Source organism: Eulemur rufifrons, chromosome 9, assembly GCF_041146395.1.
Source record: "Eulemur rufifrons isolate Redbay chromosome 9, OSU_ERuf_1, whole genome shotgun sequence".
Classification (NCBI taxonomy): domain Eukaryota; kingdom Metazoa; phylum Chordata; class Mammalia; order Primates; family Lemuridae; genus Eulemur; species Eulemur rufifrons.
In genome coordinates, this window is record NC_090991.1 from 34,109,857 (window position 1) to 34,227,394 (window position 117,538).

Below are 117,538 nucleotides of genomic sequence, written 5' to 3' on the forward strand. Positions count from 1 at the left end.
CCACAGGTAGTATTTTAAAAATATGTCTACCTCACTATGTAATGCAAACAGTAGGGTAAAGAATAAACAGGGAAAGCCCTCCCACTACTTTTCTTCCACGGTTCCTCTTCCTCAAAATAACCACTGTTAGGTTGCTCAAATTTCCTTCCAGAAAAACAAAAATCATGCATTCAGCAGCACATATATCTTTCAGCCTATATGTACATGGCTTCTGCTATTGTTATTTGCACAGAAGGAGATCACACTGCACCTTTCTGTTTTCATTTGTTGGAATATCTTGGACATCTTGCCTGATAGCACACACTAATCCACCTCCTTCTTTTTAATGGCTACATTGTTTTCCCTAGTGTGGCTCTAGGATGTTTTGCTGTTACCAGTCAGCTTTTGCTGTTGCAAACAAAAAACTGCAATGCAATGCTGCCCAGTGCTTGTTGTGGCCCAGCTATCTTTGCACATGGTTTTCCCACAGGCAACAAACAGGGATGTGCCTAAGGTCCTAGGAAAGAAGCTCTGGGGTGGAGGGATGGCAATGCTTGAGCCCCTAGAGCTGCCCAGTGGCTTCATATTATGATTGTGTGGCTTTGACTTCTTTGGGGAAGTTGTTGCTCCTCTCTCTCCTGTTCCTGACAAGCTGGCATGGCTGCTACCAGGCTAGCCATCCGGAGCATGGGCTGCCCTGGGACGGAGCTCTTGCATCTCCCAGCTGGCTGAGGGCTTGCTGGGTCAGCAGACAGGCTCCCTGGGGCTCTGGGCTCAAGCTGGGCTGGTGCTGTTTGGTTGCTGTTCATGGTTGCACCGTGCTGCTCTGAGATTCACAAACAAACAGGAAGCCAGTCCACTTCCTCCTTGCCGGGGCTTGTGCCCTGTCCTTATCAGCCAGTTAGCCCAGAGGGGAAGGAGCAGCTGGGATTCAGAAGGCAACTTCCTGGCAGAGGTGATGGGGAATTCTGGTCCCACTACCAGGATAGACACCCCATCTCTGTGCACCTATCTGCCCAGCGGGGACAGCCTTACTGACAAAGGTGGGTTCAAATTCTCCCCTTTGGGAAGACTTTTCGGGTAAACCACACCCCCTTGTCCCTTTGGTTCTGAGATTGCATTCTCTTTTGAACTTGTAGTAAGCAGCTCTCTAGGTGTTTGTGATGTTTTCTCCCTGAAGGCAGCACTGACATATTTTCTTCTGCCTTTTCCCAGCGCCCACCCAGCATGGCTTGTCTGTGTTCACGGGGGATGCTTGATAAATGCAGACGGAATGGCCGGTCCCGAAAGGGGTGCCACACGGGGTTGCAGCCTTTGCCCACTGTGGGGCCAGAAAGCATTGCTACTTGGGACCGTGGGGCAGCTGAACAGAAGGGAGTGGTGAGGACAGTTACCAGAGTGTGAAGCAGAGGTGTGGCTGGGTGGAGGCGGGAGATGAGAGCTGCAGATATTCTGTCTAGTCAACAAGTCCTGAGTGCCACTAGACCACAGGAAAATCGGTTCCCTACATGAGAGTTACTATATGCATGATACAACGGGTGCCCATTTTAAAGGAATTAGAATTTTCAGCTGGGCATGGTGGCTCACGCCTGTAATCCTAGCATTCTAGGAGGCCGAGGCAGGAGGATTGCTTGAGCTCAGGAGTTTGAGACCAGCCTGAGCAAGAGCGAGACCTCGTCTCTACAAAAAATACAAAAATTAGCCAGGAGTCATGGCACGCGCCTGTAGTCCCAGCAACTGGGGAGTCTGGGGCAGGAGCATTGCTTGAGCCCAGGAGTTTGAGCTTGCAGTGAGCTATGATGATCCCATTGCACTCCAGCCTGGGTGACAGAGCAAGACCCTATCTTGAAAAAAAAAAAATAAAAAAATTAAAGGAATTAGAATTTCAAAAATACAGCCAAACATAAAAACAAACAATGCTGAACATATTTAATCCTTCGCAGTGTGACTGAAAGCGCACATTAGATGGCTCAGTGCCTCGGGCAAGCATTACGACTATAAATTACTTTAGAGAACATTAGACGTGGGCCTGGCAACCTGGAGTGAGTCACTGTCAGTTGCTTAAAAAACAAAATCTCTGATATCTACCTGTTTAGTAGCCACTGTTTTCTTTTTTAAGAAAGCTGGTGCAGAAACCAAACTAAAAAACAAACATGGACTACAAGCCCTAAATGCCCAGTTATCTCCACTTTGCAGTCATTTGGGTTTCAAATAAAAGTTTCTCTATGAAGCATCTGGGGGTTGGAGGGGGCCAGGTGAGGATGCAGTGGGGAGTGACAAGCGAGTCAGGCTGGGGGCCGAGGGAGGAGGACGCGTGGAGGCGGACACCTTCAGGGACGTGAGCTGTCTCAGAAGTCTGGTGCGGACCGTGAAACAGCAGCTCTGGAAGTCCCTGATTCCTCCCAAGGGCATCCACACTCATAATGTGGATCTCAAAAGTGGACAGAGGGATGACCCTGGTGGCCGTTCCAGGGACGTGTGAGGTTCAAGGTGCTCCTTGATCTTCACCCAGTTCCATACAGTCTTCGCAGCATCACTCAGGGGAGTTCAGCTCCCTCTGTGTCCCGTGCCGTTTCCAAAGCTCCTACCCAGGGCCAGTTTAGGGTGTTTCCTCTCAAGGCAGAGACGGATCGAGTCAGGGCAAAGGCTGGGCCCAGCAGTGAGGGACACACAGTGTGGCCTCCGAGGCTGGTGAGACACTCTTAGCCCTCCCAGCACGCCAGCACCCCCACCCCGGTCCCAAGCAGACAATAAGAGATGAGTGGAAACCTCAGGTTAAAAATACCCAGTCTTGTTGTAAGAGAAATAAGAACAGGAAGGAAGTGTGGGGAGGCAAGCAGAATAGAGAAAAAGCCCCGGAGAAGGAGCTCGAGATGTCATGAATGGCCGGAAGCTGAGCAGGTAGAGCAGGTGGAGGCCCTTCAGGTGCCTGCGGGGTTTGTAGGCAGGGGAAGGGGGCACAGTGGGCTTCGCGTTCTTCAGCATGGTTCAGGCAGGTCCTCCAGAGAAATGATTTTGACCCACTAAGGACCAAGATTTAGATACCTGAAAAGAGTCTTGGGCCAGGCCGGGCGTGGTGGCTCACACCTGTAATCCTAGCACTCTGGGAGGCCGAGGTGGGAGGACTGCTCGAGGTGAGGAGTTCCAAACCAGCCTGGGCAAGAGAGAGACCCCGTCTCTACTAAAAATGGAAAATTAGCCAGGTGTGGTGGCGAATGCCTATAGTCCCAGCTGCCTGTAGTCCCTGAGTCAGAAGGATTGCTTGAGCCCAGGAGTTTGAGGTTGCTGTGAGCTAGGCTGACGCCATGGCACTCTGGCCCCGGCAAGAGTGAGACTCTGGCTTGAAAAAAAAAAAAAAAAAAGGGAGTCTTGGGCCAGGATATGAGTGGACAACCAGAGAGCTTTCTCCAAGGACAGTGGGACATGGGTGACCCTCTCCAGTGCCAGTGGTGGATGAGAAAGATGTCCCTGACACCTCATGTCAGTGGAACAGCCCTTCACAGAAAGCCTGGCAGTGCGCCCAGGCCAGGAGGCAGCAGGGGAAGGGAGGGTGTAAGACATGGGCCCAAGTGCTCAGGAGCCAATACCCTGTGGAGGATACAAACAGCTAAGTGATCACATGTCAGCATAATGCAAGAGTTTCCCACAAGTGCTGGGGTGCGAAGAGGTGGAGTAACTTTCTGTGCCTTCGGTGTTTGGATGGGGCCTGGCCAGCTGGTCTTGGAAGTTAAGCAGGCTGGGAAGGGACATGAAAACACAGCCCAAGAAAGAGGAAACATGCCATACAAAGTGGCAACTCCTGGATGGTTGGTTGGGGCTTGAAAGTGGGGAGGGTGGTCGGGGGTGACCAGTGTGGAACTCTGCCAAGAGTTTGCGCTTTATCCTGTCGGCTTGAGGCAAATGGAGAGACTAGGAAGTGGGGAAACTGGAATCAGATTTGTGTATTTAAAAGATTTCTCTGGCAGAAACATGGAGGGTAAATGAGAGGGGAAGAGAAGGGCGGCAGGGAGGTCCACAGGTTAAGCGGTCCCAGCAGTGGTCGGGACAAGAGAAAACGAGGAGAGGGACCTTAGAGGACAAAGGGGAGGACTCTAAGAAAGTAGATTAATTTGGAAGGATGATAAAGAGGAAGGAGTGGAGAACTGGCCATTTCGTGGTGTCGTTGATGGAGATCGGGAATAAAGGGAGAGAAGTGGGTTTACAAAGAAGGTTTTAGAAAGGTGAGCTTGAGGGCTGGGCATGGTAGCTCATGCCTGTAATCCTAGCACTTTGGGAACCCAAGGCAAGAGGATTGCTTTAGGCCAGGAGTTCAAGACCGACCTGAGCAAGAGCGAGACCCCATCTCTACCAAAAATAGAGAAAATTAGCCAGGCGTGGTGGTGTGCACACCTGTAGTCCCAGCTACTCAGGGGCTGAGGCAGTAGGATTGCTTGAGCCCAGGAGTTTGAGGTTGCTGTGAGCTAGGCTGACGCCATGGCACTCTAGCCCGGGTTACAAAGTGAGACACTGTCCCCGCCAAAACAAAGAAAGAAAAAAAGAAAGGTGAGCTTGAGGTGGTTGGGATAGCAGGAGGGTGTTGGAGATGACAGAATGGTGGGTACAGCCATGGGAATGAGGTGGCCGCGGGCCGCAGGAGATGGCTTCAGACAGACTCCAGCAAGCTTTACTATTATGCTAATATATATGGATGGACACTGAGTCCTGGGCCACGTGTGGCACATGGAGTCTCCTGTGGGAGGCGTGGGAGGTGCACCAGAGGGGCTCACAGGGCTCCCTCGCTCTCTAGCTCACGGCCAGAAGATCGCAAAGAATCACAGTTTACACTGCCTGGTTAAATGACATTACAGATGATATTATCTAACCTGGACTAAATTAACCTTTACAAAATAGACAAGGGGCTTAAAAAGATTCCGGCAAAAAACCTGCAGATTTTAATTAAGATCATTGTACTTCAGCAAGCACTGGGACACAAGAAAATGACAAAACTGGCCCTGCTCCTCATGGGAACTTTTTGTCCGCCCCATTATGAGGCTAAAACAGTGACAATTTAATCAGGTCTAGGCCGGGCGCGGTGGCTCACGCCTGTAATCCTAGCACTCTGGGAGGCCGAGGCGGGTGGATTGCTCGAGGTCAGGAGTTCGAGACCAGCCTGAGCAAGAGTGAGACCCCGTCTCTACTAAAAATAGAAAGAAATTATATGGACAACTAAAATATATATATACAAAAAATTAGCCGGGCATGGTGGTGCATGTCTGTAGTCCCAGCTACTCGGGAGGCTGAGGCAGTAGGATCGCTTAAGCCCAGGAGTTTGAGGTTGCTGTGAGCTAAGCTGACGCCACGGCACTCACTCTAGCCCGGGCAACAGAGTGAGACTCTGTTTCAAAAAAAAAAAAAAAAAAAAAAAAAATAATCAGGTCTAACATGAAGACATCCCCCACAAAATTTTTTTTATTTTAATGAATACATAATAGTTATACATATTTATGGGGTACTGTGATATTTTGACACAAGCATACAATGTGTAATAATCAAATCTGGGTAATCGGGATATCCATCATCTCAACCATTTATCATTTCTTTGTGTTGGAAACATTCCAAATTTTCTCTTCTAGCTATTCTGAAATATACAATAAGTTATCGTTAACTATAGTCGTCCTATTGTGCTATCCAACACCAGATATTATTCTACCAAAAATTTTTTAAATTTGTAATTGTCGAGAAGACTATCTGAAATTTGGACTTCCATGTCTATCACTGTTAAAAACGAACCTCATCCCAAATATATGTTGTGTCTTGAGATACTAATGACAGTAAGTCGTGTTTGCAATTTATAAATAATTGAACAGACGTTAAGAGTGTATGCTCCAACTTTATTACTGATGAGATCTAACATCTCAGTTTGGGGGTGTCAGTCTCAGGTAGGATCTGATCTGGGCAAACATTCTTAAGCCATGGGTTTCGGGTCCCAGGGAATGAACCAGTTTCCTGCTTTATCAGTTGTCCACATCTGAAATCCTGTGTGTTGCACTTACCTCTAAGAACAAAGGATGCCTGTATTGCAGAGCTTGGCCGCAACGGCTCACTTGTCTTTCATCGTCTTGGTCCTTCTGGAGATGAGGGAAAGAGTAACCAAGCTCCCTGGAGAAAAGCCTTAAATAAACACAAGGTGTTGCCGAAGTTATTGTTACTATTACTGACAACGGTGACAGGCAGCAACGTTGTGTGCTGCCCTGAGGAGTTCTAGCGAGGATCCAGATGAGGGGTTTCTAATCTAACACCACGTGGGTCCAGGGGGCTTCTGGCCTACGTGTCCTATGGCGCATGGAGGCTGCTGGGGCTTAGAAAAACTGAAGTCCCCAAAGGGTGGGACTGTCATTCTCTAAGGAGGGAAGAGTCCATTTCCTACTAGACAGAGTCAAGGTCTAACTGGACCAGTGACGGATTGAAGCAAGCATTCCGTGTGTCAGCCCAGGAGCCGAGGCCAGGGAGCTGATGCCTTCGCTGAGACTTAGGTGCCTGCATCCCACCTGCAGGAGAAGCTGGGGTGGGAGTGAGGGGTGTTCCTGGCCTTTGAGCTCTTGCCTTCACGCATACTCTCTCTCAAGCCAAGAACACACACCCATACAATTTTACATTAAAATAATTATTTTTACTTTTCTGAAGCACATTTCAGGGCGAAGTTAATAGAGTGGAGATGATTGTTCTCTATAATGTATGTCTGACATTTACTGGGCCTGGGCCCTGTGTGCAAGGTGCTGTACGTGGGCACCATGGAGACACAAAGGTGAACGAGATGTCAGGATGCTGATGTCCGGGGGCGAGTTACGATGTGCACATAACCACGGCACGAGGCAGGTACAGGGGCTTGGAGGGGCTGGATGAAGAGGAACCAGCATTCCAAGGTGGGATAAGGGTCAGGTGTAGTCCTAGACGAGATGACCTCTGGCCTGGGCCTTGAAGGCTAGGAGGGTCTCTCGAGGTGGAGACGGAGGGAGTGACATTCACCAAGAAGGAACAAAGCTCCCCAGTGGAAAAGTGTGGGCTCTGTATGACCCACAGAGAGCCATGCAGAGGGGAAAGGGGAAGAGGGGGTTTGGAATGGTATTAGGACCAGATTTTCAACAGCCACGTGCTGGACTACATGATCCAGAGTTTATCTTCACTGAGCAGTGAGGAGCCTTGCAAAGTTTTCGGGCAGATGAGGCAGTGAACCCAAAGTTAAAAATAAAACAGAAAGTGTGCAGGGTCCTATAGTGAGTTAGTTTGCAGCCCAGCCCAGACTCAAACCCAGATTTAGACTGACACAAGCCAAGCTCCTGGCCCTTGCACTGACCAGACACAGACGGGCCGGTGGGAAAGTGCTCCTGGCCAGGGGTGAGCAGACTGCTTCTCCGGGAAACCCTGCAGGCCAAGTTTCCAAGCAGCTGGGCACCCTACCCTGCCTGGCTTGCGTCTTGTTGGGCCGAGTCTTCCCATGGAGGCTGGGTGGTGGACCAGCCGGTGGCTGGACTGCAATTCTTGGGAACCCAAATGGGTTGGGCTGGGAATGGCAGAGTGTGAGATGGCTGCAATAAAATGAAGGGAGAGGAGCCCGCGCAGTGTCCTGGGGTGTGAGGCACACAGGGCGTGGGGCCTTGCATTCCTGGATGGTTAAGACGCCACAGCTGATTACTATCATTATTATTCCCGCCTTGGCTTCTCTGAGCTTTTATCCTGCAGGACCCTGCCTTGCTGGGCCCGCGTCACCATCCAGCCAGGGGTGGGGAGGGCGGCTCCTGGCTGCAAAGGAACATGACATGAGTGCGGGTTTTCCCCCCAGCGCCGAGCTCCTTCCTAACCCTGGACGCGTGAGCAGAATTTCTCAAGGGAAACTGAAGCACAGAGGTAGGGAACGATGTGGCCGAGGTCCTGTAGCAGAAGCTCCCCCCACCCCAGCCCGCCACCCCCTACTCGCTAGGCCAGGCTTTCTCATCCTCCCTCGGTGGAGGCAGATCTTGTTGGCCGGGAGGGGAGCCAGAGAAGGTGTGGATTCTAGAAGAGAGAACTGGGCTGGGGCCAGGACAGCAGAACTGGTACCCTCTGTGCCAGACGCTGCGGGCATCATGAGGTCAGGCTCCCGGTTTCGCGTCTCTCCGGAAGGTTCTGCCATATGGGTGGACCTTCCCCAAGCCCCCGAGGGAGGGCGACACTGCAGACGTGCAAAAGGCCTCCCCCTCCCGCCCTCCTGTCAGAGGCCAGATGCAGCATCCCAGGATAGGAAGAGCCTGGTTCTCATAAAGATGGAGCAGGCCCGGGGCACAGGGCCAGACGATGTCTCAGAGACAGGGAGGTGTGTGTGTGTGTGTGTGTGTGTGTGTGTGTGATGTGTGCATGTTTGCTAACACCAGGCTTCCAGCAGCAACATGTCCCTGCCTGCTGAGATGAGATGAAAGGGAGAAAGACTAAAAGGGAATGTGAACGACAATCTGAGAGCTGGCTGAGGGGCTGAGTAGAATCCTACAAAATGCATGGATCCTGTCAGACAGTGGGACCCAGAGGAGGAGGAAGGGGATAGCCCATCAGACTGCACCAGTGGCCTTCCTCACCACCTGCTGGCTTAAAAGAGAGGTAGGACAACACAGATGGGTAGGTTGAGGAAGTTGGAGGAGAGAGGATAATAGCGGGGATTCAGCAGCCTCCACAAGCTCTCACATCACCCGTGCCTGCCAGAGCCGGCCAACCAACTGAACATTCGTGTGGCAGGCATTTATTGAACAGCTACTATGTGCAAGGCACTCTGCTTGCAGCTGTGGGTGCAGATGCACAAGACATGTCCCCTGCCCTCAGGAGGCTCTCTCTGCAGAAAGAGAAATTCCTTTTTGGTTTCGCTGCTATCCTCCACACCACACACCACCAGACTCCTGGGCCTCTGGGTCTTGTTGAGTGAGTTCGCAGGAGACTTATTCCTCCCTGGCCATTTTCTGCCTTGACTACACTGGTCCCTCCCTCTGCCATCACATTGTCTGTCAGCTTCCTGAGGTCACATGGGAGCAGCACGCACTAGAATTCTTGCTGGTTTCTTGTCACCCACCAGTTGAAATATTCAGTCCTCAGCCACAAAAGTTGTCTCTTGAACTTGCGCTGTGATTAGGCCACTCCAAGATTCACGGTTCTTCTAGGATCTTGCTCGTCTTCCAGACCACATACACCTTTCAGCCTGTAAAGCCTCCACCCACTTGTCCTTTCCTATGGGTGACCTGCAGAACCTGCAGTGGCTCCCTGTTGCTTATAGATACAGTGTGCACTCTGGGGGGGCTATTTTCCAGGGCTCTCCCACATGTTTCTAGCCCTTATTATTACCCAGCGATGCCCCTACCCTCCCCCCAGCACACAGGCATTTGTAATGTAACTCTCACATCTCAGCAAGGGCGAAGACCTTTTTAAGGCAATCATTTCAATGTTTACAGTTGATTTACTCAACAAACATTTACAGATTAACTGCTCTGTGCGAGGCACTGTGACAGGTACTAAGACAGTTTTGATGGTGACTAGGACAGACGTGCCTCCTGCCCCCAGGGAACCCATGAAATAACAGGGATGACAGACACTACGGATGAAAACAGGTTGTGGCGAATGGTCAGAAGGGACAACAGTCGTGGGGTCACTGAAAGTCCTGCTGAGCTGCACTCCCACTGTGACCTCATAGGTCTCTAACTTCCTGCCTGGGTTCTTCACAGAGCAGAGTGTGCCTTGCTGGGGAGGAAGGGAGAATGTTCCAAGAGGACGTCCACATGGCCAGACCTAAAAGCCACTGGCCCGCCATCTTTTCTCCCCCCATGGGTGAAGTCTCTCTCTTCCCAAATCCAGTGTCCCCTGGAATTGACACAGGCAGCAGGGACAGAATTAAAAGTCTAAGAATTCCATGTAAAAACAAGCCCTTTGGACAATGAAGCTGTGAAGGGCTGCAAAAGGCACTTCACAATTTCACTGTGTTAGGAAATATCAGCTTCCACCACCTCTCCAGAAAGCAGCCATCTTGTTGGGTGTGAGATCCACTCTCCTCTGTTCTGACTAAATTGCCCATGACAGTTGATGCTCCGTGCTTTTGAAACTTGTCCATGAATGAAGGCTCTCACTCCTCATGCAGTTGTTTGATGTTGAGTCAGTGTTTAATGACTGTAATTGGCAGAAAAGTCTTCCAAGTGCTTAGCCAAGATGCAAATTCCACCCTCTTGCTTGTCAACTACCTTTGCACAATGGATAAAACATGGCAAAGTTACAGGGCATTCTCTACTCTGAATGCTCCATAAAAATGCCTATAAAACTGACAGAAGTAAGAAACCTTTGGATCTGATGACCCTCATTCTCTCTGAGTGTCAACATCCCATATGGACATTTTTTAGACGACGTGGCATTCAGGGAGGGAGGAAGACAGAGGGCTTGGACAGGCTTGAACACGAGACCCACCCCCCACCCCGTGCTTCCCCAGGGCCCTCTCCTGAGTGGGGTTTTCTCCCCACTTGGTGCCTCTGTCACCAGGCTACATTGGGCCGGGGGTAACATTCCCGGTCGTGGAACTGGGATGGATCCCGAGAATGCGGGTGCAGAGGGTAGATGTGTCCATGAAGCACAGCGGGAAAGCGCTCCTTTTTAGGTAGCCTGGTAAAAGTGAAAGTGACTCAAGCTCTAAAGTTAGAAAGGCAGTAGAGAAAATTTTCAAAGGCTGCTGCCCTAAGTTTGTGGAGTTTCCTATATCAAAGAGCAAATCCCTACATGGAAAAAGAATCTTTCCTTCCTTCCTCCTCTCTCTCCCTCCCTTCTTTCCTTCTCGCTTTCTTGCTTTCCTCTAGAACCTAAGACAGTGAGTCCCCACAGAAGGATGCCTTTGTTCTTGCTGTAGTCCTCAGCCTGGAACAAACACCCTTCCTCTTTCCTCTTCCAGCCGCAATCCTACCATCCTTCCAGCTAAAGTCGAATGTCCTTTAAAGTCAAATGAATGGTCTTCCCCATCCAGTCAAGCTCTGAACTCCCTTCTCTCTGAATTCCCATTTATTCCATTAAACTACATGGCTTGATGTGCTTACACAACGCCTCATGTTCTCTAGCTGTATGACAGTACATGTATTGCGTCCCCCCAGCCAGGCTACAAACACCTAGGGGCAGAGCCCATGCCTTATGTTTGGGAGTCCCTCAGAACACCGAGCACAGGGCTGGGTACGTGACAGGTCTTTACTGCAACCTTCATTTGCCTTCCGCTTCTCGTTAAACATCAGAGAATTCATACTGGAGAAAACATTCCTAAGTGCATTTATTTGAGTGGAGTAACCATCTTATACACCATTAGAGAATCCCTAGTGGGGAGAAACCCTGTGTCTGGGTCTGTGCATGGGAGAGCCTTCAGGGGGAGTCTGGAGGCTTGGAAGCCAGGCCTTACCCAATATCCTGGAACTACACTACTGAATGCAGCGGCTGTGCAGAAACCTTCCTCGCTCAAGACAATGACCTGGCATCAGCACACACCTTCGAGAGAATCTATGAGCCTGAAGCATGTAAGAAGCCACCTCTAAGATCTTCACCAGCCCCAGAGAACCCACCGGAGAGTGGCGCACAGTGCTAGATGCTGAGGACACCACTGCGTGCAAAGCAGACGTGGTTCCCGTCTCTGTGAAGCTTGTCTCTAGACCCCTCTCCCTGTTGAAGAGACAGACCCTTGGAGAGGAAGCGTTATGGACCGTGGGTACAACTGAAATATTAAAAACTTTGTTAAGTGCCTTTTCCTTTTTTGAACTTGAAGCACGCCCATGTCGGACTGCCTTTGTCCTTGTCTCTCACTAGAGAAGGGAAAGGATGGTTCACCCGATAGGTGTTGTTGATGGAGAAATGGGGCTGGAGGGGCTGCCTCCCTGGCCCAGGGCACACTGGCAGTCAGGATAAGAGCTCTAGTCCTTGGGGACTTTTGTTTGAGGTGTTGGGGACCATGCTAGGTGCTGAGGGAGACCAAAGGTAAAAAGGGAGGTCCCATGCCCTTAAGTAGCTTACAGTCCAGGGAGGGGGCAGGCAGGTCCTTAATACACAAGAGGTGTTTTAACAGGAGTGGATGCAAAATGCAACAGAGGTGTAGGAGAGGAAGGCCTGAGTCCCTTTGGCTGAAATAGGAAAGGCTTCACCGAGGAGTTAAGATGTAAAGGGTGAGGGGTTTGCCAAATAAACAGGCAAGGAGAGGGTGTTCCAGGTGGCAGAAGCAGCACAGACACAGTGTGGAGGTGAGAAAGGGCCTGCTGGGGACGCTGGAGAAGTTCATTATGCACAGCACGGGGGTGGGAGGCCGGCGAGGCAGCGAGGCAGGGGCCAGATAACACGAGGCCCTGAATGCTTTGCAGAGCAGTTCAGGTTTCGCAATGGGGAGATACTATCGTTTCCTACTGCAGCTATAACAAATTACCACCAATTGAGCGGCTTAAAACAACACGAATATATTACCTTATGGTTTGGGGCTAACATCAAGTTGTTGGCAGGGCTGTGTTACTGCTGGTGGCTCTGGAATTGGTTCTTTGCCTATTCCAGCTTCTAGGGGCTGCCTGCATTCCTTGGCTTGTGTCCTTCTCCCGTCTTCACAGCCAGCAATCACATCGCCCCAACCTCTCTTCCCTAGTCACACCTCCTCTGACTCTAATGCTCCTGCCTCCCTCTTCCCAGGACACTTGTGATCACTGTGGGCCCACTAGATAATCCCGATAATCTCTGCATTCAAGATGTTTAACATAATCACATCTGCAAATTCCCTTTTGTCATGTAAAGCAACGTGGTCACAGGTTCTGGAGGTCAGGTGATATGGACATCTTTGGGGGCCACGGTTCTGCTCACCACAGGAGTCATTGAAGAATTCTGGGCAGGAACTGAATTGGGGTGTCAGGTGGTACAGCACTGTGGTTAAAAGAGTAAAAGAGCAGGTTTTAGGAATCTGGCTACCTGGGTTCAATCCTGACTCTGCCACTTAAGAGCTCTGTGGCCTTGTACCATTTGCTACTTAATTTCTCTTTGCCTTGTTTTCCCATCTGTAAGATAGGGATATCTCCCTTAAAGGGTAGTTGAAAGGATTATATGGGATAACAGAGATGAAACACTTAGGACAGGAGAAAGCACTCAATAAATTAGGAACATCTTGGTGCAAACTAAGTGCCAACCATAGTGCCCTGGTCAGGACAAAGATGTTTGTAGTTAACGCCATGTTTAACAGCACCTAGCTTCCCAGGGGCCCGCCAGCTAGGGAAGGAGGTATCCAAGCATCAGGGGATTCTCTGGCACACAGGAAACATGTGGCCCCTCTCAATGACACCACATTGCTCAGTGCAACCCTCACCTGCTTCCTCTCTGTTGGCATAAAGCAATGAGGGATAGAAGCTGCGCCCATCGGTTCCCATTTTATGGAGGGTTCTGTCTGGGTGTGGATAATATTAAAGAGTATATGATATTTTGTTTTAAGTTTTCTTTCCTGAAATCTCTGAAACAACTGTTTAATTTGACATGGGGCCAGTTAAAGACTTGGCAACACTTTACCCGTGTATCCAATGTGATGATGAGTGTGCTTGCTAGAGTCACTAGGCACCTGCTTCTGGGGCTCTTGCTTCCCTAATGCACCTTCAGACATCTTCTCTGTCCCCATTTCCTAGTACTAATGAACCCGAAGCTATCAAAGTATCTCTCTCCCTCCTGTTGACTCTTTCTCTCCGAACTCCCAAGGAGTGGCTACGGATCTCCTAGCAGTTTACCTGCAAGGAAGGTTGCCAGATAAAATAGAGGACACCTTGTTAAATTTGAATTTCAGAAAAACAATGTACTTTTAGTTCAGGTTGAGTATCCCTTATCCAAAACACTTGGGACCAGAAGTGTTTTGGATTTTTGCAGTAGGGATACTCAACCTGTATAAGTCCCAAATCTTACTATACATTGAACACTACTTTGTTAACTGGATTATTTGATTAATGAGAACATGCCATCCCCCAATGTCACCATGTAATGTAATACTTTACTGTATGTTCTCTGATGCAATCTACAAGGTAGATTGTGATTCAAGCCCCGAAAGTTCCAGTACCTTCTCACAGAGGACTTTGTAGTGACACAGGGAAGAGAAGACACGTTGTGGTTCTAGAGGGATGGTGAGGGTCAGAATAATGGGGACTGGTCCCTCTTATTCCATGACACAGATTCTGCCCAACTCTGAGATTCAGACAAGCTTAGTGCCTGCTCTAGATCTCACCTGCCCTTTATTAATGGAGAGCGTCATGCTTTCTCCCTCATGATCCAGGGACCACCAGGATACCCATTCTGTTTAAGTCCATTGAGATTTGCTTTAAAAAGGTATTGTACAATGCATGCTTTTGTTTTGGTTTTGTTTTTTTGTTTGTTTGTTGTTTTTTTTTTTTTTTTTTTTTTTGAGACAGGGTTTCACTCTGTCACCTGGGCTAGATTGTAGTAGCATCATCATAGCTCACTGCAACCTCAAACTGCTGGGTTCAAGCGATCCTCCTGCCTCGGCCTCTCAAGTAGCTGGGGCTACAGGCATATGCCCCCACACCCAACTAATTTTTCTATTTTTTTTCTGTAGCAACAGGATCTTGCTTGTGTTCAGGCTGCTCTTGAACTCCTGGCCTCAAGTGATCCTTGGCCTCCCAAAGTGCTAGGATTACAGGCATGAGACACTGCACTGGCCCGTGCTCTTTGATACTTGACTGGAATAATAATGATGACTCTCACTAACTATGGGATGCAAACAGGAAGTCTGTCCTTGGATGGGGTGCACATCATGTGCAGTAGTTGCTGTTCCAGTTGAATCTGTAATGTTCCGGTTGAATCTGCAAGGCTAGTCACTATTGGCCCCAAGCTTTGCTCAAGGCTTTTGCTCCCAGGCTCCATTCCATATGATTCCTCCAATCTAGAAAAACCCTCTTCTTTTTATTTCCTGGTGCTCTCAGGTGGGACTTCAGTTTTCACATCCAAGTCGCATAGGCATCTTGTAGTGGTGATTTCGCTATTTCTATACCTACTGCATTTAAGCAACATTTCAGAGACTCTAAATAATGCAAAAGATGATGACAGTTTATGAAGCCCTAAGGGAGCCCTGGATTTTGTCCCCGTGTAAATGAACTAACCCACCCTGCCAAGGGCAGCAGGCCTAGGGGACTGGCAACAGAATGCCAGTGTGATCTTCAAGTGTACAGGGATTATCTGTGTCTTCTTGCACCCACATTTACCTTCCTTTCTTTGTTTCTCTCTCTCTCTCTTTTTTTTTTTTAGCTTTTTAGGAAAAGGTGGCCCTGAGGGGCCAAGGGAATTAATGACTTAATGCCTACAATCTCTAGGAAGAACCAGCTCCAGATAAGGTCTCATTATCATTAATTGTTACATTGTTGTTATTATTGTTATTAACCCAACTCCTATGAAAAGCTTTGTTAACAACCTCAGGTGAGGGGTTTAATTAATACCTCCTCTGAATGCCAAGGCCTCAGGCACCTTGTCACCACCCCCACATCTGGGCTCTAACTCCTCTGAGCGCCCTCAGGGTCCCCTCCACCCCCAGGTCCTCCCAGCCCCCACCCCAGTGGCTCCATCATTCTCACTCCTGCCAACCGCTCCCCTCCCCCATAATCTCACCTCCTTTTCACTTTCCCTTCCCTTTTTTGCAGTTACCTAGTTGCCCCAAACAGTTCTCAAGAGGCAAGCCTTTTGGGGGTCAAGAAAGCAGAGAGGGTCCCCTGAGCCCTGCCCTTCCCCCTACCAGCCCCCTCTTCCTGCACTACTTCCCAGCGCTCCCACCCCATCTCCCAGGGAACTTCAGGGACTGTTCCTCAGGTGGTGAGGCCGGTTGGGTGGGTTGGCTGGTTTAGGGTTACGGAGTTTAGCACTAACTCCCAGCCCCATGCAGCTGCCGTCTTTAATTAATTAACTCCAATTTTTAAAAAAAACCATCTCAATTGGACCTCAGTGCATGCCTCTGGGGCATATGTCACATCAATTAGAGACAACAATTAAGCGTGCTGCCTAAAAGAACCTGTGAGTCTCTTTAAAGACTCAAACGCCATTCAGGCCTAACTGCCTTAGATCAGGCTCCTGAGACAGACCCTGAGGCAGAACCCTCAAGGGAGGAACTGGGCAGCAACTGTCCCCTTAGAGATAGGAGGAGAGGAGGATATTCTCCGTGCACCCAGTTGCCCACACCTCCCCACTCCAGGGTTCCCCTCTGCCTGTGTTGAGATATCCAGGAAGCTAAGCTATTGCAGGTGGGGTGGTGGCCTCACTTCACTAGGATGGGACCAATCTCCCTCAAATTCAAAATCCCACCTCTTCATTGTCCTACCTGGGCATCCTCCATGGATAAGGATGTATCTCAGGCCCTCTAACAATAGGATAGGTGTTGAGCTAGCAGAGCTAGTAGAGAGGGTATATGCAGGGTTAACTGATGTTTCCATCACAGTGGTTGAATTAGGGAAATGGTTGAAGATGTTGCTCGAGGGCAGAGATGATTTCTTAATAGTCCTTGCTTCCCACCTTGTGTTACACTTGGTAGATGCTCAGGGAAGGCTTATAGAATGTCCAAGGCAAGGAGAGGAAACAGCGTGCAGCGCAGTTCCAAATATTTTTCCATGTGCAGAGCAAGTAGGCAGAGATGGGACCGACCCAAAACCTTAGTCTTGTTAACTCTGTCCTCTCTACTCAACTGGAATTAAAAAAACATTTATAGACTGGGTAAACATGCTTTTCCTTATCTATTTAGCTCATTTATTTATTGCGTATGTGAGTTGACAGTAAAATCACTTTGTTCTTTTATGCTTCCCAGAGTCCTGGCTGTTCAAGTGAGCCCAAAGTTTCAAAGGGCAGAGACCATATCGGTTCGATTCGCTTTGCATGGTATCCAGTAAAGGGCTACAGCATGGGGTCATACAGAAGTCCTACACTTGGACCCTGGAGACCCAGGTTGTAGTTTTGGCTGTGTGACCCTTAAAATCTGGGCCTCATTTTTATTTGCTGTTAAAAATACAGTGGGAACAATATTTTCTCTTTTTTTTGGTCTGTCACCTGGGCTAGAGTGCTGTGTGTCAGCCTGGCTCACAGCAACCTCAAACTCCTGGGCTCAAGAGATTCTCCTGCTTCAGCCTCCTGAGTAGCACATGCCACCATGCCTGGCTAATTTTTCTGTTTTTAGTAGAGATGGGGTCTCGCTCTTGCTCAGGCTGGTCTCGAACTCCTGAGTTCAAGCGATCCTCCCACCTCAGCTTCCTAGAGTGCTAGAATTACATGCACGGGCCACCACACCCTGCCTGGGAACATTTTCTATCCGTATTACCTCCTAGGGTTGAGAGAAGGATTAAATGAATTAATGCAGAAGAAAGATGTGCAGAACTTGTCACATAAATATGTTTTTTTTAATCATAAAATGCATTTTGCTAATAAGGACTCCAGAGTAATCAAAATTCAAATTCTGAGATGTTTCAAATAGAGAAGGTGATGTGCAGAGAAGAGAGCTGCTGGCTCCGGCCCCAGGCTGAGCTGTCTGCTGTCAGGACAGGGGGTAGTACCAGGGTAGAAAGAAGCTATAGCTAAAACCAAACTGTAGACCTAAGTGACACTGGCTATCCCAGTAGCCTCCTTATCTCTACAGCTGCACTCATACATCTGAACTTTTAGTGCAAACTCTTTTTTTCTTCTCAGCCATCCTGGCATTTATTTTAATTTTTCACTAGAATTTAAGTGAGGCTAGCAGAAGGTGAGGGGGCACAGAGTGAAGGTGCCCAGGGCCCACATCCCTTTAAGAATGGACATATACATACAGTTGTGCACACATGCATGTAAACACAACAAGCCCTAAGACTGAAAAGCCAGAAGGCCAGCTTTCTGACCTGTCTCTGGACACTGTCACTTACAAATATGAGAAAAAGTAGGCCGGGCGCAGTGGCTCATGCCTGTAATCCTAGCACTCTGGGAGGCCGAGGTGGGCGGATCATTTGAGCTTCGGAGTTCGAGACCAGCCTGAGCAAGAGTGAGACCCCCATCTCTCCTAAAAATAGAAAGAAAATTAGCTGGACAACTAAAAAATATATAGAAAAAATTAGCCAGGCATGGTGGCACATGCCTGTAGTCCCAGCTACTTAGGAGGCTGAGGCAGAAGGATCGCTTGAGCCCAGGAGTATGAGGTTGCTATGAGCTAAGCTGATGCCATGGCACTCTAGCCCTGGGCAACAGAGTGAGACTCTGTCTCAAAAAAAAAAAAAAAAAAAAAGAAAGAAAGAAAAAGTGAGTAAAAAAAGGGAACCTAGGACAACTTTATCCATTGTGTAAAAGGTGCAGTTTCCTGTAAGAAGGGCTTAGGGATGAGAATTGGACAATAGTTCTTAGGAAAGGAATGAATTGCAGTGTATTAATCAAGTCTCTGGAGTAGAATCTTAGGTATCAGGTCGGAGGACCCTAAGAGCCATATAATCCCTTCTTTTCACAAAGCCTAAAGGGTTGAAATGATTGAGCAAAGGTCAAGTATGAGAATCTAGGAGGCCATGACCGGGGCTCTGGCTCCAAGTCTGGTGCTGTAGGATGGGGTAATATTAGTTAATGGGTGAGCAAGGAGCCACAGTCACTGCCCCTACATAAGTGATCTGCTGTGTGGTAACATTGGTTGGCAACTTTCCTGTGATGCTGTGATAAGTGTGTGATGGGAAGAGTTGGAGGACAGCAGAGGAACTGGAATCTCCAGAAAGGAACCTTGCTAGCCCTGAGGCCCAAGGCCTTCCAAAGCACTGGTCACCAAAGTTTCAGATATACAGAAGAGAAAAAGAAAGAGAGAGAGAGAGAAAAAAAGAAAAAAAAAACCCATTAAAGAACATGCAGAAGTAGTACTGAATATCAGAATTATTGTCCATCATATGTCAAGGGCACCTGTTTTTATTTCACAGGAATATGTGGCAATTTTTCAGAGAGGGCCTATCAAATTCTCAGAAAGACCTGGCACCCTAGGAGTCAGGGAGCCTGGGTCCTGGTTAGCTTCCATTATTCACTGGGATGGGTGACTTTGGCTGAGCCACTAAACATTCCTTGGCCTGAATTTCCTTCGCTGAGAATAATACCTGTCCTGTCTGCCTCGCGAGGTTGTTAGAAGATCTGATGAGATAATAGACATAACCTCCCTGCAAAAACCATAAAGCACTCTTCACACGGAAGGGCATATTATTACCGTTCTAATTACTATGAGCCCTTCAGAGAGTTGGCCTGTGGGTGGAGAGTCATAGATACTGGGGAGGTCACCTCATTCATTAGCCATCACTCTGCACACCCCTCTTCCAAGCTGGGTGGCTCTGACCAGTAGAGGGTGGGGAACGGATCAAGTGTCCAAGGAGGCAAAGCAAGACATTTATCTCGGCCAGACATTCTGGACTCACCAGCCCTTACAGATGCCAAGTTCTTCCTTCCATTGAATCTAACTCTCTCCTTTTATAAGTTATGCTTATTGCCTCCTCTTCTGCCTGAAGATTTCTCTACCTGATGAAATAGGATATCATGTTTAGTGTTTATCCACTGAAAACACTCATCATTGAAGAACATGACCCAGAGTTTCCAAAATTATGATCCCTGGAATCTGGAGTCCAAGTGTCATAAAAGCCAAGCATCCATTTCTGGAAGGGGCCAAGGACACAGTCAACTCTTGGGCTCCTTTATTTATAAAGTTTCAATCTCTTCCCTAACCTTGTCTCAGACTCAGATCATTTTACTCCCTGCAGGATTTTTTTTTTTTTTTTTGGACTGGGGGTGCTTGTCTTAGTTTGTTTTGTGTTGCTATAGCAGAATCCTACAGACTGGGTAATTTATAAAGAAAAGAAATTTATTTCTCACAGTTCCAGAGGCTGGGAAGCCTAATATGCAGGTGCCAGCATCTGTGGTGGGCCTTCTTTCTGCATAATCCCACAGCAAAAGGCAGAAGAGCAAGAGAACATGTGAGAGTGAGCAACAGAGCAAAGGGAGCCAAACTTGATATTATAACGAGCCCACTCTTGACATAACTAACCCACTGCCCACATAACAACATTGATCCACTCTTGAGGGCAGATCCTCTTATTAGGCCCTACCTCCCAATACTGTTGCACTGGGGATTACGTTTCCAACACAAGAATTTAGGGAAACACATTCAAACCACAGCAGTTGCCTAAGGAGGAGTGAGCCCACCTAGGTGAGAAACAGAGCAGGTCAAAACTCCCATGCTAATCAGTAGTGGGACAGCGCCTGTGAACAGCCACTGCACTCCTGCCTGGGCAACACAATGAGATCCTGTCTCTTAAAAAAAAAAAAAAAAAAAAGATTTGAACAACTTCCAGGAAGTTTAGTTTATGGTGGGAAAGGGTCAGCCTACCCCTCAGAGTTGCTGCCTTGGGTCTTTTCCACCCTAGGCCCTCACCTTGCCGACTTCATTTCCTCTCCCCGTGCCCTAAGCACTTTGAATGATGGACAGTCTCTCTTGGCTCTGAACTTGGATAAATGCTACGTTGTTAGCTAATAGTACCATTAATTATATTAATGATTAATAGCTAATTAGTCATAATGCTGTAATGCTTACAAGTGAGGCTTCCTTTCTTGCAGCAGCTCCAGGTCTAAGCACACACAACACATCCCCTTCCCTATTCCTGGCCACAGGACAAGCGCAGCTCTAAATCTGTTTTTCTGACCACCCTGGCAATACCTAAATTGCTCCAGTTATTAGCCGTCCCATTCATATGGTGAATAGTCACTCCTGCTTATGTGTTGCCTCTTCTACTTCCGTCCTCTGTCACTCACACTCTCCTCCAGTAGTAACAAGGTCAGCAGTCAAGTTTTTTTTAAACTTTATACCATAAACAAAAGGCTCTTTCCCTTTCAAATCTCACTTCGACCCACTTTTTCACTTTCACCCCTTTCCTTCACTTCACCTTTCTCTAATCCTAACCCGCCCCCTAGTTCGTGGAATCCCACAACATCCCCAGTCTGCAGCCCCCTCCCACTCCCCATTTAGGCTTCCTTTCAGCGACCACGCCCCCCGACTCCAGGAGAGCGGCACGCATGCGCAGCTCGCGCATTTACCTGGGCGCTCGGGAGTGGGCGGGGTGGGAGAGGGCGTGGGTGGAGCTGGGAGCCGACGGTTATCTGGGTGGCGGAGCGCTCACAATGTGGCAGCAGGGAGAAAAGGTGCGCCAGGGCCGGCCCGAGGGCCGCGCATGCGCGCCGCTGCTCCCAGCGGCCGGGATGCCGCGAGGGGGGGTGGGGGGGGCGGGCGGAGGGAGGTTTCGGGATCCCTGTTGGGCGGGGGCGCCGGCGAGGGAAGGGGCCGCGGGCGCGCGCGCGCGCCCTCGCCTCCCTCCCTGCCCCCCTCTCGGCACACACATCCACACACGCACACCCCCTCCCCTGCCTCCCTCCCCGCGCGCCGCCCGCCCCGCCGGCCCCGCTCGCCCTCGCGCGCTCGGAAGGGAGTCGCGAGACGTCGGAGCGGCGGCCACGTAGCGCTGCGGCGGCGGCGGCGGCGGCGGCGGCCGAGGCCGGGTCTGAGGAGCGGCCCGGAGGACAGACGTTGGGCAGGGGGGAGGGGCCGGCCCGGCCGGCGGTTGTTACTCGAGCGCCGCGGCTACAGGCCCCCCGCCGCAAGGATGGACCGCCGAGGCGGCGGTCGAGGCGGCGGAGGCGGAGGCGGCCGGCCCGGGTGAGTAGGGGCCCCTTCCCCCACGCACACGCCACCGTCGCGGCGGCGCCCCTGGCAGCAGCCCTTCCTTTGCACCGCCCGCCGGGCCGGCCTGGGCTCTGGGGGCCGGCTTAACCCTTCGCCGAGGCAGCTGCGCGCACTAGGCCGGAGCAGCCCCCATCCGGCGGGGAGGCCCTGGGCGCAGCGCTTATCTGGCACCGAGCTTGGGCCGGGGGCGCCCCGCTCCTGCCCCTTCGCCCCTTCCTTCCCGGACCCGGGCTTGGCTGCAGTTTTGCCGCGAGTCCGCTCGCCCTGAGGCCTGAGGGAAGGTTGGGGTGGCACGATTAGCGGGCCGAGGGGAGGTTAGCACCGGTCCTCCTGCAAGCGTTCTCCTGCCCTGCAGCTGGTGGCTTGCACCCACTGCCTCCCCCGCCCTGCGGTTGCGCCCAAACCTCCAACCCGCGGGAGTATTGTGCCGCCTGGAGATAAAACGCATCTGATGTACACCCGCCACCAGCAGCCCCACACTCACCCCAGTGGGTAATGCAGACCTTTCTCCACCCCCACCACCTCCTCCCCTCCAATCAGGCTCTGCTGAAGATTCTTAGATCGGAGACACCAAAGGTACACCCCCGTTACATCTCCACGTAACATGTTCATTGTCGAGAGATGTCTCCTGTAGAAATGATAAATGCCCCTGCCTCACCTCGAAGTCCGTCTTCAGGATTTAGGATCCCATATGCTGCTCTGCTTTGAAGAGGTCCAGCTTTGATCACATCTAGTGTGTCCCTCCCCCACAACACACACACACACACACACACACTCACACTCACTTCCTGATTGCTGTGCAGCCCCTGTCACCGCGAATCCATTGTCAGAAATAGCTTGTGCCAATCAAAGGAATGTGCTTTTGCCTTTGGAGAAGGGTGCTTTCCACAACCATGTTCTCAGGATATTCCTGCGTGAGTCTGTCTTTGATTGTCCCTGTGTTCAAGCATCATTATCATAGCCTTTCCCTTATGTGCATTTCCCGTGGACCCTCAGTAACAGTGCGGGAATGTCATCAATTTTGTTGTAATGTTTAACATCTATGATCAAGGCATAGTATATAAATAGTATTTTGAGAAGAATGTGTATTTTTTTCCAGAGGATAGCCAGGCCCGTATTGTTCTGGGAATGGCAACTAGCACATGCTTTGTTGACAACATGTGTCTGCTTAGGGAATGAAGAGCTGCTGTTGCTGGGATGTGTGGTGTCTGAGCTGAATGCAGGTGATGTTCCCGAGTAGGGCTGTTTTGTGAGCGGTGCATGGCACTGTGATTGTCAGTGCTGGTAGGCAGTTTGGTTCTTTTTATCGCTCCTGTGCACATGTGTTCAGATCGATACTATCTTTAGTATAATTTTGTTTCGCCACTGAGTTTTAGTGATCCTGAAAACGTCTCCTTCTGTGGTTCCTAACCTTTCTTTCAAGTTATGGAAGCCATTAGGGCCCTCTTAGTGAAGTAGGCGCACAATTTTGCTTGCAACTAGAGTCAACTTGAAGCTGGTCCTAGGACCTCAGGTTAAGATCCGTATTATGCAAAAGTGAAAGGAACTTGAGTTTCTTTTTTTTTTTCCTTAAGGGTTAGAGTTACTTTGGCTCTGAGCAATAAACAGCAAAGTAGCTTCTGTATGTTCCCTTGTGTTTTGTTTTTTTGTTAGGGTGAGTTAGTTATTTGTAAAGTATCATTTCCCTGTCTTCCTTTGAAGAGGAGATGTATCTGTCTTTCAGAAAAAGTTAAAACTAAAGTCAAAATAACTTGTTTAAATTTGACCAATGGATAACGTGTGTTCCTGGCACCATATTCTAAATGTAGGAAATTTCAGCGGCCAAGTCTGAGGTCTATTTTATAATGCCTGTACAGAATCTCTATATATTGGTTGAAGTTGATGTGCTCTGTTAAAAGAAGGCTTTATAATTCCCATAGTGGTGTACCTGCTCTGTGACAAAGATTTTTTAAACTTTGTTAAATACAGTTTAATGTCTTTATTAATGGTGATGGCGCCATCAAAAGTATCCATTTAAAATTTTTGTTCTAACGGAAAGATTTTAATTGTAGTTAGGGAATTCAGTCTCCACATTTAGAATCTAGAACTAAGAATGAACTTTGCATTCTATCAATTAGCAGATGGTAAATATCAGCTATTTTCGTTTAAATTACTCTGTACCCAGCTTTTGCTTTTTGATCATATTTCAATCAAGAGACAGTTATTCCAGCTTGTGATAATGTTGTGGTGGGCAGTGACATTAAGTATGATTCTGACAATATTTTTCACTTACAGAATCCTTTGAGACTTTCATAGATTTTGCATTTTGGGGGTCCTGAGAGGCTAAGGAATTTATGGTATTAACTGGTAACTTGGAAGACAAGGGAGCCTTGGAATCTTACACAGAACCTGTTCCATACACCTGAAAAATAGTATTTATTTTAATAATTACACAGTGTACCTTATGAAGTTTGAAAGCATGCTGAGGTTGCAAATATTGCATTGTTTTATTATCTAATAAACATGCTTGAAGTGGCTTATGCTACAGGTTTTATTTTTTGTTCATGTCATGCCTGAAGTTTTACTATAGGAAATTATTTGCCTATCCTAAACCCAAACCAATTCAAAGTTGCAAATATATTACTTTTCTTTGTTAGCATTATATAATGACAGACCATTAAAATCTCAGGGGATAGTGTGTTTCCTTGGTTTAGTATTGCGGAACCTCTTCTAACCAGTCACTTACCTAGTTAAACACCCACACACCATAGAGCAGCTGATCATATAACACATATGGCTGTGAGAACAGTATTCTCTCCCTGCCAGATTCAGAACTTGGAAGCTGGAAAACAATTGCATAGCAGTGAAACACTTAGGGAGTAGTGGTGCCAGCAGCTCACTCTCATTAATATAAACAGCTTGCTTTAATTTCTTCAACACTCTTCTTCAGACACCCTTCCCTTAGGAGGTTTCAGTTCAGCAGCTCCTACGCAAGGGAAACAGCACCTACTTTCTGCAACAGTGGCCTCAAGATCTGATTCGTGACACCCAGAGCTGTTTCCATTTCTGCTCTAAGTATGGGAAGTAATCTTGTAGTGTGGTAAGAAAATACTTTTCAAGTCTGTAGAAAAAAAAAGTTGATTAGTAATGCTACTGATGTGATTTTATTTTTGAATGTGTGAAGCCTGTTGAAGAAGTAAGTTATGACATAAAATGTTAAAAAAAAAAAGTTACCCTTTTCTCAAGGATTTTAGATAATTTTACCAAATTTGTGAGTATACTCTTTAGGTTTCATTTCCCTTGTTCTAAAAAGTCAGTTGAGAGACAGCCAAATAAATAAATAAAAGTGGATTGTCTTGTATTTTGAACCATAGCCTTAAGAATTAGTTATTCTAGAGGAGATAATTGCAGGTGATGGCGCCTCATTGGGAACTCTTGTGTCTTGTGCTACCATTTTAGGTATATATTTTTCTCAGCTGTTGTCATCATTTCAAATAATTAGCACTTGAATTCACTTTGATAGAGGTGAACTGGTGTTGCAGTTAGTGACTTTTGCTGGAGAAAGATCAGGGAGATGGTTCTTTGGAGCCAGGTTTAAACCCCAGCTTTACCATTTGCTGGCTTTATGGCATTGAGCAAGTTATCTTGACCTCTCTGGCCTCAGTTTCCTCATCAGCATAATGGGATTTGTTATAAAGATTAGAGATAATGTATGCAAGCTCCTAGCACAGTTCCTGGCATATCATCGTATTAGGGATTCAATAAATGGTAGGATACAGGGCATGTCAGAGTGAAACTACTGATCATTTAGGCTTATGATGAGATTTAGAGGTCTGGCACTGAGATCTGCATTTTTTTCATTTGTGCAGATTTGGGATGAAAAAATTGCAAATATTTGACTTGGAGCATACCTAAGTCTTACAGGTGCAGTGTGCTTGTTGGAACTTTAATTTGTTGCTCTATGGCTGGCCGAACTTGGTGACGATAATAAAACCTGGTTCCAAATTCTACAGTGTTACCCACAGACTGTGCTTGTTTTAAGCCTATTCAGAGCTTTTGTGGTGAAAGGGGTGTTTTTGGACATTAATGTATCTCAGTGAGTTCTGTGTTCAGAGTAGAATCACGTGCAAAGCTTTGTATAAATTTTCATGGTTAATGCAAACCATGAAGTGCTTGGTAGAATCAGTAGGGAGACATCAGTTGCTTATTTTAGTTAATCTGTTTGTTTATATGGCAGTTATGTTTGATTTTTAAAAATACTTATGAACATTTTCTCTTATAAAATTCCCATTGCTCTTCTGAAGTTTTGATCACAAACTGCTATTGGGGCTATAAGTTTGAGTGCCTTATGCAATTTTACTTTGGCAGGAGAAGGAAAAAAAAGTAAGGCCTCTTTACCTGTCAAATTTTATGAACTCTCTCTGCTTTAGTCCTGTAGATTGTGTGTGTAGTTCTATTCCTCATTTTTTAGCCATAAAGGCAGTTTTATGGTAAAATATGACATTCCCTTTTCCCTTTTTCAAAACATAGTTCAAGAGATTGATTACTTTGAAGAGTAGATTCCATCAAGGCTATGTATACAGTTTTATTCAGTGCATACAGCCTTTAAAATAGGATTTCTTGGATGACTATAGAATTAAATTATTCTGTCATTTTTGCAGGATAGCATTGTGATGAAGTCTGTGAGGCTACAAGAGTTACCTAGAGACTTATCAGATAAGGTAGACACATCAGTAATGCATTAGGATTTACATCAAGGGAATCTGCTAATCCTTATTTTCTTTTACTATTGAGCTACCTACAGGACTTGCCCATCAGTGGAATCAGTCACTAGTATTGGATTGCCGATAAAGAGGGATTGGCAAAAATAATGGTCTTTGACTTGTCTTAGATTTTGCAATACACTTTAAAAAACTTAATCTTGGCCAGAATGTGTAATAATGATAGCACTAATGCTGTGTGAGCTCAGAATGGCTAAACAAACAAAATTTAGGTGATTGAATTACATATATTTTTTCCACAGAAAGGGGTGCTTTTTTTTTTTAACTATTATTTTTTCTGGTTCACTCAAGTCAAATGGCCTAGCAGATAGCTGGTTTCTGCTGTCACTTCCTTGATAAACCAGTGAGTATGTGGTGAGAAGGGATTGCTGGGAGAGAACAGAAATGGAAAAGAATGGCTCCATAGCCTGATTTCTTGGTCTTTTTTTTTTTTTTTTTTTTTTTTTAACACCACTTGTACTCTAATAATCTTGGTCTTTACTGTGCATGTGGCAACTGAGTGTTATGACTCCTAGCTGGGTTAAATAAAGCTATACAGTACTGGGTGATTCCATTTGTCTTTTAATGCTAGTGCAGAATATAGTCCTTAATAAAATGTGCTTATACTTTTCAGCTTTGGAATTTTTATTCTGTTTTTGGGATTCAGTGGAACATAACGTCTTTTTTTTTCTGAGTCAGAGTCTTGCTCTGTTGCCCAGGCTGGAGTACAATATCATGATTATAACTTACTACTGCCTTGAACTACTGGGCTCAAGCAATCCTCCTGCCTCAGCCTCCCTAGTAGCTAGAACTACTGCACCACCATACCCAGCTAATTTTTTTTTTTTTTTTTTTAATCTTCTGTAGGAACAGGTTCTCACTATGTTGCCAGGCTGGTCTTGAAATTCTGGGCTCAAGAGATCCTCCTGCCTTGGCCTCCTCAATGGAACATAACTTCTTACTTACACTGTATAACTTACAAAATGAGAATATAGCTAGGTCCTTATGAATTGTTTTTACCCTTTGAATGTAACATTTTAATATTTTTAAAGTAATATCAGTGGCCCATGCACATTGAAACACATGGTAAAGTTATTTTCTTGTTTTTTGTTGGTGAAGGGGACAGTGTTTGTGATCCCAATTTTATGAATAAATCTGCATCTTTTCCTCTTAAAACTAATCAGGATGGCCAGAGACTTTTTCTCTATTAATATATATTATTAGAGCTGGAGTTTAAAATTGCCTTGCCATAAAAGTTCCTCATTTTCTTTTTAACAAAGTTTTTAAAATTAACTCAGCAGAAATTTGGAAACAACCTAAATGTCCATCGGTATAGAATTAGTTAAATAAATTCGTGTATATTCATACAATAGAATAAACATTATAGAGCTGCAAAAAGAATGAGGAAACTTTATATATTGCTATGGAAAACTCTCTAAGCTATAGGGTTAATGAAGAAAGGCACAGAGCAGTTTGTAGAATGTACTACTGTTTGTATTGTGGGAGAGTGAACATATTTGAGGATTTTCCTGTATATCATAAAATAACTCTAAGAAACTATTAATTCATTTCATAAGAAACTAATAATATTGGTTCTCTTGGGGAGTGAATTGGATGACTGAGGTACCAGGATTGGAGGCAAGTGCTTTACTGTATACTTTAAAAATTTATGTATATTTTTTCTTTCTCTACCCCAACCTGAAGGTGAGAATATGAATTTTTTTAAAAAGTAAAATTTTAGTTAAGGTAAGCCATTACACATAGAAAAGTAGGGAAATCATAGAAATACAGTTTGATGCATTTTCTCTGGAACAAGGAATGGATTATTAACGTCCCAGAAGCCTCTCAAGTCCTTTCCCAATTCCTGCTTTCCCAAAGGTTTTCACTGTCTTAAGTTCTACCACCAAGAAGTGTTGCCTGTTTTTTGAAACTTTATATAAATAGAATACAGTATATACTCGTTTGTGTATGGCTTCCTTAGCTCAAAATTATGTTTATGAGATTCAGCCATATTGTGTGTAACAATTTGTTTTTTCTCATACAAGCAACACATATTCATTGTATGCATATATTATAATTTATTTGTCCATTCTATCATTGATGGAAATTTGGGTTGCTTCTGGTTTTGGGCTATCATGAATAATGCTGCTCTGCTCTCTGTATATTCTTTTACACTTAAAATTTTGACACAGGTGAATGTATACTTTTTTTTTAAATTTAAAATATATCCCCCAGCTGATCCATAGGAAAATTGTAATGTTCTATTTTAAATTAAATATTGGAATACTTAATGGGGCCAAATAATTTCAAACCATTTTTTAGTACATCCTCAGAGACCTACCTTGGATTTCACAACATTAATAGAATTCCTGAGTCAACCTAAGAGCAAACCCTAAATTCTTTTATCCTTATATAAACAGTTAAATATGGTAGAAAATGTCTTTAAAATGATTATAACACCTGAAAGATTTGTTTTTGTAACTGCTAAATAGTTCTTCACTGTCTCATTTCATAATATTGATATCACAATTCTTCCTGAATTGCTAATTATTAAAAATATTTTATTTAATATAATTTTTATAACTGCCATATATTTGAACTTTTTAGAACCCCAAAGTTCTAAACAAATAGCAACATGAAAAACTGACTTAAAATGAATATAGTTAATCTTGTTTTGAATATTTTGGAATTTGATAGACCTGTCAAACAATTGGTTAATGGAAGGAAATTGAATGTAGCCATGCTCTTTAATAACAGCTATTAAAAACTGCATTTGATCACATTTTTGCTTTAATTTCAGTAATGTCATTCCCCAATTTCAGTAATGTCTTTTTGCCCAAACATGGAAACAATTAAAGTATAAATCTGTAAAGCAGTGGTTTTCAACCACAGATAATTTTTGCCTCCAGGGGACATTTGGCAATGTCTGTAGATGTTTTTTGTTTGTCAGCAATAGGGGTGGGAATATGCTACTGGCATGCAGTAGGTAGAGGCCAGGGCTACTGCTAAACATCCTGCCATGCACAGTACAGCCCCCACCACAAAGAATTACCTGGTCTAAAATGTCCACAATGCCAAGGTTGAGAAACCTTGCATAGAGTAGCTAATGACTAAGCTGATGCCACTAGGCAGGCAATAATTTTAGCATTGACTTTGTTAGATTTCGTACATGGCACTCATTTAATTTATGTAGTTTAGAGAAGAAATAAGCTAGATAATTTTCTAAATAGCAATGGAGTTTTTTTTTTGAGACAGAGTCTCACCCTGTTGCCCAGGCTAGAGTGAGTGCCGTGGCGTCAGCCTAGCTCACAGCAACCTCAAACTCCTGAGCTCAAGCGATCCTCCTGTCTCAGCCTCCCGAGTAGCTGGGACTACAGGCATGCGCCACCATGCCCGGCTAATTTTTTTTTTTCTATATATATTTTTAGCTGTCCATATAATTTCTTTCTATTTTTAGTAGAGGTGGGGTCTCGCTCTTGCTCAGGCTGGTCTCGAACTCCTGAGCTCAAACGATCCGCCCACCTCGGCCTCCCAGAGTGCTAGGATTACAGGCGTGAGCCACCGCGCCCGGCCACAATGGAGTTTTAAATATGAAGATTTTGGAATAAGTTTTAGTGGACAAATCATCTTGTTTTAAAAATAAGTTATTTATAATCTCCTTGTGGGTAAAGCCAAATTTTCTTGGAATATAGCTTTTATCTAAAAGGTTATTCACAGAGAGAAAAAAAATCCTTTTCTATATTACACAGCAGAGACTTAGGGGTGTAATTTTTTCAAAATAAATAAATCTTTACTTGTGTGATCCTAATGTGGATCTTGCTGTGCTCTAATAGAAAACATTTGATTCTCTGACATAAAATATATTTAAATTTTGTGTAATATGATGAGTTAAAAAAAACTATTGCTAAGTGAGAAAATATTAAAATTTTGGAAAATACATGCATAGTAGAAAGAAATGTTCTAATTTCAAATGTCTGATTTCTTCCTGTCAGATTGTAGTAAAGAAACACTGAAGCATCTGTTCTCATTTGTCAGCTATTACAATCAATATCCAAAAGATCGTTTGTTCTGCTTTCCCGTCTCTCCTCAATCCTTCTGTCACCTCACGTGGAAAGTTAGATATTTTTTCTTTCTTTAAAGATGACTTATCTCTCTGAGGCCAGGTGGCATACTGAGGACTAAAAGACATGTCCACAGAAGCCAACTGTTGCAGGATTGGACTGTTCTAAATCTAGAACTGCTGTTTGTTTAATTCCCTCTAGCAGTATCTCTCAAATTTTTTGACCGTGATCCACAGTAAGAAGCAGTGCACGCGTGCCCACGCAGATTCACTCACATTCGTACCTGCACCCACAGCTGAATCAAAAACCTCGTGAGACAGTACCTACCCTTATCATCTCTCAGGCAGTCTGTTAGTTTTTATTCTGTTCCATTTTATTTAGAAAATTTGGATCGAGATAGGCTGTTTGAAAAAAAAAATAATACTGCCCTATATAGGGCCTAACAAAAAGTATTGTTTTGCTAAACAAATGTTTACTGTATTAAAGGGGGTTGAGGGGAGTGGTAAAGATTATGCTTAGGGTATAGATTCGAAGTAGAAAGTCATTATATTTATTACTTTATTTATTCCATATAGAGAGGTAGTTCTTAAAAGACCTGAAAATCTGGAAAGGGTTAAGGTTGGATCCCACTTTGCCTAGCATTAAAAGTGATGGTCTTCTAACAGGTAGTACACCTACTGTCGTTTAACACACGCACTGTCTACCTGTTCATTATATTAGGTGGAACTGAGAGGACTAAAGAATACGCAGAAAGAGATTTTTTAAACTCTTTAGTATAACCTCCTTTGACACAGAACCTGGTTTGAACAATAATATACACGTATAGAGTGGTTACAGAATAAAAATATAGCAAGGACTCAGCAGTGAACCTCTGTGTAAAAATTTATACTCTGGACTTGGACTATATTCATAAACAGCTTTGTCACAAAAGCAACGATCAGAACCTGGTCCTCCAGAAGGACAAAGCTTGTAAGTTTCTTAGTTGGAGTTGTCTTTCATTTCTATACCGGAAGTTACATGTACTGTGTAAGCGTAAATGTATATATGAGAGCTGTCCAGAAAGTATCCAGCCATAGATATACTGGATACAAGGGCTAGATCCTTTCTGGATAGCCCTGGTATTTATTCAGCAAACCTTTACATAGGATTTGCCATTTGCTCTTCTTATATTATCCCCATCTTACCAACAGGAAAATTGAGACAAAGTGATGTTATGTTAATTTTCCAAGTTTAATGTGTTCTTTTGGCATTGAGTTGTTGGGTTTTTTGTTTGTTTTGTATTTTTTTAAAGAGACTGAATCTGACTGTGTTGCCTAGACTGGAGTGCAGTGGCTATTAATAGATGCTATAATGGTACACTACAGCCTTGAACTCCTGGGCTCAAAAGATCCTCCTGCCTCAGCCTCCTGAGTAGCTGGGACTGTAGGAATGCCACCACACGTGGCTGGCCTTGAGAATTTTAAGGAAAAGACCCATAAAAACTACTTTATTTTACTAATTGAAAAATTAATTAAAAGAATTTATTTCTGGCGTTTGGAAACCGGAGACTGAGTAAATAATTTATTTTAATTTTTAAATTAACATACAGTAAAATTGACATTTTGGTATGCTGTAGTTCTATGAATATCAGTGTAAGTGTAGATTTGTGTAACCACCACCACAATCAGGATACAGAGCAGTTGCATCACCCCAAAAAATTCCCTCTTGCTATACCTTTGCATTCATACCCTTCCCCTACTCTGGGCACCCACTGATCTGTTTGTCTTTTGGAGAATGTTATGTAAATGGGATCATACAGAATGTAACCTTTAGAGACTGGCTTCTTTTACTCATAATATTGCTGTTGAGATTTATCCAAGTTTTTGTGTGTATCAACAGTTTGTTCCTTTTTATTGTCAGGTAATATTCCATTGTATGCATGCACAACAGATTGTTTATCCTTCACCATTTGAAGGACATTTGGATTGTTTCCAGTTTTTGGTGATTATGAACAGAGCCATTATAAACATTCATAGCAGGTTTTTGGGTAAATATATGTTTTCATTTCTTGAAGGTAAATACCTAGGGCTGAGATTGCTGGGTCATATAGTATGAATGTTTAACTTACAAGAAACTACCAAACTGTTTCTGCATCCCCACCGGAAACATGAAAAGTTCTACTTGTTCCACATCTTTGTCAGCACCCAATATTGTTAGTATTTTTCGTTTCAGCTATTCTAATACATATGCAGGAGTAATTCATTTTGAGCCTTATGATCAGAATCGGGATACTAGGCCAGCTCTGCCATTAGATCGTTGCTGACCTTGCAGGAGCCATTTAACTTTTCTGAGCCTCTTGTTTCCTCATCTCTCATCTAATGGGGTTATACTGGGTGCTTTATAAGTTCTCTCAGCTCTTAAATGCATTGATATGAAAAGATAAGTTCTTGGCAAGAAGAAAAGAGATTTGTGTTTGCTTGTGCAAAAAAAAACTATTGACTGATCTCAGCTAAAGTACAAACATTATCAGCAGTATATATATTTATACATGGAATCTATATGAAATAACTCGATATTTATAGTTTGTCCTTTGAAGTGAAACATAATAGTGTGATGATGTATGTTATAGCTATAAACTATAATTATATAGCTAATGTTGCAGTTAACTAGGGTCTTTTGGCTGATGGCTGATATTTTTATAATATTTCTTAGCTTTCTAGAGTTATAATTTATAGTAAGTTTAATAGCAAATATTTTACCATTTTCTATGTTATGAATAGAGGACTACTTTTTAAAAAAAAATATTTATATACTTGTCCTTAATGTCTTATTTGGGTGTAAACAAATTCTTTCTATATGGTATTTAAAAAGAATAGCTTTATTATTTTTCTTAAAAAATTGTACATGCCTACTTTAAAACTATTTAAGGATTACAGAAAAATGTAAACAAAAAAATAAAAGTATCCCCTTCACCTTTCTCCTATCTTTCAATATGAGTGAACATATGCATACATGTATGTTCATGGTTTTGCATAATCTCAATTTTACATATGGACACATTTCTATGTCAGTTATTATAAATCTGTATCATAATTCAAATGGCTCTATAATATGCCTGTGTCTGTATGTACCATTATTTATGTCTCATGTTTTTTGTTATATGAAGTAATACTATTCCTCATTAGTATAGTGGTGAGTTAAAAAAAAAAAAAGAATGCTATAATGAACTTGTCACATTATCTTTTAGTGGGGAGTTGTTTTTTTGTTTGTTTGTTTTGTTTTGTTTTTTGAGATAGGGTCTCGCTCTGTCACCTGAGCTAGAGTGCAGTGGCTTCATCATAGCTCACTGCAACCTCAAACTCCTGGGCTCAAGCGATACTCCTGCCTCAGCCTCCTGAGTAGCTGGAACTACATTCCACCACGCCCAGTTAATTTTTCTATTTTTAGTAGAGACAGGGTCTTGCTCTTGCTCAGGCTGCTCTCGAACTCCTGGCCTCAAGCAATCCTCCCACCTTGGCCTCTCAGAGTAGTGCTAGGGTTACAGGCAGTAAGCCACCGTGCCTGGCCGTATCAGGTTTTTTTGTTTTTTTGTTTTTTCAGACAAAGTCTCACTCTGTTGCCCAGGCTAGAGTGCCGTGGCATCAGCCTAGCTCACAGCAACCCCAAACTATCAGGAGTTTTTCGATGGCTGCACACTTCACAGTTAGGAGAATAGTGCTGAACTGCTCTACGGAAGGTGGTTCTGTATTCACATGATGTTATGAGTTATAGTCAACTGTGCCAGGTAATGTCAAAAGTTAGTCAGGGTATCTTGGCATTAGCCAGTTTGGGATTTATGCCATGAAACATATTTACACATGTTTGTACATGGATTCTGGTGAAAAAACCAAGCCCATTTGCTAAGTCGTAAATATTCTTTACCAGGTAAACTTGAGAACGTTTAAAAACATCAAAGCTTGAAAAAGGATTTTTTAAAAATCTCACTTTTGAGAAAAATAAACTGATAAAGCAGCCTGCTTTTTTAATTCAAAGAAAATGTTTTAATTAAAGTGCTTATAACTCAGTTTGTGCTGTTGCAATAAATTTTCTTTATAATTTTTTTTGGAGTAATTTTAGATTTGCAGAGAAGTTGCAAAGAGAATACCTATAAACCCTTCATGGTTCCTATTGTTAAAGTCTTACATAACCATGATGTGTTTCTCAAAACTAAGAAACCAACATTGGTATATTATTATTAACTAAACTTCATATTTAATTCAGATTTCACTAGTTTTTCAACTTATTTTTTTTTCTATTTCGGAAACATTTAAATCAAGCTTTTAAACTTTATACTTAAGCCTAAATACCTGCTCACACATTAATTTTAGTCATAACATAGATTGTACATATGTATATACTATATAATGTATCTAGATCTCTGTATTTATTTAAACAAATGTAAGTTATCTTTGCCATTAATATCTTTGAAAGTTATCTTTTGACATTCACAGACAATTCTGCCCAAGGCCATTCTAAGGTAGGACTGAATTTTCCCCGCCCTTCTTATGTTCCATGCAGAAACATGATTTATAACATCTGTGAGTATAGTGTTGCACAGTCCTACCCTTTTCCGTATAGTTACAAGTCCCTGTCTGCAGGAGCACGTGGAAAATAGCCAACTTCTGTTTACTAGCAAATTAACTGTTAATTGAAAGTGGTAATCAAGAGTCTCCTATGCAGGACGGTTTCCCTGTCAGTGTCTTGCTCTGAGCGAATTTAAGTATCTAGTGGTTCTTGAAGAAGAAAAAGGTGGGGCCTTGAGGCACAATACCATTGTAGATAGGATAGTACTTGGGATCTTTCACCCCACGCTTGCTAATGCAAAGGATCCCTCCTGAGGCAAACCATGGCATCCAAACTCACTGTATTAAATTGAATCATTCCTTAAAACAATTTAATTTATGGCAGAGGAGGAAGGAATTGACAATATCAAGTAGATACGGATTTTGAAAAATCACTTTTCTGGTTGGATGTGGTGTCTCATGCCTGTAATCCTAGCACTTTGGGAGGCCGAGGCAGGAGGATCACTTGAGACCAGGAGTTTGAGACCAGCCTGGGCAACATAGTGAGCCCCCTCATCTCTACATAAAACAAAAAAGGTTAGCTGGGCATGGTGGCACACTCTTGTAGTCCCAGCTACTTGGGAGGCTGAGGCAGATGGGTCCCTAGAGCCCAGGAGTTTGCGATTGCAAGGAGCTATGATGATGCCACTGCATTCTAGCCTGGGTAACAGAGCCAGACTCTGTCTCAAAAAAACAAAAAACATACAAATAACTTAGTTGTTCCATGAAAAAACAATAAATCTGAATGAAGTACATCTTCCTTTTGTGGAGGTAAAGAGGATGGGAGAAGTACAGCATTTGTCACATATGTCAGTTAAACTAACAAAGCAAGTGAAGTTGTCCTGAATTTGTGTATGTGTTTTGTGAATGCCTGTGTGCAGAGCATTGATTAGCTGTCCCAGAGAAGTATAAATTTCTTCCCTTTCTCTCAAGGAGCTTATTGTGGGGGAGATAAAATTTATAAAAAAATAACTGTAAGATGACAATTAGCTGGGCATGGTAGTGCTCACCTGTAAGTCCCAGCTACTCTGGAGGCTAAGGCAGGAGGATTGCTTGAGCCCTGGAGTTTAAGGCTGCAGTGAGCTATGATCTTGCCACAGCACTCCAGTGTGGGTGACAGAGCAAGATCCTGTCTCAGAAAAAGAAAAGAAAAACAAGATGATGTATGTTAGGTGAGTAGCTCTGTGTTGTAGAAGTTTAGAAGAAGAAGAAATCCCTTCTGACTAGGTAGTCAAGAAAAGCTTCAAGGAAAAGGTGCATTTGAGCTGGGTCTTGCAAGATGGATAGGTTTTTATTATAGTGACTAGAGTGGGGAGAGGTGTTCTAGGTAGAAGGAAAAAATGACACAAAATCTTAGAGGTGGAAAAAGCCAAAGTGTGTTTGAGAAATAGCATGAGGATGCTAAGTGCGAGAGGAGGACTTTAAGAGTCAAGATTGGAAAAGCCATTTGGGCTCAGATGGTGGAGTGCTTTTCACTGCTTTGCTAAGGAATCGAACTTTATTCTAGGGCTCTAGAAACCAGTGAAAACTTTGCAGCTAGGGAGTTACATGATCCAAATTCTTTAGGAAAATCTATTTTAGAAGATCTCTGCATAGGGTAGTTTGAAAGAGAGAGGCAGAAAGACTATTACCATAGTCTGGGTCTGAGATGAGTGGGGCCTGAACTGGGGTGCTATGTTAGCAATTGGAACAGGGAGGACAGGGCATTTTCAAGAAATAGAACATGTTGGTTCATTAGATATTGGGGTAGGGGAAAGCAAGCAGCCAAAAATGCACCTGAGGTTTAGAGCCTCAACCAGAGACAATGGCTGCTTCATTTGGGTTTTCTACAGATTTAACCATAAAATAAGAACTTAAAATCAATAGCATCTTAGAATGGAGGAAAATTATGTGGCATTCTTGTTTTAGAAACAAAAAATGTGCAGTTAAAATTGGTACATGATATTTATTGACTCAGGATGGAGGGAACAAACCAGGGAAGGAAGAAAGTGGGTTTCCATGTAACGGTGTGAGCCATGGTTATGGGCTGTGCTTACATCTGATTTTTACGCAGAAAGAAATGCTTCAGACCATGTACTCAGAGTATCAACATCACCGCACTGACTGAATGAGAGAATCCTGGTTACCCCATAGTACAGCACATTTATTTTATTTATTTATTTATTTATTTATTTTGGGGACTGAGTCTCGCTTTGTTGCCCGGGCTAGAGTGAGTGCCGTGGCGTCAGCCTAGCTCACAGCAAACTCAAACTCCTGGGCTCAAGCAATCCTCCTGCCTCAGCCTCCCGAGTAGCTGGGACTACAGGCATGTGCTACCATGCCCGGCTAATGTTTTCTACATATATTTTAGTTGGCCAGATAATTTGTTTCTATTTTTAGTAGAGACGGGGTCTCGCTCTTGCTCAGGCTGGTCTCGAACTCCTGACCTTGAGCGATCCACCCGCCTCGGCCTCCCAGAGTGCTAGGATTACAGGCGTGAGCCACCGCGTCCGGCCGTACAGCACATTTAGAAAACCTCCTGAAACAGTCTTCTGCTCACCCTTAAGTCTCTCTCTATAAATATACATGTATTTTGTTTGGATAACAATCTGTTAGTTGGACCTGTAGATACAAAGGTGGCAGAACGTGGTGTGAAGTATATCAGCTGGGGAACCCAGGCAAAGCAGCTTTAGTACCAGCTCCTGGTAAATTTTTGGCTGTGCACTTGAGCACTATAGATCTGGAATTCTGCCTGTAGTCAGATCTGTATGGTTAAGTTCTACATGAAGACAAAAGAAGTTTTTTTGGTTTTTTTTTTTTCTTTGTAGAGACGGTCTCCCTGTGTTGCTCAGGCTGGTCTTGAACTTCGGGCCTCAAGCAATCCTCCCTCCTCAACCTCCCAAAGTACTGGGATTACAGGTGTGAGCCACCGTGCCCAGCTGACAAAAGAAGCTTTGGTTCTGTTTTATTGTTCTGTCTTTGAAAAATTAAAAGCCAGTTAGTGTCTGGGATATAGTGGCTACTGTCTAGAAAGTTGGATTCTAATCCTGACTGAGTGATAATCTTATTAGGTAAGTTGTTTTACTTCTAACATTGTTTAATTCTTTTATACCTTTAATCACTATGTGTTAGCATATTTGGGATTAAAATTTTATCAAATCAGAAATATGCCATATTGCTTATACTATAGCTTTTAGAGATACGAAATATAAGATGTATAAAGAGAAAATTAAATATAGGAGAATTTTCACACTTGTAATTTAGTTCCTCTGTAATTTGTCATATCAAAAGATTACATTTTATTGTGGTTATATATATTTTTTCTCTATTGTTGTCAGGTTATAGTGTCCTACATGTTTTGTTCCTTTTTATATTATTATTATTTTTTAGAGACAGGGTCTCCCTCTGTTGCCCAGACTGGAGTGCAGTGGCTATTCACAGGCATAATCATCTGATCATTGTGCACTGCAGCCCTAAACTCCTGGCTTTAAGCCTTTAAGCCAAAAATCTGCTATTTTTGGTCTTTTAAAAGAAGAAGTATTGCTTTTGAAAACATGTTTTTATATTGTAGAAATTCTCAAATATAAAAAAGTAAAAGGAAAAGTACAATGAACCTAATATATCTATCTGTGAGGTTCAACAATTATCGATACATGGGGCCAATCTTATTTATCTATATCCATACTCACCAAGCTTCCTTACGTACCCCCTCTCCCCCCATTATTTTGGAGCAATTCCAGACATCATATCGTATTATTTATAAAAATTTTGTGAACATCATTAAGTATTCAGTCAGTGTTTATATTTCCCAGTTGGCTCATAATTGTTTTTTCAGTTTGTCTGAATTAGGGTCCAAAGAAGTAATTGGTAGGTTCTCTTTCTCTGTCTCTCTCTCCCCCCTCTTTTTCCTTCCCTCACCCTCTCTATCATTCTCTCTTTCCTTCTCCCTTTCCCTCCCTTTCTCTCCCCTTCTTTGCAGTTTTTTGTTGAAGAATCCAAATGTATAGTTTCCCATAGTCTGAATTTTGCTGATGGTATTCATGTGGTGTCATTTGACGTGTTGCTCAATCCTTTTTATTTCCTGTAAATTGGCTTTTAGATCTATAGGCTTGATCAGATTAAGATTGAATTTATCTTATAGGCATAGGGCAAGATTATTTTATAGGTGGTAGGTATAATTCTACCAAGAGACATATAGTTCTGTTTTTTTCCTTTTGAGTGTTATCAGCTATTGATGATCTTTGCCTAGATCTATTCATTCATTAGGGGTTGTGAAATAATGTTTGATATAATTTCTATAATTTCTTCTTCAATTATTAGCTGGAATACTTCTATAAAAAGAAATTTTCCCTCAACTATTAATTTCCTTAGGGTACAGATCTGTTAGAAATGGCAGACTAAATGCTTGATTCTTGCCCTTTGTTTACCAATTTTCTCTTTCTTTTCTTTTCCTTTTCTTTCCTTCCTCTTTCTTTTCCTTCTTGAGTAGCACAGAGTCCAAAGGAATGGGGTCAGTGCTCCCCATTTACCAGTTTTCAAATAATGAGTTTGTTCTCTTAGCATCCTCTAAAGGTGACCAAAGGATTTAGGCATATTTGATGTGTTTGGTCCACTACTCTTATTAATCCTTGTTGGTACTCAGTTGTCCTATGTTTGTCCACTAGGAGCTTATCTGGCTTGTCCCTGAGTCTTTATGACACAACCCTGGTGGTCTTTTATAGCTTCCTTGCTTTTCATATGACAAGATGTTGTAGACTCATAAATTTCCTGCCCTGGGAAATTCCTTTTAGTGGGAAATATCTAGAAATCACAGTATGTTCTCAGTACTGAGATAGGTACACGCTGCATCACTGAAGTAGTATTTTAAAAAGGACTACCTGCCCTCAGGGGACTTAATTTTTTAAATTCATTTTATTTATTTACTTTGTATACATTTTGATGTGATAAACTCAGATTTGATTTCCTCTTATTTGAGTAAAGCAAATCTTTGATTTCATTACGTGACAGGCACATATCAAAATAAGAAGAATGTCTAAAAGAAGTTTTTTAAGGCCAAGTGCAGTGGCTCATGCCTGTAATCCCAGCACTTTGGGAGGCTGAGGACAGGGGATCACTTGAGACTAGGAGGAGTTTGAGACCAGTCTGGGCAACATGGTGAGACCCTATCTCTACAAAAAATTTAAAAATTAACTGGGCATGTTGATGTGTACCTGTAGTCTCAGCTACTTGGGAGGCTAAGCCGGAAGGATCAGTTGAGCCCAGGAGTTTGAGGTTTCAGTGAACTATGATGGTGCCACCTCACTGTAGCCCAGGAAACACAGCAAGATACTGTCTCTATTAAAAAATAATAATAAATTAATATATAACCTAAAATCTCATGTGTAATAAAAATGAAGTTAAAGATAAAATCTTAAAATCATTTATGTTTTATAAACCTGTGTCCCTGTAGGAATAGTAGGGTTTTTTAAATAAATAGAATAACCATATAATTTATTGTCTAGACTGGTAGACATATGAGGGGGCACTATTAACAATTATTCTGGGAGAAACAGGTACAAACCAGGACTTTGCCCAGCAAACTAGCACAAGTGGTCACATTAAGTGTTTCCTATGCTTAAGTTATGTTTGTATTTTTTCGACTTAACTTTCATTAACACTTGCATCTAAATGTTCTTAGACATTGGATCTGAATGGGTTTGAAAAATTCATTCATTTTAAGTTTAGGATTAGTTGTTTTGCCTATTATAGAAATAATGCTTGTTCATTGTAAAAAATTAGAAAATCTAGATAACCTCCATACCACCAGCTCTCACACCCCTTCCAAAAAAAAAAAAGTCACCTATCATCTGGTTGGATTTTTACCTTAAGGGAGAAAAGAACACAGCAGTTATATATTTAGCTAGTTCTTACTCTCTCAAAGTCCCTCTGACTCAGCTTTTAGCCAGTGGGCTTTATTTTCCTCCATTTGTAAAAGTGACTAGTACTTATTTGATAGGAACTTGGTGATTTTTTAGGTAAGTATTTTTTTGGGGGCAGGGAAGGATTACTTGAACAATATTTCTGTGATCAAAACTATCTTTGGTTGCTCTAGGTACATTCCTTAAAGATGTTACCTAGAGCAGTGATAGAAAATTTGCATTGATATAAACAAGTATGAAAATACTTTGATTTTGGTAAGGGAAGTATATTTAAAGATATTATAATAAAAGTCCACATTACTAAATCTTTTCTTCAACATCAATTGATGAAGGGGAATTAAACCTAGTCATATATCCTCAGGCCTCTGGGCAGCCTCCTTGGTCACATTGCTGGCTTGGTCATCTTGACCACACGTTGGATTTGGCTTATGAAAGAAGTTATTTTTTTAAAAAGCAAGCAAGCAAAACCAAAACATGTGTTAAGGCTTTTGACTGATGACATCTATTTATAGCACTTATATTGTGTAGAGCTGTGGTTTTCTTTAGATTAAGAAAGATATTGTATAAAAATCATCTCCCCACATAAATGTTTCCTCCACCTACTCATTTGTCTGCAAACTAGGAGTCTGTTCACTTCCTCTTGGGCTCTGTGCCTTTGCTGCTCATAGGCTCATTTTTTAGACAATCCACTGCAGTTTAAATGTAAATGTCTGAAGTGTTTAGTGTTACTAATTAATAAATTTTATATTCTAAAAGCAACTTCGCTGGAGTTTATGGGGAGATAGTGTCTTGAACAGGTTGTTCATTCAGAAATATGGATGTTTGGGACTTTTGTCTTACACGAGTCATTTGCAATGCATTATAGAGAACCGTATCTTGGGGAACGGTAGTTAAGAATTCCATGCGGAAGAAACCTTTGTGTATTTGAACATCCTCTGTCAGGTTTCCCAGCTCAGGTTATTATGACCAGTTGTTGTGCCAGGGAACAAATAGCCAAGAATAATTTTTTTTTTTTTTTTTTTTTTGAGACAGAGTCTCACTCTGTTGCCCAGGCTAGAGTGCCGTGGCGTCAGCCTAGCTCACAGCAACCTCAGACTCCTGGGCTCAAGCAATCCTTCTGCCTCAGGCTCCCGAGTAGCTGGGACTACAGGCATGCACCATCATGCCTGGCTAATTTTTTCTATATATTTTTAGTTTTCCTGCTAATTTCTTTCTATTTTTAGTAGAGACAGGGTCTCGCTCTTGCTCAGGCTGGTCTCGAACTCCTCAGCTCAAAGGATCCACCCACCTCGCCTTCCCAGAGTGCTAGGATTGCAGGCGTGAGCCACCGCACCTGGCCTAGCCAAGAATAATTTTGTGTGATGCTGAGGGGGGTTTTCTCCTTACAAGCAGATCATTAAATTGCCACATGTTCTATAGTTGAGCATTTAGTTAAAATTTTAGTGTTACGTCACCAGTAAGTAACAGATAACAGAGGCTTGTCAATATGATACGTGTGTGTGTGTGTGTGTGTGTGTGTGTGTGTTCATAAGGGCTGTGCTTTGCTTTTCTTAAACTGAAGAGTTGAGATGTGTTGTTGCACGAAGACGTATTGATTTTTCCCCCCTTTGCTTTATCTGTTATCTGGCATTTAATGAAAATAGTCTTGTTCGAAAGTTGCAGATCCCTTGAGGGCAACAATCATTATACTCAAAATGAAACTAGGTTACTGCTTCTGCAACATGCAGTGGTTTGTATCAAAAGCTGTTTTGGTCTTAACTTTGAAATTATCCTCTTTTCTTTGAAGTGGTCATATTTTAATTTGGAGTGGTTTTAAAATTTAGAATTTCCCGAAGTGAACATAAAAATGTTTTCATATTTTCTTATGTGGTGGTTGTACACAAGTTTATGGAAAGCTTATTTCAAGACAACATACTTCTTCAATAAGATCAAAGGAAAAAAATACTTCAGATTTGAGAAATAATTGAATACTGAAAGTGTTTTAGGAGGGTATTCCAAATGGATACTTGGCTATATTATAGATTTCCTTAGCTTTTAAAGTATCTGGGCTTTTGTGGGTTAGTACTTTGACTTTGTGTTTTAATTTTGGAATCATCTTTGTAATATAACCAAGAGAAAATTAGGCACTTTTCCTTTACTATTTTCTATTATTATTAATACTTTTGAAAAATGTATCCATTGGCCAGGCGCAGTGGCTCACACCTGTAATCCTAGCACTTTGGGAGGCTGAGATGGGAGGATTGCTTGAGGCCAGCCTGAGCAAGGGCAAAACCCCTCTCTACAAAAAACAGAAAAATTAGCCCGGCGTGGTGGTACGTGCCTGTAGTCCCAGCTCCTCTGGAGGCTGAGGCAGAAGGATCCCTTGAGCCCAGGAGTTTGAGGTTGCAGCGAGCTGTGATGACTCCATTCCCCTCTAGTCCAGGCAATGGAGTGAGACCCTATCTCAAAAAAGAGTATCATTTTTTCTTTCAGTTAATGTGTTCTGAAATGAGATAGAGTTTAAGATTGTGGCATTATTACCTTTTCTTCTATATGTTAATGTAATTTTTATGAGCTTATTGAATTAACCTCCTGCTATAAGGATCCAAAATGTTTTTTTTGTAACAGAGTTTTATATTATGATAAGAGGTGATCCTTCCTTTCAGCGTTTAAACATGCTGAAGTCTCTCCCAGCTTTAAAAGCCAAACTCAGACCTTTTCTCTATTTTGAGTCTTACTCTAGCTTCCGTTTCTCAGTTTCCATTCCCTCCTGATCACACTACAGCCTGGCTGGTTAGGTATCACCCACAGCTAGTGAGTGATAGATCCAGAAGTCAGCCCAAGTCTGAGTGCTTACCCATTATACTAATTAACTCAGGACTTTTTCCAGGGAGAGGAGGCTGGTGGAAGGACAAAGAAATTGTTCAGTTAAGAAATTGTTCAGTCACTAAATTTCTTGGTCAGTTTTCTCTGTTTTATTTTGTTAATTTTTAAAATTTTTATTTATTTTTTTAAACATGGAACAAAGTTTATTGAGGAAGGGCAAGATAGGTTTACAGAGCAAGAACAAGATACGTTCACCACAGATGATGAATAGTCTCTCTGTCGTAACAGGAGGACTGTTTTATTTTTTTAATTTCTTGACTTCTGTATACTGCAGTTTAGTGTTTTTGTTTCACCTCACTGTTAACTTCTTCCTTAGTTTTTTCTCCTATGCCCTCAGGGTACCCTAAGGCTTGGTGCTCAGCACTTTTCTTGTTTCTGTCCTGTCTTCCCAGCCCCCAAATGTAAATTCTTTCTGTAGGCTGAGTCTCCCAGATACATAGCTACAGCTTTGACTTCTCTCCTGATCAGGAGACTCTTCTACCCAATTATTTGACAGCTCTGCTTAGTTGTCTGATTTGCATCTCAAACATGACTATACAAATTAGGATGCTTTGGGCTTCAAATAAAAGAAAATCCAATTCAAAATAATCTGAAAATAAGGAAAATTTATCCTCACAAGTAACAAGATGCCTCAGTCTAGGATTGGTTTAAATCTGTGGTTTAGTGACATCATTCAGGACCCTCATTCGTTTCACCTTTCTGCTCTGCCAGCTCGAACATGTCTGCCTTGTCCTTTGGCCAACACCCATCATGGATGCAAGATGGGTACCACAGTTGCGTCACATCCAGACAAGATGACATCCAGCAGAAGGTGGCGGTTCTCTCTTCCTTATGTATGCTTTTTAAGAGTTCAGAAACCTTTCTCAAAGGCCTCCCAGCAGACTTCTACTTAAATCTCATTGTTCAAAACTTGGTTATGGGCCCACCTCTATTATCAATCACTGGCCAGGGGAATGTGCACATATAAACAATTTTTGTACAAAATAGAATGATAAATATGGTAGAGATAGGAGCAATAGAGTGGCAATACACAAGGGAGAAGTGATAGGGGCAGGAGAATTTTGGAAAGACCTTCCAGGATAAGTGGTATTTGAACTGAATATTGAAAGATTAGTGAAATCCAACTGTTAGGAAGATAAGGGCTAAAGGGGCAGTATATGTTCCTGACTGACATAGAGAAATTATATGGCATGCCCAGGGAATATTGAGTAGACCGCTAAGGCTGGGGCATAGGGTTTGTGGAGGGATGGAGGAAAGTGATGTTAGAAAGGCAAAATGAGTGGTCCAGTGTTGAAGTTTGGATTAATTTCTTGACCGTGGTTGTCATTGTAATAGAATTTTTGCAGTATTTAGCAAAAACTTATCTAGTTACTGGAGAAAAAATAGAATTAGATACTATCTCTGAATTTGAGGGTTATTGTCTGAAAAATAATTTAAAAAATGTCTTCTCTACTCTCCCACCTATGTTTTCCCAATAAAAATGCTTTTTTTTTTTTTTTTTTTTTTTTAAATAGAGTCTCGCTCTGTTGCCAGGGCTAGAGCAGTGTGATCATAGCTCCCTATAACTTCAAAACTCCTTGGCTCAAGCGATCCTCCTGCCTCAGTCTCCTGAATAGCTAGGACTACAGGCATGCACCACCACACCCTGCTAATTTTTTTTATTGTTTGCGGAGATGGGATCTCACTGTGTTGTGCAGGCTGGTCTCAAACTTCTGGCCGCAAGCAGTCCTCCCACCTTGGCCTCCCAAAGTGCTGAGATTACAGGTGTGAGGCACTGTGCCTGGCTGGAATAGAAATTCTAATTGTCTGAATCATCTTTGATCCTTTTCTTTCTTTAGCCTTCACATCTAATGAGCAAATTCTGTTGATTTCCCCCTTTTTGCTCTCGCAGCTACCTTCAGTGGTGCCCACATTTCTCAGCCCTCTAATCAGAACTCTCTGCATTTTCTGTCCCTCTGCTACTTTTATAACCTTATCACCTACTAATCCCTGGCAAGATTTCTTTAAGTAGGGCCCTGTGTCTTCATCACCTCCTAAATATTCTGTGCTTATTCATGATGAGCGTGGCAGCTTTACTCATGTGGCCCTCTCCCCAACCTGGAATGTCTTTTAATTTCCTCTCTGCCTGTTCAGATTCCTCCCATTCTTCAGGATCCAGTTCAGGTCTTATTGCTCTTTAAAAGGCTTTCCATAGCCTGTCTAGTCTATATTTAAATAATTATGTGGTACCTTTAGGAAAAAAAAACAAAAACATTTGTTTTATTTGGCAGTCATGACTTATTTTTGTGCGTAGGTCTTGCTCCCCAACCAAATTTTTAGCTTGTGAAGGTTAGGGTTAATACAATAATTATTTGAAGAAATAAATAAGTAAATATTTTCTCTGTATATTAGACTCTTTGTACTTTGCATGCAGGTGATAGTCAAAGCTTGTGAATGAATTAATAGAGTGTAGGAATCGGACAGAAAGCACTTACTGTATAAACATATTTAACCTATAAATTTCACCTTTTTAATTAGAAAAATAATTAAAAATTGATTTCTCGGCCGGGCGCGGTGGCTCACGCCTGTAATCCTAGCATTCTGGGAGGCCGAGGCAGGAGGATCACTCAAAGTCAGGAGTTTGAGACCAGCCTGAGCAAGAATCAAGACCCCGTCTCTACCAAAAATAGAAAGAAATTATCTGGACAACTAAAAATATATACAGAAAAGAAAATTAGCTGGGCATGGTGGCGCATGCCTGTAGTCTCAGCTACTTGGGAAGCTGAGGCAGAAGAATTGCTTAAGCTCAGGAGTTTGAGGTTGCTGTGAGCTAGGCTGATGCCACGGCACTCTAGCCTGGGCAACAGAGCAAGACTCTGTCTCAAAAAGTAATAATAATAAATAAATAAAAATTTTAAAAAATTGATTTCTCTTGACAGGGGAGAAAAGGAAATATGGACATTCACATACAAACCCCTTGCTGGAGTTGCAAGCAGTTTTAGTAACAAAGAGCCCCATCACTTCTAAGACGATGATATACTGGATGTTTTGTAAAGGTTCATTAAACAACTCAGCGTAGTTAAGGTAACAGCCCAAACCCCAGTAATGAACCTCTTCTCTGTGTTCAGGCTGTACTTCCCAAAAGTGAGGAAAGGTTCCCTGGATCAGTTTGTCAGCATCCAAAGTAGAACACCTCTGTTGAGTAAAGTTTTGCTTTAAGCCACCTACGGAGTAGTTGGGCACTTGTGCCTTTATTTTAACATAGTGTGGCATTGGTACCAGATTTTATTTCACTCAACCTATGACTGACTTTTTTTTTTTTTTAAATAAAATACCATAAAAAAAGTAAAGGTAGCAATAGATATGACAGGTATCTGAGGCTTCCTGGATTTCTTCTACATTGTTTTGGCATATTGCCTTAAATGCTTTCTTATTAAGACAGAGGATTAAATAGAATCATTTAAGGAATGGTGTTAAATATGGTCACATATTAACCATATATGATCATAGGGTCTCAGTCCACCCTAAGAAAGTATGGTGGGCCCAGTGTTGTTTTTGGAAAAACTTATCTATTCCATGGTTAAGATTGTGGGCCCAATCCCATTAAGCACCATGTTTATTTCAAGACTGAATGACCAGGAGTGGTGGCTCACTCCTGTAATCCCAGCACTCTGGGAAGCCAAGGCTGGAGAATCACTTGAGGCCAGGAGTAGAACAGCTTGGTCAATCTTGTGAGACCCCATCTTTACAAAAAGTTCTTAAAAATTAGCCAGGTGTGGTGGTTTGTGCCTGTAGTCCTAGCTACTTGGGAGGATCACTTGAGTCCCGGAGGTTGAGGTTACAGTGTGAGCTATGATGGTGCCACTGCACTCCATCCGGCCTCAACAACAGAGCGAGACCCTGTCTCAAAAAAAAAAAAAAGATTGATGACTATTTCCTCAACCCAAGTTATCTCCAAACTGAGATTCATAAGCTAATTTTTGTGTTCAAAGGATCAAATGGAAATTATGGTAATACTTTACAGTATAACCAAAATATTATAATTAGCTGTTTTGTGTATTTGATTAGTAAAAAACAAGAAGTTATGAGCTAAATGCAAATTCTTAGGCACCATTTTTTTAAATAACAAGAGAGAACGTGGCAAGGTGGGGTGAGGGGAGGGGAGCATATGATAACCCTTAATGTTGCAAGGTTGGGAATTACCTGTGTGGTAATAGGTGACCAGAGGAATTAGGTAAGAGAATAGACACAAATAATGAGCACAAATCTGTAGAGCATTAAGTGTCAGTTGTGAAAGTGCATCTTTTAAGTTCATGGTTGAAAATACTGAGGGCTAGAAAGGTAAAATAACCTGCCTAACAGTAAGGAAGAGCCCCAAATGGGAGCCCCTCCTAACCTTCTCACTCTCAGCACTGTGGATGATGTTTTCCACTCAGTCTCTTTGCATCACTGCTGTTAGGGCTCAGTTTGTAGTTCATGAGCTATCCAGTGAATCAATGTAATTTTTATATATAATATCGTAACTTATTTCCACATAATCTTACTACTTCGGATTACCTTTGGACTATTAGTGTCTAGATAGCCTGTTTCATTTTCTTTATTTATATTTTATTGAAATATAATTTATATACCATAAAATTTGCTATTTTAAAGAATACAAGTGAGTGGTTTTAGTATATTCACAAGGTTGTGCAACTATCACCAATATCTAATTCCAGAACATTATCATTGCCCCCAAAAGAAACCTGGAACCCACAAGCAGTCACTTCCCACTCTTCCCTACCCCCAGCTCCTGTTAATAATCACTGATTTAATTTCTTTCTGTATGGATTTGCTTATTCTGGCCATTTCTTATAAATGGAGTCATACAATTATGCAGTCTTTTATATCTGGCTTTCTCTCAGCATAATGTTTTCAGGGTTCATCCATGTTGTACCACATGTCAGTACTTCATTCCTTTTTTACGACTGATAATATGCCATTGTATGGGTATACATTTTATCCATTCATCAGTTGATGTATATTTGGATTGTTTTCACTCTTTGGCTATTATAAATAATGCTTCTGTGAACATTTGTTTACAAGTTTTTATACGAACATATAATTTAGTTCTCTTGAATATATGCCTAGAAGTGAAATTGCTGGAAACTCTGTTTAACTTTTTGAGAAACTGCCAAACTGTTCTCCACAGTGTACCATTTTACATTTATGTAGGCTTCTTAATTTCTCCACATCCTCCCCAACACTTATTTTACAATTTTTTATTATGGTCATTCTAGTAGGTGTGAAGTGGTAGCTCATTGTGGTTTTGATTTGCATTTCCCTAATGATTAAGGATGTTGAGCATCTTTTCCAGTACTATTGGACATTTGTGTATCTTCTTTGGATAAATGTCTTCAAACTCTTTCCCCATTTTTATATTGGGTTATTTGTCTTTTTAATGTTGCATTGTAAGAGTTCTTTATATATTCTGGACTCTAGACTCTTATTAGATTTATGATATGCAAATATTTTTTCCCATTCTATGGGTTATCTATCTTTTCTTTCTCTCTTTTTTTTTCTGTCTTTTTTTTTTTTTTTTTTTTTTTTGAGACAAGGTCTCACTGTTGACTGGGCCAGGCATGATCATTGCTCACTGCAACCTCAAACTCCTGGGCTCAAGCAATCCTCCTGCCTCAGCCTCCTGAGTAGCTGGGACTATGGGTGCGTGCTACCATGCCCGGCTAATGTTAAATTTTTTGTAGAGATGTGATCTCAATATGTTGCTCAGGTTGGTCTGGAACTCCTGGCCTTAAGTGATCCCAAAGGCCACCATGTCTGGCCTTCTAGTTGTTTTAAAGGGCACTGAATTTTATTTGAGCCAGGACTTTGTTAGGTTTTAATGGGAATGATTGCAGTAATACACACAAAACTTCGTGCTCTACTTTTAAAAATGTCTTCTTTGTTTAAATTATATTCCCTTATCTGTAGATAATATTTGTGAGTGGAATTGAACAATGGGAAAACGTTCTGAATATTCGTTGTGATCATGTAGGTCCTGCAGTATAGCTTATTTAGTATTTGATTTCCTCTTTGGCCCTAGGGGTGTTACTGGTGAAAGTTAAGATTGCTTAAAAGCTGACTGTGTGATGAGTAATGCACTTTGGTTTTTATTGTCTTATATGGAAATGTGGAAACTGTTGATGCTTGAAGGTAATTAGGTAGTACCTAAGAGAAGTAACTTTCCTTTGTCCTCTTCCACTAGCTGCACTTGCATATTATTGGGGAAACACAATGGCAGTCTCATTTAAATGCATGTGTAAAAAGCTACAGTGAAATTTTATTTTTACAAAAGCTTAGTCTAAAACTGAGGCATTTCTCAATTCCATTTCTTACAGAGAATGGATTATTAGATGGACCGCTTAAAAATAATTGTTTGACATGTTTAATTTTTATTAGATGAAATTGCATTAAAATTTGTTCCGTTTTTCAACTATATAAAATATAGGCACCTGAGAATACTTTATAGTGCTTATTCAAAATATGGCTTAGTGATATGTTATTTGAGGTTTTTATTTGTCGGGAAGATGACTTTTACAAGTTGGTGTTGGTAGCTTTTGTAGTGTATTTCCAGGTTGATATTGTGAGCATCTTTGGAAATGAGGGACATTTATCACTATGCTACTGATCCTGTGATAAAAGAACCTTTTTTACTGTAAGTTTTGTTTCTGTAACTTCTACTTTACATGCCAAGTTCAAAGTTCGTAAATTTATTTAGGTTTTACCTATTTGAAAGCTTAACCATTTTGTTGCAAGAAGGCAAATTAAAATATAATTTAAATTTTGAGTCTTTAGTTTGCCAAAAGTGGTTACTGTGAAAGACAAACTGCAAGTGGATTAAATTGAAAATGTATCCATGTTAATTAATATAACATTCTGGGCATTCTGAAGGAAGATGTGAATTCTACCAGCTAAGGATAAAATTCAGAGCTTCAAACACTAATCTGAAATTTTATTTTTTTACTTTGTGTGGTATAGGTGTTTTTTTGTTCAAAACCTATGTGCATCTTTTGAGGTAATTGTTTCCCATTAATTCGGTAGGAGACAGGGTGGTAAACTGGGACTAGGAGTTAGAAAACCAGAATCCTAGCATTTGCACCATCACTCACCAGCAGTGACAATGGAAAAGTTGTTAAACTGAGCCTCAGCTGTAAAATTATTTTAGGGCAATGCTGCTTACGTAAGTAAAAACCTATGTGGCTTCATTCCTGTCATTTCATGTGGTGTTTCTTGTATGCAGCATTCCTACCTCCTCCCTTCTCCCTGTGACTTCTGCTTGTCCTTCAAGACCAGCTCCAGCTTTATCTCAACTCTGAAACTTTTCCTTGGCATGTTCACTACCTTTTACGCCACTTAATCACCTCCCTTGCCTCACTGCCACCATACATCATGTGTATAGATGAGTGTGTTTATGTAACAAACACTTAAAATAGAGTGCTAAGTACTTTCATAAGCATTTACACCAGTAACAATCCATCAGGTAGATACTATTATTATCTCCATTTTACAGAAAATGAGACATAGAAAAGTTAAGTAATTTGCCCAAGGTCACCCTGCTGGTAAGTATTGGAGCCAGATTTTAATGCTAGCACTCTGGCTACAGAGATTGTGCTCTTAACTACTATGCTATGTTTTCATATCTGTCTCCCCAGGCAAGACCTTTGAGCACCTTGATGGCTCTAGCTCCTACTATACCTCACATATAATAGGCACATAATGAATGTTTTACAAATGTATGATAAATATACTTTATGTAAACTATAAAGCATCATATAAATACAAATTATTGGCCGGGCACGGTGGCTCACGCCTGTGATCCTAGCACTTTGGGAGGCCGAGGCGGGTGGATTGTTTGAACTTGGAAGTTCGAGACCAGCCTGAGCAAGAGCAAGACCCCATCTCTACTAAAAAATAGAAAGAAATTAACCAGAGAACTAAAAAAATATATAGAAAAAGTTAGCCAGGCATGGTGGCACATGCCTGTAGTCTCAGCTACTTGGGAGGCTGGGGCAGTAGGATTGCTTGAGCCCAGGAGTTTGAGGTTGTTGTGAGCTAGGCTGACACCACAGCACTCTAGCCCGGGCAACAGAGTGAGACTCTGTCTCAAAAAAAAAAAAAAAAAATGATTTGTAATAAGTAAGTTGGGACTGAGGATACGCATAAAAAGTTGGATAATGAAAAAGGGAAGATCCTGATTTCCTTATTGTATTTTTGGTTTTGTAAGGGTTGCTCTATTGTGCCCTTGGGAAATATTTTAAGTTTTCTGAAGAGAATAAAGGAAGATTATCACCAAAACTCAGACAAGAGAAAAGGTGCCAAAATCGAATGAAGAAAGTAAAATGTGGACAGAAAGCCCATGTGTGTTTCAAAGTGAACACTTAGATTGCACCTTCTATTGTGACAATGTCATTTATTGATGATTCTTTAAGTTTTCCTGATTTGAATAGTGGTTAGATGTCTCTTTCAGGTTCATGTGGGAATGCACATATGTACTCACCATTTAAAATAGTAATAAAGCACTTTCATTAGAATTTTTTAAAAGAAAGAAAATAGTCTCATTTATTATTGTCTAGTTCTTTAAGAGAGGATTGCCCTGAGAATTCACCCCTTTCTGATTTTTAACCTTTCATATAGTAGTAATTCTATTATCTCTGCTTTCTAGCTTAAGACTGAGACAATATATGTATTATGTATATGTATATAAAATGTATATACATAAAGAACTGCATTGGCTAAGTTATGCTATAGTAACAACTTCGTTCCCCCAATTTAGGTGGCTTAAAAGATTGAAGGCATACTTCTTTCTCACACTGCATTAGTAGGTCAGCAGGGAAGCTCTGCTTATATCATTACTCAGTGATCCAGGCTATTTCTATTGTTCAAATCAGGAAAACTCAGAGAATCAAGAAGATGGGAGAACCATCTTCTTGTGCATTATTGATTACCATGCTAAGAGGAAAAAGAGGTCCAGAGGGTCTCTCATTAGCAGTTAAATACAGTAGCTCAAAAATGACTCATATCACTATGTTCACAACATGATGGCCAGAACTAGTCATGAGGCCTCACATAACTACAGGGGAGTCAGGAAGTACAGTACTACTTGTGCCAAGGAGACAGAAAGCTGGATATACTTGCTAAACAGCACATCTATCACAGTCCCTTTTTGGGGTCATCAGATATTTGATCTCTCTCTCATGGGCAAAATTCACTCCCTTCCTCCCCAAGATAAGGCATCCCAAAGTCCTATCCAGTCATGGCATCCAGCTTGAAGTCCAGGGTCTGAGCGATGCAAGCGTATGATGCTTAGTGGTCTATTCATGAGGAGATGATGCATAGTAGTCTCTGCTTCAGGTCCAGATGTTACTCTTCTTGATTCACAGATCTATGAAAGAAATTGACAAATGATCTGCCCTCCCCAATACAATATACAGTACAATGGTGAATAGTGACCAGGTAATAAAAATAAACACTTCAGTTTGAAAGGGGTAAGAACTGGAGACAGAGCAGCATTCAATGGATTACAACAAATTCTAAAATCCCTCTGAGTTGTCATTGAGAAGGCCCTTTCCAAACCCTGATTTTGCCCCTGAGAAGTAGCTAGCTTATCTGTTTTTCCTTTGTTGCCTAGTTTCATCCTTTTGGGCCATCTTCTTCTTTTTTGTTCCTGTTACTTTCCTTGGCCATATTCAAAATGGACAGTAGGGAACATAGCCCCTTGGAAGGATGAACACCTTTCTTAGGCATTTCCTGCCATAGATGCTTGAGAACCCAAAGATCATTTTGGTCTTGTACAGTGACAGTTTCTTTTAGCCCAAGCTGATGGTTCTTTTGGCAGTATAACTCAAAAACTTAATTGTCATTTTGTTTGCAGCCAGCTCCATGTGCCCTGGCCACCACATCCACAGTTCTTTTCTAGGCGTACTTCTTATATTTGTTACATAGCTTTACTTTATTGGTCCCATATTTCTTCCTTAATTTTGAGTACAGGTGTTTATGCTATAATGTCATATATACTTACGCAAAAGCTCACATTCTGCACAAATGTGCACTAAGTAGTGTTGGGGTAAACCACTCAAAATCTGTGGAACACTATAACCAGTGCACTGATAAAAACAAAAATAATTACAGTAAAAACAATAGCATATTAAATCTCCACTGGCATATTCACCCAGCATCAGTCACTTGAACCTTTTTAGACTTAACTGCTTGTGTGGATGGATGTTTCCTTCTTTGAGATTTTGGGCCTTGAGGACATTGTCTTCCAACAGAGCCCAGTTTCATCAAAATAAAAAATTTGGCTGGGCACAGTGGCTCACACCTATAATCCCAGCAACTTGGAAGGCTAAGGTAGGAGGATCATTTGAGGCCAGGAGTTTGAGACTAGCTTAGGCAACATAGTGAGACTCCCCCCCACCCTACAAAAAATTTTAAAAATTAGCTGAGCATAATGGCCGTGCCTGTAGTACTAGCTACTCGGGATGCTGAGGTGGGAGTGTCCCTTGAGTCCAGGAGTTCAAGGCTGCAGTGGGCTATGACTGTGCCACTGCACTCCAGCCTGGGCAACAGAGGGGAGGCCCTGTGTCTAAAAAAATAAAGAAAATTAAAAAAAAAAAAATTTAAACTGGATATATGGTATGGTGTAGGCTTCAGCAATCAAAAACTCTTTTTAAAACAGGTGGGGAAACACAGGTAAATCTGTTAGCATCATTTCTTCAGCAGCATGTGCTCATATCGTGTCTCTGTGTCACATTTCGGTATTTCTCACGGTATTTCAAACTTTTTCGTTATTGTATCTGTTATGGGGATCTGTGATCTGTGGTTACTATTGTAATTGTTGTGGGGCACCATGAACCATGCTTATATAAGATGGTGAATTTAATCAATAAATGCTGTGTGTGTTCTGGCTGCTCCAGTGACCAGCCTTTCCTTCATCTCTCTCCCTCTCCTTGGGCCTCCCTATTCCCTGAGACGCAACAATGTTAATAACCCCACAATGGCCTCTAAGTGTTCAAGTGAAAGGAAGAGTCGCATGTCTCTCACTTTAAATCAAAAGCTAGAAATGATTAAAGTTAGTGAGGAAGGCCTGTCAAAAGCTGAGATAGGCCAAAAGCTAGGCCTCCCGTGCCAAACAGCCAAGTTGTGAATGCAAAGGAAAAGTTCTTGAAGGAAATTAAAAGTGCTATTCCCGTGAACACACAAATGGTAGGAGAGTGAAACAACCTTATTGCCGATGTGGAGAAAGTGTCAGTGGTCTGGACAGAAGATCAAACCAGCCAGCCTAACCCAGAGCAAGGCCCTGACTGTCTTCAATTCTGTGAAGGCTGAGAGAGGTGAGGAAGCTGCAGGAGAAAAGTCTGAAGCCAGCAGAGGTTGGTTCATGAGGTTCAAGGAAAGAAGCTGTTTCCCTAACATAAAAGTGCAAGGTGAAGCAGCAGGTGCTGATGGAGAAGCTGCAGTAAGTTATCCAGCAGATCTGGCTGAGCTCCATGGTGAAGGTGGCTACACTAAACAACACATTTCCAGTCTAGATGAAAAAGCCTTATTTTGGAAGAAGATGCCAACTAGGACTTTCATAGCTGGAGTGGAGAAGTGAATGCCTGGCTTCAAAGTTTCAAAGAACAGGCTGACTCTCTTTAGGGGTTAATGCAGCTGGTGCTTTTAAGTTGGAGCCAATACTCATTTACTATTCCAAAAATCCAATCCTTGGACCCTTAAAGATTATGCTAAATCTACTCTACCTGTGCTATATAAATGGAACAACGAAGCCTAGATGACAGCACATCTATTTATAGCATGGTTTACTGAATATTTTAAATTTACTGTTGAGACTTGCTTCTGAGAAAAAAAGATTCCTTTCAAAATACTACTACTCATTGACAATGCAGTTGATCAGCCAAGAGCTCTGATGGAAATGTGCAAGGAGATGAATGTTGTTTTCATGCTGCTAACACAACATCCTTTCTGCAGCCCATGGATCAAGGAGTAATTTTTTACTTCCAAATCTTATTGTTTTATTTATTTTTATTTTTTACATCATGCTATTGACCTAAAGATTACTTAAGAAATACATTTTTTAAAGCTATATAGCTGGCTTAAATAGTAATTTCTTTGATGGATCTAGGCAAAGGAAATTGAAAATCTTCTGGAAAGGCTTCACCATTCTAGATGCCATTAAAAATATTCATGATTCATGGGAGGAGGTCAAAATACCAACATTGTCAGGAGTTTGGAAGAAGTTGATTCCAACCCTCATGGATGACTTTTTTTTGAGGGACTCAGGACTTCAGTGGAGAAAGGAACTGCAGATATGGTAGATATAGCAAGAGAATTAGAAGTGGAGCCCGACGATGTGACTGATTGGCTGTGATCTCCTGATAAAACTCGAACGGATGAGGAGCTGCTGCTTATGTATGAGCAGAGAAAGTGGTTTCTTGAAATGGAATCTGCTCCTAATGAAGATGCTGTGAACATTGTTGACATGACAACAAAGGATTTAGAATATTACCTAAAACTTTGTTGATAAAGCAGTGACAGACTTGGAGAGGATTGACTCCAATTTTGAAAGCAGTTCTGTGAGTAAGATGGTATGAAACAGCATCACATGCTACAGAGGAATTTTTCACGAAAGGAAGAATATCCATGTGGCAGACTTCATTGCTGTCTTATTTCAAGAAATTGCCACAGCCACCCCACCTGCAGCAACCACCACCCTGATCAGTCCGCAGCCATCAGCATTGAGGCAAGACCCTCCACCAGCAAAAAGATTACTACTTGCTGAAGGCTTAGATGATCATTAGCATTTTGTGGCAATAAAGTATTTTTAATTAAGGTATGTACATTGTTTTTTAGACATAATGCTATTGCACACTTAATATAATAGACTACAGGATAGTCTAAACTTAACTTTTATATGCATGAGGAAACCAGAAAATTCATGTGCCTTGCTTTATTGCAGTGCTCTTGAACTGAACCCACAACATACCCGAAGTGTGCCTGTACTCTTTCTTACCTTCACCAGGCATAAAGTGGAAAGTGTAGTGGTTGATGAAGGTACTGAACAAACCAGTGCTTGCTTTTAAGGAAGATCCAGAAGTAAGGTGCTTGGCTTTTTCTTAAGGTCTAAGGCTTTCTTTTTAATTGTGAGAAAGCTTGCCCCCGATCACTTCAAACATTAACTCATTGGGGAAAATCATATATAAACCAACATTACTTCTGAGTTATACTGACATCATTTCCCTGTTTACTAATAGCTTTTGAACTAGTTCACATTAGAGCAGTATGCTTTGTAGCAAAACTCATCTTTAGTCTCCTTTTAGAAAAGTTTTTTTTTTTTTTTCTTTTTTTGAGATAGGGTCTCACTGTGTTGCCCAGGCTGGAGTGCAATAGTGTCATCATAGCTCACTGCAACCTCAAACTCCTGGGCCCAAGCGATCCTTCTGCCTCTGCCTCCCAAGTAGCTGGGACAACAGGCATGTGCCACTGTGCCTGGCTAATTTTTCTATTTTTTGTACAGACAGGATCTCACTCTTGCTCAGGCTGATCTTAAACTCCTTGACCTCCCAAAATGTTAGGACCTGGCCTAGAAAAGCTATTTTATTGAGTGTCACCTTAATCAGGAGGTGTTATCAATGATTGTGAAGTCCACATCTTTTATTTCGTCCTTGTCTCAAGACTGAATTCTACTCAATCTTTGTTGCTCAAAGACCTCAGTTTTGCATTAAGCACTTGCCTCTTCTCAACCCTACAAATCCCTCATTTTGCTAGACTCCTTTTATTCTTGATTGTAAACTGATCATTTCTTTTCTACATTCATCCTTTTCATGTAATAATTTGTTCAATAAAACTAACAGTAATGAACACACTCTCATGATAGTCCATTTTCCCACTAGAGCTACTAGCTTTTGTGGTACATTATCTACCTTCTAAGACAACTAGATGATAATTTCACTGATAATTTCACCACCGCATAATATAAATTGCTAATCTTTTAGCCTCCAGTAACTTTCCTTGCCTCCTTCCACGCCACTCCTAAGCCTCTGCCGTATATTTTAGGTTTCTTGATAAGGCAGCACCTTACTTCTGGGTTCTACCTGTCTCAGGATGAGCCAGTTATGCTGCAGTAGTAAGCAATGCCAGATCTCGGTGGCTTTAAAAACACACTGTGTGTATCCTGTAGGTCATCTCAGTCATTTGGGGACCTAGGCTAATAGCAGCCTTCACTTTGAAGATTGCTAGTCACTGTGCCAGAGGGAAAAGAAATCTGAAGAATCTCGTATTGGTTAGGAAATACCCTGGCCTCCCTGCTGTTGCTGGCCAGAAGTAGTCGCAGGGCCCTACCCAGCGATAGAGGAGGTGAAGGTTAGCATGTGTCCAGAAAGCCAAGAGCCTGAAGTATTTGGAAAATGAATTAATGAGTACCACTGAGGATTTCCTTTCATTTTTGTATTTGTCTTTCTGATTTTTGTTTAACTCCTAGTTTTTGCTAGTTAATTGAGTTTCACTGTCACTCCTCCCTTGCTTAATTTGAGACAATATGAGTAAGTTTATTTAAGTGATACTTACAGTAGTTTATATTACTTCCATGGGTCAGAAGTCTTGGTACATGTAGAATAAAGCTACTAGGATTTCCCTACTTAAAATACAAGGTATGCGGGAACAAAAAAAAAAAAAAAATACAAGGTATGAAACTATTTAATGCAAAAAGATACATGGTTACAAGAATGATTGAGTTTAAATTATTTCAGGGCACCGTTCATCATCATCGTGGAAATAGAAAGACCACAGGCTTTGGAGTCAGGCAGGCCTAGAGTCAAACACTGCCTCCGTCATTGACTATGTGATCTTAGGCAAATTATTTGGCCTCTCTGAGCCATAACTGCCTCCTTTATCAGTACAAGAAAGTATAAGTATATCCACTCAGATGTCAAGTAAAATGCAGTAGCATTTATTACCACTCGTTTCTGAAATTCCACTGAAATGAAAGTAAAATAATTTCTTTTCCAAAAGAGGAAGGCCGGGCCTTACAGGCTCACACCTGTAATCTCAGCACTTTGGGAGGCTGAGGCAAGAGGATCACTTGAGGCCAGGAGTTCAAGACCAGCCTGGGCAACATAGCAAGACTCTATGTCTCTACAAAAAATTTAAAAATAAAATATAGAAAAAAAATAAAGAGTAAATCCATAAGGACAAAGAAAGTGGGAGAGAAAATGGAAGAGAAGATAATAGCAAAGAGATAATAGTAATAGTTATAGACTATGTGTAGTTATATTGTTATATGCAGTAAATATTGATTTTTAAAAAGTTGTGATACAACTATATTGGGAGGATGAGGGGAGAGTTGGGAACAAGAAGGTAAAAAACTGTGGGAGATGAAGTAATATCTAAAGTTGGAAAAAAAGTCAAGAAATAGAAATAAAATCATATTGTGTAGAAATAGCAAGGGTAAATATGGGGGCTGCAGGGGACAGCTAAAATAGCATTATTGCCTCTGGGGAGAATGGGGGTTGGAGTAGTGCCAGTATATTTGACTTGTAAAAACTATGGATGCTTTTTTTTAAATGATTACTTTGATTTGAAAAATGAGGTTAAAAACCAACCCCAAAGTTTTGTGGTGGGTATTGAAATAATAAAAACTTTTATGGTGCCTATGCACAAAGCAGGCATTTAATAAATACTAGTTTCCTTCCTTTTGTCAGCTAGACGGGGTATGTGCCTACAGTAATATTCATATGACTCAGAGGGTTAGGTGGTTGGCTAAACAGCAATGTGAGGTATGTCACAGATCAAACTATGTGCCTTTTAATCTTTTTTTTTTAATGGATGGTTTTATTTTTCTTGGAACCATAACAACCTGATGGTTACTGTTTCTTAGAATTTAGACTTCTGTGTAACTGACACATGAAAAGTGACCCAGTTATTGAGTGGATCTAGTAAAGCTATGCATTGAACAACTTTAAAAATACTTAGCAACTTTCCAATTACTTTAGTAAACCTGAAAACAATTATATCTGTACCTAAGTTATACATTATTTAAAGCCAGGGAGATTTTCCTTCTCTTCTGTAATTATTTCAATTAGCTGTTTTATTTCCATGGTTCACTGTACCTATCCCACTACCACCTTTGTTCTGTGAGCTCGCACTGTGGTGGATGTAGTGATTGATGTTGCAAGCAAACCAGCCAGTAGTATAAAGCTCTTGTGTGTTTCATGCACAACACATATTGTATAACGAGACTGAAAAGGCCTTGTGAACAAAGACCGTATATTTTGCCATATCAGTATGTCACATAGTATCTAGGAAAATGAATGCTATGCAATAGTAGATGTTTATTTATTCATTAGATATATACTCTGTGCTTGGCACTGTGCTAAGCTCTAATGATATCTTGGCAAACTGGACAGATGTGGCTCTTGCTGTTATAGAATTTATATTTTAGCAGAATGTGAATTCTTGTAATCCAGTAAAATAAAGGCTCATGTTGTGAACTACTGAAGCAGTAAAAAGCATTGTATATATAAAGAGTTTAATAATTTTAAGCTGTGTTTGTTGTGATTTAAATGCATGCTATAAAAAGGAAATGGTGGTATCTGATTTTTTTTTTCTCTTTGCTTTTCTTTGTAGATAAGATGCTCCAAGTCCCTTGCAGTTCTCTTCAGAAGAAAAATCACTAGTGCTCTGCTCTTGCCATAATACCAAACCTTTTTGACTTATACTTTGGTGCTGCAACACTGGAAGAATTGCACACAGGTTCCAGGAATAACTTTTTTTTCTTTTTTTTAATTTTATTTGAGTGATTCCTTGTGGATGGGAAAAAATTTGAGTCTTAATAATTATCTTGTTTTAAAGCTATTTCTCTATAGTCTGAACTGCTTAATAAATTGGGCCACTTACCAATGAGCCACACAGCCAGTTCTTGTCAAGAGCTGGTTGAAAGCTGTGCTGTGCATGTAGCAGGGATGGCACAAGAAGATAGCCGTCGTGGCCAAGTGCCATCTACGTTTTATCATGGTGCCAACCAAGAACTTGACCTGTCCACCAAAGTGTACAAAAGGGAATCAGGAAGTCCTTATTCTGTGTTAGTGGACACCAAGATGAGCAAACCGCATCTCCATGAAACAGAGGAAGAGCCATATTTCAGGGAGACGAGAGCAGTGTCTGACGTGCATGCTGTCAAAGAAGACCGGGAGAATTCTGATGACACGGAAGAGGAGGAAGAAGAGGAAGAAGTCTCTTACAAAAGGGAGCAGATCATAGTAGAGGTAAACCTTAATAATCAAACATTAAATGTATCTAAAGGGGAAAAGGGTGTCTCTTCACAGTCCAAAGAGACTCCTGTTCTTAAGACAAGCAGTGAGGAGGAAGAGGAAGAAAGTGAGGAAGAGGCCACAGATGACAGCAATGACTATGGAGAGAATGAAAAGCAGAAGAAAAAGGAGAAGATAGTGGAGAAAGTCAGCGTTACACAAAGGAGAACGAGGAGAGCTGCCTCTGTTGCCGCAGCTACCACTTCCCCTACTCCCAGAACTACAAGAGGTCGTAGGAAGAGTGTAGAGCCACCTAAGCGTAAGAAGCGGGCCACAAAGGAGCCCAAAGCACCAGTCCAGAAAGCTAAGTGTGAAGAGAAAGAGACTCTGACCTGTGAGAAGTGCCCCAGGGTATTTAACACTCGCTGGTACCTGGAGAAGCACATGAACGTTACTCATAGGCGCATGCAGATTTGTGATAAGTGTGGCAAGAAGTTTGTCCTGGAAAGTGAGCTGTCCCTTCACCAGCAAACAGACTGTGAAAAAAACATTCAGGTAGGTTTCATCACCGAGAGGGCAAACTTTTCAGGATAGAACCTGGCTGTTCAGATTCATCTTGTATCTGCCCAAGAGAATAAATACAATAGAGGCTGAAGGGACAGATTTCACCAATTTATCATTTGAAAAGCTCCTGCTTTGGTCTTTTCAAAACCGAGGCTTAACATTTTATTTCAAAGGCATTAAATTTAACTGACGCTGGACTAGTGGGAACCCAGGTACACTGGAAGGGGGATCTGTTATAGATGATTGACCAGGAGGTAAAGTCAACACCAACTTTGCACTGAGATTCACTGTTGTAGGACGTGTAATATAATTCATTCTGGCATCTTCCCTGTCAAGGCGGGAGATACTGAGTGAAGGTCAGGAGTAGAGAAAGGTCCCTGTCTAGCCTTAAAAGGATGCCAGATTCTAGTGCAGCTGATGGGGACAAAAAACATAATGACTCAGACCGGTGGAAATGGAAGATCTCCAGGAGTGAGTTTGCTTTTACCAGTGGAGAGATGACAACACTAAATTTGTCAAGAGGCTGAGTGAGTCCATGGGAATATGCAAACTTTAAACAGAGGCTGAGTTGGTTAAAAATGTTACCCACCTGGCAGTAGGGGTACATAATGCTACTGTACGGTATTGTTAAGGTAACAAAGTATGGTATTCAAACCAGGCTGATGTCTTGAAAGGACTATATTGCAACAGGTTAAAAGGTGTGTTAATTATATGATGCTGAGCAGATTGAAGCTATGTTGGTTTGCACATGTGAATGCATATTAGTGAATATTCATTAAGAAGTCTATTACTGTCTCCATAAAGTATGTAAAACAGAAGTATCTTGTGCCATGTTTAAGTTAAACATTTTAAAAAAGATAAATTGTTTTGGTTTGTTTTTTGGAGTGCTGCTAATATTGGTAATAAGTCTCACTTTTCTTCTGTTCTTTTAATCATCAACTGAGATCATTGTTTTACTGTAAAGAAAGTTTTGAAAAATAGAAATTGCATTGCTAAAAATTCACTGCTTTTGATTCATCCATTGTGACTTGATCTCCGACACGCTGGGTAAATAAAAGAAGACTGAGTCATGGCGCCCATATCCTCCAGTAACGGCTAACGCCCTGGCATGGTTATGAATTGGTTGCAACACTTCAGGCCTAAAGGAGTGTGATGCAGTGCTGCACCCTAGAGGTCGAACTGGACTCTGTAATGATTCATTATTGAAAAGGTGTTCTTGATCTTTATATATTGGGTTTTTTACTTAAATTTGCTTTATTAAGTTACAGAAAACATTTGATAAATCCTTTTTTTGTGTGTGACTTTCCTCGCTATTCCTCATCCTAATACTTTTATGCTTAAACACGTGTTTAAGTTTTCTGGATTCTGCTAAATGAAAATGAACTCTCTTCATATCCCTAAAAAACAGTGTGCTTTATTCTTATGCATAGATCCTAACAATCCTGATGACCTGGTAGCAAGTAAAAATTTCAACTCTGCCCTACAAAATGGCTTATAGGACTAGTCTGTCCTTTTCTGGAGCAATATCTAGTCAGATACTTATCTTTTAACTTGTCTCAGAGTTCTTGTTTCCTGAAGTGGCAATGATGTTCAGAGATCTTTATTTACAGTGAATACTAACTTATTCTCTTAAGTATCCCAGAGTCTGATAATTACCACCAACTTTCTGGCATTGTTTTGCTTTGACCAGAAATATTTTATTTTGATATGCTTTGATATTCCAGGCTATTAATGATTCATAAAGAAAGGGCCTAGGCATTGTGGCATGTGTTTTCTATAGATGCATGTAAGAGAGCTCTAGATCTGGGCTATAGGGGAAAAGGGAGAGTGATACTAACAGTTTAGAGATTATGTTAAATTCTGCCAGAAGGAAATGTTTAATAGAATAAATTACATTTGGGAAAATATAATAAAATCTCAATTATTTGTGTTAATGAAGACTCTAAATGTATTTCATAAGGTATAAAAACATTTTTGTACTCCTGCAGATCTATAGCCATTAATATATATTCTGTTTTATCTTGTTTTTATTTATGCTAATTTAAATTAGTTTGTGTTCTCTGGTAAAAACCTATTAACTGCATGGTGACCCATGTGTAGGAGGCAGCTGTCCTTGCTAATCCATATATTTAAAAAACTTGAAGGTTCTTTTCATAGGTATAATACTAAATAATAGCAGTGAATTCTTTGATATTAGTGGAACTTTCCATGCTTTATCTTAGCTTTTGCCATTGTTCTCATACTCCCAAAGCATGTCTAAAAGACACATCTTGGAAAATAGAACATACAGATGTTGGTGTTGGAATCTGAACTCCGTGGAAGAATAGCATTTATCCAGAGTCCGGCCTCGTGCCACGAACCTAAAGCACATCCATGTCATCTGCCTGTAGGCTGGTATGGCTTTCTGCAAGCCGTGTAAATAAAGATTCTTTCTATTTATCCTGCTCAGTGTGTTTCCTGTAACAAATCGTTCAAGAAACTCTGGTCCCTTCATGAACATATCAAGATTGTCCATGGATATGCAGAAAAGAAGTTTTCCTGTGAAATTTGTGAGAAGAAATTCTATACCATGGCTCATGTGCGGAAACACATGGTTGGTAAGTTTTTTCTGCTTCTTTTTTTCTCACACCTATGTTTTTCTCTTGTCCTTTATGTCCTGGATTGGGCAGGATATGAACAATTTCCTTACTTTAATCAGTTCTGACATGTTGAAACCAAACGCAACAGGTCCTCAGTAAGCGTCACCAAATTGGATGGTATAGTCTTCCATACCCAGATTTCTTTTCTTTTTCTTTGAGACAGAGTCTTGCTCTGCTTCCCCAGGTAAAATGCAGTGGCGTCATCATAGCTCACTGCAACCTTAAATTCCTGAGCTTAAGTGATCCTCCTGCCTCAGCCTCCCGAGTAGCTGGGACTACAGGCATGTGCCACCATGCCCAGCTAATTTTCTGTTTTTAGCAGAGACGGGGTCTTGCTGTTGCTCAGGCTGGTCTCAAACTCCTGACCTCAGGCAATTTTCCTGCCTTGATCTCCCAGAGTGCTAGGATTAAAGGTGTGAGCCACCGCGCCCAGCCCCAGATTTCTTTTCAACACAGTTATTTTTCTCTTCAGAACATTAAAGCCTCACAGATCAGAGTGTAGAAAATTAAGATGGCATAATTGCCTTACAGTAGGACATCTGTCTTTTCCAGTTTGAACCTTTTGGTGGATTTGTTTTGAGTATAAGTGCATTCTGTGTTGCAGCACACACGAAAGACATGCCATTTACATGTGAAACCTGTGGAAAATCATTCAAACGCAGTATGTCACTCAAGGTGCACTCCTTGCAGCATTCTGGAGAGAAGCCCTTCAGATGTGAGGTAAGGGATGTGCGACCCACAGGCCCGGGCCCAGGGTCAGCGTCTGTGGGACGGTGTAGCAGTGAGGGAGAGGTGTGCCGGAGCACAAGCCGCAAGGCTGCCTGCCACAGAACCTTCTGACACACGCTCTGAGCTCTGTGTGTTCCCTTGCTGCTGGGTGGAGAAACACCATTTTTAATACACTGTGAACTCTCAGTTTAGGTTAACTTGGGAATAATACATAATGAGTTCTCTTTCTTTGCTCGGTGACTCAGAAAAGTTAAGTATACTTCAGTGATAATTATGTGAGGAAATTGCCCTTTTATCAGTAAGTCAGCTGCAGCGTTACAGCAAAGCCACATGGCTGACACAAGCAGATTCCATTCTGAGGAGGAAAAATAAACCTGATGGCAGAGACTGTGTCAGGGTGGGCTCAGGTAAAGCCGCTGCGCTTGGCATTCAAAACTCTCCGCTGTGTCCGATGCAGAACTGTGACGAAAGGTTTCAGTACAAGTACCAGCTGCGCTCCCACATGAGCATCCACATCGGGCACAAGCAGTTCATGTGCCAGTGGTGTGGCAAGGACTTCAACATGAAGCAGTACTTCGACGAGCACATGAAAACACACACTGGTAAGAATTTCTTGGGAAAAGTACAGATGTCTCGAGCACTTGTCGATGATCATCTGTGGGTCTGTTTTCCAAAAATCTAAACCGCAAATTTGCATGCTAAGTGAAAGTCCCACTTCAAATAAGCCTGATATGTAAAAATACAGATTATACTGAAAAATGAGGTTTTTGTAACTCTGTTTATTTAAAAAAGGATTATTTGTGAGTGCCTTTTAACTGTGAGTTCTTTTAAGACCATGAATTCTTTACTTGGGGTTCAGAACTCCTGAGATTATGTGAAATTTGTTTTGTATATGTGCGAACATTGTTTTTCTAAGGAAAAGGTTCTGGACCTTAAAAAAACAGAGGGCACTGACTGCTTGTTTAATACCCTCTCAACATTCTTAAAGTTTGATTGGATTTTTTTTTTTTTTTTTTTTTTTTTTGAGACAGAGTCTCACTCTGTTGCCCAGGCTAGAGTGCCGTGGCGTCAGCCTAGCTCACAGCAACCTGAAATTCCTGAGCTCAAGCCTTCCTCCTGCCTCAGCCTCCCGGGTAGCTGGGACTACAGGCACACACCACCATGCCGGGCTAATTTTTTTCTATTTTTAGTTGTTTGGCTAATTTCTTTCTATTTTTAGTAGAGAAGGGATCTCGCTCTTGCTCAGGCTGGTCTTGAACTCCTGAGCTCAAGCAATCCTCCCGCCTCGGCCTCCCAGAGTACTAGGATTACAGGTGTGAGCCACCGCGCCCGGCCCATACACTCATTTTAAAAAAATTCTTTAGTTTCTTAACACACATACAGATACTGTGCATATGTGTTCATATATATAGTAATAAAACAAAAGTTGGGTCTTTATACTTTATTGTAACCTGCTTTTTGTTTTACTGTATTATATCATTATTAGCAATATGGCTATTTAATATTCCTTCTTGTAAATTGGCTGCATTAATAGCTATCATTTATTATGTGTATATATGTCAAGCATTATCTTAAGTGCTTTATATACATTACCTTATTTAATCCATTTATAACCTTTACAACAGTCCTATAAAGTGAAGGATGTTTTCTCCATTTATATTGGCCAGTTCCTTTTTGGACATTTAGATTATTTCTGTTTACAGTTTTTCTGCTGTTTTAAATATCTTTGTGGCTAAAGCATCCATGATTATTTACTTAGGATAAATTCCTACAAGTAGGATTATTAGAGCAAAGAGATGTACACATTTTTAAGACTTGGTGACATGTATTGCAAAATAGCCCTCCACATATATTCCCAGCAGCTATGCATGAAAATACCCATTTGCCCAGCCCGCCCCCCGCCCCCGTTTTTTTTTAAGACAGTGTCTTGCTCTATTTCCTGGGCTAGAGTGCAATAATGTCATAGTTCACCGTAACCTCAAATTTCTGGGTTCAAACAGTCCTCCTGCCTCCGCCTCCCGAGTAGCTAGGACTACAGGTACACACCACCACACTAGCTAATTTTTTTATTTTTTGTAGAGACAGGGTTTTGCTATGTTGCCTAGGCTGGTCTCAAACCCCTGGCCTCAAGCAATCCTCCCACCTTGGCCTCCCAAAGTGCTAGGATTACAGGCATGAGCCACCATGCCCAGCCCCAATCCTATCTAATAGTAAATAAAATCCATGCTGATTCAATAGATGAGAAATGGTTTCTTATTATATTACTTTGCATTTATATAATTACTAAGTAAGAGTGAATATTTTTTCATATGCTTGTGGGTATCAGTATATTTTCTTTCCTGAATTGCTTCTTGTGCCTTTTCTGTGTTCATCTTTCCATCGTAGTGTTTCACTTTTTTTTTAAATTTCAAATATTGATTAAGGGGGTACAAATGTTTTTGTTACATGAATATGGCATATAATGCTTAAGCGAGGGCTTTTGGTATACCCATCACCAGAATAGTGTTCATTGTACCCAACAGGTAAGTTTTTATACCACACTCACTCTCTTGCCCTCCCTCCTTCTTGGTTTCTCATGTCTTTTATTTTGCTTTGTGCCCATGTGTACCCATCTATTAGCTCCCACTTATTAGTGAGAACATATGGTTTTTGGTTTTCCATTCCTGAAATACTTCATTTAGGATAGCGGTCTTCAGTTCTATCCAAGTTGCTGCAAATGACATTATTTCATTCCTTTTTATGGCTGAGTAGTACTCCATGGTATATATATACCATTCATGAATTGATGGGCACTTAGGTTGATTACACATCTTTGCAATTATGAATTGTGCTACAATAAATTATTTTTCTTATTGTTTATAATAGCTCTTTATATATTAAGTATACTGGACCTGTTCAAAACCAATATTGAAATCCTTTTCCCTGGTTTGTCATCTGCCTTTTAATATTGTTTTTAATACTCAAATGGGGAAAGCAGCTGGATGATGGAGTTAGGAAAACCTGGCTTTTCCTCTCACTACCAGAAGAGTGTGACCTCTGTAGACCTTTAGTTTCTTGGTATTAAATAAGAATGACAATAGTACTTGAGAGGATACAGGAGAAGGGTTAGCTTTAAAGAAGGAAAAGGATATGTCTTATAAGGCTGGATGAAATCACATTTAGAGACAGCACTATGTTTTGGTGGGGATTAAGGTTATAGGAACTGACATTGAATGGGCTGTTTTTTTTTTTGCAGTTGAAGAGAAGTGAGGTAGGCCAGGCGCTGTGGGTCATGCCTGTAGTCCCAGCTACTTGGGAGGCTGAGGCAGGAGAATCCTTGAGCCCAGGAGTTTGAGGTTTCAGTGAGCTATGATAACACCACTGCACTCTAGCCTGGGGAACAGAGCGAGACCCTGTCTCAAAAAAAAAAAAAAAAAAAAAGAAAGAAAGAAAGAGAAGTGAGGCAGATCTTACCTAGGGAAGCTGACCAGCCATCGGGCAGGTTTCCTAGGATGGTATGGACGTGAGGTGACTTCAAAGTAGAATACTTGCTGATTCTCCTTATACCAGTATTAAGTGCCCGGGGACATAAGGATGAATTAAAACCTGGTTTCTGCTCTCAAGGAGCTTATAGTCTGATGAATGAATGGTAATAGTAGCGATGATGGTGATAATCATAGCAGCTAAAATGCCTTGAGTATCTACTCTGTGCCAGATACTGAGATACTGTTCTAAGCACTTTACTTGTGTTTTGTATCACAATAACCTATTAGGTAGATTATTTATTTTTCAGATGAAGAATCTGAGGCTGAGAGATTAAATAACTTGCCTAAAACAGTCCAATTCCAGAACCACATACTTAATGATTCCAATATAAATTTAATCCAGCCAGTAATAAAATAGAGGGATATACAGGACATCATAAGTATAAATAGCACCATTGTAAGATCTAGTTCACAGCATCCAGGATTTGTCAGTATACTCAAGTAGATCAGGATCAGAGGGACTGATACGTGCTAAATAGTCCTAATGATATATAAACAAAATTGCTAATTTATTAATTTACAGTGAAAAAGCTAAGTGTCAAGTAGTTCAGAATTCTTAATGTCCTTTGGTCAGCATATTCTTTGCCTAAAGAAAAATCTACACTAGAAGCTAAATTACAATCAGAAGATTGTCAGGGAATTAGAGTAAAGGAAGGTAACTGAATGATCTTAATGATGAGTATCATACTTCATAGAATCCAAGAAGCCATCAGTTGCAAAACAAACTTCAATTTATATACTGCTAAGAAAATTCTGCAAATTAAACAGTGACATGCCATTGATAAAGGGTATATGGCAATTTCAGAGATGTTAAAATGTGGGGGAAATGCACATCTTAGAATTAACAAATATTTACTTATAAATATTAAGAGTCTACTAAATGGGGCCACTGTGTGAGTGAGACTGAGATAGTCTCTAGGTCCACAGAACTTACAGTCAGGCTGGGTTGATCGAATAGCAAGGCCTTCAGTGGTTTGGTGGAAAGAGCACAGTGAGTGTGTAGAACTAAAGAGTGTTTGGATGTGTGAGGGGCAAAGAGTATGACAAGACATGATACTGGAGAACAGCAAATAGATCACAAAGAACCTCGTAAGCTATGTAAAATATTTTGGACTTTAAGGACAGTGAGAAGTTCTTGCAGGGTTTTGAGCAAAGCAAGGCACACTATTTGCATGTTTATTCTGGCTACAGTGTGGAAAGTGGACTGGAGGGTTGGGAGCAGGAACAGAGTTGGTGAAACCCGTCAAGTGGATATTGCATAATCCAGGTGACAATTGCGATGATAAGACTATGATAATAGCAATAGATAAAATAAAGCCATAGACGAGGCAGAATTGAATGAACTTGATGATTGGTTAGATACCACCAGGATGGGAGGGAAAAATCAAGGGTCAGTCCCAGATTTGGGGCTTTTATACCGTTTGTCAAGATAGAGAATAGCAGAGGGAGGAGCAGGTTTGCTAGGTGGGATAATGAATTTAATTTTGCACTTGTTAGTTTGGAGATATCTGTGGGACATTCAAGTGGAAATATCCAGTAAGCAGTTTGAAAAATCAGTTTAAAGCTCAAGAAAGAGATTTAGGTTGTAAATATCGGCTGGGTGTGGTGGTTCAAACCTGTATTCTCAGAGCTTTGGGAGGCCAAGGTGGGAGGATTGCTTTGAGGCCAGGAGTTTGAGACCAGCCTGGGCAACATAGCAAGACCCCTTTTCTAAAAAAGTAAAAAAATTAAGCTGGGCATGGTAGCATGCTCCTGTAGTCCTAGCTACTCTGGAGGCTGAGGTGGGAGGATCACTTGGGCCTGGGAGTTTGATGCTGCCGTGAGCCATGATTATGTCACCACACTTCAGCCTGGGCAACAGAGTGAGACCCTGTCTCAAAAATAAATGAATAAATAAAGTAAAACATCACTTACAATCCCATCACCTAGAGATAATCACTGGTAACATTTGTTATATTTCTTTCCACATTTTTTCTATGCATATTTTTCATTAAAGGTAGATAATACCATGCATATATTTTCATAACTTGTTTTACTTAATAGATTGTAAATAATCTTAATAGATTATAGGTTTTCATGTTAATAATTACATTTCTTTAACACATTGTTTTCAGTGGCATTTTCCATCACGGTATGGAAACTATGGTATTTTCATATAGTATAATTGATTTAATCAATTCCATTTAACATATGATTTGAAGTTTTTAAGATGATTGGAGGATGCCTTGAGTACAGTGGCTCATACCTGTTATCTTAGCACTCTGGCAGGCCAAGGTGGGAGGATCATTGGGGTCAGGAGCTTGAGACCCCATCTCCACTAAAAATAGAAAAAATTAGCTGGGCACAATGATACATGTCTGTAATCCCAGCTACTCGGGAGGCTGAGGCAAGAGGATTGTTAGAGCCCAGAAATTTGACGTTACAGGGAGCTATGATGATGCCACTGCACTCTAGCTGGGGCGACGAGCTAGATTCTGTCTAAAAAAAAAAAAAAAAATGGAAAACAGGCTAGGCCCAGAATTCATCCAGAAAGATGAACATGAATCATGGTGAAGAACCTAGCAGTGGCAGTGATTTAATAACGAAAAGCAGAAAGATGAGAGAAATATGATAGTCTGAAAAAAATACTGACAGTTAATTCCAGAGAAAACTGATCCCTCCTGACTCTTCAATCTGATCTCTGGCTTGCATGGAAAAGGGCAGTAGAGGATGTCAGTTTTCTACTAGAATGAGAAGGTGGAGAGAAGAAATAGGGCTATGATATGGATAAAGAGGTGTCTGCTACTAGTAGTATAAGAAGGGGTCCCAAAGTGTGGAGGGAAACAGTAAGAAAATGCATTCCTTCCTGTGTGCAGAAATGCACATTGAGGTGGGAAGTGCCGTGGTTCACATGTCAAAAGCATATACTCTGGAGCCAGACTGCAGAGTTTTAAATCCCAACTCTTCACTAACCTTGGGCAAGTTTCTTAATTTCTTCATCATTGAAATGGGGGCAATAACATACGGTGGTTGTGAGGAGCACCAAGGCTAATAGATGCAAAGCGATCAGAGCAGTTCCTAGCGCACTGTAAGACGCGGTACGCATGAGTGGGATAAGCACACCTCTTGGAAGGAAAGGGAGCAGCAACTGAAGTGACAGCAAACTCTCTCGTAGCAGGAGTTACTGTAAAGATATGAGCTACGGAGAACACATGCAGGAATTGATAAATGCAAGCGTGTGGTCACCAAAGTGCATGCATGTGGCTACTCCACACCTCACCTCAGCATCCCATATGAATGGATGTAATCCCAGTGGATGTAATCCCATGATTAATGGATGGAAAGACTCAAAACTCATTTTATTTCTGTGTAGCCCGGGTAGAGAAGCAGGCAGATATAGCACGAACTAAGCAATAAGTTCAAAGGAAAGTTAAGGAAGCTTAAAAGTTAAGGCCCAGAACCCAAACCTAATTTCCTCCTAGAACTATGGATTCAGTTTCCTTTTTGACTCATTGGCCCAGTGGTTCTCAACCAGGAGCAATAGCCCCCCTCTACCCTTCCCACACCCATGGACATTTGGAAATGATGTGGGGGCGTTTTTGATTATCAGAATCTCTTGTGGGCATTTAGTAGGCTGGCACCAGAAATGCTGAACGCTCTTCAGTGTGCCAGATAGTCCTACAATGAAGAATTATCTGCAAAAATGCCAATAGCTCTCCCACTGAGAAATACTGCAGTGTGAAATTCATGTTGTAGGGTGAGGCAGGCCAGTATTTTCCAAGTTTAAGACCAAAAAGCAAGCTACATGCTAAGGATTCTGTATGAGTAGAGGAGAGATTTATTTGCTCCATGGGACATTTTCAGCAGTCTTACTTTTGGTTGAGATATCAGAAATTTCTTACAATTTAACTTGCCTAAATTCAGAGGCAGAGACTCATCTGTGATATTAGTTCTCCTGAGCACAGGAAAGCCATTTGAACAGTTCTTCGTGTAGGATGTGAAGGGTGGCCAATCTAGATACCTCTTCCTCCCTCCCAGGCCCCCTCCTCCTCCTTTAAACCAAGCCCAGATGGTAGGTTGTATGTAAGTTTTACTTGTCTCTACTCTACTCTGTTAAGTCCCAATTTAGGGGGCTCTTTTATGACTCTAGAATATATTAATAACATGCCATGAGAGATGTGGTAATCTCCTTTTTAGATATGAAGAATGGCATAAGCACATAACATAGTATGTTAATAATGTTTTGTGTCTATGTTCATTCAGGAGAGAAACCCTTTATCTGTGAAATCTGTGGCAAAAGCTTCACCAGCCGCCCCAACATGAAGAGGCACCGCAGAACTCACACAGGCGAGAAGCCCTATCCATGTGATGTGTGTGGCCAGCGGTTCCGCTTCTCTAACATGCTTAAGGCCCACAAGGAGAAGTGCTTTCGAGTGACCAGCCCCGTGAACGTGCCGCCTGCTGTCCAGATCCCACTCACCACTTCCCCGGCCGCCCCGGTTCCTTCCGTGGTGAACACGCCCACCACCCCGGCCCCTCCGATCAGTATGAACCCCGTAAGCACTCTCCCCCCTCGGCCCATCCCCCACCCCTTCTCGCACCTGCACATCCACCCGCACCCGCACCACCCGCACCACCTCCCCATCCCTCCGGTCCCCCACCTGCCCCCACCGCCGGCTCTCTTCAAGAGTGAGCCTTTAAATCATAGAGGCCAGAGTGAGGACAGCTTTCTGCGGCACCTGGCCGAGAAGAACAGTTCAGCACAGCATCATTAACATCCGGCTCCTTGAGTGTGTTCTCCGGGAGTTGCGTTCCCACGTGTGCATTGGCAGAGGGAGTCGGTGAGCCTTTCTGTAGTTCTCAGACTCTCTTCAGCCCCCACCAGGAGCTTTGTCATTGTCTTGGGGAATCAACAGGTCCAAGGGAATGAACAAGACGACTGCCTTGAGCTCACGGCGGGAACTGTCTTCTAAACCAGGGGAACCACCGAACTCAAGCCCGATTTGCTGGCATTTTCTGGTGACTTTTCTAAGTTTCAAATACTCAGACTTGTGGAATTTTATAATTTCATATCAGCTGATGAGGTATGCTTGCTTTTATATCCTGGACTTCTCCTCAAAGAGGGGATAGGCCTGGTTTCCTTTGTACTAATCGGGAAGGCTGTGAGATTAATCCAGAGCATTAATTGTATCACTGTGTATGGTAAGGAATTCTTTTCAGCTTTTGGTGCTGGCTACAGAGTTGAGCTGGCTATGTTTCACAGTATATCAAGCATTATAGAGAAAGATGGAAATTTTCTTCTTTGTGTAGCTCTCCTAACGCACTCTTTATTTTACTACAGAAATTATTTTAGAGTTTTTGTATAGACTTCTTTAGTAGTCTGTTTCTAAAATGAAATGTATTTCAATAAGCGGTGTAATTTTTTCAGTGTAGCTGAACCTATGTTGTAAAATAGAAAAAAATTTTATAATCATCAAAATGTGATTCTTAAAGATGCATATAACTTCTATAATTCAAAGTTATTCTTACATCCGTACAACTCAAAGGTGCTTCAGAGACTAGATGTGTCTGAGAGGGTCTCCAGACCAGGTTACTGCAAAAATGAGGTTTTGCTTTCAGAACTTGGCATAAGTACTTGGTAGTTTTTTAATCTCTGCTTCACACTCAAGTATCTGTTAGACTCACTGACATGCTCCTGTCCTCCGTGTTCCATTTGGTTCAGCTAGTGCATTAAACAAAATGATTTGCAGGGGGTTGGGCCTTTCCCAGGGAAGTCACCTAAAGCTTGCATGTTTTCAAAATTTGAGGGGGGCTGTTCTCCGCCAAGAGGAGGAAGTAGTGGAGATTGTTTCATCTCAGTCACGTCTGTTTGTCACTTCCCTTAGGAACTGGTTCATGTTTTACTTTTATGGGATGACAAATTGAAATCTCTCAATTTGAGGTTGCTTTATTTTTCTAGAATTGTTATGAGAAGATAAAATGTAAACTAAAATGACAAACATGATGTTGCTGATAGTGGTTGAGAAATTTGAGTGAGAAGACAAATTGGTTATGAATTTTAAAATGTCTGTTATATATAAAATAGGGATATGTCCACAGCTTTGAGCTATTTTAACACAGTTCTAATTGTATTGAGGGAAAGCTCCTAAGTTTTGCTGCCCTATCCTCTGCAAATAATTATGTGATACCAGCATTCTTAGGTGATAAAGAGAGTAGCACTTCTAATACCTTTAGGCAGGTCACTTTTTCAAGTTTGGGAAACTTCAAAAGAGCATGGAGAACCAGGAGCTTATAGGAAAGGCTGGACAGAAGGGCTAATGTATTGAGTATGTTCAACTGATCCAATTTATCCAGACTCATTATAGCTTAAAATTTTGTATTTCTTTATCTCAGAGAACTGAGTTCCCAGGCTAGGTCATTCCCCTACCTTTTTTCTTTTCTTTTCTTTCTTTCTTTTTTTTTTTTTTTTAAAGAGATGAGGTCTCACTATGTTGCCCAAGCTGGAGTGCATGGCTATTCACAGGTGCAATCATAGCTCACTGCAGCCTCGAACTCCTGGGCTCAAGCGATCCTCCTGCTTCAGCCTCCTGAGTAGCTGGGACTACAGGCACAAGCCCCTGCACCCAGTCCTTTTTTTATTCTTGAAATCTCTTCATTTTTCTTTCCTCAGGCTCTTAAATCATTGCCTGAATCAGAACCCTGGCTTTTATTTATTTTTTATTTTTAATATTAAATGTGCAGATATGCTTCAAGCACTTTTCTAGCTGATTAACTCTGTGGTAGGAAAAAATGGAACTCCTTCAATTGCTGTTAAGTCTCTATTTTTAAAATATCACATTCTCTATTAGCTTTTTGGTTTAATGTTTTTAAATTTTCTCCTTCCGATTTTGCCTGTCTTTTGTAATGAGCATAGGAAAATTTTGGAATGAGGCAGAAAAGTATCTCAAGACATATTTTTCTTCCTGTTTTTGGATGTAAATTTTAAAGAATGGTATTTTTAATATTTGTATACATTCTTTGAGCACCCAGGTACCCAAGCCAATAAGGAAAGCTAATTCCTTGCTTATGACTGTTATATCTTTAGTGGTTGTCTCCCCTAACCTCCACAATCTCCTTAGCATTCCAGAACAAGTTTGTAAATCTACACTTTTGTATAGACATATCATTATTTCATGGTCAAGCCTGTAGTACTGAAATGATTTTTTTAAAAAAAGATGTAAATTGTAGCTTAATTGGTTACACCTTATTTTACTCTAAATAAATTGACAGCATTGGGCAGCAATTCTGAATTCTAGACTTCAGACCATTGAATCAGCCATTTCATGAGATGTACTATAATTATACACTGGAAAATTCAGGTAGTCATCTTTAATTTTTTTCAAGTAGATATAGCCATAAGAAAATATCTGCTACACATAAAAACCAGTATTAAGCAAATATCACCACCATCCTTAACAGAAGCAGAAAAAGATTATTAAAAAAAAAAAATAACATTGTCACACAGTACAATTCTTAGTGAACTGTATTGTGGAACAATCTAGAAACTTCTAAATTTATCTTCCCTGACTTGGGATTTGTGGTCTTTAGGAAAATTGCTCAGAATATAATGACTCCTTATCAGTGTCATATCACCTATGAATAATGAAATGCATTAAGAATATTCACAACATTAATGCTTCTGAATATAAGAACTGCAGGATTAAGCCTTAAACATATTTGTATCAGGTTTAACATGCTTAAGACTCAAACTCAGGGTTGATCATTTGGTTGGGGTCCTGTACTAAGAAAAAAGTTGCATGATGTGGTATGTTCTCTTCCACATGTGCTGTAGCACCCCCATGAATTCTTCAAAACTTATTACCTACTTGTTACCTGTTTACGAAAAAAAGAATTCTGGAGGAGTTTGAGTTCTCAGCCCTTATCTGTATTTATATCTTTTAAAGACAACAAAGGCCACCTTTCAGCATTATATAGATGTCAAATTGAGGCTGTTCCTCGTTACTTAATTTTACTATCTTCAAAGGCTTGAATCATTGCTAGGGTTAAGACTTATTTGAGGAAAATTCCCAAGGACTTTTTTGAGTTGGCATTGCATTTTTTTGTGTAGTTTTTTCATTTGTTTTTTGTTTTGTTTTCACTTCTATTTGTGGATTTATCATTCAAATATAAACTCTATCTTAGCCTTAATAAAAGGCTGCTGCTTTCTCAAACTGAGTCAGATAGGCTCATACTGACTTAGATTTTTTAATTTGAATGAAGAAAAGAAGATGAACAATTTAAAGGCATGTGGCTTCATCTCCAAGTATATCTGTGATTTGATTCTTATTTTTAACAAGCAGGGGAGGTCTCCGCAAAAAAACTTACCGAAAGAAACCTTTATAAATCAGTTACGTATACTTTTATAGCCTACCATTTACATTAACTGTTCTAAATTAATGACTGAGCGTGTGTACATTACCACAGTTGTACTACTTTTTACAAACTGTGTTTGTTGGAAGGACCTCTTTATTGTGGTTAGAACTTTCCCTATAATTTGATTTTCCCTACTACACTAACCGAAGGCAAAATGCTCTGAAGAGACGCTTGTAAACTTTGAATTTTTTACTTCTTGAAATTGTTTTCAGTTTTTTGTTTATTGAATGGATATGTATGTTTCATTTTGATTTCACTGGAAGTTTAAATTTTGAGAAGGTGAAACAGAAACAGAAATCCATTGCAGACATATACATGTTTACCCCATCTTGCAGATTTTGGTTAGTAAAACAGAAGGGTAGGTGGGTTTTACTGTTAAAAAAAAAAAAAACCTAAAAAACTAAAGTTAGAGAAACCTTTCTGTTTGAGCTACTGTATAGAAAAGATAACTTTTATTGCATTGCTGATCCACACGATGAATATTTTGATGCTGTTCTAGACTGTATGGGAAGTATTTCATGAAAAAGGGGATAAGTTACATTTAAGAATTTTATCAGCTAACTACCGTTAAAAGAAATCACCTCATTTGGAATTCTTCAGACTATAAAATTGAGCAAGTAAATATTAGGTTTTAATTTTCCTTTGCCTAACCAAGATAGGAAATTTCCCAAAAGATCATTTTTTTTCAGGAATGAAAGGTCATAAGCCACTAGAGGTAGTGGCATTATTATGCAATAACACCCTTGCTAACCTGCTCTTGTCATCTGTAGCATTTGTAATAAATACTGATGACCTTCCAACCCTGGACACTACCTCGATGAAGCAAACCAGAGATCCTCTCTACACTTTATGGAAGCCATAAAAGTTGCCATCAATATATCCACTTTCATAGTTCTATACTTTTATACTCTCTAGACTTTTTATAGACTTTATGATCAGATCTTTTTGTCTTAGAGGATAGGTTTTGCAAGATTCAAAGGAAAATCAAACTCCTTAGTTGTCCCAACTATGAAGCTTTGGCTTCGGTAAATTTGTGTAAAGAACCAGATAACTAACATACTATTTATCAAATTCTTTATTTAAGTCAAAACTACTTCGCAGAGTTGCATATCTGGAAAACAAACTTCTCTTTCTTGTTCCCTAGGTAGAAGAAGGTATATTGTCGTAAGAAACTACTTAGGAAGTGGCTTTCTTTCTACCTTGTTACTCTGTGTATTACTAGATAATATATGTATTGTCACAGTTCCTGGAGTTGTTTTTATTCGTTTATGACAGATGTGTGAGTATACACCTCTCTCTAATCTTCTAATCTCACTGCAGCTTCAGTCTCTCTTGCTCTGTTCTTGAGTGCCTTCAAAAAGCCAGCATCCTGGAACATTCTTTTCCTGGTCTAAATCCTACCTCTGATTATTTCATTCTCCATGAGTATTGGAATCCACCCTTATTCCGATGAGTTTAACTCCACAAACTAGCTAAAACCTTGGATAAGAATTTTGAACGTATTTCTGTTTTGTTCCTCCATGTCATTTCTAGGTTACATTTTTAACTTTTATTTATATCTTGTTTCTTTAAATATCACATCTTTAGTGTTGAAAGAGTTTATCCTTATTTTACTCTTCACCTTCTTTACTTTCACCGGAAACTAGATGCTCCTTTAAAATCAAAGGCCGTCGAGTATGTCTTTTGAGTATTAGTTTTTCTCATCTGAAGTCTTCCTAAATGCCTCCCCTTTCTGATTAAGGGATCCTGAATGCTGCTGTTGCTATGCCCTGTTCCTGTGTGCCCTCTCTCCTCCATAAGCATTTGGCAAGGTTGTACCCATAATTTTAGTCCAGTGAATTTACAACTGCTCTCTAGGTTTATCAAAAGTCCTTTATTGATTCTTGATCTGCCTCTCTCATCCAAACACCTCTATTTACTTTCTTTTCTAGTTGTTTTCATCTAATTCATTTTTAAAGTATGATTGATACATAATATATGAAGGATGTAATAAAAAGAGGGTCGCAGTGTTCTCCATGTGATATGAGCATCTCCATGATAAAACATTTTAGCAACTGGCTAATCTTTCACAGCCAAGAGTGAAGTTTGTACCAGTCTCTTGCTTCCTTTCAATTCTCCTCCAAAACTAAAAAAAAAAAAAAAAAAAAAAAAAAGAATGAAAATGAGGAAATTGGATTGCAGTTTTTTTAAGTGAGTGAAAGCTATTGAGTATTTTGGCCTTAGTCAAAATCTTTCCTTTCTGACTTAAAATCTCATGACTCTTTCCTTAAAGTTGATAGTACTCAGGTTTTTAAGACTAACTAATAACCACACAAGGTGGGAGTCTAAGAAGGCAGCTGTTAATACATTCTTAATCTTTTTTGTCTGGTGACATCATGTTATTGGTGGGACAGCGCAGAATTGTGAGAATTGGTTACACTTGATAATAAATTCAAGACATTTGAAGACTTCACTGGCTATTTGGAATGGGAAGACCAGTTTACAAAATGAGAAAGGCAGATTTCTGTATTGCAGAAATCAGTAATGAGGGTTTCTCCTTGTTTTAAATACCTTTCACTTAATTTGCCTTGATGTTCCCCATTATTGACCTAGAAGTTTCCCTCTTCGGTAGTAACTGGCTACCTCCAAAGTATCTACTTTAAAAATTGTAGCTTTTCTCTTCAGAGTCCCAGGCAATAAAACAATGGAGAGTCATACTCACTTGTCACTTGGAGGAACCACACCCTTTGAGACAGACTGCTGTCTTGTTTTATGTGTTCAGTGGGAAATGTTTGGCACAGTATCCCAGGGAGCTCTTCCCCCTGAGAAGTGTTCCCAAGGCTTTCTAGTTGTAGGTTAACTTTCACACTACTTTAGCTTCTCTGGTGAGATCAGGGATGTTACAGACTACTTGAAAACGATGTGGGGGACATGTAGGAAATGGGGATGGGACAAGAAGGGGTGGAAGCTGGAATTTTGCTTAAGGAAAATCAGAAGGAAACTGATACTTGCATTAGCTACTTGTGATCAACTGAAGGGCCTGTCTCTTGTACTGGCTGTGCCAGAGAATCAAGTTCCTTAATATCCAGCTCCTCTCAATGAGCACAGCTTCCTCCCTACCTGTCTCTTACTGGTGGAAAGGGACTATGTGATCAGAAGGACGGAGACTGCAGCTCACATCCTGCGTAGGTTGTGTTTCACTGCGTTTGAAAGTTGATGGGAAGTATTTTATTCTCCTAGAATTCCTGATCCTCCTAGAAATATCTTTTCATGCTTGATTATTCAGTGCATTAATTTAAAAAGAAAGAAACAGTGTGGCATAATTTTGGTCTTTACGTCTCGAGTTGTATCCCCAAGGGTATATATGTAGCCTCTGAAAATCACATGAATTCTTCTCTTCCGTAAGGTTGAATATGCACTTAATTCACTTCCTGACATGGGCTGTGTGATTCTGTTCCAGCAGCAGTTCTAGCGTTGTCCACCAGGGGACGATAACGTACTTTGGCTTCTTTATTCCTGCCCTTCTAAAGAAAGATCCCGCTTGTAAGTCTCTTCTGGAATATCCTCTCTTGGCTCCATGTTTATTTATATATTTTGATTATTTAAGACATTCTCCTTTATTAGTAAGTCCAGAAGTTGTGCAGCTCTCATGATGCAGGCAAAGGTCGATGTGAGGATCTGGTCCTTGCAGGTCAGGCATCTTAATTAGCCTTTTTTATTATTGGTGACCCAGCCACGCCCCTGCCATGGGGCATCCATTGTGTGCTAAATGCAGAGCAGGAAGGCGACCCTCATTTCTTTCTTCTACATCCCACCACCAGCACGGGACCATCCCACCGCCGAGAGGGACGAGAGCAGCAGGGGAGCTCTGGAGTATCTGAACTGCTGGCCTTCTCTGTTGCAGGCGATATCTGTTAGGGAGCACGTCCTCTGTTGAGATCCTGCGTCCCGACCTGTGCAGCAGGCACTCCTCCAAGTTAGAAAGCGGTCTGTGCCCCTTCTGCCAGCTACTTGTCTTAGGGTTCCTAACCCCCATCAGCTCTGTCACCATGAGTTTTGTTTATCGCAGCATCTTCTTCACAATGGACAGGTCAGTAATCACCTAGGAGAAACACCAGACTAAACATTTCCCTGTAGAGCCAGGAGACATTTACATCTGGAACGGCCTTCGTAACTGACTTCTGCCTGGCCTCTTTTCCTCCAGCCAAATCTGAACCTGAGCAATACCAGACACACACAGTGGTGTCTCCTTGTAACTCCAACACTTAAAAAAAAAAAAAAAAAAAAAAAAAAAAAACCCTGAAGCTGTGATTGGTGTTGGTAGCAGGTGGCCAGGTGCAACTTGTTTGTCTTTTGTTTTTGTTTTCCCCAACAGTACTGAAATCACTTGCACTTTTCCTCATTTCTTAAAAGGAAATCCAGTTTGCTTGCCAGGAATTGTTTAGCGTTAGGTTTACAAAGCTTGTTGTTGAATGTTGAATATTTGTCCAAAGGAGTTTGACAAAATAGAAGCTGCTTGGTCCCTGTTCTGCCTGCTAGGTCATAAGGATTAAGGCCACGTGGCTGGGGTACTTATGTCAAGTCCGGAATGGGGCGGCGTCCCTCTCCTACCTCTCTGCGGAGACGCAATTGAAGGTCAAGTTGGACTCAGCGTAGGGCAGTGATCTGTCATGCTGCAAAAGAAGTTTAAAGGAGTCTTTCGGTTGGGGAGGCGACAAGTAGGTAGGACAGGATCTCTTAAGGTGGGAAAGATACCGGGGAGGGGAGGGCTGCTTGGCCGCAGGGAACTGCAGTGGAGTGGACCCACGCTCCACTCCTGAATCTCCAGACCAGCCCACGCTGCCTGGCTTCCCTGAGTCACCTTCTTTCCAGCATCCTGTCAGATCCCTCATTGTACTGATTTTCCCCCTCGTGTTAACTATACCAATATTATTTTTTTAGCAATTGAAATGCACTTTTTTATTTCAACTCAATCATGATTTTAAGTATAAAGAATTTATAGATTGTTAAAACTACTTTTTTTGTGTATTTTTAACCACTCAATGTAGCATTGTATATTTTATTCTTGTGAGACTCTGGTACAAGGTGTGCCGCTTAATGATTTTTTTCCAAGATGCTGGGCCTTTGGATGTGTACGGTAACCAACTTAATGCTAATGTTCAAAGTAAAAAAAAAAAAAAAAAAAAAAGCAGCCATAACCCTTGTGTGTCTTTCTTCACATCATTTCTTCCTTATCCCCGGTTGACAACAGTTTGAGGTTCCCTTGCTTAATGAACTGTCCTTTCTATGTAAAATGAACAATCCTACAGTCCTCATCTGCTGATATCAGTTGTTATCTCTGGTGATGGTGACAGGCTACCCCAAACCCCAAGCCCCAAACCCCAAACCCTACCCGACTTTGTGAATGATGCGTTCAAGGCTGTTGACCAAAGTTAGGTTGATTAGTTCTTTCTTTTCAGTGCTGCCAGGCCCAGTGCCCATTGGTTTTAATAACACTGTGTCTATAATCGTATTATTATATTTTATATATATAATATAATGTATATTATAGATGTGTATATTATATATAATACATATATATTATAGACATATAGCTGAGCAATAATCTGAAAATATCCTTGAGAATGGTGTTTGGGAAAAGAGTCAGGATTGGGTCCGGAACCAGTTTAAAGAGAAATAAACACAACTGGCAACAGCTTACAAAAAACAGTGAAAAGCAATGGTTGGAAAATCTGGGATTGGGGATGAGGCTCCTACCCCTACCCCCATTCGTTCATTCGTTCAGGTCACAAATGTTTATTGGGTGCCTAATACATGCTGGGCACTGACTGGCCACTGGGGATTCAGCAGTAAGCGAGACGGAATCCCTACTCTCCTAGAGTCTGCTCTCCGAATGGAAGAAGCCCGATGATAAACAAGTAAGTGATTACCTAATAGATGTCAGCTGCTGTGGCCCCGGTAATGTGACGCTTGCCCTCAGAGCTGTGACTGCAGCCAGCTGGGAGATCAACTAGCTTCTGTCCTAAGGCTTTCCAGCTCATGACCCAACCTACTTTTCCCCTTCTTAAGGAGTCCAGTAAGGGAGTTTAGCATATAGGAAGGAAATCTTACTGTTCAAATTCTGCTTTGTCTGAAACCTCTTAGAATGGAACAAAACTGCCCGAATTGTAGAATTACCATTTTCATTCTCCTTCATCTTGTATCTCTGACCCGATATAGATGGTAACATGCTGTTTCTTCCATGGGTACCGACCCTGGTATATGCTAAACCAGTGGCTTTCAAACTTTGACTATGACCCATAGCAAGAAAGAGATTTTACTTTGCTATTTAATACAGAAATATATATATAAGCTTATTTATAGAAATGAATAAAAATTTCAAGAAAAATATCTGGGGCAGGAGCAGTGGCTCACGCCTGTAATCCCAGCACTTTGGGAGGCTGAGGCGGGAAGATCGCTTGAGGCCAGGAGTTTAAGACCAGCCTGGGCAACATAGGCCCCATCTCTAAAAAAAATTTTACAATTAGCCAGTGTGGTGGTGTGCACCTGTATTCCTAGTTACTCAGGAGGTGGAGGCAGGAGGATCGCTTGAACCCAGGAGTTCAAGATTACAGTGAGCTATGATGACCCCACTGCACTACAGCCTGGGTGACAGAGCAAGATTCTGTCTCTTTAAAATAAAATAAAAATATCTTTATGTACTGCACTTTAATATTTTATTTTTTTTAAAGGGGCCATCCTAATCCCTGTATCATTCCAGTTTTAGTATACGTGCTGCCGAAGCGAGCACTGATATTTTCTATTTTTAAAAATGCTGATCGTGAGCTGCTAAATTAATTTTAAGCCTCACTGATGAGTCCTACCTGGAGTTTGGGAAATCCTGTCCTAAAACAACATTATGTGCATTATTTTATTCAATCCCTTTCCAACAGCAGCCTGACTTCAATTTCATATAGAGTCAGGTTGTTTTAACTGGATCTTCCAACACCTTAAGCCTTATGTGTTTCTGTTTCTGACTGGGTCCAAACTCCTAGGCTCCTGCACACGTTAGCTGTTGCTCATTCCAGTGTCCTGCAGTGGAGACGGTTCCAATCCCAGGCACACTGCAGTCCTTTCTCACTGGGACCTGTAAGCCCCTGCTAGTATCAGAGCAGGTAACCAGAACTACTTCTTTACAGTTTAAACGTAACCTCCCTTTTCAAGGTCTCCGTGGTAAATCCTTATAATAATGATTAGTGATGAGTATCCACATTCTTGTATCCACACCCTTTTGTAATGTGTCCTTGCCCCTCCTTCCTTCACTTCCCAGTAAGAGGTGTGGTCCTCCTCCACTCCCTTGACTGGGCTGGTCTTGGGACTTCTTTGACCAATAAAATGTGGCAAAAATGATGTGCAAGTTCTGGAGCCTATGCCGTAAGACTCTTTGCAGCTTCTGCCTTTATTCTCTGGGAACACGACTGCCAAGTAAAGAAGCTCAGGCTAGAGCACTGAGTGATGACAGCTGCATGGAGAGAGAGTGCCCAGCTGTCCTTGCCAAGCCTGCAGACATGGGTGAGGACATCTCAGACCTACCAGCTCAGCTCATCCGCCAACTAAATGCGTGCGTAGGAGGAGCCCAGGTGAGACCGGCAGGATAACCACCCAGCCAACCCACAGAAATAAATTATTGTTGTAAGTCACTAAGATTTGGGGTGGTTTATTTCTCAGCAACAGATAACTTGAAAGAGCCCCCAGATTTAGGTCTAACAGTTACCAAGAGTTTATATTAATATCTGCAGAGTCTCTTGTACAAGAAACTTAACTGAGTACACGTTGAGCATCCCTAATCCAAAATCTGAAATGCTCCAAAATTTGAAATTTTTGAGTGCCAACATAATGCTCAGAGGTCATGCTTAAATGCTCACTGGAGCATTTTGGATTTTGGATTAGGGATATTCACCTGGTAAGTAAATAATGCAAATATTCCAAAATCAAAAAAAAAAAAAACCCAAACTCTGAAATACTTTTAGTGGTAGGCATTTTGGATGAGGGATACTCAACCTGTAATAGTTTTAACTATTTTTTTTTCAGGGCCCTGGTACCTCTGTTTCCAATCCCTGCTTAGCAACTACGAGCTAGCAAGGAAGGAAGGTTTCCACAAGTCCACAGCAGATTGCACCAACAACACAACCATTTCAGGATTCCTTTCCACTGCATCTTCTGGCCCACTTTTCCATGTTCCCAACCTTATTCCTGAACTTTTGGGTTTAGGAAGTGGCTGGTTTTAGAGCCCTCTGACTGTACATCTCACCCTCAGACCCTGCACCTAACACGTAGTAGCACCCTTTTAGCTTCAATATTCTGCAACAACTTTCATCCTTTCCAAGATGTTATTGAAGGAGACAGTGTAGCAAGAGTTAAGAAACACACAGGCTTGTTTGCAAACAAACTTGGCCTAAATCTTTTCTTTCCTACATAGTAATTCGCATGACTACAAGCAGGTAATTTAACTTCTTTGAGCCTGTTTCCACATCTGCAAATCGGTATATTAATAACAACTACCTCAGGGTCATTGTAAGGATTAAATAAAGTAATGCAGGTAAGTTGCTGAGCTCAGTGTTTGGCAGGTAATATTTGTGACAGTCAGCTCTAAGATGTCCCCAGGGATCGCCACTTCCTGGTATTTACACCTTTGTGTAATAATCATTCCCCCGCCCCCACAGTGCTGCTGGACTCAGTAACTTGCTTCTATTAATAACAAATACTGTGCGGCGTTGGTGGTGTAGCGGTGAGCATAGCTGCCTTCCAAATACAATGTGGCAGGAGTGATGTGATGTGATGAAGGTTGAGTTACAAAAAGATTCTTGGTGTTGTAAGACTCTCGGTCTCTTGGTCTCCAATCACCAGCTGCCATGTCACGAGGATACTTAGGCAGCCTATGGAGGACGCGCCTTGGAACTCAAGCCTGCCAGCAGCCATGTGAGTGGACTTGGACGTGGACCTTCTGAGGCCTGCCAACAGTCACAAGAGCGAGCTTGGGAGCGCGCTCCCCTGCCACAGCAGGGTCTTCAGGGGATTCTGAGCTGGCAGCTTGATGACAACCTCACGACAACCCCTGAGCCAGACACCCAGCTAAGCCAAACTCAGATTCGTGACCAACTGAAACTCCGAGGTAATAAATGTTTTCAGCCACTAGGTTTTGGGGGTAATTTGCTGTGCAGTAATAGAAAATTAATACAAAGTGTAAATATTGAATATTAGGAAATACAGAAAATAATCATGATGGTGGGTGCCGTGGCGTGGCCCCCACATCCTCTGCCTTCAGGGCCGAGGCACTCATGCTCCCTGCTGCGCCAGGGTTTGCGCCAGGAGCTCTCAGCTGTGTCCGCCAGGAATTGCTCTCAGCTGAAGAGAGCCAGCGCCCCCGCCCAGGGTCAGCGCCCATCCAATGACTCGTTGATGAAGAGGTACAAAGACCCAGACCTGTTGCCTGAGGTGGAACAATTTTGAAGAGCCACCCTCCCCTGGTCTCCCATGACATCATCTGAGGCCTTTGTTGTCACTGCATCACAGTTCAACCCTGTGCCCAACGTGACCTTTGTCCAATCCTACTTCCTTCAGTCCCGGGGTTTTGGTTCTCAATCCTCAAGTCAGTTCCTAGGAAACCTGATCTAATACAATTGGCGCTAGCAGTGGTTCACGGAAGCTGACTCTAAAATGAGATTTTAGACTGGGCATGGTGGCTCACGCCTGTAATCCTAGCACTCTGGAAGGCCAAGGGAGGTGGATTGCTTGAGCTCTGGAGTTTGAGACCAGCCTGAACAAGAGCGAGACCCCATCTCTACAAAAAAATAGAAAAATTAGCCACATGCAGTGACATGCGCCTGTAGTCCCAGCTACCTGGGGAGGCTGAGGCAGGAGGATCCCTTGAGCCCAGGAGTTTGAGGTTGCAGTGAGCTACGATGATGCCACTACATTCTACCCAGCAAGACTCTGGCTCAAAAACAAACAAACAAAAAACTATAACAAAAAAAGTACAAAAAAAATAAAAAGAGATTTTAGACCTGGATCACTCACTGGCCAGCGGGTGATGAGGCCGCGTCAGCATTGTAGGTGGAACTGGTGCAATTGTTCAAACTGTCACCAGTGGCAAACCTGCACAAGGGAATGCACTGGTGGTGCAATATGGCAAGCTTTTGAGAGGTTGGAGGGAGTACTACTTTCAAAGATGGTAGAATCTGAAGTATCAATATTTCAGTGAGCACCATTAATGCATTAGAGAGAACTAATGAAAGGCTGTGGGTGTTTAGTCACCAGTTGAAGGCACAAGGGACAGTCAGAAGGCCTCGTGCTGTTTAAAGCCACTGCATTTGTGATGTGCAGCAGTAGAAAACTAAAACGAATGTGGCTACCTGGAAGGGGGGTGTTATAACAAAGACTTTAAAGATGGGAGAATGGATTTGGAATTGGGCAGTGGGTAGAGGCTAGAAGAATGTTGAAGAGCTTTGATAGAAGAAAACCTAGATTGCCTTGAACAGATCGTCAGTAGAAACGTGGACACTTACGATGCTGATGGGCAGAAGAAAGTGAGGAAAAGTGTCAATTCTATAGAATTTACAGAAATCCTAAATTGCCTTAGAGAAAGCCTCGATCTCCATGAATAGAACATTAGTGAAACCTGACTTGACATTGACAGTGAGAGCTCAGGAGAAAGTGAGGGATATGTTACTGGAAGCTGGAGGCGGGAAGATTCTTGCTACGTAGTGGCAGCAAGCTTAGCGGGATTGTGTCTAGCAGTTCTATGGAAAACAGAACTTGTACATGGTAACTTATTTAGCCGAGGAGATTTTCTAGGCAAAGCCTCGTTTCTTTTTGCTGCTTATAGTAAAATGCAGGAGGATAGGAATAAATTGAGGGAAGAACTGTTAAAAACGAAACAGGACTTGATAATGTGGGAAATTGTCAGCGTATCCACATTGCAAAAGATGCTAAAATTCAGAAATGGCTGCCCAAACTGACATAGACAGAAGTCCAAGTGTGAAACTGTACAAACTTTTGCTGAAATCTCAGAAAGATCAATATGTTAGTTACAAGAGATTAAAGGCCATATTAGTTTCCTAAGGGTGTTCTAATGAAGTATCACAGACTGGGTGGCTTAAACAACAAAAATGTATCGTCTCACAGTTCTAAGGGCCACAGATACAAGATCATGGTGTCAACAGGGTTGGTTCTTCCTGGAGTCTGTGAGAATCTGTTCCATGCCTCTCACCTAGCTTCTTTCTGGTGATTTGCTGGCAATCTTTGGTGTTCCTTGGCTTACATAAGCATCACCCTGGTCTTCATCATCACATGATGTTTTCTCTATGTGCACGTCTGTGTCCAAATTTCCTTTCTTTTTCTTTTCTTTTCTTTCTTTCTTTCTTTCTTTCTTTTTTTTTTTTTTTTTGAGACAGAATCTTGCTGTGTTGCCTGGGCTAGAGTGCCGTGGCGTCAGCCTAGCTCACAGCAACCTCAAACTCCTGGGCTCAAGTGATCCTCTTGCCTCAGCCTCTCAAGTAGCTGGGACTACAGGTGCATGCCACCACACCTGGCTCATTTTTTTTTCTCTATTTTTAGTTGCCCAGCTAATTTCTTTCTATTTTTAGTAGAGACAGGGTCTCATTCTTGCTCAGGCTGGTCTCCAATTCCTGGCCTCAAGTGATCTTCCCACCTCGGCCTCCCAAAGTGCTAGGATTACAGGCGTGAGCCACCACATCTGGCCTAATTTTTCTATTTTTTGTCGAGATGGGTTCTCGCTCTTGCTCAGGCTGGTCTTGGACCCCTGGCCTCGAGCAATCCTCCCGCCTCAGCCTCCTGAGGCACTGTATTACAGGTGCGAGCCACTGCGCCCAGCCAACACGTGCTCTCTTTCATGTAGAAGAAAGGGTGATTCAGAGGGTGGCTCCAAAAGCACAGAGTGCAGAGTCAACAGCCATGAAGGATTATTCCCTGGCCTTGAAACCTAATGGAGTTTTCTCGACTGGATTTAAGAATTGCTTTCATTTCCCCAACATTTCCCCATTGTTGAACCAGAATACAACTGTTACCCTATGCCTGTCCCACCTTGTATATTGGGAGTGTCAGGAGCATACAGCTTGCTTTTTTAATTCCACAGGTCCATAGATAGAAAGGAATTGTGCCCAGGAGTTACTTAATGGATCACACTCAGGGATTCATCTCTATCTGATTTAGATTATAAAATTTTGGACTTTTGAGCTGATGATATGTCAATGACATCTTAGACTTTGAATTGATGTTATAATAGGATGTGACCCTCGGGAACCTTGAGAGAAGATAAATCTATTTTGCACTGGGAGAGATTTGAATCTTTGGGGGCCAGACTCTGCTAGGCAGAATTCTAAAAATGGCCCCTAGAGTTTTATTCCCTAAACCCTGGAACCTGTTAATATGATGCACTGTTACTCCTGCCATTGTTATGTTCACCATTAACCTGATACCTGAGCCAGTCAAGCATGCCCAGACTCCTGACTTGCAGAATTGCACGATAATAAGTAGATGTTGTTTTAAGCCGCTGTTTGTGTTGATTTGTTACACAGCAATAGAAAACTAACACAGCTCCCTTGGCAGCACATAAGGAGAAACTCATCTCCTGCAGCCAGAAGGCAGAAAGCTGGGGATCGTGCCTGGGACATAATTATAAGAGTAGCAGAGCTCCAGATAAAGTTGAATTCTCATCCACTGCACACTTACTATGACAAGGTCAAGGCCCTGGTTGGGAAGGAGTGAGACCCGGAGATTTGGGATGGGGACATCTGGGTCCATGAAGTCCCAGATGTCCCTGAATCCTCTGGGACCGTGCTCCTCCCTGTAAGAGGCTAATGGTCCCCTCTTGCTTGAAGATGCAGAAGCCTGTGCCTTGCAGTAATGCACACCTCTCTGGGTCGACTCCCCATCTCTCTCCTTTCCACCAGACCAATAACTAGGGTCAAGTCAAAACACAATCCAGCTGGGGAAGTGCTGGCCTTGCTAAAGGAAGAAAAGGACTAGGCTAGTTGTCAATTTTTTGTCTCTTAGTTCCAAATACATTCTTCATTGCCTGCTCTGTGAAAATGGATCTGAGCCCTTTAAATACTTCTCTGTCAACTTTGTCATTAGAGAACATTGGAGAAACTTTGCAGGAAGAAGACGTTTTCCTCCCTAGTTCTTTCTTCTTTCTTTCTTTCTTTCTTTCTTTCTTCTTCTTCTTCTTTTTTTTTTTTTTTGTGAGACAGTGTCTTGTTTTGTTGCCTAGGCCAGAGTGCAGTGGTGCCATCATAGCTCACACCAATCTCAAACTCCTGGGCTCAAGTGATCCTCCTGCCTCAGCTTCCTGAGTAGATGGGACTACAGGCGTGAGCCACCATGCCCGGCTAATTTTTTCTATTTTTAGTAGAGACGGGGTCTCACTCTAGCTCAGGCTGGTGTGGAACTCCTGAGCTCGAGCGATCCTCCTGCCTTGGCCTCCCAGAGTGCTAGGATTACAGGTGTGGGCCACTGCACCCAGCCGCCTATTTCTTCTAATAGGAGGAAAAGGATATAAATTTATTTAACATATATAGATAGGAACCCTAAGAATGAAGATTCAGTTCCCCAACAGGATTTAGAAGCTCATACGCCTTTCTGGTAAAGTGGGTTAAGGGAGGGGGAAAGAGGAACCCTGCTGAGGAGCAGTAAAGGATTGCTAGGGAGGATGAATGGGATGGGAACAAAGTTAACTAAAGAGTCTGTTCAGGTGTGGTCCCATTCCTGGTCTTACCGGGAGGGGAAGAAAAGAACAGTTGTTCTCCTAGGTGGGTCTGATCTCGGGAAGATAAAGAAACTTTGTGGGGAGTGCTGACGGTGGAGGTTGGGGGAAGGTCAGAGAGATTTTGAGGCTTCTTTGGTCAGTACTCCAATGACCTATTATATTGAATTAGTCTATGTATCAAAATTTCCCTGTTCAAATTACTATGTGTTTTTTGTCTCCTGATTGGACTCTGACTGCTTCAAGAGACAATGGGGGTGGGGGCCGGGGGTTGCATACGGTTGGATAAATGAAAGTTTATTGATCGAGCATCCTGGGAGCATTCTGATAATGGATGCTAGCAAAGATCCCAGGGGATGGTGCTTGTATGCTACTAGGATGGCTCTTGGAAGCTGGAAGAAAGCACACCCTGCCAATGTTGTCTCTCTCACCCTCTGATGTGTAGTCCAAAGGGACTCGCTGGACATCCTGAGGACCATCATATTGATCCACAACACTGGTGACATTATGTTAATCAGACTAGGTTGGCAAGAAGTGGCAAGTATGTTGCCATCTTTACTAAGAAACATGTACTCCAGAGGGTGAAAAACAAGCCTTAAGATTCCAGGGCTGCCACATCAGTGGGATGTGTAGAGGCCTAGTGATCCAGGGCATCGAAAATAAAAGGCAAATTATTTCATCTCACATCTCCCACCCCTAAGAAAAAAGTACACTGTCTGGTGGGCCTCTGCAGGTTCTGGAGGTATCTTTCCATACTTAGTAATGCTGTTTCAGCTCATAACTGGTGGCACAAAGCATTGTCAACTTTGAGTGAGGTCCAGAGTAGGAAAGGATTACATAGCAGGTTCAGGGCATGGTGCAAACAGGACTACTACCCTTGGCAGAGATGGGCGCACAACCATGGTATTGGAGATATCTTTGAAGAAACTATGTGCAGCGTATGGAGAGCCCCAGTAGAATTCTGTAGACACACAGTATTCTGGAGCAAGTCCATGGCACCTGCACAAGACCATTATAAACCTTTGCTGGACAGCTTCTGGAATGCCACTGCACCCTGGTAGAAATGGAACAACTGACCATGGTCATCAACGTTCATGCAGCCAGAACTACGCAGCATGAACTCAGTTCTGTCAGACCCACCAATTCACCAAGTCGGGTGGGCCCAGCAGCACTCTAGGATGCAAAGAGTATATCCCGGATTGAACTTGAACAAGACCAGAGTACACAAGTAAGAGGCACGACTAAGCTGCACAAGCATGTGCCCAAGACCCCCGTGTCATCTACCACTATTTCGGTGGAACATCTCCTTTAGCTTACATATGTGGTGGCCACATGGGGAGGTGGGAATCCTTTGTGATTATTTGAAGGAAGAGGAAAAAAAGCAGAGTTTGGTTCGCAGATGGGTTGGCTCGGTGGATGCAAGCTGGGAACAGACAACTGCTGCACTCTAGTCCTGTTTTGGATTGTCCTAAAAAAACAGCAGTGGGAGAAAATCCTCCCAATGGACAGAGCTTTGGCAGTGCCCCTGGGCACCCACCAACTATGGAAAGAGAAGGAGCCGAGGTAAGAATATAGCGAGTTGTGCAGTGGCAAATGGCTTGACTGGTTGGCCAGGGACTTGAGAAAGAAAGGTGGGAAGATAAGGGACAAGGGGACATGGTAAAGAGACATGTGGATGAAGCTGTGGGAGTGGGCATGAAGTGTGAAGATCTTTATGTGACACATCAATGCCCATCAGAGGGCATCCACCATGGAAGATGCACTACGTAACCAGTAGGCGGAGTAACTGGGTCAGTTGACATTAGCCAGCCTGTCATTGGTCAACTTGGGACTCACACAATGGGAACATGAATGGAGACCCATGGTGGTAAGGAATGAAAGCTATCACCATGCCCAACAGCATGGGGTCCCACTCACCAAGATTCATTTTGATACTGCCAACCAATGCCATGTCCCAATACAGCAACATCATTCCTCAAAGAGATCAATTAGCCACATGATAACAAGTTGATTGCATCGGACTCCTCCCACTCTGGATGAGGCAACAATTCATTTTGACTAGAATTGACACAAATTCTGGGTATGGGTTTGCCTTTCCAGCCACGGGACCTGTGATGGTTAGTTTTCTATGTCAATTTGTCCAGGTTATAGTGCCCTTATTCAATCAAATGCTAATGTAGGAGTTACTTCAAAGGGATTTTGTAGATGTGATTAACAGCTACAGTCAGTTGACTTTAAGTAAAAGAGGTTATCCTTGATAATTTGTGTGGGCTTCATACACTCAGTTGAAGGGCTCTCAGATCAGCTCCAAGGCTCCCTCAAGGAAAAAGAATTCTGCCTGTAGACTGCAGCAACAGTCAGTTCAGCTGCTGGCTTGCCTGAGAGATTTTGGATGTGCCCATCTAGTCCCCACAATGTCATAAATCAGTGCCTTGCAATAAATCTCTTTTTATAAATATGTGTATATCTCCATATCTCCCACTGGTTCTGTTTCTCTGGTAGAGCCCTGACTAATACAAGTCCGGCACCAGCGTCACTATGGTTCAAATGTACAGGTCCTACCGAAATTCATAGGTTGGAACTTAAACCCCAAGGTAATGGCATTAAGAGGTGGGGACTCTGGGGACGTGATTACATTCTGCGGGCCCTGGCCTCATGAATGGCTTAGTGCTCTTATAAAACAGGCTGAAGGAAGCTCCCTAGTGCCTTTTGCTCGTCCATCCCTTCCCCCATGTGAGGATGCGGCGTTCATCCCCTCCAGGGGACGCAGCAACAAGGTGCCATCCTGAAAGCAGAGAGAGCCCCGCCAGCCACCAGATCAGCTGCCACCTTGATCTTGGAATTCCCAGCCTGCAGCACGGCTCTTTACAAATGACCCAGTCTAAGGTATTTTGTTATAGCGGCCGGAACTGACTAAGACACTCTCTGAGGGCTTCTAGCTAGGAAAGAACAGTAGTGGGCGGTCAACCTCCCACTCCCAAATCGGCTGTTTCCAGGAAACTGACCTCAGGACCAAGTGCCTAGCACATGGTATTTGCTAATCTGGACTTGATATTAAAGACAAAAATCAGAGATGAGGAAAACTGTATTTGGGGCCAGAACTCTCTGGGCTGGTAGTCAGCGCTGCCCACTGATGCCTGGTAAGTGTTAATAACCACAGATGGTGCTAAGTCACATTTTGTAATGCTGTCCATTGATGGGAGGAACGGTAACCACAGTGCAGCCAGCCTGGTGGGTGGGGACAGATTAATCCAAAGAAGACTGTTGCTGAAGAGTCACCCCCTTGAGTTAATGGGCAGGTGTTGATGTTTGGGGTGGGGGACAGAGGGTCCCTGTAAGATGAATACTGAAACGCATCCCCCCGCAGTCCCGCATGTGTGACGTGACCAGGCCAAGCCCTGAAAAGGGTCAGGAGCTGAGGAATGCTCGACTGACCAGTCAGAGTCATGAGGGCTCCCCCGGAGTCAGGAATAGTGAACTGGAAATGAGAACAGTCAGTATTGAGCATGTGGAAATTACTTTTCTTGCTTTCTGGTTGTGACTTTGGGAAAATCAGTGTAGGAGGCCACTGAGCTGTTTTGACTGATGCGCTGATTTCACAGCTGGGGTTTTGCTTTGTCTCATGCCGGGCCCAGGTGAGAGGACATTCATTAGCGTCGGCCAGCACAGCAGGGGATAGAAACCCAGCGAAGTCCTTGGGAGAATGCCAGCCCAGCGCAGACCTGGGCAGCGGAACTTTTAGAGAACAGGAATGTAGGCAGGAAGTGAATGCTGGTGGCTTGGATTAGCAAATAACATCCCAGACAATCCTAGACCACAAAACAGCGTTCACATTGGAAAGCTACAAAATTAGAACGTCAAATATCAGCTAGTTACAAATTAAGACTACTTTATTTACCTTGCTCACTTTTAGGAAGCCACATCTTTCTGCCTAGGTGGCTACCGCAAAGAGAATGAATAGAATTATGTATTTGGGGATGATGTGACATGTTTGGGTTGGGTCTGTTGAGACCCACACCCAGTGTCTTAAGTGAATGAACAGGGGCCTTTTCAAAGGAGTTGGGTTTTTCCATTTCTTTGTGATCGAGGTTTCTAGACCTTAGGGAAGGGTCAAGGAGAGAACTGGGGACATCAGCTCAGGAGACCATTGCAGAGAGTCTGAAAGCTCCACCAAACTCAAGTAGGTAGCCACTCTAGTGAAGGGAGCTGCCCCACGAGTTGAACCCTGGGTGGTGGCAATGACAGGAGAGCAGGCTCCACCAACGCCAGTAACTGGCAGAACTGTCTGCAGCGCCTTCTGTCTCCTCTGCTTTCCCCCGGAGCAGCCCTCTCACCACCAGATGGCCCCTCTGCCTATCCTGAGCCCATGTGTCCCCAGCCTCTCCTCCACGTGCTCAGCCAGGCCTGGGCCCTGGGCACATGCTTCTCCTCCCTTGTGCTAGCTTCATTCCTTTCCTTCTGTGCTCTAGACTGATGTGCAGGAAAATTACCAGGAGATATTGTTTCCCATTATTTTTTAAAATTAGACAGCAGGGCCAGGCACAGTGGCTTGTACCTGTAACCCCAGCCACTTGGGAGACCAAGGCAGGAGGATAACTTGAGGCCAGGAATTTGAGACCAGCCTGGACAACAGAGTGAGACCCCGTTTCTAAAAATAAATAAATAAATAAATAAGAAAAATTAGCTGGATGTTGTGCTGGTGCACCTGTAGTCCCAGCTACTCAGGAGGCTGAGGCAGGAGGGTTGCTTGAGCCCAGGAGTTCAAGGTTGCAGTGAGCTCTGGCCCTGCCACTGCCCTCCATCCTGGGCAACAGAGCAAGACCTTGTCTCTAAAAAGAAAGAAAAAGAAAATTAGGCAGCTTTAGGATAGAACTCTGAATCAAAACTCCATGTTATACATACCTGGGAGTCTCACCCCTCCCTCATTTTATAGAGGAGGAAACTGACTCCAGGAGGGCAGTGACCACCCAAGGCCACACTGCAAGTTCATGGCAGAGCTGAGGCCACATCCCTCAGGAAGTCCTGAGCCCCAGGACCTCCTTGAAGCACTCGTTTCTCATCCTTTCTCTTGCATATTAGTATTTCTCTTGTTCCACTCTTTCAAAATAATACAGAAATTCTCATTTGTTCATATGTTAAAGGAGGGAAGCAATATAGGGACTGTTCCAAAAGAGAGCAATAGGTTCCAGATTTATTTTTATTGAATATTCATTCTATAATTGCATGTTGAAGGCAGCAAGTTTCCATTCCGAGTTGGGTTTGACTTCTGCTAAGACATTTGCTTCCTCTGAGCACCCCGTGCCAGATGGCAGGACCAGGAAGTCTGGGAAGCAGTTTCTTCACTCGTGGATGAGCCACACTCAGACAGTCAAGAAGCAAATGTTCAGATTCACCAGGCCATGCTGCCGGTGCCGCAAATGGAGACAGAAATGGAAACTACCTCTCCTCTCCTTGCCCAGGATAAATGGAGCAACTAGACCAACTACAGCCTGGTTTCCCTCCAGGCTAAGCCAAGATTGGAAGGATTCAGATCTTTACTGCTGCTGCCTAGCACGGTCTGTCTGCAGGAGGCTCTCTCGTTTCCACCCTCTACTGCCCGGGCAAGTCTGGTCCTGATGGCGGATGCTGGGTCAAGGCTAAACATAATAATGGCCTTTCCCAGGCTGCAGTGGAGGTGCCTACCTACCCCCGCCCCCCCCCCCCCCACACCACCTTCAGGCAGCTGGGAATCGAGGTCTCCAGCCTCCCCTGCAAGTCATCACAAGGTGATAGAGAAATAGGGACTGTGTTTGGAAAGAGCACCACCTAGAAAATAGATTCTTGTCCTAACTCAACCTCTATCCCAACCCGCCTTTCTGGGCCAATCATTCTCCTTCAAAACCCAGCTCAAGCATCCTTTCCTCTGTATATGTGATTCTCCCCAAATAGAGATGATCCCTCCTTCTCTGTCTGTCACTCCTGTACTTGGCACAGAACTGTCACAGTATTTATCCCATTGTTTATAATTAGTGGCAGACTTATTTGTCTCCTAGTCCTGTGAGCTCCTCAAGGGAGGAAAATTGTCTTGATCATCTCATCTTTCTATCTATAGCACTTGGCAGGTATTCAACATACAAATAAATAATTATGGACTCTCTACAAAATGAGAGGGTGGGGCTGGGTGATCTCAAAGGTCACTTCCTTACTAAAGAGTCTGTGGGGGCCTGGGGCAGTGGCTCACCCCTGTAAGCCTAGCACTTTGGGAGGCTGAGGCGGGAGAATCGCTCGAGGCCAGGAGTTTGAGACCAGCTTGAGCAAGAGTGAGACCCCGTCTCTACAAAATATAGAAAAATTAGCCAGTCATCATGATACACACCTGCAGTCCCAGCTACTCCAGAGGCTGAGGCAGGAGGATCACTTGAGCCCAGGAGTTTGAAGTTGTAGTGAGCTATCATGACGCCACTGCACTCTTAGCCTGGGTGACAGGGCAACACCCTGTCTCAAAAAAAAAAAAAAAAGAAGAAGAAGAAAGAAAGAAAGAGAGAAAGAAAATTACAAAGTAAAAGCATTTTGAGGCCTGTCATCATAGTGTCCCTCTGAGATGATGTTTCTCTGGTGGCTAAGATGATGGAGTAGTTTTCCAGGGGAATGGGGACGAAGGCAAAGAATACGTGGAGAGGTTGAGTGATCTGCTTGATCACACGAGTGCTGAGGAGTGATCCAGATTCTCAGCTGGTATCTCAGTTCCCCGCCCTGGTCATCCTGACCAAAAGTCTCGAACAGGCTGAGGTTTGCCATCTACGGCAAGAGGGGACAATGAGCTGTCTCCTCTCTGCATTGTTCGAGGGTGGAGCAGGGATGTAGGAAGAGCTACTTTTGATGTGGGACTTTTAAGCAAAGGATCCTCTTCCGTGTGGTTTGAAATATTGCCATGATGTGTTTGGGTAATGGCTAAATTAGCCCTCTCTAGAGACTGGGAACGAAGGCATGTCTAAATATAACTGTGGGACACAGATTGAGAACTGCCTGTGGGGAGAGTGGAAGAACCCCATCTAAGGTATAAGACAGTAGAAAAATCTAATCCACCTCTCCTCCCCACTTTCCAGCTCTAGGCATTTTTTAAAGGTAGAGAAAAAACCCAGTAGTAGGTTGGGGGGTATTACTCTTGTTGGCAGTGGTGGATGAGGTGTTTTAGGCCTTAACTAACTCATCCGTATAAGAAGAAGTTAATGTTTTGGGGGTGCTACTGTGGGCTGGGGGCTAGATACAGCTCATCTAATTCTCAGCATCCTTGACCACGCTGCAAGGAGAGAATACCTCTTACGGATGGGGGCCCAAAGAGGTTGATGTGCTGGCCCAAAGTCACACAGCTGGTAAGTGGCAGGGCAGAGGTCTCATTCTGCCTCCCAGGATGGAGACAGCAGTCCCTTCCTGTCCTGTATTGCAGAGTTGTAAGAATGAGGAGAACCAGAAAGCCTATCTTAAGAGAAAGTGCTCCGTGAATGTAGAAAGTGATCCTGCTTGTTGTAAGAAAGGCCCATGGCATAAAGCATAAAGCCACCTGCCTCTGCCAACAAATTCTTAATGATGACCAAAAGCAAGAAGAGAAGTCAGTGGGTTTATCAACCCTGTTATCTCTGCATGACCACAGTTGACTGGGGCTGGGCTGCCACTTCCTGAGGCGGGTGGGGCAGCAGGAATATTTCCACTCAGAAGCGAGGTTTGACATGAACCTTTGGACATGTAGCACTGACAGGTGACCCTCAGAACTGGATCTCCTTGGAGAAACCAAATCTGCACATAGGAGACAAGAGCCACCCAAGCGCCTGCAGTGAAGCAATTCTAGAGGACAGAAATAAATAGAAAGAGAAGTGGGGTCAAACCAGGTCTCTGGGCATTTCTGCCTCTTCCACATGCCGTAGAAGAAAATGCCATTGTGCGTCTGTGTGTGGGGAGTGGGGTGCGGTGGAGAAGTCGGGAGCCACCAGGTTGCAGATGTCCACCAAGGTTGTGCAGGTGATTTGTGGAGCCAGTGGGGTGAGGGCTGGTAACACCCTGGGCCCATGGAGACAAGCTTTTATTAGAAACCTTCCATTTTTCTGGCATTTCCCTAATTTAGCCAAACCACTCTTGGCAAAATGTCTGGATGTCCTTAGCCCCAGGGTAGATTTGATTTAATCTGGGGAAAGGGTAGTGGAGTGTTGGAGAAAGGGCACAGGGCTGAGCGACAAAAACGTGGGCTCTAGTTACTTACAGGGGGACCTCGAATAAGTCAGCCCCGCCCTAGGCCTCAGTTTCCTCATCAGTAAAACGCGGAGGGTCGATCCATGGGGTCTCTACACTCCCTCGCAGTGGGGTGGCAGATCCCACAGTTCTACAACTGGCTCTTGCGGGGCAGGGGGAGTGTTAACCAGGGCGGAGGAAACGCTCTCAGACCGACCCCAGGCAGAGAAGGGGGACCCAGGTGAAGTCCTCGGAGCCCCTTTCCCTGGTGGCTTTCAGCCCCCCAAGTTGCCAACTCTCATTTGAGCAAGTGATAAAGGAGGTCAGCTGGAGACAGTGCGCCCTCCAACTGCGAGCTGTCGCCCGCGCTCGGGGAAGCGCAAGGCTGGCGGGGAGGGGGCGCGGCGGGGGCGCGGGGCTGGCGGACACCCGGGGCTCCCCGGCCCCGCCCCGCTGCAGCCCCGCGCCGGGAGAGCGCGTCGCGCCGGCCCGGGACGTGGCGCCTGCAGAGGCGTGGCCGGGGCTGGGCGGGGGCCTCGCCCGCGGGACGCCGGGTCCCCGCCGCGGACGGACTCGTCCTTCCTGACGTGCCACGCTCGGCGGTGGCGACCACAAACCAGGAAGTTCGGGGCACGCCCGGCGGGCGCCGAGGCCCGCGCGAGGCCGGGGCTGCGTGGGGGCCGCCAGCCGGGCGCGGGAGGAGGGCGGCCATGGCAACCGCGCGGGCCGGGCGGGGACCGAGTGGCAGGAACGCGGCTTTCTGCACACTTCGCGCACCGCCCCCGCCGTCTGAATAGCTGTTCTGTCTCGGCGGATCCCCGCGTCGGGGATGCTGATTGTTTCACTCGCAGACTGGCTGGCTCTGTTAATTTCCAGACGCCTCTCCGGGACAGGGAGGAGAAATCTGTTTTCAGGAAAAGCCAGGCACAAATAACCTTACCTCTGCTCTCTGTTCTTGCTCCTCTCATGCCGTCCTGGCCTGCGAGTGTGGCAGGGACAATGCCCCGTTTTACAAATGGCAAAACGGAGGGGAGACACATCCAGCAGAAATGAGAGGAGAATTCCCACCCGCCCACGGGCAGGCCCTGGAAAGCCTTCCCCTGCTGGGCTCAGAATTTGACAGGCCCGTCTCCCTTTTCCCTCTTTTCCCGGCTGCTGCCTCTGGCGAGGGGATGCAGGCTTCGAGCATCTCCAGATCATTGCGGAGGGAGATCCTGGATCCTGTTCCGGGCTCCCTGGCTTCCTTTTGCGGGGTGACTCCACCCTCCCCTTCCTGCCTTCTCTTCACATCCCTTGGGACACAGGACTGGACCACGAAAACGAAAACGTGCATAGCTTACAGTGGAACCTGAAACAAGTCACTTCCCCCCCTTGGTTTCCTTGCTTCACCCCATCAGGATTGGAGGCTAAGGACTAACACTCCTGTTTGCTCATTAATAGCTCTAATTAAAGGCCACGCTAGTGTTCCAATCTGTGTAACTTGGGCAAGTCCCTTCCCCATCCTGGGCCCCACTTCTCCCATCTAGATAAGAAGCCTTCCAGCACTAATGTTCTGGGATTCTCATGCACATATTAAATACTTTCTCTGTGCGGAGTTAATTTTTTTTTCTTTTTGCTGTATCATAATTATACTAGGCTCTCTAGCACCTGTGCACATAGTAGGTGCTCAGTACAAGGTTGTTAATGAAATATAAAGGTACATTTTACCAACCCCCTCTCTGCCAAAAAATTCTTTTTTTTTTTTTTTGAGACAGAGTCTCACTCTGCTGCCCAGGATAGAGTGCCGTGGCGTCAGCCTAGCTCACAGCAACCTCAAACTCCTGGGCTCAAGCAATCCTCCTGCCTCAGCCTCCCTAGTAGCTGTGACTACAGGCATGCGCCACCATGCCTGGCTAATTTTTTCTATATATTTTTAGTTGTCCAGCTAATTTTTTTCTATTTTTTTTAGTAGAGACGGGGTCTCGCTCTTGCTCAGGCTGGTCTCGAACTCCTGAGCTCAAAGGATCCACCCGCCTTGGCCTCCCATAGTGCTAGGATTACAGGCGTGAGCCTCCATGCCCAGCTCAACAAATTCTTAATGATGACCAAAAGCAAGAAGAGAAAAGTCAGTGGGTTTATCAACCCTGTTATCTCTGTATGACCACGGTTGATTGGGGCTGGACTGCCACTTCCTGAGGCGGGTGGGGCAGCAGGAATATTTCCACTCAGAAGCTAGGTTTGAACTTGATCTCTGCCCTTCCTTCACTGCTTCTGGCTACAAAGCCACTTTAAACCTTTGATTTCTTACATGTTCCCTGGCTGGTGGGTGTGTCAGAAACAGTGTTGCCCATTGTACAGTTGGCAAGACCAAAGGAGTGAAATGAGTTGGCCAAGAGCACAGCACAAAATACAAAACAGTAGACACAAGACTACTTCCCGGCCAGGCGCAGTGGCTCACACCTGTAATCCTAGCACTTGGGAGGCCAAGGCGGGCGGATCGTTTGAGCTCAGGAGTTTGAGACCAGCCTGAACAAGAGCGAGACCCTGCCTCTACTAAAAATAGAAACAAATTAGCTGGATAACTAAATACATACATGAAAAATGAGCCGGGCATGGTGGCCCATGTCTGTAGTCCCAGCTACTTGAAAGGCTAAGGCAGAAGGATCGCTTGAGCCCAGGAGTTTGAGCTTTCTGTGAGCTAGGCTGATGCCATGGCACTCTATCCTGGGCAACAGAGTGAGACTCTGTCTCAAAAAAAAAAAAAAAAAAAAAAAGGAGCACTTTCCTCTTTAGTTCAATGAAGATGATGATGATCATGATCATGATGATAATAGTGTCTGTTTTACAGGACTGTAGGATGCTCAGCTGCCAGAGAAGGGAAAGTTGTTTGTAAGCTGTGACTGCGGTCTGGTCTTGGGATGCAGCAGTAATCCTGAGTCCTGGTGAGGGGCCCGGGAGCAACTTTCTTCCCTTAGGCATTTGCCTCCAGGTCGTAAACTGGGCTGGGCCTGGGCCCTGGAACAGGAGGATGAATAAGACACGGTCTCTGCCTTGGAGGAATTGACACTCCAAGGGGTGGGTAGGGGACAGCGGAATACACAGATTAGCCCAGCACCTCGAGGCAGTTTTACAAGGTGTACAGCCAGTGTTGTGGGAGCTCAGGCGGCAGCCTCCTGAGTGAACTGGGTTTGTTTGTTTATTTATTTGTTTGTTTGAGCATCTCTGCCATCTTTGGCAGCTCCCTTAGAGAAAACATGGGCCGTTCAGGACCAGCCACCCTTAATCCAGCTTGGGTGCCACACCTGGGGGAGAGGTCGGTTGGGTGACTCCCCTGACCCCTTCTCCTCGGGTCTCTGGGTGACCTTGTGTGACTCAGGCAGGCAGCGGTGCATGTGCTTCCCAGAGGAACAATTCTGCTGGCTTTTCCCTGTGAGTCAGCATCAGTCTGTGCAGGGAGATCCCAGCAGGTGGTCAGATCTGGGGTGTGTGGTTTTTTACCTTGTAAAAAACTTGACTAATGCTCTAAATATTTTAAATATATTTTTCAAATAAATTTACATTTATTTGTACCTGCATATGGGTCAAACATTCAGCCTGTGATACAAAATGCAAAAGGTACAAAAAAGATTGGAGCCCATGGGTCCCCAAGAAGAAAGGTGACCTCCTTTGAGCATCCAGGTTCCTGATCCATTTAAGCATATTTATCAAGACCTCCAATGTGCCCCTTGCAATAAACCAGTTTAAACCTAGATCCCACTCGCCAGTTGCTCTCAGTTTAGCTGGAGAGAGAAGATATAAAAGTGATAACGACATTAGGCAGGTGTGTGCTGACTGCCAAGTGAGGGGTAACGGCAGGTAGGCAGGTAGGTATGTCCCCTAGGGGGGATTCAGGGAAGTGGGAGAACGCCTCGCCCTGCGGAGGAAGGCCAGAGCTGGGCAGGAAGGAATTGCAGGCCACTGTCCCTTGAGATGCGGCAGGAGCTGAAGAAGCAGCAGATTGGGCCCTCAACTCTTATCCCCAGTTTCATTAAGCTAACTGGCTTGAGGGACTTGGGTTGGCATTAGGAAGATCCTCACGGCAAAGACTTCCATCCTTCACATGTGCTTCGCCGTAAATCACAACTGTAACCTCCAGGAGCTTTCCCGGCCCCTCCGCTGCAGCCTCACGCTGGCCTCCCAGCTGCTGTCTGCACACACCAAGATCATGCACCCGAGCACTTGCTGCCCCTCTGCTGGAAGACTCCCAGGTGTCTGCATGGGCAGATGCCTCCCTTCTTCCCTCACTCAGCTCAATACCTGATCAGTGAGGTGTTTTCCAACTGCTCCGTTAACACCCTTCCGGCTCCCTTTGTGTCATCCATAGACTGGATCGTCACTTGGCATTTGACATACTTGCTTGTTGGCTGCTGCTCCCATTAGTGTGAGCTCCGTGAGGGCAACCCTTGTCTGTGCCCCTGGTGCTTAGAACAACACAAGACACACCGCAGGTGTGCACACTGTGAGCATTCATTGAATGAATGAGCACGTGAGTGACTCCTCAATCATTCTCCGTAGAACCCTTCCTGGGATGGAGGGAGATGCTCACGTTGGCCTGGAGCTTTGATCTCATGGACAGTGGAGGTCCTGGTGCAATTTAACCATGCCACCAGCAGCTGTAAAGGTGACAGCTTCTCATGGTGAGTGATGAGGAACCTGATGGGCCTGAGGGGAGAGGGGAAGGCCTGGCCTTGGAAAGGGAGCATGGGAGGACTTGGCAGGAGCAGGTGGAAGGCCAGTTCCCTGCTTCCTGCATGGTGCTTGGTCCCTAGACACCGAGCCAGGCAGTAAGGTGTGGGGAGGCAGTCGTCATCGTGATGGCAGCATCGGTGAGACTGCCAGCCAGGTGTCCCCCCAACTCCTATCCCAGACTCAGTGTCCTTAACCTGTCCTTGGCTTTCTAGATGAATCAGCAAGTTCCAGCCTCTGCGGTTCATTACGGCACTTCCCCTGGGGCAGATTAAAGGATCTTGCATGACATTAAGTAATACATCAGGGAGGGCAGGAGGTTCGGAAAGCCAGCAGCAGCCTGGGGACAAGGGTCATCAGGCTGAGCCTGTGCCTCTGTATTGAGTCCCCAGCCCGGGAGATAGCTGGTGCTGGGAACTTAGGGAGGGGTGGGGTTCCCAAGCCTCAGCTGAAAATTGGCATGTTGGCTACAAGCAGTTGAAAAAAGACAGTTTGGGGGTTTTTATGAGATGGGTCTTCTGTCACCTGGGCTAGAGTGCAGTGGCATCATCATAGCTCACAGCAACCTCAAACTCCTGGGCTTAAGCAATCCTCCTGCTTCAGCCTCCCCAATAGCTGGGACTACAGGTATGTGCCACCATGCCCAGCTAATTTTTTCTATATATATTTTTAGTTGCCCAGATAATTTCTTTCTCTCTCTCTCTCTCTTTTTTTTTTTTTTTTTTTTTAGCAGAGACAGGGTCTCGCTCTTGCTCAGGCTGGTCTCGAACTCCTGACCTCGAGTGATCCTCCCGCCTCAGCCTCCCATAGTGCTAGGATTACAGGTGTGAGCCACCGCGCCCGGCCTGAGCCCAGGCTTTAGAGCCAGACAAACCTGGGTTCATGTCCTAGGTTTACCACTCACTAGCTCTACTTGGCACATACTTGACCTCTTGGGCCTCTGTTTCCACTTCTATAAAATGGGGATGATAATACCGACGTCATGTGGCTGTGAGGGTGAAGTGATGTGTGCTATTGCTTAGAGCAGTGCTGACCCATGGCTGTTATTCGTCGCCTGTCATTCTTGTTATTATTAGAGTATTTCATGCTTATATGAAATATTCAGAAGGACAAGTGACAGAAAGTCTCCTCTAGGGGCAGGCAAGATGTTACCCCTCCCTCAGGCTAGCCCTTCCCTCCTTTCACCATCCTCACCCCTTCTAGAAGGTCACAGTGAGCTGGTTCTATCCCAACCCCCAAGAGGTCCCCTGCCACTGCCTGGCTCTACCTAGAAGCTGCTCCACTGCCTTGAATGCCACCTCCCAGGGCCCCACCCGGGCATGTGGTCATCCTGCCTCTGCCTGCGGCAGGGCCTGGAGCCTGGACATGCCTGGCAGTTTGCCAGGGCTTCCTTGGTAGGATGCCCCGCCACTCCCTCTGGGCCCCTCTATTCTGGGAGCTGTAATTTAGACAGCCTTCTCCGCCCCAATTGCTATCTGTGGCAGCAGTCACCGTCCCCAAGGGCCCTGCCTACCCCCTACCCGGCTGCCTTTTCATAAACAGCTCTCAGGCTGCCCTGTTATCTTGGGCACCAAGGCTCTGGGGAGGAGGCCCTGCCACCCTGCAGATACAAATGACCTCTGCATCCCAGGGAGAGGCTGGCCCGATGTGGGCAGAGGTGGGATGGAGCCCTCACCCACGAGAGCCCAATATAGCAGCCCTCGAACCCAACCTGGAGTCTGCTGCATGGGGTGGGGTGCAGAGAAGAGGAGAGCCTGTTATTATCCCCCCAGCACCCTGGGGACTGGGTCAGCCTGGGCTGTGGTCTCCCCAAAGGCTCCTGCCTCAGCTGTGCATGCTCAGCCACAGGGCCGTGGAAAATGTGTGTGTGTGTGTGTGTGTGTGTGTCTGTGTGTGTGTGTGTGTGTGTGTGTGTGCTAGGGGGATCCATAACAGCAACAAAAGCGATGTTTCTAAAATGCAAATATGTGGCCAGGCAAGGTGGCTCACATCTGTAATCCTGGCACTCTGGGAGGCCGAGGTGGGAGGATCGAGGATCGCTCGAGGTCAGGAGTTCGAGACCAGCCTGAGCAAGAGCAAGACCTCGTCTCTACTAAAATAGAAAAAAATTAAGAAAAAATAATTAGCCAGGCATCGTGGCCTGTTCTATAGTCCCAGCTACTTGGGAGACTGAGGCAGGAGGATCACTGGAGCCCAGGACTTGGAGGTTGCTGTGAGCTATATGATGAAGCTACTGCACTCTAGCTCTAGTGACAACAGGATGAGACTCTGTCTCCAAAAAAACAACAAAAAAGAATATGATTGTGTCACCCCCTGACTCCAAACCTTCAGTGGTTCCCCACAGGCCTTAGGGATGAAGCTCAAAAGACCCTCTGCCTTTTCTACCACCTGTCTCTCCTCAGGACCTTTGCACAAGCTCCCCCACCCCCTACCTGGACACTATTCTCCTCTCCCCTTAACTCCTGTTCATCCTGCCGCTCTCCACTTAAAAGTCATTTCTCATGGAACCCTCCCTTGACATCACACACTCCTCCCAGGTCCTCCCCTTGGGCTAGGACCGGCGTCCCTCCTGAGTTCGCCAGAAGCGCCATGCCCGTGCCTGTGCACTCGCCTATCGCCCCAGCCAGCCCTAGCACTCCCCGGGGGCAACTCCGCCTTGCGAACCATCGATCATTTCCCCAGCACTAGCCCAGTCCTGGCACACAGCGGGCGTTCAAAAAATACTTGGTGAAAGAATACGTGAATGAATAAATGAAGGACTCCTCTGCCCCTCCCGATATGTGAGTCTCTTGGGGGTCTTTGGCCACTTTGTGCCTTCCATTTCCGGGGAAAGGCCAGACTTCAGAGTTCTGTCCCTTTGTCCTCTAAGTATAGCTCCAGGCTTGCTACACTGTCCATCCTGATCTGGAAAATATGGTTGCTATGGCCATGGGCCTGCTGTTGGGGGCCCCCATGGGCTCTGAGAATGTGCTGTAGGACAAGGCAGGCCTCCTTGGGTTGAGGGAGAGGAGGGGACAGGAAGAGGAAGTCCTCAGGCCGTGGGTGGTCACTTACAAGCAGCAAATCATTACTGGGAGGGAGGACAGGCCAGATGGACAGGTCAGGCTATTACTTTGGCGCTTTCTGCTGTGATATGGAGACATACTTTGTAATTTGCTTGCTCCGAAGAGTGAAATTGCAAAGAATAGCTTCTGGTGACAGCCTCCATGCTGCAGTTAGGTTATTTTACCTGTTATGCCCATGGACTATTGGCGGACCGTCGGCATTTTAGTATTTCTGCATCCAAACTGCATCTCCTCCATCATTTCTCTCATCTGGCAGTTTCACTTGAATTTGTCCCAGACCTTCTCCAGTTAAGGGCTCAGAAAATACTGTCACTGCAGTTGTTTCCGTGTCCTGAGAGCATGAGACCCATTCCCAGGAAGGGAGCCATGGAGCCAAGGTCTAGGGCCTAGGCCTTTTAGGGAGAGAACAAGAGAGCAATTCAGGCCTCACACTGGCCTCCCTGCTCTTTGGGGCAGCATGATGAGGTGGCCAAAGCCAAGCCTGGTGGGGACAATATATCTGGTGGCAAAATATACAAAGTGTGAACAGTCACATGATCCAGCCATACTGTGCTCTGCAATGTTAAAAAAAAACAAAACAAAACACAAAATAGATAATCCAGCCTTGCCCTGTCTCGGGGCCTTTGCACTTGCTGTTCCCTCTGCACGCATGCTCTTCCCCTCTGATTTCTCTAGGACTCACTCTTTCAGGTCTTTGCTTAAATGTTTCCTTATCAGTCAGCCTTCCCTGAATGCCTATGTAAATCGAGCCTCCCTCATTGCTATCCCGTCTGTCTGCCTGCTTTAATTTTCTGGGGTTTTTTTTTTTTTTCCTAGTTGTTACATTTATTGATTTACTGTCTGTCTCCTCCATAGACTGTAACAGCCCTGTCAATTTCGTTTACTGATATATCCCTGATTTGGTTTTCTATTACTAGATTAGTAATTTTCTATCACTGTGTAACAGATTACCCCCAAAACTAACAGCTTACAACAAGCATCTTGTATCTCCCACAGTTCCTTCAAGCAGGAGTCCTCCTGAGGCTGCGGTCATCCCAAGGCCTGACTCGGCTCACACAGAAGGTGGTTGGCAGGCCCCAGTTCCTCGCTGCTGTGGCGGAGACTTCAGTTCCTTCCCCGGTGGGCCTCTCACAACATGGCAGCTTGTGTCCCCCGGAGCAAGAGATCCAAAGAAGAGGGGGAGCAAGAGAGTGAGAGAGTATCCCAGACAGAAGTCACAGTCCTTTATAACCCAACATAGGACATCATGGCCCTTCGCTTCCTTGTCCGGTGTGGGAGGGGGACCGCCCAGGGGTGTGGTCACCAGGAGGTGGGCAGGATTGGGCCGTCTTGGAGGCTGACTCCCAAACCCGACACATACCGGGCACATAGAAGATGCTCAAGAGTTGGCTGGGCGCAGTGGCTCACGCCTGTAATCCTAGTACTCTGGGAGGCCAAGGTGGGAGGATCGCTTGAGCTCAGGAATTCGAGACCAGTCTGAGCAAGAGCGAGACCTCGTCTCTACTAAAAATAGAAAAAATTATCTGGGCATGGTGGTGCATGATACTCAGGAGGCTGAGGCAGTAGGATCGCTTGAGCCCAGGAGTTTGAGGTTGCTGTGAGCTAGGCTGATGCCACGGCACTCTAGCCGGGGAGATAGAGTCTCACTCTGTTCCAAAAAAAAAAAAAAAAAGATGCTCAAGAAAGAGAGTAGAATGAAAGAATGAAGACAAGGATGATATTAGCACAACGTAAAGTCTGGTCTTCGGTTCTCACGGGGGGCTAACAGCCTTGACCACTGCCCCATACTGGAAGGATCTTAGACACATTCAGGGTTTCCTCAACCACCCCCCACCCCCATGATACTCTCTTATCTTTCACCTCCACCTCTTCCCAGCTGTGTCACCATGGGCAAGTTCTGAAACTCACACGCCTGCTGTGGGGGTTAAAGCAGTGAGTAAGCATCACAGCGTCTGGGTCACACAAGACCTCACAGTCAGTGCCGGGTGTTACCAATACTTCAGGGAAAGGCCAAAGTATCTCCCTGGAGTCAGGAGCGGTTGTGGAGCTGGGGGTGTTGGAGTGTGTTTGTGTGTGTGCTTCTGTGTGTCTGCTCTTCCCACAGGAGCTGGCCCGGGTTGCCAGTGCCTGGTCATGTGGTCCAGACACCCAGGTTTATCACTTGGGCCAGAGATGGCCACTTGCTGGGGCGTTAGTCACCCAAATAGGCAGGAGACGCTGATGAGCACATGGGTGGCCGTCTGTTTACACTGCCTAGCATCTGTTTGTTACACCAGTGGTTCCTAACCTTTTTGCAGCAAGAAGAGATAAGAGGACAAGGTGTCATGGAACCCTTTGAAAATTTGCAAGAATGCCTACATATATGTACCACTAAAAAGTATATATAATAAACTCAGGCCATTCCCAGAACCTAGATTCAAAATGCCAGCAGAAGCCTGTGGTCTCCTTGAAGGCAGTGACTGTAGCTGTGTCCCCTAAACAAATGAGTGAATGAATGAATGAAGGAATGGAACAAAAGTATCAGACTGCACAAAGACCGGAATCTTAGAATCTTTGCTGGTTAGCACATCCTCTCCCCTTGTATAATTACCTCCAGAACAATGGCCGCTTCAAAAGACCTGCATTCAAGTGTTGCATTCAAGCCATCTTCCCAAATGTATGACCTTGGACTTGTCAGCTCACCTCCCTCACCCTCATTTTCCTTATAGCATGAATTACAAACAGTGTGTTGTAGGCTACAAAAGCTGCATAAGGGACTCTTACTTTTGGAAAATGCATTTGGAGTCAGACAAAAGGAGCTGAATGCTCAGTTCATCCTGCCCTCTGGGCTCCAGCCCCCATCAACACAGACCCACCTTGGGGATGGAAGGATTCCTGAGTGGGGCAGTTTGCTCAGGGGACATTGTGAATATGTATGTAGCCAGCCCTGTCTTTTGTTAGCATATCCATAGTCAGATGACCAAGTGACAACACAACTGAGGCTAGGACAGCTTGCTTTGGTCTCATTCTAGGCCTAAGACAACACCTTATCCAAATAGACTGGATTGAGAATCCTGTAGTCATTCAGGCAACAAATATTTATTTTATTTTATTTTTGAGACAGATTTTCACTCTGTTGCCGAGGCTAGAGTGCCGTGGCATCAGCCTAGCTCACAGCAACCTCAAACTCCTGGGCTCAAGCTATCCTCCTGCCTCAGCCTCCCCAGTAGCTGGGACTACAGGCATGTGCCACCATGCCTGGCTAATTTTTTCTATATATATTTTTAGTTGGCCAGATAATTTCTTTCTATTTTTAGTAGAGGCAGGATCTCACTCTTGCTCAGGCTGGTCTCGAACTCCTGACCTTGAGCAATCCACCTGCCTTGACCTCCCAGAGTGCTAGGATTACAGGCATGAGCCACCGTGCCTGACCCAACAAATATTTATTGAGCAGCTACTATAGGCCAAAGCCTATGCCAGGTGCTGGGGATACCATGGGAGCAAAACTACTATGTTCCTTGTCCTCTTGGAGCTGACAGTCTGGTGGGGGCAGATATTAAGTAATCACCCAGGAGAAGCACAGGGTGCTGTGAAGATGTGTAATGGGAACTCCTGATCTCAGGGTGGGAAGGGTGGGGGTGAGCAGGACAAGCTTCCTGTAGAAGTGCCATATTAGCTGAGCCCCGGCCGGGCGCAGTGGCTCACGCCTGTAATCCTAGCACTCTGGGAGGCCGAGGCGGGTGGATCTCTCAAGGTCAGGAGTTCGAGACCAGCCTGAGCAAGAGCGAGACCCCGTCTCTACTAAAAATAGAAAGAAATTATATGGACAACTAAAAATATATATATAGAAAAATTCGCTGGGCATAGTGGCGCATGCCTGTAGTCCCAGCTACTCGGGAGGCTGAGGCAGGAGGATCGCTTGAGCCCAGGAGTTTGAGGTTGCTGTGAGTGAGGCTGACGCCACGGCACTCACTCTAGCCTGGGCAACAAAGTGAGACTCTGTCTCAAAAAAAAAAAAAAGTAAAAATAAAAATAAAAAATAAAAACATATTAGCTGAGCCCTGAACTCAGTGAAAAGCCGAAGCTGGGCTGGGAAGTACTCTGGGGAGAGGCTACAGCAAGTGCAAAGGGCCTGTGGTTTTCTTTTGAAAATGCACATGAAGGCTGGTGTGGTTAGAATGCACAGAGTGAGCAGGACAGGGATGCAAGATGCAGTTAGAGAGTTAACCAGGGACACCAGGCAGGCAGAGACCAAACAGCTTTGTTCTTTTTAATGTGACGTTTGCAAAGACGGAAGGAACTGGAGTGGCAGATTTCAAGTCTCTGAATTGTTGTTACACAGAAGGAGGGTGCCTCAGAAGCTAAATGAGAGGAAATACCCCAGCAAGTGGGATTTGAGTCAGAGAGTAAGGACTTCCGGCTGCAAGGGGAGCCTGAGGGGCTGCTCTCCCTACTTCACCTGCTGGGCGTATCTGCCAGGTAGCAGAAAGGGGGTTCGTTTGTCCAATCATGTCTCTGTCCTGTTCCCTCTGCCACATTCCCCCCGCCCCCCATTGCTGGCAATCGAGGACAGTGGACAGCTCTGTCGGAGTGAGTCTGTGGTAGGGAGAAGGGCCTGAGACTGCGGAGGGGAGGGAGGGAGGGGTGCAGAGCGAGTGCCTCTGAGCAGCAGAGGGGAAGGGAGGGGAGAGAGGAGGGCACAGCGCACAGCAGCCAAGGACAAAAAGTGGATGGGACAGCGAAGGAGGGTGGTCAGGACTCAGCAGACATTCAGGCATCTCGGATACAATGGTGAACCAGATTGACCCAACTCAGTCTTTATGGAACCTGTGTTCCCATGGGAAGGCAGAACATAAACAAATAGTTATATATGGAATTACAGATTGTTACAGTTTGAAGGCAAAGAACACAGGCAATGAGAAGTAACAGATGGGACCTGCCCAGGTGGGACCTGCTGGATGCGAAGGGACCCACAGCATCTTAGTGGGAGGAAACACGTGCAAGGCTGAGAGAACAGTACGTGCAAAGGCTCTGAGGCTGGAGAGGGTCAGTGTGCTTGTGTTCAAGGAACTGAAAGAAGATACCAAGAAAGGGCTGAGAGATTGGCAGGAGTTGTACGGAGTAGCCGCAGTCTCACGGAGCATGAGCTGGTGTTTGTACTTTATCCCAAAGGCAACAGGAAGTTGTTGGGCATTTTTAGCAGGAAAGTGACCTGCCCAGGTCCTATTTTGCAAAGAGAGGCCCTCTTACTAGACATCTGATGTCACCTCTCGCTGGAATTTTCCTCCAGGAAGATTCTCTGAAAAATTTATTCTTGGGGAGACCAGCTTTCCCCTCCATTTTTCAAACCCGTCCTTGTAGATCAGCCCAGGGGAGGCAAACCCTTGACCATGAACCTCCACTTGCCAGACCTCAGAAGGGCCTTGAAAAATCTGCTAGTGGAGAAGGTATGGACAGTATCAGAGACTGGAGATGCTCCCTTAGCACCACCGCCCCATGCAAACCTGTGAGACCTTCTGATATAATCTACCAGGCCTTCTCACTTCCTCACCTACTCTATCGTGCCTGCAGGGTGTCCAGGGTAGCATTACACCCATTTTGCAGCTGAGAGAACTGAGAATCAGAAAGATGAAGGCTGGGTGGCTTGGCTAAGGCTACCCAGCTAGGGAGGACCATGCCTGGTACTTGAACCTGAATTCTTTCCACACTCTTATCCTGCTCCCCTTGCCACAGTGCTCCCCACCATCGCTGCTTACGGGGTACGGCAGGATGAGTTTGCTGTAGGGAGATGAGGCTGGGACTGGGAAAGGCAGTGGGGGAGGGCAGGGAGCAAATGGGCTGGGCTGGTTATCCTGGGGTGTCTCTGGGCTGCACAGGAAGGGTGGAGAGGGGAGGGGACAGCCAGCAGCAGTAAAGAACAAGAGTTGGGGGTGTCAAGATGGAGAAACTCTGGGGGGCCCAGTCCCTGGATTATGGGTGTCCTGGAGGCACCTTGGATCCCAGCTGCCTCGCCCACTAAAGGATGAGACAGAATTCCCTGGTGGGCACAGGTAGAGCAGACATCACCTCCCTGATGTTACTCGTTTGGGAAGGCCTGTTTGCTCGTCCAGGTCTCTTCTCTAGACTGTAAGCTCCTTGAGGGCAAGATCTACGTCTTCCTCAATATCGTACCTCCCAGTGCCTGATGCCGTTAATATGTGTTGAATGAATGAGAGCACAAATGAGTAGCCGTATTGTATCGATGCTCGGGAGAGCAGGAGAACACGGAGTGTCCACAGCTACTGGTAGGACCCAGCTCCAGAGATGAGAGCCTTGATCTATGTCATTGCCAGAATCTTCCAAGGACAAGGTAGGAGAGGGACAGCCTATCTGGAGCCATAAAAGGGCAATTCAAAACTCAGGTTGAACAAGCCAGAACTAGAGCCTGGAGGGCCAATTCGTAGCCCAGGCTTTGAAAATGAAACCAAGCTTTTCCCCTAGGGGGTGGATTTTGGAAATGCATCGAGGGAAACAGACAGGTTTCTGCGTGTTTGGGTGAGCTCAGGGACTCAGGCCAGAATATGTCAAAAATGCTTATCACCATGCCCTCCTGGCACTGTGGACCCAAGTGGCCAGGCAGGCTGCGGCCGGTGCAGAGAGGGGGGCAGGGATGTTTCCGCCCCCAGCTCCTCCTGTACTGACTGAGACCCTCCGGCCCCTGTTCCTGCACCTGCCCTCACCCTTGCGACCTCCACGCAGGGCTCTGAGGAGGGGAAAGGCTGGGGCTAGCTCTGGTTTGGAAACCAGGGTTCTTGGGGGGCTGTTTGGCTTCTACTGTGCTGTGGGGGGAGAAGCGACCAAGAATCTCCCTCTGGTCTCCCGTTTTGTTTTGTTTTGTTTTGTTTTTAGAGACAGGGTCTCCCTCTTGCTCAGGCTGGTCTCGAACCCCTGACCTCAAGGGATCCTCCCACCTCAGCCTCCCAGAATGCTAGGATTACAGGCATGAGCCACCTCGCCCCGCCCTGCCCTGATCTCCTTTAAATAACAGGGTTCTCAAAACTGGTCAGATCTTGACAGTTTTCTGCCCAAGTAGGGAAATGAGGTCCAAGGAGGGGAACTTGTCTGAAGCCACACAAGTTCAAACCCAGCTATGCTGATTCCGAGTCAGACTGTTCTATAAGCCAAAGTTCAAGGAATTCTCAACCTTCTAACTTAACAGACAGCAACTAATAGACCAAAAAGTGCGATCAGTGAAAAAAAACTTAGGAATACTAGCCTTGGCTCCACCACCCTTTTCCTGGGGGCATCACTTTTGTCTTGTCCTGGAGGTGGGAGCACTGGCTTCAGGGCCAGGGCTGACCTTGTGATGCTCTGGTTAAGAATGCAGCTCTGGCCGGGCCTCAAGCCTGTAATCCTAGAACTCTGGAAGGCCAAGGTGGGAGGAGCACTTCAGTTCAGGAGTTCTAGACCAGCCTGAGCAAGAGCAAGACCCTGTCTCTATTAAAAATAGAAAAAATTAGCCGAGTGTGGTGGTACGTGCCTGTAGTTCCAGCTACTTGGGAGGCTGAAGCAGGAGGATGGCTTAAGCCCAGGAGTTTGAGGTTGCAGTGAGCTATGATGATGCCACTGCACTCTAGCTGAGACAGCAGAGGGAGACTTTGTCAACAACAACAGCAAAAAGATTAAAGAAATCTGCAGACGACTGATTGGGTTCAAGTCTTGTTTCTGCAACTTCCTAGCTCTGTGACTTTGGGCCAGTTACATACCACCCTGTTCCTTATTTTTCTCATCTGTAAAACGGGGGAATGAGTAGATTATAGGGCTGATGTAAGAATGAATTGATTGAGACTTTTAGGATGCTGCTTGGCAGACAGTAAATACTCTATCAATATTAGCAACTGTTGTCTAGGAAGGGGATTGCAAGGCCCAGAAGGGGTTTATTCAGCCCTTGATCAGCACGTGACCGTAGACTCAGAGCGCCCTACAACAGATCTTGCAGAACTGCCAGAACAGGACACTTTCTTTTCGGTGGCCTCTTCCTCCTAGGCCCATTCTCCTCGATCCCCAGATCACTGGAGGGCCCTGTCTTTTTGCCATTTGGGGGTAGACAGAGCAGTATGGACCTGAACCATCTGGCCTGACCGCCACTTGCTACACAAAATCCTTGGGCAAGGCACTTTCTTAATGTCTCGGAGCTTCTGCTTTTTCATTTGTAAAAATGTGAATACTGTACTAAACCCCATCTACCAGGGTGGTTGTGGGGTATGGGGACTGAACTCAAGCCGATCTGCCCCTCCCTCTCAACCGAGCACCAACCACCGCGAGGCCAATTGAAGAGCAGGAAGCCAAGTTCTTGGATTCCTGGCCTCTTTGGCTCTAACACTGAAAGCACAGGCAAGGGACACGCCCTCTTTGTGAAGACCAGGTGGATTGCACCATCCCTGGCCTCCTGAGTCATGGTTCACTGGGGACTCCAGTGAGCCCTGTCACCTAAGATGACTCCCATTCACACACATCGTCTGCCAGGTCAACCGACCTGAGTCCTAAGTTGAAACCCACACAAGGAGAGCAAATCTGCAGCCTGTGTGCTAGGCAGACGCCCCAGAGAACTGGGGGGATGGGCCTCCCAGTCTATTTCTGTCCCCATCTTAGGCACATGAGTGATCATCCAACTTGCTTACTCACGGGCACAAGGAGAGGGGAAAGTAAAGAAAGTTGAGAGATAGGATTGTCTTCTGATATTTTTGGTGTAGGGAGAATTAGGAGTTTCAACACTTATTTCACAAAGGTGCTTCGCAGATGGCACCTGTGAGCTCTGGCATTCCCACCGCTGGGCTGGAAGGCAGGGCTGGGCAGTAAAAACTTGAGGCCACCAGTGGCCACAAGAAGTCATCTGCCCACCCTTCTCTCAACCCCATCAGTGAATCTGGAAAACTGGTTGAAACTGCTGCTAATTGCGTCAGAGGGTCAGGATTGGATCACTTGCCTCCAGTGCACTTGTGTGACCCTGAACAAATCATTTTATCTCTGAGTCTCAATTTCCTTGTAAAAGAGGATAATACTGGAATAACTTGTTATTGTGAAGATAAAATGAGGGAATGCAGGCGGGGGCACTGGTGGCTCACACCTATATCCTAGCACTCTGAGAGGCCAAGGCGGGAGGATCGCTTGAGGCCAGGAGTTTGAGGTTGCAGTGAGCTAGGCTGATGCCACGGCACTCTAGCCCGGGCTACGGAGACTCTGTCTCAAAAAAAAAAAAAAAAAATAGGGAACACGAATGGATCCCTATCCTGGAGACTGAACATAGCAGAGGACGTGATTCATTCAACCACAAACACCTAAGGCCCACTGTGTGGCAGGATGGCCATGTCAGGGCCTGGGGGTACATTCATAAATGTGCCCTCATGTTGCTCACAGGAGAGGAGGGACAGTGTGAGGTAATGGTTAAGGAATCCAGGTTGCTATCCCAGCCCTATGAGTCACCAGCGGGGTGATCCTGGGAAAGTTCAACTCTCTGTGCCTTCATTTCCCAACAGTAAAATGAGACTGAACTGCACCCACTTCATAGGGTTGTCACATTACATAAGTGGACACATGCAAAAATTTCCCAGCACCCCCCAAGTGCTCAGGTAGTACACATGTGGCTAGTGTAATAAAAGGGGCCGTGGATGATGCTGAGGCTGATGGCTGGCATGGGGGAAGAGGGAGGTCCCAGAGAGAGAAAGAGCAGGTGTGCTGGTGAACGGGAAGAAGTGGTGAGGAGTGAAGACGTATGTGACATGAAGTGTGACAGCAAGCCAGTTTAAGGAGGCGGGGCACTGTGGGTCACCGTCAAGGGTGTTAAGGAAGCGAGTGAGTGACTTGTTCAGGTTTGGAGCTTTAAAGTGTTCAGGCTCCTTTGTATACATGGAAATATGGCGCACACTTGTCTTATTTATTAATGAACCCCCAGCCCCTAGCTCAGAGACAAGGGTAATTCCTTGTTGACCCTCATTCCTCCTGATTTCCAGCCCCACCGGCTCCCAGACCTGGCTGTCTTCTGAGAGTGGTGCAGGGAAAGACTCTGGAAGGACTGGAGTGAGACCCAGGTGTGGCGGCAGCTGCGTTCTTCCCACCTACACACCCCTTTCTCTCTCTCTCTCTCTCTCTCTCTCTCTCTCTCTGTTGCCCAGGCTAGAGTGAGTGCCGTGGCGTCAGCCTAGCTCACAGCAACCTCAAACTCCTGAGCTCAAGCGATCCTCCTGCCTCAGCCTCCCGAGTAGCTGGGACTACAGGCATGCACCACCATGCCCGGCTAATTTTTTTTTTCTATATATATTTTAGTTGGCCAGATAATTTCTATCTATTTTTAGTAGAGACGGGGGTCTCGCTCTTGCTCAGGCTGGTCTCGAACTCCTGAGCTCCAACGATCCGCCCGCCTCGGCCTCCCAAGTGCTAGGGTCACAGGCGTGAGCCACCGCGCCCGCCCACACACCCTTTGCAACCCAATGGAGTGAAGGATGTCTGGGTGTGAACGCTTAGGCAAAGGACCTATCCCGAGTGCTGTGAACGTGCAACCACAAATGCAGTGAGTGACCTGCTCACGTGCCTGGTTCATAGTAAGTACTCAGCAAATACAAGTTTCACCTCTTTCCTCCTTAAACACTTTCTCTCTTTCCCCTTATCCTGGGAGGGCCAAAAGGTTGGGGGAGGGGAACAAGGGGATGGCTAGGGACGGGCTCTTACGAAGCAGAGGAGAAAGTTGGCTTTTAAATTTATAGTACCATTTGCAAAGGGACAAACTGTTCTCCCCCTCACCCCCAAGTAAGTGTTCACGGGGTAGGGGAGTGGGGGAGTAACCTGTTAACTGGGGAGAGGGTCCCGAAGGCCGGCTGCGGCACCGTGACTCCGCTGGGTCAACCCGTGCACCATGGGGTTTAGGAAC

General features: G+C 43.8%; 1 protein-coding gene across 1 annotated transcript; it reads left to right on the forward strand.

Annotated features, from left to right (window-relative positions):
• Positions 1-21,646: 21,646 nt before the first annotated feature.
• ZNF652 (zinc finger protein 652) lies at positions 21,647-74,061 on the forward strand. The gene is made up of 6 exons (XM_069481255.1): positions 21,647-21,667; positions 60,475-61,652; positions 64,111-64,258; positions 64,905-65,020; positions 65,487-65,631; positions 72,796-74,061. Exons 2-6 carry the CDS (start codon positions 60,747-60,749, stop codon positions 73,305-73,307), a joined length of 1,827 nt encoding a protein of 608 aa, XP_069337356.1. The 5' UTR covers positions 21,647-21,667; positions 60,475-60,746; the 3' UTR covers positions 73,308-74,061.
• Positions 74,062-117,538: the final 43,477 nt, after the last annotated feature.

What these genes read in the sequence shown, in the direction of transcription:
- ZNF652 (XM_069481255.1), top strand. Translation starts at nt 60,747, where the DNA reads ATGAGCCACACAGCCAGTTCTTGTCAAGAGCTGGTTGAAAGCTGTGCT. An exon ending in ACTGTGAAAAAAACATTCAG is followed by an intron (nt 61,653 to 64,110) that starts GTAGGTTTCATC and finishes TATCCTGCTCAG; the next exon opens with TGTGTTTCCTGTAACAAATC. An exon ending in AGAAGCCCTTCAGATGTGAG is followed by an intron (nt 65,021 to 65,486) that starts GTAAGGGATGTG and finishes TGTCCGATGCAG; the next exon opens with AACTGTGACGAAAGGTTTCA.